The sequence below is a fragment of the Grampus griseus genome (genome assembly GCF_964374135.1).
Source record: "Grampus griseus genome assembly, chromosome: 8".
Lineage (NCBI taxonomy): Eukaryota > Metazoa > Chordata > Mammalia > Artiodactyla > Delphinidae > Grampus > Grampus griseus.
The window spans coordinates 28,273,327-28,417,505 of record NC_139002.1 but is presented as its reverse complement, the minus strand read 5'-3'; the positions used below and the strand labels follow the sequence as shown (position 1 = coordinate 28,417,505).

General features: G+C 36.4%; 2 protein-coding genes across 4 annotated transcripts; both read right to left on the bottom strand.

The window, feature by feature from the left end:
* Window positions 1–67,613: 67,613 nt before the first annotated feature.
* On the bottom strand, window positions 67,614–86,508 carry LOC309825669 (caspase-12-like; the record flags this gene model as incomplete). Its single annotated transcript, XM_082659305.1, has 10 exons — window positions 67,614–67,712; window positions 68,103–68,212; window positions 73,220–73,366; window positions 73,779–73,998; window positions 74,915–75,088; window positions 75,482–75,573; window positions 84,621–84,692; window positions 84,902–84,979; window positions 85,149–85,211; window positions 86,340–86,508. The coding sequence occupies 10 exons, from the start codon at window positions 86,506–86,508 to the stop codon at window positions 67,614–67,616; spliced, it is 1,224 nt and encodes a 407-aa protein (XP_082515431.1).
* A 7,396-nt stretch (window positions 86,509–93,904) lies between these two features.
* LOC309825985 (caspase-13) lies at window positions 93,905–130,376 on the bottom strand. 3 transcript variants are annotated; one of them, XM_082659909.1, is made up of 10 exons: window positions 130,358–130,376; window positions 129,470–129,736; window positions 127,394–127,456; window positions 124,286–124,401; window positions 123,471–123,644; window positions 122,768–123,002; window positions 122,156–122,299; window positions 119,458–119,567; window positions 118,913–119,015; window positions 118,403–118,502 (listed from the first exon to the last, which is right to left on the bottom strand). In XM_082659909.1, exons 1-9 carry the CDS (start codon window positions 130,362–130,364, stop codon window positions 118,917–118,919), a joined length of 1,215 nt encoding a protein of 404 aa, XP_082516035.1. In that variant the 5' UTR covers window positions 130,365–130,376; the 3' UTR covers window positions 118,403–118,502; window positions 118,913–118,916. The 3 variants fall into 3 exon arrangements, with proteins under 3 accessions (XP_082516036.1, XP_082516037.1, XP_082516035.1); XM_082659910.1 differs by lacking the exons at window positions 118,403–118,502; window positions 118,913–119,015; window positions 119,458–119,567; ... (5 more) ...; window positions 129,470–129,736; window positions 130,358–130,376 and adding exons at window positions 93,905–94,499; window positions 96,657–96,760; window positions 98,304–98,413; ... (4 more) ...; window positions 107,488–107,739; window positions 111,523–111,581; XM_082659911.1 differs by lacking the exons at window positions 118,403–118,502; window positions 118,913–119,015; window positions 119,458–119,567; ... (5 more) ...; window positions 129,470–129,736; window positions 130,358–130,376 and adding exons at window positions 93,905–94,499; window positions 96,657–96,760; window positions 98,304–98,413; ... (3 more) ...; window positions 103,151–103,260; window positions 111,523–111,566.
* Between the last annotated feature and the right edge of the window lie 13,803 nt (window positions 130,377–144,179).

Sequence of the window (144,179 nt, the reverse complement as noted above, 5' to 3'; positions counted from 1 at the left end):
ACTTACTTCACTTTGTATGACAGACTCTAAGTCCATCACATCACTAGAAAAAACTCAATTTCTTTCTTTTTTGGCTGAGTAATACTCCATTGTATATATGTGCCACATCTTGTTTATCCATCCATTTGTTGATGTACTCTTAGGTTGCTTCCATGTCCTGGCTATTGTAAATAGAGCTGCAATGAATATTGTGGTACATGACTCTTTTTGAATTATGGTTTTCTCAGGGTATATGCCCAGTAGTGGGATTCCTGGGTCGTATGGTAGTTCTATTTTTACTTTTTTAAGGAACCTCCATACTGTTCTCCATAGTGGCTGTAACAATTTACATTCCCAAAAACATGCTAGAGAGTTCCCTTTTCTCCACACCCTCTACAGAATTTGTTGTTTGTAGATATTTTGGTGATGTCCATTCTGACTGATGTGAGGTGATACCTTATTGTAGATCTGATTTGCATCTCTCTAATGATTAATGATGTTGAGCATTCTTTCCTGTATTTGTTAGCAATCTGTATATCTTCTTCAGAGAACTGTCTACTTAGGTCTTTTGCCAATTTTTGGATTTGTTTTGTTTTGTTTTGATATTTAGCTGCATGAGCTGCTTGTAAATTTTGGAGATGAATCCCTTGTCATTTGCTTCATTTGTAAATATTTTCTCCCATTCTTAGGGTTATCTTTTCGTCTTGTTTATGCTTCCCTTTGCTGTGCAAAAGCTTTTAAGTTTCATTAGGTCCCATTGTTTTCTTTTGGTTTTTATTTCCATTTCTCTAGGAGGTGGATCAAAAAGGATCTTGCTGTGATTTATATCATACAGTGTTCTGCCTATGTTTTCTTCTAAGAGTTTGATGGTGTCTGGCCTTACATTTAGGTCTTTAATACATTTTGAGTTTATTTTTTTGTATGGTGTTAAGGAGTGTTCTACTTTCATTGTTTTACATGCAACTGTCCAGTTTTCCCAGCACCACTTATTGAAGAGGCTGTGTTTTCTCCATTGTATATTCTTGCCTCCTTTAGCAAAGATAAGGTGACCATATGTGCGTGGGTTGATATCTGGGCTTTCTAACCTGTTCATTGATCTATATTTCTGTTTTTCTGTGAGTACCATACTGTCTTGATTACTGTAGCTTTGTAGTATAGTCTGAAGTCCGGGAGCCTGATTGCTCCAGTTCTGTTTATTTTCTCCCGATTGTTTTGGCTATTCAGGATCTTTTGTGTTTCCACACAACTGTGAAATATTTTGTTCTAGTTTTGTGGAAAATGCCAGTGGTAGTTTGATAAGGATTGCATCAAATCTGTAGATTGCTTTGGGTAGTATTGTCATTTTCACAATGTTGATTCTTCCCATCCAAGAACATGGTATATCTCTCCATCTGTTTGTATTATCTTTAATTTCTTTCATCTGTGTCTTATAGTTTTCTGCATACAGCTCTTCTGTCTCCTTAGGTATGTTTATTCCTAGGTATGTTATTCGTTTTGTTGCAATGGTAAATGGGAGTGTTTCCTTAATTTCTCTTTTAGATTTTTCATCATTAGTGTATAGGACTGCAAGAGGTTCTGTGCATTAATTTTGTTTCCTGCTATTTTACCAAATTCATTGGTTAGCTATAATAGTTTTCTGGTAGAGTCTTTAGGATTCTCTATGTATGTATAGTATCATGTCATCTGTAAACAGTGACAGCTTTACTTCTTCTTTTCCATTTTGGATTATTTTTATTTCTTTTTCTTCTGTGATTGCTGTGGCTAAAACTTCCAAAACTATGTTGAATAATAGTAGTGAGATTGGGCAACCTTGTCTTTCTCCTGATCTTAGTGGAAATGGTTTCAATTTTTCACCATTGAGAATGATATTGGCTGTGATTTTGTCATATATGGCCTTTATTATGTTGAGGAAAGTTCCCTCTATGCCTACTTTCTGGAGGGATTTTACCATAAATTGCTGTTGAATTCTGTTGAAAGTTTTTTCTGCATCTATTGAGATGATTATGTGGTTTTTATTCTTCAATTTGTTAATGTGGTGTATCATATTGATTGATTTGCATATATAGAAGAATCCTTGCATTCCTGGAATAAACCCCACTTGATCGTGGTGTATGATCCTTTTAATGTGTTGTTGGATTCTGTCTGCTAGTATCTTGTTGAGGATTTTTTCATCTATGTACATCAGTGATAATGGCCTGTAGTTTTCTTTCTTTTTGACATCTTTGTTTGGTTTTGGTATCAGGGTGATGGTGGTCTCGTAGAATGAGTTTGGGAGTGTTCCTCCCGCTGCTATATTTTGGAAGAGTTTGAGAAGGGTAGGTGTTAGCTCTTCTCTAAATGTTTGATAGAATTTGTCTGTGAAGCCATCCTGTCCTGGGCTTTTGTTTTTTGGAAGATTTTAAATCACAGTCTCAATTTCAGTGCTTCTGTTTGGTCTGTTCATATTTTCTATTTCTTCCTGGTTCAGTCTCAGAAGGTGGTGCTTTTCTAAAAATTTGTCCATTTCTTCCAGGTTGTCCATTTTATTGGCATAGAGTTGCTTTTAATAATCTCTCATGATCCTTGGTATTTCTGCAGTGTCACTTGTTACTTCTTCTTTTTCATTTCTAATTCTATTGATTTGAAGCTTCTCCCCTTTTTTGTTTTTTTGATGAGTCTGGCTAATGGTTTATCAATTTGTTTATCTTCTCAGATAACCAGCTTTTACTTTTATTGATCTTTGCTATTGTTTCCTTCATTTCTTTTTCATTTATTTTGGATCTGTTCTTTATGATTTCTTTCCTTTTGCTAACTGGGGGGGGTTTGTTTTGTTTTCCTGTCTCTAATTGCTTTATGTGAAGGTTGGGTTGTTTATTTGAGATGTTTCCTGTTTCTTGAGGTAGGATTGTATTGTTATAGACTTCCCTCTTAGGACTGCTTTTGGTGCATCCCATTGGTTTTGGGTCATCAGATTTTCATTGTCATTGGTTTCTAGGTATTTTTTGATTTTCTCTTTGATTTCTTCAGTGATCTTGTGGTTATTAAGTAGTGTATTGTTTAGCCTCCATGTGTTTGTATTCTTTACAGATTTTTTCCTGTAATTGATATGTAGTCTCATAGCATTATGGTCAGAAAAGATACCTGATACAATTTCAATTTTCTTAAATTTACCAAGGCTTCTTTTGTGATGCAAGATACGATCTATCCTGGAGAATATTTCAAGAGCACCTGAGAAGAAAGTGTATTCTGTTGTTTTTGGTTGGAGTGTCCTAAAAATATCAATTAAGTCTATCTGGTCTATTGTGTCTTTTAAAGTTTGTGTTCCTTATTTATTTTCATTTTGCATGATCTGACCATTGGTGAAAGTGGGGTGTTAGAATCTCCCACTATGATTGTGTTACTGTGATTTTCCCCTTTTATGGTGGTTAGCATTTGCCTTATGTATTGAGGTGTTCCTATGTTGGGTACATAAATATTTACAATTGTTATATCTTCTTGGATTGATCCCTTGATCATTATATAATGTCATTCTTGGTCTCTTGTAATAATCTTTCTTTAAAGTGTATTTTGTCTGATATGAGAATTGCTACTCCAGCTTTCTTTTGATTTCCATTTGCATGGAATATCTTTTTCCATCCCTCACTTTCAGTCTGTATGTGTCCGTAGGTCTGAAGTGGGTCTCTTGTAGACAAAATATATATGGGTCTTGTTTTTGTATCCATTCAGCCAGTCTCTGTCTTTTGGTTGGAGCATTTAATCCATTTATATTTAAGGTAGTTATTGATATACATGTTCCTATTACCATTTTCTTAATTGTCTTGGGTTTTTTATTTTAGGTCTTTTCCTTCTCTTGTGTTCCCTGCCTAGAGGAGTTCCTGTAGCATTTATTGTAAAGCTGGTTTGGTGGTGCTGAATTCTCTTAGCTTTAGCTTGTCTGTAAAGTTTTTAATTTCTTCATCAAATCTGAAAGAGATCCTTGATGGGTAGAGTAATCGTGGTTTTAGGATTTTCCCTTTCATCACTTTAAATATGTCCTGCCACTACCTTCTGGCTTGCAGAGTTTTTGCTGAAAGATCAGCTTTTAACCTTATGGGGATTCCCTTGTATGGTATTTGTTGTTTTTCCCTTGCTGCTTTTAATATTTTTTCTTTGTATTTAATGTTTGATAGTTTGATTAATGTGTGCCTTGGTGTGTTTCTCCTTGGATTAATCCTGTATGGGGCTCTCTGTGCTTCCTCTAATTGATTAACTGTTTCCTTTCCCATATTAGGGAAGTTTTCAACTATAATCCCTTCAACTATTTTCTCAGTCCCTTTCTTTTCCTCTTCTTCTTCTGGAGCCTTATAATTCTAATGTTGGTGCATGTAATGTTGTTCCAGTTGTCTCTGAGACTTTCTTCAAATTTTTTCATTCTTTTCTCTTTATTCTGCTCTGCAGTAGTTATTTCCACTCTTTTATCTTCCAGGTCACTTATCCATTCTTCTGCTTCAGTTATTCTGCTATTGATTCCTTGTAGAGAATTTTTAATTTCATTTATTGTGCTGTTTATCATTGTTTGTTTGCTCTTTAATTCTTCTAGGTCTTTGTTAAACGTTTCTTTTATTTTCTCCATTCTATTTCCAAGATTTTGGATCATCTTTACTATCATTACTCTGAATTCTTTTTCAGGTAGGCTGCTTATATCCTGTTCATTTGTTTAGTCTGGTGGGTTTTTAAGTTGCTCCTTCATTTTCTGTGTGGTTCTCTGTCTTCTCCTTTTGCTTAAATTACTGTGTTTGGGGTCTCCTTTTTGCAGGGTGCAGGTTTGTAGTTCCTCTTGTTTTTTGTGTGTGCTCCAGTGGCTAAGGTTTGTTCAATGGGTTGTTTTGGCTTCCTGATGGAGGGGAGTAGTGCCAATGTTCTGGTGGATGAGGCTGGATCTTGTCATTCTGGTGGGCAGGTCCATGTGTAGTGGTGTGTTTTGAGGTGTCTGTTTCCTTATTTTGATTTTAGGCACCCTCTCTGCTAATGAGTGGAGTTGTGTTCCTGTCTTCCTAGTTGTTTGGCATAACACGTCCAGCACTGTAGCTTGCTGGTCATTGAGTAGAGCCTTGTCTTAGCATTGATATGGAGATCTCTCAGAGAGCTTTTTCTATGTGATATTACATGGAGCTGGGAGGTCTCCAGGGTGCTCCAGCCTGGCTAGCTGATTGACCAGTGTCCTGAACTCGGCTCTCCCACCTCAGAGGCACAGCCCTGACACCTGGCTGGAGCACCAAGATCCTGTCCACCACACAGATCAGAAAGAAAGAAAGAAAGAAAGAAAGAAAGAAAGAAAGAAAGAAAGAAAGAAAGGAAAAAAATACAATAAAGTTATTAAAATAAAAAATAATAATTGAAAAGAATAAAATAATTAAAAAGTAATAAAGAAAGAAGTGAGCAACCAAACCAAAAATCACATCCACCAATGAAAACAAGTGCCAAAAACTACACACACAAAAAAGCCCAAATAAAAGGACAGAGAGAACCCTAGGACAAATGGTAAAAGCAAAGCTCTACAGACACTATCACACAAAGAAGCACAGACATACACATTCAGAAAAAGAGACAAAGGAAAAAAAAATATATATATATATATATTATTGTTCCCAAAGTCCACCACCTCCATTTTGGGATGATTTGTTGTCTAGTCAGGTATTCCACAGATGCAGGTACATCAAGTTGATTGTGGAGATTTAATCTGCTGTTCCTGAGGCTGCTGGGAGAGATTTCCCTTTTTCTACTTTGTTCACACAGCTACTTGGTTTCAGCTTCGGATTTGGTGCTGCCTCTGCATGTAGGTTGTGTGAGGGTGTCTGTTCTTTGCTCAGACAGGATGGGGTTAAAGTAGCAGCTGATTAGGGTTCTCTAGCTCACTCAGATCGGGAAGAGGGAGGGGTACGAAATGCGGGGCACCCTGCAGCAGCAGAGCTGGCCTGATGTTGCAACAGTCTAAGACGTGCCATGTATTCTCCCTGGGAAGTTGTCCATGGATCACAGGACCTTATCAGTGGAGGGCTGCACAGGCTCCCTGTAGGGGAAGTGTGGATAGTGACCTGTGCTTACACACAGGTTTCTTGGTGACTGTAGCAGCAGCCTTAGTATTTCATGCCCGTCTCTGGTGTCTGTGTTGATAGCCGTGGATCGTGCCTGTCTCTGGAGCTTGTTTAAGTGGTGCTGTGAATCCCCTCTCTTTGCACAACCCAAAACAATGGTCTCTTGCCTCTTAGGCAGGTCCAGAGTTTTTCCCAGACTCCCTCCTGGCTAGCTGTGATGCACTAGCCTCCTTCAGCCTGTGTTCACGCAGCCAACCCCAGTCCTCTCCCTAGGATCTGACTCTGAAGCCTGAGCCTCAGCTCCCAGTCCCCACCCTGGCCAGTGGGTGAGCCGACAAGTATCTCAGGCTGGTGAGTGCAGGTCGGCACCAATCCTCTGTGTGGGAATCTCTCTGCTTTGCCCTCTGCACCCCTGTTGCTGTGCTCTCCTCCATGGCTCCAAAGCTTCCCCCCTGTCACCCCCAGTCTCCACCAGTGAAGGGGTTTCCTAGTGTGTGGGAATATTTCCTCCTTCATAGCTTCCTCCTACTGGTGCAGGTCCCATCCCTAATTTTTGTGTCTGTTTTTTCTTTTTTCTTTTGCCTTACCTAAGTATGTGGGGAGTTTCTTGCCTTTTGGGAAGTCTGAGGTCTTCTGCCAGCATTCAGTAGGTGTTCTGTAGGAGTTGTTCCACATGTAGATTTATTTCTGATGTATTTGTGGAGAGGAAGATGATCTCCATGTCTTACTCTTCCACCTTCTTGAATGGACTGTCCCAATGGGTACATTTAACAGTGGGACTGAAGATAAGATCCTGTACAATAAATTTACCAAGAGCTTGTATTTAGTTATTCATTCATGTATCCCTAAAAGGTAATGTTTCACACATGCGGTACTTTCTCTATAATTGTTCTTTTTAACAGAACCAAACTTTACTGTTAAACCTAAAATATAATACAAATGGTAGGCATTTTAAATGACTTAGGAAGAGGAGAAAATTGATTGATTCAAGAGTGGAACAAATGAAGTTGTCCCCAAGATGTGTGTCTGGGTGTGAGACAATAATGATGGTTCTAGCAAGTCTCTGGCAAGTTGATGGTAAGTCCAGTCCAGGGTCTTCTATTTCATCTGCTGTTAAGGTTTTTTTTTTTTCCCCAGGATCATAGACAGTTGGAGTGTGAGGGAAGTAGAGTTGGAAGGGTGAAGACAATACATGAACAGCTTGAAGAGTTCTAAATTAAAGGCAGTAAAATGTCCATTATTGAGGATGTTCAAGCCTATTTTTTTCACATATTTGGCCATTGGGTTAAGTTTAACTGTCAGTGGCAGAAGCTAAGTTGCTAAGTTGCATATTTTCTCATCTCCATGGCCAGGAGTAAATAAGTGCCTATTCTTTGTGAATGGAAAATTCACAAAGACTGTTTCTGCAAGAAAGCCTCTAGGCAAGTTTGTCTTCTGCTCAATGCTACAGGCAATAATTAGGCAAAAAATTGTGCATTCACTGAAATAATCTGCACTTTCCACCAGATGCTGGGCCATAGAAAAGACATCATTATTTGTCAGAAACTGGCGATTAAAACTCAAGCAGTGAACCTGTAGCTAATACCTGACTCCCCCACTTCTATTTGTGTATCCTGGGGAAGTTTTCTTTGGGGATTAAAATTTTCTCATATGTAAAATGGAAATAATAAAATATGTATATCACTAGGTTCTTTTGAAGATGGGTTAATGCCTGTAAAACAATTAGAACAGTGACAGTTCTGTGTCAGCACTCATTAAGTAATAGCCAAGAACTTGCTTTTACTCTCCCAAGGAAAGATCACCTCCTAGTCATTTGGTTATTAAGTATCAACAAGTCAGACATAAGCTATGTCTCTTACTTTATTCAAACCTCAGGAATACTAGTTAGTCAATGTTGTACCAAGGGCTTAATTTAGCATGAAGCAAAATCTGGTCCTGTATGTCAGTTTGTAAGTTAAGTTTGAGAAATTATGCCTGAAGAAGGAGATAGATGAGTTTTCAATTTCTTCCAAATCTACATTTCCCCTAGAACAAATGCCTCCATGCAACTCACCCAACCCTATTGAATAAGAGGATTTAGTGTTTCAGATGGCAACTGTAAACAATAGATTAACTGTAAGTCAGCACAGTTTACTTTTAATAATCCTTGAGACAATTAAAAATATAGACTCACAAAGCTGAACAGGGATTTATGGTCATTGAGTTCAAAATTCACACTTCACAAATGAAGAAATGTGTCTTCATTTGGACTCCTTAATTAAACCCTTCCTTACTACTTTGAAAGGACAGTCAGGAATGGGAATTTTGTTCCTTAGCCATTACTGCCTGCTGTACAAGCTCCCATGTACTTGCTCTGAGAATGAGACTGCTGAAGGCAATTCAGGATAAGAGTCTTGATGTCTATGCTTTTCCAAATGCATAGTGCTTCATCCAACTCCCTCCAGCTATTGTATAATCATCAAGCCCATAGGTATAATTTTATCAACACAAATGTGAAGCTTCTTTGGTTCCAAAGAACAACACAATTAATGTAGATGTAAATCTCTTACTGACCTTTAATTCTCTTGAATTTATTCATTTGTGACCTGGAATTAAAGTTTCCTCAACTTTATAATGTTCACATTTATATATATATATATATGTATATATATAATCTATTTGCAGTGGGTTCTGAATAATTAGACCTCACACATGACAATACTGAGGTTTTTCACTTCAGATTTAGAATTACATGATGACAAATATAAAAGTAACTGGACATAATGCATTTAATTTCCTAATAGATGACACAAATCAAATTTAGCATAGAGTAACTGCACATTCCAGCATTCACAGGAGCCCCTAGTACACATAAGGCAGACAGCTAGCCAGAGGAAATGTGGTGGCCCAGATAGTGCAAATGGCAATTTTGGCCTGAGGTAAACAGGCAGCACACTGTCATATTTTAGATGACAGAAGAGGCCATCCAGGGCTGTGAGAGTTTTCAAAACAATACTCTTGCACTTTTAGGCTTCCATGACTGCTCAGAAGGAAGATATCACCTTCTGACTCCACTATCTTAGAAAAGAGATAAACATTGTGGCACTACATGCCTAGGAAATGGGAATGGGGAATGTTATTATTATTTTAAATATTGAATAGAGTGTATTTGTATGTTGCTGAAAAACAAAACAAAACATGTATGTGTGTGTGCACAAAACATACATATTGTAAATCAGCTGTATTTTAATTATAAATAAATGAATAAATAAATACACATTGGAAGAAAAAAGTAGAAAAAATACAGCTATTGCAAATTTTTAAAATCTCACCTTTTTTCCCACTTAACTTGAAAATAATGCTTTTTTTATGATCAGCTTACTTAGAATAACATATGTCAGGGAGGATGATATTTAGTATTTTGTTTTTATTTTTTCATTTCCACAAAGTTGAGTTTACAATGCATAGACATTTTCTTTAGAGCTGAATTAAAGAATTCTGAAAATTAAAGATCGTTCGTTCTTTTAAAATGATGTCAATTCTTCCATATTGCTTAGCGAAGCCTTGACCCTTAAATGACGTTTTCCAAAAAAAATTTTTTTTAATTTTATTCCTTAAAATAATAAAATGCTAATCCTCAACAAAAGACTATCAATGTATTGCATCATTTACATGATAATTCGTTTCTAGTATTGTCAATTAATTATAACATAGTCTAGTATATTTAGGTTAGGCTGAAGTCCCTAAGTAATTTCTATGGTCATTTGAAAGAATTGTCTTCATATTGTTTTTTGAAAGGAAAACAACTAACTCTTCATATCTAAGTAGGGCAGTAGGATTTCTTTGAAATCAATTTGAAATTCAATTCTAAAGTAGGGCACTAACTACTCTCAGTTCAAAGCAGACACTTTTTTTCTCTGGAATTCTCTTCCTTATCCATGACTTCCATAAGTGAAGTCTCTCTGTGATTTGCATGGTTCTGTTACCTGCCATTGACTATTCACTTTCTGAGCAGAGACAGCTGACTTTGGTGGTCTGCTTAAGTACTAATTTTTCCAAACTTTGAGCCAGGTCAGATATTGATGCATCCTGCTTTCTCTGCCATTTTAAGATATATCCAAAATTGCCTGAGCTTGCTGAATATTTCAGCTCCAAAGAGTTTTTCTATAACAATAGCTATTTTTTTTTTTCTGGATAAGGACAGAAAGCATGAATCTTTGAAATTGAAGAAGATAACATGAAGATAATAGTGTTTTGTTAAAACTCTCTAACTCATCTTCATTGTGTCTGCATGATAGGCTTATCTTGAAAAGAAGTTCACAGACTTATACTTTCATTTTGCTCAGCTTGATCCCTAAAATTCAGTAAAATCTTGGAATTAAGTTCTGTTTTTTTTTTTCTTTACATACAAGTCCATGTCTCAAGAAGAACTTCATAACAAAGCCATCACTCCATTTCTCACCAGATCTCCATTATGGTGAATTGTCCATTTTTGGGGTGTTTTTTTTTTTGGTCCACTTCACAACACACTGATTTATTGTGATATGCACCCCCCAATTCTGTTATCAAACAAGGAGAAGTGACTATTATTTCCTACTTTGTTCAGGTCTTTCTTACAGGACTTCTCAGAGTGGTTTTCTTCTACTTCCTTATACACCTTTCTCACTAAACATTTCCTATTTATTTTTATATTCCTGGTCTTTGATATATTGTTGTCAAATGAATGATTTGAATAACACATTTATTTGTATATACAAATGTAAAATTTGCCACTTAATTTTGTGCAAGGAATTTAATCACATTAAACCTCAATTTACTTGTTACACATAAAGACAATAATGCCTCCTCAGTATGGCTCAAAGAGTTTGAGGATTAAATAATATAAAACATGAGAGGGGGCAGAGCCAAGATGGCGGGCTAGGAGGACACAGAATTCACGTCTCTGAAAAACTAGGGCACCTACCAGGCACCAGTGGGGGAACATAGACACCTAAGGTGATGGGAGGAACTCCCAGCAACCGGGTAGGACATGAGTCATAGGAGGGAGTGAGGGGTGAGGAGAACTGGAGGCAGGACAGGACTGGTGCCCCTGAGGGGCTGCTGGGGGAGGGGAAGTGATCTCAAACATGAAGAGAGAAATTAAGGGACCATTAGGAGGGCAGAGGATCAAAAAGGAGCATGGCCAGATTTCCCCTGCCCACTTGGGCCCTGGGAATCTGCTGAGATCCCACACCTGATCCTCTGTCCACCTAGGCCCTCTCCAGCCACATGGGTCCTGAGGGAGGAGAAGGGAGGGAAGGGGGAGCAAAAGTAAAAGCTGGACCTCCGGGACCAGCATCCCTGAGGGGTTCCTGGAAGAGGGGAGGAGTTCCTACACTCAGCAGGACCCACCCATGGTTAGGGGTCCAGCAGGAATGGGGGAGACCCTGGGAGAGATGTGCGGGAAGGGCATGAAGGAATGGAAGGGAACATGACGAGTGCTTTCCCTGTCCACTTAGGCACCAGGAAGGCTCTTGGGCTCCCAGGCCTAATCCTCTGCTCTTGAAGCCTCTCTCCACTGTGCAGAGCCCAAGCCCCAGCCCTACCTCTACACGTGGAGAGCCCCTCTGAGAACCCCTCTAACCATGCTAGGCCTAAACGAAACCAACACAACCTCATCCAGGGCCTTACCTCAAAACTATGGAACTCAACACTCTGGAGGCCCTCCTTTGGATGTGCTGCCTTTCACCTTCCATGCTCAGGTCCTAAGCAGAGACCCTGCCCAAAACTTGAACGTCACCCAACCTAGGCCCCGCCCACAAGGCCTTTTCTGTCTGCATGGGTCCTGAGCATAGGCCCCGCTCCACACTCAAACATCACCCCCCAACTGCCTAGGTCATGCCCAACACTATATACAGCCCCTGTCTAAATTCCACCCCTGCCTAAACTCTGACCCCATAGCCAAGGTTTTTTTAAATTTTTATATTTTCCTCTTTTAGACTGGGGTTCTGTTTTACCTTGTTTATTCATTTATATTTTTATTTTTTTGTAATAAAACATTTATTTTTCTAATTTTATCTTATTCTTTATAATTTGTTACTTTTCTGCTCCTTTTGGCTTGTTCCCCCCATCCCATTTTTTTTTTTCTGTTGTGGTTTTATTTTACATTGTTGCAGTTGTTTCAATTATATTTTTATTTTTCCTGATATACTTTTTATCTTTAAAATTTTATTTTGTTTTTTATTTTTTGTTATATATTGCATTTTTTTTTTTTTTGCCACACCACATGGCTTACAGGATCTTGGTTCCCAGGTCAGATGTAGGGCCTGAGCTCCTGTGGTGGGAGCTCTGAGTCCAAACCACTGGACTAAGAGAGAACCTCATACTGCAGGGTATATTAATTGGACGGAGGACTCTGGAAGGTCCTTATCTCAGTAACAAGACCCAGCTCTATCCAACTGCCTGCAAACGCAAGTGCTGGACGCCTCAGACCAAAAAACCAGTAGGACAGGAATACAGCCCCACCCATCAAAAAGAAAATTGAAATGACAAAAAAAATATGTTACAGATGAAGGAGCAAGGTAAAAACCTGCAAGACCAAATAAATGAAGATGAAATAGGCAATCTACCTGAAAAAGAATTCAGAGTAACAATAGGAAACATGATCCAAAATCTTGGAGATAGAATGGGGAAAATACAAGAAACATTCAACAAGGATCTAGAAGAACTAAGGAGCAAACAAACAGTGATGAATAACACAATAACTGAAACTAAAAATACTCTAGAAGGAATCAATAGCAGAAAAACTGAGGCACAAGAACAGATAAGTGAGCTGGAAAACAAAATGGTGGAAATAACTGCCAGGGAGTAGAATAAAGAAAAAAGAACGAAAAGAATTGAAGACAGTCTCAGAGACATCTGGGACAACATTAAATGCACCAACATTTGAATTTTAGGGGTCCCAGAAGAAGAAGAGGTAAAAAAAAGGTACTGAGAAGATATTTGAAGAGATTATAGTCGAAAACTTCCTTAACATGGGAAAGGAAATAGTCAATGAAGTCCAGGAAGTGCAGAGAGTCCCACAGAAGATAAACATAAAGAGAAGTACACCAAGACACATATTAATCAAACTACCAAAAGTTAAATTCAAAGAAAAAATATTAAAAGCAGCAAGGGAAAAGCAACAAATAATATACAAGGGAATCCCCATAAGGTTAACAGCTGATCTTTCAGCAGAAATTCTGCAAGTCAGAAGGGAGTGGCAGTATATATTTAAAGTGATGAAAGGAAAATACCTAAAACCAAGATTACTCTACCCAGAAAGGATCTCATTCAGATTTGATGGCGAAATCAAAAGCTTTACAGACAAGCAAAAGCTAAGAGAATTCAGCACCACAAAACCAGGTTTGCAACAAATGCTAAAGGAACTTCTCTAAGCAGGAAACACAAGAGAAGAAAAAGACCCACAAAAACAAACCCAAATCAATTAAGAAAATGGTAATAGGAACATGAATATCAATAACTACCATAAATGTAAATGGATTAAATGTTCCAACCAAAAAAAAAAAAAAAAACAAAAAAACACAGGCTGGCTGAATGGATACAAAAACAAGAACCTTATATATGCTGTCTAAGAGACCCACTTCTGATCTAGGGACACATACAGACTGAAAGTGAGGGGATGGAAAAAGATATCCCATGCAAGTGGAAATCACAAGAAAGCTGGAGTAGTAATACTCATATCACATAAAATAGACTTTAAAATAAAAACTGTTAAAAGAAATAAGGAAGGACAGTACATAATGATCAAGGGATCGATCCAAGAAGAAAATATAATAATTATAAATATGTATGCACCCAACATAGGAGCTCCTCAGTGTATAAGGCAAATGTTAACAGACATAAAAGGAGAAACTGACAGTACCACAATAATAGTGGAGGACTTTAACACCCTACTTACACCAATAGACAGATCATCCAGAAGGAAAATAAATAAGGAAACACAAGCTTTAAATGACACAATAGACAAGATAGATTTAATTGATATTTTTATGACATTCCACCAGAAAGCAGAAGAATGCAATTTCTTCTCAAGTGCACATGGAACATTCTTCAGAATAGATCACATGTTGGGTCACAAATCAAACACTGGAAAATTTAAGAAAATTAAAACTGTAGCAAGCAACATTTCTGACCACAGCACTATGAGATTAGAAATCAAACACAGGAACAAAATAGTAAAAAAACACAAATACATGGAGGCTAAACAGTGTGCTGCTAAATAACCAAGAGATCACTGAAGGAATCAAAGAGGGAATCAGAAAATACCTAGAAACAAATGACAACAAAAACACGATGATCCAAAACCTATAGGACACAGCAAAAGCTGACAAGAGGGAAGTTCATAGAATTCAAGCTCACCTCAAGAAACAAGAAAAATCTCAAATAAACAATCTAACCTTACACCTAGAGCAACGAGAAAAAGAAGAACAAAGAAAACCCAAAGTTAGTAGAAGGAAAGAAATCATAAAGATCAGAGCCTAAATAAATGAAATAGAAACAAAGAAAACAATTGCAAAGATCAACAAAACTAAAAGCTAATTCTTTGAGAAGATAAACAAAATTGATAAACCTTTAGCCAGACTCACCCAGAAAGAAAGGGAGAGGATGCAAATCAATAAAATTTGAAATGAAAAAAGAGAGATTACAACTGACATCACAGAAATACAAAAGATCATAAAAGACTACTACAAGCAACAATATGCCAATAAAATGGACAACCTGAAAGAAATGGATAAATTCTTGGAAAAATAGAACCTCCAAGACTGAATCAGGAAGAATTAGAAAATATAAACAGACAAATCACAGGTAATGAAATTGAAACTGTAATTAAATATCTTCCAAGAAACAAAAGTCCAGGATCAGGTGGCTGCACAGGGGAATTCTATCAAACATTTAGAAAACGGATAATGCCTATCCTTCTCAAACTCTTCCAAAAAATTGCAGAGTTAGGAACACACCCAATCTTATTCTATGAGTCCACCAACACCAACACCCTGATACCAAAACCAAACAAAGCTATCACAAAAAAGAAAATATTAGACTGACATCACTGATGAACATAGATGCAAAATCCTCAACATATTACTAGAAAACAGAAACCAACAACATATTAAAAGGATCATACACCATGATCAAGTGGGATATATCCAAGAGCTGCAAGGATTCTTCAATATACACAAAGAGTTATGATAAAACTTTCCAGAAAATGGGCATAGATTGAACATGCCTCAACACAATAAAAGCCATATATGACAAATCCACAGCAAACCTCATTCTCAATGGTGAAAAACCGAGAGCATTTCCTCTAAGGTCAGGAACAAACAAGGATGTCCACTCTAACCACAATTATTCAACATAGTATTGGAAGTCCTAGCCACCTCAATCAGAGGAGAAATAGAAATAAAAGGAATACAGATTGGAAAAGAAAAAGTAAAACTGTCACTGTTTGCCAATGACATGATACTATACATAGAAAATCCTAAAGATGCCACTAGAAAACTACTAGAACTAATCATGAATTTGTTAAGGTGGCAGGATACAAAGTTTTTTTTAACATCATTATGGGAGTATAATTGTTTTACATTGCTGTGTTAGTTGCTGATGTATAACAAAGTAAGTCACCTATACCTATACATATATCCCTATATCCCCTCCCTCTTGCATCTCCCTCCAACCCTCCCTATCCCACCCCTCTAGGTGGACACAAAGCACCAATCTGATCTCCCTGTGCTATGTGGCTGCTTCCCACTAGTTATTTATTTTACACTTGATAGATTATATATGCCAATGCCACTCTCTCACTTCGTCCCAGCTTAGCTTCCTCTTCCCTGTGTCCTCAAGTCCATTCTTTAAGTCTGAGTCTTTAATCCTCTCCTGACCCTAGGTTCTTCAGAATCATTTTTAATTTTTTATTTTTTAGATTCCATATATATGTGTTAGCATATGATATTTGTTTTTGTCTTTCTGACTTACTTGACTCTGTATGATAGTCTCTAGGTCCATCCATCTCACTACAAATAACTCAGTTTCCTTTCTTTTTATGCCTGAGTAATATTCCATTGTATATATGTGCCACATCTTCTTTATCCATTCATCTGCCAATGGACACTTAGGTTGCTTCCATGTCCTGGCTGTTGTAAATAGTTCTCCAATGAACATTGTGGTACATGACTCCTTTTGAGTTATGGTTTTCTAAGAGTATATGCCCAGTAGTAGGATTGCTGGGTCGTGTAGTAGTTCTATTTTTAGCTTCTTAAGGAACCTCCATACAGTTCTCCATAGTGGCAGTATCAATTTATATTCCCTCCAACAGTGCAAGATGGTTCCCTTTTGTACACATCCTCTCCAGCAATTATTGTTTGTAGATTATTTAATGATGACCATTATGACTGCTGTGAGGTGATACCTCTTCGAGTTTGATTTGAATTTCTCTAATGATTAGTGACATTGAGCATCTTTTCATGCATTTGTTGGCCATCTGTATGTCTTCTTTGGAGAAATGTCTATTTAGAACTTCTGCCCATTTTTTGATTGGGTCGTTGTTTTTTTTTTTTGATATTGAGTTGCATATGTTGCTTGTATACTTTGGAGATTAATCCTTTGTCAGTTGAATCATTTGCAAATGTTTTCTACCATTCTGAGGGTTGTCTTTTGGTCTTGTTTATGGTATCCTTTGTTGTGCAAAAGCTTTTAAGTTTCATTAGGTTCCATTTGTTTACTTTTATTTCCATTTCTCTAGGAGGTGGGTCAAAATGGATCTTCCTGTGATTTATGTCATAGAGTGTTTTGCCTATGTTTTCCTCTAAGAGTTTTATAGTGTGTGGCCCTACATTTAGGTCCTTAATCCATTTTGAGTTTATTTCTGTGTTTTGTGTTAGAGAGTATTTAATTTCTTTCTTTTACATGTAGCTGTCCTTTTTTGCCCAGCACCAGCTATTGCAGAGGTTGTCTTTTCTCCATTGTATATTCTTGCCACCTTTATCCAAGATAAGGTGACCATATGTACGTGGGTTTATCTCTGAGCTTTCTATCCTCTTCCATTGATCTGTATTTCTGTTTTTGTTGCCAGTACCATAAGGTCTTCATTACTGTAGCTTTGTAGTATAGTCTGAAGTCCAGGAGCCTGATTCCTCCAGATCCGTTTTTTCCCCTCAAGACCACTTTGGCTATTCTGGGTCTCTTGTGTCTCCATACAAATTTTAAGTTATTTTGTACTAGTTATGTAAAAAATGCCATTGGTAATTTGATAGGGGTTGCATTGAATCTGTAGATTGTTATGGGTAGTGTAGTCATTTTCACAATGTTGATTCTTCCAATCCAAGAACATGATATATCTCTCCATCTGTTTGTTTCACCTTTAATTCCTTTCATCAGTGTCTTATAGTTTTCTGCATACAGGTCTTCTGTCTCCCTAGGTAAGTTTATCCCTAGGTATTTTATTATTTTTGTTTAAATGGTAAATGGGAGTGTTTCCTTACTTTCTCTTTCAGGTTTTTCATCATTAGTGTATAGGAATGCCAGATATTTCTGTGCATTAATTTTGCATCCTTCCACTTTACCAAATTCATTGATCAGCATTAGTAGTTTTCTGGTAGCATCTTTGGGATTCTCTATGTATAGTATCATGTCGTTTGCAAAGAGTAACAGTTTTACTTCTTCTTTCCTGATTTGGATTCCTTTTATTTCTCTTTCTTCTCTGATTGCTGTGGCTAGGACTTCCAATACTATGTTGAATAACAGTGGTGAGACTGGGCAACCTTGTCTCGTTCCTGATCTTAATGGAAATGATTTCAGTTTTTCACCATTGAGAATGATGTTTGCTTTGGGTTTTTCATATACTGCCTTTATTTTGTTCAGGTAAGTACCCTCCATGCCTACATTTTGGAGAGTTTTTATCACTAATGGGTGTTGAATGTTGTCAAAATCTTTTTCTGCATCTGTTAAAATTATCTTGTGGTTTTTATCCTTCAGGTTGTTAATATGGTGTATCTCATTGATTGATTTGCATATATTGAAGAATCCTTGCATTCCTGGGATAAACCCCATTTCATCATGGTGTATGATCCTTTTAATGTGCTCCTGGATTCTGTTTGCTAGTAATTTGTAGAGGATTTTTGCATCTATATTTATCAGTGATATTGGCCTATAGTTTTCTGCTGTAAAATTTTTGGTTTTGGTATGAGAGTGATGGTGGCCTCTTTGAATGAGTTTGTGAGTGTTCCTCCCTGTGCTTATTTGGAAGAGTTTGAGAAGAATAAGTTTAACTCTTCTCTATATGTTTGGCAGAATTCTCCTGTGAAGCCATTTGTCCCTAGGCTTTGTTTGTGGAAGATTTTTTTATCAACGTTTCAATTTCAGTGCTTGTGATTGGTCTGTTTATATTTTCTATTTCTTCCTAGTTCAGTCTCGGGTGGTTGTGAATTTGTCCTTTTCTTCCACGTTGTCCATTTTATTGGCAAATAGTTGCTTGTAGTAATCTCTCATGATCTTTTCTAGTTCTTCAGTGTCAGTTGTTACTTCTTCTTTTCCAATTCTGTTGATTTGAGTCTTCTCCCTTTTTTTTCTTGATGATTCTGGCTAATGGTTTATCTTTTTTTTTTTTATCTTCTCAAAGGACCAACTTTTAGTTTTATTGATCTTTGCTATTGTTTCCTTCATTTCTTTTTTATTTATTTCTGATCTGATCTTTATGATTTCTTTCCTTCTTCTATCTTTGGGTGCTTTTTGTTCTTCTTTCTTTACTTGCTTTAGGTGTAAGGTTAGGTTGTTTATTTGAGATGTTTCTTGTTTCTTGATGTAGGAGAGTATTTCTATAATCTTCCCTCTAAGAACTGCTTTGGCTGCATCCCATAGGTTTTGGGCTGTCATGTTTTCATTGCCATTTGTTTCTAGGTATTTTTTGATTTCCTCTTTGATTTCTTCAGTGATCTCTTGGTTATTAAGTAGTGTGTTGTTTAGCCTCCATGTGTCTGTATTTTTTACAGAATTTTTCCTGTAATTGATATCTAGTTTCATGGTATTGTGGTCGAAAAAGATACTTGATATGATTTCAACTTTCTTAAATTTACCAAGGCTTCACTTTTGACTCAAGATATGATCTCTCCTGGAGAATGTTCCATGAGCACTTGAGAAGAAAGTGTATTCTGTTGTTTTTGTATGGAATGTCCTATAAGTATCAATTAAGTCCATCTTGTTTAATGTATCATTTAAAGCTTGTGTTTCCATATTTATTTTCACTTTGCATGATCTGTCCATTGGTGAAAATGGGGTTTTAGAATCCTCTACTATGATTGTGTTACTGTTGATTTCCCCTTTATGGCTGTTAGCATTTGCCTTATGTATTGAGGTGTTCCTGTGTTGGGTGCATAAATATTTACAATTATTATATCTTCTTATTGCTTTGATCCCTGAGCACTATCTAGTGTCCTTCTTTGTCACTTGTAATAGTCTTTATTTTAAAGTCTATTTTGTCTGATATGAGAATTGCTACTCTAGCTTTCTTTTGATTTCCATTTGCATGGAATAAATTTTTCCATACCCTCACTTTCAGTATATATGTGTCCCTAGGTCTGAAGTGGGTCTCTTGTAGAGAGCATATATATGGGTCTTGTTTTTGTATCCATTCAGCCAGTCTATGTCTTTTGGTTGGAGCATTTAATCCATTTACCTTTGAGGTATTATCAATATGTATACTACTCTTACCATGTTCTTAATTGTTTTGGGTTTGTTATTGTAGGTCTTTTCCTTCACTTGTGTTTCTGACCTAGAGAAGTTCCTTTAACATTTGTTGTAAAGCTGGTTTGGTGGTGCTGAATTCCCTTAGCTTTTGCTTGTCTGTAAGTTTTTAATTTCTCCATCAAATCTGAATGAGATCTATGCTGGGTAGAGTAATCCTGGTTGTAGGTTTTTCCCTTTCATCACTTTAAATTTATCCTGCCACTCCCTCCTGGCTTTCAGGGTTTCTGCTGAATGATCAACTGTTAACCTTATGGGGATTCCCTTGTATGCTATTTGTTGTTTTTCCCTTGCTGCTTTTAATATTTTTTCTTTGTATTTAATTTCTAATAGTTTGATTAATATGTCTTGCTGTTTTTCTCCTTGGATTTATCCTGTATGTGACTCTGTGCTTTCTGGACTTGATTGACTCTTTCCTTTCTCATATTATGGACGTTTTCAACTGTAATATCTTCAAATATTTTCTCAGACACTTTCTTTTTCTCTTCTTCTTCTGGGACCCCTATAATTCGAATGTTGATGTGTTTAATGTTGTCCCAGATGTCCCTGAGACTGTCCTCAGTTCTTTCATTCTTTTCTCTTTATTCTTCTCTGTGATATTTATCTCCACTGTTTTATCTTCCAGGTCACTTTTCCATTCTTCTGTCTCTGTTTTTCTGCTATTGATTCCTCCTAGAGAATTTTTAATTTCATTTATTGTGTTGGTCATTATTGTTTGTTTGCTCTTATTTTTTTCTAAGTCTTTGTTAAACGTTTCTTGTATTTTCTTCATTCTAATTACAAGGTTTTGAATCATCTTTACTATAATTACTCTGAATTCTTTTTCAGGTATACTGCCTATTTCCTCTTCATTTGTTTGGTCTGGTGGGTTTTTACCTTGCTCCTTCATCTGCTGTGTGTTTCTCTGTTTTCTCATTTTGCTTAACTTACTGTGTTTGGGGTCTCCTTTTCACAGGCTGCAGGTTTGTAGTTCCCTTTTTTTTGGTTTTTTTTGGTGTCTGCCCCCAGTGGTTAAATTTGTTTCAGTGAGTTGAGTAGGCTTCCTGTTGGAGGGGACTGGAGCCTGTGTTCTGGTGAAAGAGGCTGGATCTTCTCCTTCTGGTGTGCAAAACTGTCCAGTGATGTGTTGTGGAGTGTCTGTGAACTTTCTATGAATTTAGGCCACCTCTCTGCTAATCGGTGGGGTAGTGTTTTATTTCTTGGTAGTTGTTTGGCATGGGGTGTCCAGCACTGGAGCTTGCTGGTCAATGAGTGGAGCTGGGTCTTAGCACTGAGAGGGAGATCTCTGCAAGAGCTCTTGCTGATTGATATTTCAATGGGCCAGGAGGTCTTTTGTTGTCCAATGTCCTGAACTTGGCTGTCCCACCTCAGAGGCTCAGGCCTGACACCCGGCTGGGACTGCAAGACCCTGTCAGCAACACAGCCAGGTCCATGGGAATTTTCTTGGCTTTTGGTAAGTCTGAGGTCTTCTGCTGCCAGTGTTCCGTAAGTGTTATGTAGGAGTCCTTCCAGTTGTAGAAGTATTTTTGATGTATTTGTGGAGAAGAAGGTGATCTCCATGTCCTTCTCCTATGCAATCTTGAAAGTCCTCCTCCCAGGATACAAAATTAATAGAGAGAAACTTCTTGAATTCCTATACACTAACAACAAAAGATCAGAAAAAGAAATTAAGGGAACAATCCCATTTACTATTGCAAAAAAAAAGAAAAAAAAGAAAAAACCTAGGAATAAACCTACCTAATGAGGCAAAACACCTGTAACTCAGAAAACTATGAAACACGGATGAAAAATCAAACATAACATAAACAGATGAAGAGATATACAATGCTCCTGGATTGGATGAATCAATATTGCAAAAATGACTAAACTACCCAAAGCAATCTACAGCATCAATGCAATCCCTATCAAATTACCAATGTCATTTTTCACAGAACTAGAACAAAAAATTTCACCCAATTTATATGGGAACAAAAAAGACCCTGAATAGCCAATGCAATCTTGAGAAAGAAAAACAGAGCTGGAGGAATCAGGCTACAGAATTTCAGGCTATACTACAAAGGTACACTAATCAAGACAGTATTGTACTGGCAGAAAAATAGAAATATATATCAATGGAACAAGATAGAAAGCCCAGAGATAAACCCACACACATATGGTCACCTTATCTTTGATAAAGGAGGCAACAATATACAATGGAGAAAGACACCCTCTTCATTAAATTGTGTTGGGAAAACTGGACAGCTACATGTAAAAGAATGAAATTAGAACACACCCTGACACCAAACACAAAAATAAACTCAAAATGGATTAAAGACCTAAATATAAGACCAGACACTGTAAAACTCTTAGAGGAAAACATAGGCAGAACCCTCTATGACATAAATTACAGCAAGATCCTTTTTGTCCCACCTCCTAGAGAAATAGAAACAAAGATAAACCAATGAGACCTAATGAAACTTAAAAGCTTTTGCACAGCAAAGGAAATCATAAACAAGAGGAAACGACAACTTCAGAATGGAAGGAAATATTTGCAAATGAAGCAACTGACAAAGAGTTATCTCCAAAATATACAAGCAGCTCAATATCACAAAAACAAACAACCCAGTTCAAAAATGAGTGGAAGATCTAAATAGACATTCCTCCAAAGAAGACATACAGATGGCCAACAAACACATGAAAAGATGCTCATCATTACTAATCATTAGAGAAATGCAAAACAAACCACATTGAAATATCACCTCACACTGTTCAGAATGGCCATCATCAAAACTCTACAAATGATAAAACCTGGAGAGAGTTCTAGAGAAATGGGAACCCTCTTGCACTATTGGTGGGAATGTAAATTGATACAGCCACTATGGAGAACAGTATGGAGGTTCCTGAAAAAACTAAAAATAGAACTACCATATGACCCAGCAATCCCACTACTGGGCATATACCCTGAGAAAGGCATAATTCAAAAAGAGACATGTACCACAGTGGACATTGCAGCACTATTTACAATAGCCAGGATATGGAATCAACCTAAATGTCCATCAACAGATCATTGGCTAAAGAAGATGTGGCACATATATACAATGGAATATTACTCAGCCATAAATAGAAACGAAATTGAGGTATTTGTAATGAAGTGGATGGATCTAGAATCTGTCATACAGCGTGAAGTAAGTCAGAAAGAGAAAAACATATACTGTCTTTAAACCCATTTGCATGGAATTTTTTTTTTGTTTGTTTGTTTTTTTTTTTTGCGGTACGTGGGCCTCTCACTGCTGTGGCCTCTCCCGTCGCTCTGGACACACAGGCCCAGCGGCCATGGCTCACAGGCCCAGCCGCTCCGTGGCATGTGGGATCTTCCCGGACCAGGGCACGAACCCGTGTCCCCTGCATCGGCAGGCAGACTCTCAACCACTGCGCCACCAGGGAAGCCCTGTATGGAATTTTAAAAAGTGATACTGTTGAACCTAGTGGAAGTGCAGGAATAAAGATGCATATATATAGAACAGACTTGAGGGCACGGGGTGGGAATGGGAACCTGGAATGAAGTGAGAGAGTAGCATTGACATATATACACTACCAAATGTAAAATGGATGGCTAGTGGGAATCTTCTGTATAGCAAAGGGAGATCAGCTCAGTGTTTTGTGATGACCTAGAGTGATGGGATAAGGAGGGTGGGAGGGAGGTTTAAGGGGAAGGGGATATGGAGTTATATGTATACATATAGCTGTTTCACTTTGTTGTACCACAGAAACTAACACAACATTGTAAAGCATTTGTACTCCAATAAAGATGTGAAAAAAAAAATAGGTAACTGGTAAGAACCTACTGTATAGTACAGGGAACTCTACTGTACACTCTGTAATGGCCTATATGGGAAAATAATCTAAAAAATTGTGGATATATGTATGTGTATAACCAATTCACTTTGCTATACACCTGAGACTAACACATTGTAAACCAACTATACTCCAATAAATTCTTTTTCTAAATGAGGAGATGGACTTCCCTGGTGGCACAGTGGTTGAGAGTCCGCCTGCCAATGCAGGGAACATGAGTTTGTGCTCCGGTCCAGGAGGATCCCACATGCCGCAGAGCAGCTGGGCCTGTGAGTTGTGGCCGCTGAGCCTGCACATCCGGAGCCTGTGCTCCACAATGGGAGAGGCCACGATAGTGAGAGGCCTGTGCACCGCAAAAATAAAAAAACAAACAAACAAACGAGGAGATAGTTTTTAAAATGCATAATATATAGTTGTGAGTGGCATAAGATTTCAATCATCATTCATATAGACTCAAATTACCTCTCTTTTTACTTTTCTTTGCCAGAAGAACATTTTTTTTCAAATAAGGTATTAAAATTAAAAGTTTATCTGAGGTCTACTAATATATGATTTTGAAAATAGCTTAGAGACCTAATAGCAGATAGATATATTATGATTCTATTTATTTTAAATTGTGGGCATTTAGAGAGACATATGGAAATATGGTCAAAAAGTGTCAGTGTGATTTCAGGTGGGGTTTCATTAATTTTAGAAAGTTTTTGGATTATTTATTTTTTGAGAGAGCAGTTATCATTTTCACAGTTACACAAGAACAAAATTCACAAGAAAACATGTAGGAAAAAGTTTGTTTCCCTTTACTGTTTTCCTCACACTTCATTCATTCTTAAAAATTCTACATTGTACTTGATAACCCCACCACTTTGTGGAAATACTCTTGCAGAGATATCAATGGTTACTTGGTTGCCAAGTGTAATAGACTTTTAAACTCTTTCAACTTACAAGACACCCTTGAGATATATGACACTCCTTTCTCTTGAAACTTTTCCTCCCTTGATTTGGGGAATATATATTACACCTTGTGTTCTTTTGCTTCTCTGAACAATCATTTAATTGCCCTCTTTTAGCTGACTTTTCTTCTTTGGTTTTCTTAAAGATAACTTTCAATAAAGGATAAAATAATGACTCTCATACAGATATAAAAATAAACATATTTTAAAGATCTAATCATTTGTGATGGAATCAGACATGTTATAACTGGTTCAGAAGAGAATTTAGAAACAGGCACATTCATAGACCAAGAATATGGAAATGAATATGTAAATGGTGGCAAGACTGGTTTTTCTACCCAGTAGAAGGGAAGATAATTGAACCTCTACTAAAAAAGTGTGTCTATCAGTGACCTATAATTTACGAAGTGCTGTAAAATAGCTCAATCAAAGTTTAGAATTAAGTAATTCCTGGAAGGCTGTGCTATATGCAGAGAATGTATAGTATGCTATTGAAACTTACTTTTCCCCCTACAGTCCCCTATTAATATTATTTCTCTAAATTCTGATCTTTTCTCTTCTCATTCTACACACTCCTAATTCCATACTGAATTTATATACAAACAGCCCTGATTTGTTTTTGAGAAACACTTAGGGACTGATTTCATGATCCTTCAACTTCTTATGTTAATTTTAATTACAATAAATACTTCTTGATTGTGGTTTATGATCCTTTAAATGTATAGTTGAATTTGGTTTGCTAACATTTTTTTAAGGATTTTTCATCTATGCAAAAATATTGGGATGTTGGCCTGCAGTTTTCTCTTCTTGTAGTGTTCTTGCCTGGCTTTGGTACTGGGGTAATGTCGTCTGTATAAAATGAGTTTGAGAGTGTTCTCTCCTCTATTCTTTGGTAGAATTTGAGGAGAATTTGTATTCTTTAAATGTTCGGTAGAACTCACCAGTGAAGTCATCTGTTCCTGGACTTTCTTTGTTAGGAGGCTTTTGATTACTGATTCAACCTCCTTACTAGTAATTGGTCTGTTCAGATTTTTTATTTCTTCCTGATTCATTCTTGTTAGGTTGTATGTGTTTAAGAATTTATTCATTTCTTCTAGGTTGTTTAATCAGTTGGCATAAAATTGTTCATAGTAGCCTCTTGTGATCCTTTTTATTTCTGTGATATCAGTTGTAACATCTCCTCTTTCATATATATTTTTATATATTAGACATCTCTGTCTTTTTCTTGATGAATCTAGCTGAAGATCGTTATATTTTATTTAACTTTTTCAAAACCCAGCTATTACTTTCACTGATAATTTCTATTGTGTTTTTTTCTCTCTATTTCATTTATTTTCATTCTGAACTTTGATATTTCCTTCCTTCTACTAACTTTAGCTTAGTTTCTTCTTCTCTGTCTAGTTCCTTGAGGTGTAAATTTAGGTTGTTTATTTGAGATCTGTCTTGGTTCTTAATGTAGGTATTTATAACTATGAAATTACCTTTTAGAGCTGCTTTGGATGCATCCCATAGGTTTTGATATGTTGTATTTCCATTTTCATCTGTATCAAGATATTTTTTATTGATCAATTTGATTTGTTCTTTGACCACTGGTAGCATGTTGTTTAATCTCCACATGTTTGTGAATAATATTCTTCTCTTAATTAATTACTAGTTTCACACCAGAGAGGTCAGAAAAAAACTTGATATGATTTTAAACTTTTTAAATTTATTAAGACATGTTTTATGGCCTAACGTCATATGATATATCTTGGAGAATGTTCCATGTGCCTTTAAGAAGACCGTGTATCCCATTGCTGCTGATTGGAATGTTCTGTACATATCTGTTAGGTCCATCTGGTCTAATGCAGAGTTTAAGTCCAGTGTTTCTTTATTGATTTTCTGTCTGGATAATATATCCATTATTGAAAGTGTGATATTAAAGTCCCTACTATTATTGTATTGCTGTGTATTTTCCCCTTTATATCAGGTATTATTTGTTTTATGTATTTAAGTGCTTCTACGTTGAGTGCATAAATATTTACAAATGTTATATTTTCTTTATTCAAGAGTATATGCCCTTGCACTTTAAAAAAATCACTATTTTGGGCTTCCCTGGTGGCACGGTGGTTGAGAGTCTGCCTACTGATACGGGGGACATGGGTTTGTGCCCCGGTCCAGGAGGATCCCACATGCCGTGGAGCAGCTGGGCCCGTGAGCCATGGCCACTGAGCCTGTGCGTCCAGAGCCTGTGCTCTGCAATGGGAGAGGCCACAACGGTGAGAGGCCCGCATACCGCAAAAAAAAAAAAAAAATCACTATTTTGCATTTGCAGTTTATAGCAGTGTAATTCAATTTTGTTTGTTGTCATTTTTTAAAATGTGTGTACACTTCTGCTTCTTTGTATTCTATAAGGCAGTGCAAAGCACACATATCAAAATGATACTACTTAATTCTTTTGGATTATCTGTATTCTTAGTAACTTCTGTTAATATAGTGGTGTGCAGATGGCAGCCATTAGCCCTACAAATTGATTTATATAAACATTATATATTTATTAGGTATTTAATTGAAGTATATTTGATTTACAGTATTATATTAGCTTCAGTAGTACAGCATAGTGATTCAGTAGTTTTACAGATTATACTCCATTTAAAATTATTACAAGATAATGGCTATAATTCCCTGTGCTGTACAATATATCCTTGTTGCTTACCTATTTTATACATAGTAATTTTTGTCTCTTAATCCCATATTACTATCTTGCCCCCCCCCCACTTGCCTCACACCTGTGGTATCCACTGATTTGTTTTCTGTATCTGTGAGTCTGTTTCTGTTTCCTAATATACATTTAAATGTTTTATTCTTTAGATTCCACATATACGTTATAACGTACAGAATTTGTCTTTCTCTGGCTGACATTTCACTAAGCAAAATACTCTCTAGGTCCATCCACGTTGTTGCAAATGGCAAAATTTCAAATTTTTATGTATGAATAACATTCCATTATATATATTTCACATTATTTATCCATTCATCTGTTGAAGGACACGGGTTGTTTCCATATCTTCGTTATTATAAATAATGGTACTATGAACAGTGGAGTGCATACATTTTTTTTTTTTTGTGGTACATGGGTCTCTCACTGTTGTGGCCCCTCCCATTGCAGAGCACAGGCTCCGGACGCACAGGCCCAGTGGCCATGGCTCATGGGCCCAGCTGCTCCACGGCATGTGGGATCTTCCCAGACCAGGGCACAAACCCATGTCTCCTGCATCAGCAGGCGGACTCTCAACCACTGCGCCACCAGGGAAGACCCTATGCATCTTTTTGAATTAGTGTTTTAGGTGTTTTCAGATATATACTCAGGAGTGAAATTCCTGGGCCATACAATGGTTCTATTTTTAGTTTTGAGGGGAACTTCAATATTGTTTTCCAAAGTGGCTGCACCACTTTACATTCCCACCAACAGTGTACAAGGGTTCCCTTTTCCCCACATCCTTGACAACATTTGTTATTTGTAGACCTTTTGATGATAGACATTCTAACAGGGGTGATGTGATATGTCATGGTTGTTTTGATTTGCATTTCTCTAATAATTAACAATGTTTATCATCTTTTTATGTGCTTGTTAGCCATCTGTATGACTTCTTTGGAAAAATGTCTATTTATGTTTTCTGCCTATTTTTAATCTGTTTTTGTTTTTTGTTTTATACTGAGTTGTATGAGCTTCTTTTTTTTTTTTTTTTATGTGGTACGCGGGTCTCTCACTGTTGTGGCCTCTCTCACTGCTGAGCACAGGCTCCGGATGCACGGGCTCAGCAGCCATGGCTCACAGGTCCAGCCGCTCCGCGGCATGTGGGATCTTCCCAGACCAGGGCACGAACCCGTGTCCCCTGCATCAGCAGGTGGACTCTCAACCACTGCACCACCAGGGAAGCCCTATGAGCTGTTTTTGTATTTTGAATATTAGCCCTTTATTTGACATAGCATTTGCAAATATTTTCTCCCATTCCATAAGTTGTCTTTTTATTTTGTCAATGGTGTCTTTTGCTGTACAAATGCTTTTAAGTTTAGTTACGTCCCATTTGTTTATTTTTGCTTTTATTTCTTTTGCATTAGGACACTGATCCAAAAAAAAAAAAAAAAAACTCTTGCTACTACTTATGTCAAAAAAATGTTCTGCCTATTTTCTTCTAGGAGTTTTATGGCTTCTAGTCTTACACTTATGTCTTTAATGCACTCACTCTACTTATAATTTAAGCAGAAACACGTAACTGTATTGTTAGTTCAAGACCATGAATGACATTTTCGCCCAGGAAAATAATTTATATGTAAGAGAATAGAATTTATGAATGGAAATTGGTGTTTCACATTTTATTAACATATAGTTTAATTACAAAAAATAAGTGTCATAATAGACTGGAAAAATGTGCACCAAAAATCATTTGTAACTGATGTAATTAGAGGAATTTCTTTAACTTTGAGAAGGATTCCTATTGTGTGAATCTTATAAAAATGCTATAAAATGCAGTTTGAAATATTAAACATGAAATTTATAAATGAGTTGTTTTTAATCTCTTTGATTCAGAAATGGAAATGCATCAGCCATTGTTCAGTTACTTTATGTACCTATTGCAAACAAAATTTTGATCTAGAAAGTTTCCAACTCTGATGCTCACTGGTCTCCACACCTATCTCTTTTCTCTCACTTCAGAGATTAATATTTTGATGTTATAAATCACTGTCTCTTCATATATTTTCTCCATCTTTGGGAAATCAAAGCCAAGAAACCCTGCCACAAACTTCTTAGCATGTATTAAACAAGGTGTCTCTGTCTACTTGCAAGAATGGAGGAATGGGAGAAAAAAGCGATAAAAAAATAAGCTCAAAAAATTCTTGCCATGCTCTCAAAGAAGAATTTTATTTGGGACTGTTTCCACATCCACAAAGTAAGTTACTAATTTTAATTAATCTGTATCAGTAACCAGTCCCTCTTCCTCACCAAAAAAATCAAGTTAGTCAACTCATTTGAGTTTTTCAGACCTGAATGTAGTTCAGCCAGACAAAAGTGATATGGATGTAAATATGGACTTTATGTTACATTATGTTAAGATAGTATATTTTATTTCTGTTTGAGCATGCATATTCATAGTACCTTTTCTGTATGATAAATTGTTCATGTACTGAATCAAAATATTTTAAAGTTTTCACACCTTCAACTGTCAATCTAGGGGAAATAAAAATATTACATCTCTCGTTTTCATACTCCCTTAACACTGCATCTGTACTTCTTTTTATGTCATCATATTTTCTTCTGCTCAAGTAATCCAGTGATTACTTGTCTTACTGACATTATTTACTTTATGTTAGGCTCTAGAGACAGGATTTAAATTGCAACTTAAATATTTTCCAGTTATGTGACATGGAAAATATTCCTTCTACTTTCCAAACCTCTATCTCTTTATTTGAAACTGAGATTATAAAAAAAAGTATCTTTCAGTATATAATAGGGCACTATGAAAATAGGAAATGCATACAAATCTGTTAACATATCTCATGTGCATTGTTTCTGCTCAGTAAATGTAAAATAGTAACTATCCAACCACTAGATGACCATTTGTTTAATGAATGAATGAATGTAACATTTTCTTCTCTTCTTTATTGCATATAACTATATATCTAGAAACATATATACAAACATCTATTTTAGCTCATCCCTGATCTAAAAAAGAATAAATAGAATGTTTTCCATGAAAAGTTGTGTATATTAATGACTTAAAATATTTTAAAATTCGGGATTAAAAAAAAATGATGCTAATCAAGTGCCCAGGTTCCATGTGATTTGAAACACTATCTTATATCTTCAATCTTCAGTGCATGAGAGTTACTACATCATTTAAGGACATTGAGGTTTCTTTAATTGTGAAATATTCATATGATTGCTAAATATGTTCCATAGAGCAATTTGTGACATAGTTGACATTTAAAAAAAAGATAATGCTGTCTACCTCAATATGTTAATTATACTTCTGTTTATCTATAATATTCCAATAGAATTTGCTTTTAAAGTGGTCTTTTTTGGTCCAGTGTATTATGGTCAATCTACATAGATTCAATCAGTGTTTTGTTTTATTCCTCTACCTTCCTCATCACCCTTACCATAGAAAGTATTGGATGATCTTCTCTAGAAGGACATTTATGTTTTATCTTTTTGTTGTTGTTAGTTTCTGCTTTATAACAAAGTGAATCAGTTGTACGTATACATATGTCCCCATATCTCTTCCCTCTTGTGTCTCCCTCCCTCCAACTCTCCCTATCCCACCCCTCTAGGTAGTCACAAAGCACCGAGCTGATCTCCCTGTGCTATGCTGCTGCTTCCCACTAGCTATCTATTTTACATTTGGTAGTGTATAAATGTCCATTCCACTCTCTCACTTTGTCACAGCTTACCCTTCCCCCTCCCCATATCCTCAAGTCCATTCTCTAGTAGGTCTGTGTCTTTATTCCCATCTTGTCCCTAGGTTCTTCATGACCTTTTTTTCCCCCTTAGATTCCATATATATGTGTTAACATACGGTATTTGTTTTTCTCTTTCTGACTTAGTTTACTCTGTGTGACAGACTCTAGGTCCATTCACCTCACTACAAATAACTCAATTTAATTTCTTTTTGTGGCTGAGTAATATTCCGTTGTATATATGTGCCACATCTTCTTTATTCATTCATCTTTTGATGGACATCTAGGTTGCTTCCATGTCCTGGTTATTGTAAATAGAGCTGCATTGAACATTTTGGTACATGTCTCTTTTTGAATTATGGTTTCCTCAGGGTCTATACCCAGTAGTGGGATTGTTGTGTCATAGGGTAGATCTATTTTTAGTTTTTTAAGGAACCTCCATATGAGATATCATCTCACACCAGTCAGAATGGCCATCATCAAAAAATCTACAAACAATGAATGCTGGAGAGGGTGTGGAGAAAAGAGAGCCCTCTTGCACTGTTGGTGGGAATGTAAATTGATACAGCCACTATGTCTTTCTTATATTAGCTACAGTACTTATATTCCAGGCATTCTCCATGCTATTATAAAAAATATTTCATGGATCATTTATTTTTCCAATAATAATATGGTGCTTTATAGTATATAAACACTTTTAGCCTAGCATAGGTTGAGTCACCTGGTAAACACACTCTGATATGAAGATTAGTGCAGGAAGTTTGCTGAGGAATATTCTTTAGAAACAATTTATATGAGGGACAATAAAAAACAGCATTGGGCTGAGAAAGAATATTAAATGCAATGCAATTTCAACTGAGGCTTTGGCTAATCTCATGGGGAGCACATTCATGCTAGGGTGAAATTTTACGGACATATAAAATAATGGGACTATATATTTGTATACCTCACCCCCCCTAGTAATTAAATGTGGGCTATACTATAGGAAGGGACATGTTCTTGGTTTTGCCTGTTCTCTTCTTCTTAGTCTAATTCATGTGTGGACTTAGTAGAGAACCCTCAGCAGCCAGCATTCCTTGGGGAAGAGAGTGTCTTAGTAATAAAGGGGGATCTGCGTAACACAAAGCAGTGTCTCACTGAGCCAATCAGATGCACTTGATTTGTATGTAAGGTTACTCCATCTAGGAACAGCTCCTTCAGAATTCTAAACTGTCTCTTTTCATAGAGAAACTAACATAAAGTGGGAGGAAGTATGGCTCCAGGTGCTGCACTGTTCCCAGGGTTACAATTGATATTCATAATTCCTTTGTTTTCTACTTTCTATATTCCCTTCACATTTAACTAGTATCTCTGCTAGTTTTGGAGAATTATCTGGTTACATGACCCAGACCCACATCACTAAGGTGTCCAAGATCCTGTTCACTAATATCTTTCTAATGTTCTGGCTGCTGTACTTTATAATCTGTCATCTAAGTTAAGGAGGAGAGTACCAAGACTTACCCCAATTCACCCCCTGGATGCCAAGTGTAGTTCCCTGTCCTCCTCCCTCAATGCATAACATCAACCCTGTTTTATGACAGTCAAGGTCATTTACTCATACCTGGAAAATAACTCCATTCTTTGTTTGCTGGACCCTTGGCACAAGGAGCCCAAAATGACTAGCATTAGTCATAGCTAAATTTTAATGAGATTCTTCCTTGGTGCTCTGGGAGAATCATATGTCCTCTGGAAACTTCTGGAACCAAAGATATACAAGTAGTACAAACAGGAAGCACAAACTCTCCTATTGAATCATTAGGAGTATTGGGAAGTGGAGCCACTCCTCTGCTACTCAGAATTCCAGGACTCATGTGTTTTACCTACTAGGGACATAGCATCATAAAATGATTATTGATTTAGAGTGTAACCTACATCAGAAGATTGGTGTGCCATTTTAACAGAGTATGTATAATATCCAAACTGGCACCTCTGCTGCACCTCTAAAAGGATCTTTCATCATTCTTTCAGATTGGCAGTCTTTGCAGTATGTATTAGAACTGGTAGATTTTTATGATCATATGCCCATTCCCACACTTCCTTTGCTGTAAAATGGTTTCCTTGGTTTACATAATATTATTTGAAAATCATATGTAGATGGGGATATATATGACCTTGGATAGTGTACTTGTTTAGGTCCTGTGGATAGGAAATAAATGAAAACTTAACCAAGAATATGTATTTATTCCAGTCACAATGACTTACTGACCTTTCCAGGAGAGAAGAAATTCAATGTAATCAACATTCCAACAAATGCTTTGCTGTTATCCTCTATGGATAGTGCTCTATCAAGGGCTCAACATTGGTCTCTATCTTGGACAGATTGGACATTTGACAGTGGCAGTGGTCTTAGATATGTCAACCTTTGAGATACTTGATAAATAGTTTTTGGTTGATACTTTACTAGGCATGCTTTAAAAATCAGGGAATCTAGCTCTAACTGAGCTCACACAGAGCTAAATTTTTCTGACAAGAAAATCCAAGAGGAATATTAAATACCTAAAGAAAGAAAAGATAAAATCTAGAAGACACAATAATCAAGAAATATTCAGTAGTAATGTTTGGAGTGAAATGCTTTGTGATGTGTAAAAGAAACCTTTCTTCTGTTTCTCTTAAAAAGATAAAAGAAATTTAATGTATTTTCCCCACACTAATATTCATGGTATACATTTTCTTGGGTAACGCCAAGAAAGGTTTTTTCCTGCCTCAAGGCTAGCGTTAAACAAAAATATTGTAGCCACAACAGAGAGTGAATTTTACTATACTTATATATAAAACAGTGAAAGACACTATCTCATAAGCACATTGTTGAACAGCATTTAATAACTGAACTTTATATGCTGAAAAAGGAGGTACAACTTCTTCCTCTTGGTTGTTTCATCTGCAGTACATACCAGAATACTTCAAATATGTAAGGTTTCCACTTCATTTTTAATGAAAAAGTCAATATATTTGTACTTTTTACACTGTCTAGTTGCACATATATATACATATGAATATTTTGTTTCATTGTGTATGAGTTAGCGAAAATAAAATATACTTCATTTAGTTGTTACTAATGCATTTATCTGTTCAACAAATATATATTTTATCTATATTATGTTTTAAGCATTATACTAGTAACCAGGGGCAGACAATGTCTTCCTTGTATTTTATCTAACAGAGAGATATACCATTTAGCAACAATTAAAATAAAGAATGATAAATGCTATGAAAGGAGATAAACAGATATTGGTACCCAACATTCCTAATAGGTAAATTAGGAAAATCAAAAAAAAAAAGTAATAGATTGATATTAAGACCAAAATGATGATTAAAAGTTATCTATCAAAAAAAAAGAGGAAGCAGAGATACACACCAAGTGGTCTCATGAAGAGGTGTGGTGCATGTCTAAGGGAAAGCAAGAACAATGAAGGTCAAAAAGGATCTTGCTGTGATTTATGTCATAGAGTGTTCTGCCTGTGTTTTCCTCTAAGAGTTTGATAATTTCTGGCCTTACATTTAGGTCTTTAATCCATTTTGAGCTTATTTTTGTGTATGGTGTTTGGGAGTGTTCTAATCTCATACTTGTACATGTATCTGTCCAGTTTTCCCAGCACCACCTCCTAAAGAAATGGAAATAAAAACAAAAATAAACAAATGGGACCTAATGAAACTTAAAAGATTTTACACAGCAAAGGAAACCATAAAGAAGACCAAAAGACAACCCTCAGAATGAGAGAAAATATTTGCAAGTTAAGCAACTGACAAAGGATTAATCTCCAAAATTTACAAACAGCTCATGCAGCTCAATAACAAAAAAACAAGCAACCCAATCCAAAAATGGGCAGAAGACCTAAATAGACATTTCTCCAAAGAAGATATACAGACTGACAATAAACACATGAAAGAATGCTCAACATCTTTAATCATTAGAGAAATGCAAATCAAAACTACAATGAGATATCCTCTTACACCAGTCAGAATGGCCATCATCAAAAAATCTAGAAACCATAAATGCTGGAGAGGGTGTGGGGAAAAGGGAACACTCTTGCACGGCTGGTGGGAATGTAAATTAACACAGCCACTATGGAGAACAGTATGGAGGTTCCTTAAAAAACTACAAATAGAACTACCATACGACCCAGCAATCCCACTACTGGGCATATACCCTGAGAAAACCATAATTCAAAAAGGGTCATGTACCAAAATGTTCATTGCAGCTCAATTTACAATAATCAGGAGATGGAAGCAACCTAAGTGTCCATCATCGGATGAATGGATAAAGACGATGTGGCATGTATATACAATGGAATATTGCTCAGCCATAAAAAATGAAATTGAGTTATTTGAGTAAGGTGGATGGACATGGAGTCTGTCATACGGAGTGAAGTAAGTTGGAAAGAGAAAAACAAATAAAGTATACTAGCATATATATATATGGAATCAAAGGGGGGAAAAATGTCATGAAGAACCTAGGGATAAGATGGGAATAAAGACACAGACCTGCTAGAGAATGGACTTGAGGATATGGGGAGGGGGAAGGGTAAGCTGGGACAAAGTGAGAGAGTGGCATGGACATATATACACTACCAAATGTAAAATAGATAGCTAGTGGGAAGCAGCCGCATGGCACAGGGAGGTCAGCTCGGTGCTTTGTGACCACCTAGAGGGGTGGGATAGGGAAGGTGGGAGGGAGAGAGACGCAAGAGGGAAGAGATATGGGAACATATGTATATGTATAACTGATTCACTTTGTTATAAAGGAGAAACTAACACACCATTCTAAAGCAATTATACTCCAATAAAGATGTTTTTAAAAAGAAAAAAGAACAATGAAGGGATAAGAGGATTGGTTGTTACTTTATTTTAGAGTACAAGACAGGGAGTACCTAGAGATTATGAAAGGCAAGGCTTGACTATGGTAGATCAGGTCTGGTAGATTTAATCCTAAGGACAATGGGAAAATATTGGAGAATTTAAAGCAGGAAAACTTTCATAGGGTAAGGACTCCAGTAAGGAGATATGAAAAATTATTCTTGTGAAAGGCAATATTGGACTTAATGAAAATTTTGGCAATAGAAATGGAGATAATGGGTAGCTTTGAGAGACATAGGATTTAGAGGTCGATTTGGTGTGGATGTAGAAAAAAAGGGAGAAGGCAAGGAGGGCTCTTTGTTTCTGGCTTTGCTGCTGGTACAATTAATTCAACAGAGAAATTTAGATGTATAGCATGTTGGGTGTTGAACTGCACCCTGCAAGCCTGCAAGCCCTGTACTTACTCAGCTTCAAGACTGAAGAAATATCCCGTATCCGCAGCAGAGATATCAATAGTTTAATGGATAAGAGGATCTTACATGTCTGAAGCAAGGTCCTGGAGTGACACACCAATGTGTGGGCAGGACATGGTGGCAGTCTTTGCACTGAGGGGGAGGGGGAGGTTACCAGTTATAGGGGGAACTGATGTCAGTTTGGCTCATCAGTTACTAGGGAAACTAGCAGAGGGACATGGCCCTCACTACCCCTTTTTTAAGCTATCATGGTAGAGATGTTTTGATCTAAAGATTAGAACAATCACTAGCTGAGGTGGGGGCAAATATGTAAGAAGGTCAGTCATGTGAATACTGTGTAGGTGAAGCAGGCACTGGTTGAGCAGGGGATGTACAGAAAGCAAGAGAACAGCTATTTTCGGTGGCCTGACCATATACTGGGCAATCAGAGATAAGATGACATCACATTTGAACTTGCAATACATCCACTGGACAGTTTGAATAAAGGGTTGGGTTTATGGGTCTAGACCTCAGGAAATACAGATTTTAAAGCCATGTCTGTATACATGGCCACTGAATCCATAGAAACAAATAAGATATTCTACATATAAAAGAGGACAAGTGAGTCTATAAATAAGGAACTGAGAATACCAAATATAAAGTAAGTTGTAAAAGTGGAGCCTGTCTTTGGAAAATTAATGAGAGAAGTGCCACTGAATGCAAAGAATATAGGAGGTTAAAAATAAACCATGACTTTTTTTGGAGAGAAGTCAAGTAACTAAATTTTTCCTTTGGATTTAAGAGTGATTAGTGACCCTGGAAAATGCATTTTCTGTGAGGTAGTTGTGACAGGAGTCAGATTTCAGTAGCTTTACAAATGAGGGGACATTAGAAAATTAAGAATATAAATTGAAACAAACCGTTGAATGATGCTATTATAAAGGACTTTGAGATTTTTAAGCTGGAAGAAATATGACCAAAGTCAGAAGATATCAGCAGAAAAGAAGCTGTGGTTACACATGATATCTACACAAGAGTTATACAGGAGCTATGTGGCTCTAAGTAGAAAATAAGGATAAGTGGAAGGCTAGCATTCTATGTTCAAAAACTCCTATTACTTTCCACCATCTCCAAAACAAGTCACATCATTCATCCTCTCTCATTCTTTATGTGTTTATTTATGACTGTAGGAGTATTATTCTTATTGTTCCTTTATTATTGACCAGCCATCACATTTTGGAGAGAAATAAAATCTTATCATATAAAACAATGAAGAAATTACACACTTACCTAACTGTCTTTTAAGAGTAAAAATACAATTAACTGTTTCCACAATGGCATTTCATTAATTAAACAAACATGAACTGAGTGTCTACTAAGTGTGAAACACTGGAGATATAGAAAGGAATGTAATATTAAAAAAAAAAGGGGGTTCCAGTCCAAGAGGGTGATATAGGAGGGTCAGGAACTCACTTCCTCCTATGCACTGAATTCACAGCCACACACAGACCAACTCTTTCTGAAAGAAGTCCAGAAATTAACAAAAACCCACAGTACCCACATCAAAATGGGTAGGACAGGCTGAGACACACTCTTGCCATAAGCACCACCCCTGGCACAGTAAAATACCATCTGGAGGGAACTCACAGATTCCAGCTTCTCCCTGAGGTTCAAAGGGTTTGGATCCAATATATAGCACCTCATCTTATAATACGTCCACCTGCGGCACAGCCCACAAAACACCTAATTCTGAAAGTCAGTGAGGCTCGCATCCATGAGATGCACAAGACTGTAGCAGACAAAGAAGCAATTCTTTTTCTTTTAAATAATTTTTACTGGAGAATTGTTGATTTACAATGTTGTGTTAGTTTCTGCTCTACAGTAAAGTGAATCAGTTATATATATATATATATATATATATATATAAATATATATATATATATATATATATATATATATATATATATATATATATATATATCTCCACTCTTTTTTAGTTCTTATTCCCATATAGGTCATTATAGAGTATTGAGTAGAGTTCCCTGTGCTAAACAGTAGGTTCTTACTAGTTATCTATTTTATATATATTAATAGTAGTGTGTACATGTCAATCCCAATCTCCCAATTTATAAAACCTCCTTCTTTCCCTCTTGGTAACCATAAGTTTGTTTTCTACAGCTGTGACTCTATTTCTGTTTTGTATATAAATTCATTTGTACCCTATTATAGATTCCACATATAAATATCATATGATATTTGTTTTTCTCTGTCTACATACTTCACTCAGTATGCCAATCTCTAGGTCTATCCATGTTGCTGCAAATGACACTATTTAGTTCTTTTTTATGGATGAATAATATTCCATTGCATATATGTACACAGTTTCTCTATCTATTCATCTGTTGATGAACATTTAGGTTGCACCCATGTCCTGGCTATTGTAAATAGTGTTGCAATGAACATTGGGGTATGTGTATCTTTTTGAATTATGGTTTTCTCTTGATATATGCACAGGAATGGGAATGTGGGATCATATGGTACCTCTATTTTTAGTTTTATAAGGTACCACCACACTGTTCTCCATAGTGGCTGCACCAATTTACATTCCCACCAACAGTGTAGGTGGATAACCTTTCCTCAGCATGCTCTCCAGCATTTACTCTTTGTTGATTTTTTTGATGATGATCAATCTGACTGATGTGGGGTGATACCTCATTGTATGTTGATTTGCATTTCTCTGATAATTAGTGATGTTGAGCACCTTTCATATGCTTTTTAGCCATCTGTATGTCTTCTTTGGAGAAATGTCTGTTTAGATCTTCTGCCCATTTATTAATGGGTTTCTTGTTTTTTTGTATTTTTTTTTGATATTTAGCCACATGAACTGTTTGTATATTTCAGAAATTAATCCCTTGATGGTTGTTTCATTTGCAAGTATTTTCTTCCATTCTGTGGGTTGTCTTTTTGTTTTGTTTATGTGCAAAACCTTTTAAGTTTAATTAGGTCCCACTTGTTAATTTTTGCTTTTATTTTCATTACTCTAGGAGGTGGTTCAAAAAGATCCTGCTGTGATTTATGTCAGAGTATTCTACCAATGTTTTCCTCTAAGAGATTTTGTCTGGCCTTACATCCAGCTCTTTAATCCATTTTGAGTTTATTTTTGTGTATGGTGTTAGGGAGTGTTCTAATTTCATTCTTTTACATGTAGCTGTCCAGTTTTCCCAGCACCATTTATTGAAGAGACTGTCTTTTCTCAATTGTATATTCTTGCCTCCTTTGTCATAGATAAAGTGACCATAGGTGTATGGGTTTATCTCTGGACTTTCTATCCTATTCCATTGATCTGTAGTTCTATTTTTGTTTCAGTACCTTACTGTTTTGATTATTGCAGGTTTGTAGTATAGTCTGAAGTCAGGGAACTGGATTCCTCCAGCTCCGTTTTTCTTTCTCAAGATTACTTTGGCTATTTGGGGTCTTTTGTGTTTCCATACACATTGTTAATTTTTTTGTTCTAATTCTGTAAAAAGTGCTATTGGTAATTTGATAGGGATTGAATTGAATGTGTAGATTACTTTGGGTTGTATAATCATTTTGAAAATATTGATTCTTCCAATCCAAGAGCATGGTATATCTCTCTATCTGTTTGTGTTATCTTTTATTTATTTCATCAGTATCTTATAATTTTCTGAGTACAGGTCTTTTGCCTTCTTAGGTATGTTTATTCTTAGGTATTTTATTCTTTTTGATGTTATGGTAAATGGGATTGTTTCCTTGATTTCTCTTTCTGATCTTTTGTGGTTAGTGTATAGGAATGTAAGATTTCTGTGTATTAATTTTGTATCCTACAACTTTACCAAAATTATTGATGAGCTCTAGTAGTTTTCTGGTAACATATTTAGAATTTTCTATATATAGCATCATATTATCTGCAAACAGTGACAGTTTTACTTCTTCTTTTCCAATTTTGATTCTTTTATTTCTTTTTCTTCTCTGATTGCCATGGCTAGGACTTCTAAAACTATGTTGAATGAAGGTCGCAAAGGTGGACACCTTCTTCTTGCTCCTGATCTCAGAGGAAGTGCTTTCCATTTCTTACTGTTGAGAACAAAGAAGCAATTCTTAACAAGCTATCTCCCTAGGGCTCAACACAGGGAGAGCTGACAGAAACACTAATCTCTCAGTCTTTCTCTGAAAGAGGCCTATTTGCATACTTTAAAAGCTGCAGCCTGAGAGTCAAGCTTTTAATTTAGTGTGCATCTAGAGTATGACTGTGATCCTTTCATTAGACCCAGGAGTCTTATGGGTGCAATCTCTGTGTTCTTCCTCTGACCCACTCCAAGTACCTAGAGTCTCCCTGGAAGAAGCTTGTTCACAGATCTTGTTCTCCAGCTTTTGTAGCAGCCACCCAGGGAATGTACCCCTTGATTGACTGGCTCCATTAGCCAGATGGGCTTCCATTCCCTAGCCCTGCAGAACTGTAGCAAGGAAAAAAATAGTTCTTTACCAGTTATTCTTCAGGGTTCAGTGCAGATAGTCTTTCCCTGAAATAGGCCTATTTGCATACTTTAAAATCCACTTCCTGAGCATCTGTCTTCCAATCTAGGTGTTAACTGAGATCATCACCCTTGGAACACTGACTAGTCTTGACACAATCTCAACTACTAGGAGCTGCTAAACAAAGATGGTAGCTTGGACAATCACAAAGGATTGAGAGAGAATCAAGAGCTTGGGCTGGGCTGAACAATAAGTTTTATCTCCTCCACGAGACCACACTTTCAAGACTGGGAGAGGTGATTTTATATCCAATGTATAGCACCAACATAGAGAGTTTAGGAAATTGAAGAAACAGAGAAATATGTTTCAAACAAAAGAACATGATAAAACTCCAGAAACAGATCTTAAAGAAATGGCCATAAATAATTAAAAAAATAACAGTATTAAAAATAATTATAACTATAATAATTTGTTAATGGATTCAGAAGGTAAAAATATGTAAATTGTGACATCAAAAGCATAAAATGGAGGGAGGAGAGTAAAAATGTAGAGCTTTAAGTTTTCTATTATTTATATGTGGAATCCTAAAAAAAAATAAAACTCATAGAAACAGAATTTTGAAAAGTAGTTGCTAGAGGCTGGGGTGTGGGAGAAACAAGGAGAAAATGGTAAAAGTGTACAAACTTTAGCTATAAGAAGGTCTGAGGGGGTTTCCCCGGTGGCACAGTGGTTGAGAGTCCGCCTGCCGATGCAGGGGACATGGGTTCGTGACCTGGTCCGGGAAGATCCCACATGCCTCGGAGCGGCTGGGCCCATGAGCCATGGCCGCTGGGCCTGCGTGTCCAGAGCCTGTGCTCTGCAATGGGAGAGGCCACAACAGTGAGAGGCCTGTGTACCACAAAAAAAAAAAAGGTCTGAGGAGATAATTTAAAATATGGTGACTATAGTTGTTAACACTGTATTGTATAATTGAAATTGGTTAAGAGAGTAGAACATAAATATTATAAAAATGAAGATAAGCATATGAGGTGAAGGATGTGTTAATTAACTGGATGGGGGAACCGTTTCACAATACATATATATATCAAATTATTATGATGTACATTTTAAATATCTTATAATTTTATTTGTCAATTGTACCTCAATAAACCTGAAATTAAAAATAAAATAAATAATATAACAAAAACAAAAATCTGCCTCATATTGCTAACATAGAGCCCTTACTTATAATTCATTTTTATATTAAAGTTAATGTAGTTTCAAATATATTTTATATATAGATAAATTCCATTAAATTCCAAGGTAAGGGATGAGGTATATCATTTCTTGTTCTTTCCCTCTTCCCTTCATGTCTAATACTTTATCTAATAGTTCTTTGAATAAATGAAATAATATTAAAATCACCCATTTAATTACTACAAAATTTTCTTCTGCAAAAATATTGGTGACTAAATGATTAAAGATATTTACCAGTATGAGATATTGAATTGCTCTTGAATTTAAGGTAGCCATATTGTCTGGCTGTGTGTTATGTACATGAGGTTGGCCCAACTTGATATAATAAAGGGAGAAACCCAGAAATTTTCTAAGGGAGAGCACAGTAATCTTTATCAATGCCCTAACCTTAACCATTTTGCTTCAACTATTTTGGACTTAAAAGTATTTAGACTAGTCTTGGAAATTTCAAGGTGAACTCTTCATCATGTAACATGACTTTATCATGTCAGCTTATAAATTGACCTTCATCTGTTTCATTTCTCATTTAATTCTCCATCAAATTAGAGAAAAAATATAGTAACTATGACTATTTCCTTTCAAAGTTACTTTAACAGAAAACAACAATGTACAGGTGATTGGATCTCTGAAAGTAAAAATGAAAGTACTACCTAAAGTAAATATCTTCTCACTAATAAAAATGTGTTGTTCTCAAGTAACTCAATAACAAAGACAATCTAATAAAAAAAATGGGCAGATGACTTGAATAGATGTTTTTCCAAAGAAGATACAAATGGCCAACAGATGTTTTAAAAGGTATTCAATATTACTCATCTTCAGGGAAATGCAAATCACAACCATAAGGAGATATCACCTCATACATACCAGGATAGCTATTATCAAAAAAGATTAAAGATAACATGTTTTTGAGGGTGTGGAGAAAAAAGAATGCTTGTACTGTGCTGGTGGGAATGAAAATTAGTACAGCCATTATGGAACATAATTGTTCTTCAAAAAATTAAATAGAGGTTCTTCAAAAAATTAAATAAAACTGTTATGTGATCTAACAATTCCTCTTCTGGGTATATACCCAAAGGAAATGAAATCAGTTCCTGGAAGAGGTATCTGCACTGTCATGTTCATTTCAGCCTTATTCACAATAGCCAGGACATGGAAACAACAATCTAAGTGTCCACAGATAGATAAATAAAGAAATTATTGAATAAATCCAACATTAAAATAGAAGATCTTTACATTTGCAACAACATGGATGAAACTGGAGGACATTATGCTGAGTGAGATAAGCAATACACAAAGAGAAATACTGCATGATTTCATTTATACATGGAATCTTAAAAATATTGAATGTGTAGAAGCAGAGAGTAGAACAGTGGTTATCAAGGGTGGGGAAATGGGGAGATGTTGGTCAAAGAGTACAAAATTGCAGTTATGTAGAAGTCTAGAGATCTAATGCACAGCATGATGACTGTGGTTAATAATACTGTATCGCATATTGAAAATTGCTAAGAGTAGATTTCAAGTGCTCTCACCACACACGCAAAAAATTGTAAATCTGTGACAAGATAGATATGTTAATTGGTTTGAAAGTAGTGATTATTTCACTATTATATGTATATTAAAATATCATGTTGTATACCTAAATACATACAATTTTTAAAAAATAAAAAATGAATAAAAATGTATTGTGATTTTATTTTCAAATCTATGTTGTAAATTCATACATAAAATGAAAAGTAATTTTAAAAATTATTTTAGTAAAGTGAAAGTCAGCACCACAAATAACTTTTACATGATTCTGACTAACTGGCATAAAGGAGTCATTGATATGCAAAACCTGTCACTGTCGAGCTTGCACCATCTGTAAAGCATAGAAAGTAGTTTAGTTATAGTATTATGTATTTGAAAGTGTAATTTTAGTTTAGTATATTTTTGTTACACAAATTTGAAGTACAAATGAAAAAGGAATAATAACAAAATAATGAGGCTCTCAACACAGAAAGCAAGTTGGAAATTCACCAATTAACAATGATTGCAGATTCTGTACAGCAAGTATAGCACTTACTATACACTTTAAATAAATGCCTCTTTAAGGAAACTGCAATTTAATATTTCTCATAAAAATATAGAAAACAACACTGTCTCAATACAAAATAAAATAAAAACATAATGATAGACAGCTGAAGTAATTGCTGTGTTCAAGTTATCTTGTCCATTTTTTCATTAAAAACATATGCCCTACTTTCTTATTCCCAGCTCCAGAGATGAAAATATGTGTGTGTGTGTGTGTGTGTGTGTGTGTGTGTATTGCATTTTAGATTGAAGCCATGCTCACATACCTTTACAAAAAAAAGAAATAAAAGGAAACTAAATTGGAAAAGAAGTAAAGCTGTCACTGTTTGCAGATGACATCATGCTATACATAGAAAATCCTTAAAGATGCCACCAGAAAACTACTAGAGCTAATCAAAGAATTTAGTAAAGTTGTAGGACACAAAATTAATGCACAGAAATCTCTTGCATTCCTATACACTAGCAATGAAAGATCAGGAAGATAAATTAAGAAAACAATGTCATTTACCATTGCAACAAAAACAAAAAAAATACCTAGGAATAAACCTACCTAAAGAGGCAAAAGACCTGTATGCAGAAAACTATAAGATATTGATGAAAGAAATCAGAGACAACACAGATGAGGTGATATACCATGTTCTTGGATTGGAAGAATCAATATTGTGAAAATTACTATACTACTCAAAGCAATCTACAGATTCAGTAAAATCCTTATGAAATTACCAGTGGCATTTTTTGCAGAATGAGAACAAAAATATTTACACTTTGTATGGAAACACAAATGACCCCGAATAGCCAAAGCAATCTTGAGAAAGAAAAACGGAGCTGGAAGAATCAGGCTCCCTGACTTCAGACTATAATACAAACCTGCAGTAATAAAGACAGTATGGTACTGGCACAAGAACAGAAATATAGACCCATGGAACAGGTAGAGTCCAAAGATAAACCTATGGTCACATATGGTCACATTATCTATGACAAAAGAGGCAAGAATATACAATGGAGAAAAGACAGCTTCCTCAATAAGTGATGCTGGGAAAACTGGGCAGCTACATGTAAAATAATGACATTAGAACACTCCCTAACACCATACACAAAAATAAACTCAAAACAGATTAAAGAGCTGAATGTAAGGCCAGACACAATAAATGTCTTAGAAGAAACCATAAGCAGACACACTTTAGCATAAAGTGCAGCAGGATCTTTTTTGACTCACCTCCTAGAGTAAAGAAGATAAAAACAAAAATAAACAAATGGGATCTAATGAAACTTAAAAGCTTTTGTACAGCAAAGGAAACCATAAACAAGATAATAAAACAGCCCTCAGCATAGGAGAAAATATTTGTAAACAAAGCAACTGACAAAAGATTAATCTCCAAAATACACACAGTTTTAATATATGTGATTTCTGTAACCACCACCACTGTTATGTTGATGAACTGATATACTTTTGTAGCCACAGCAAACTCCCATTTCCACATCTCTACCCTCTGACAAAACTGGTCTGCTCTTCATCTCTATATTTTCTTCTTATTTCACGAATTTTGTAACTATGGAATCAAACAGTACATAATCTTTGAGATTGACTATTTTACTCAGAACAATTTTCTTGAGATCCACCCAAGTTGCTGTGTTAATGGTCCATCCCTTTATACTGCTGTATAGTATTCCATCATGTAGAAGTACTACTTTTTATTTAATCATTTGTTCATAGAAGAATACTTGCCTTATTTCCCATTTGGGGCTATTATAAATAAAGTTGCTATAAACACTCATAAACAAGTTTTTGTGTAAACATAAATATTCATTTCTCTAGGAAAAATGTCCAAGAATGTCCAGTTTTTGATAGACTTTATTCTATACATTTGAAAGCTAATAGACTATTAAAGAAAAAGTTTAGTTGAATGAAAAAAAATGTATTTTAGTAGGAAGACAGACAATAAAGTAAATAAATAAATTTTAAAAGTAATGCAGATCATGATAAATGCTGTGAAAGAAAGAAGCTGTGATGCAATGGAGGGTGAGTAGGGCAGGAATCTACTTTAGATAGAGTAGTCAGTGCAAGATTCTGAGAAGAGGTAAAATTTTTACTGAAAACTGAAGTGAAATGAACCAACTTTGAATATTAGAAGTTATTTTTTATTTTTCTGTATATTTTCTTGGAGAATTTACTAGGTCAGTGATTACAAAACCCTGCCTTCTCTGCCATTACCACAAACAAATGAAGTTAAACTTAAAATGTGAAACGTTTGCATGGTGACCATTGATATATAGGTGGCTAATATTTCACAGAAAATGTAGTAACTATTAGATCCTACCACATCAAGTTTAAAGATATATGTAGGACAAGCATTGCCAAAGTTTCCTGAAATCAAAATCTAATTGAAAAGTGGGCAATTAGTGCAACTCTCTAGGGTAAAGGGTGGGTAATCTAACAACTACTGGGATATTGTACTTTTTTTGACTAGAAGAATTCCTTAAATGTTTCTTCAATTAGATCATGTTGTGACTTCAAAGATCATGACACAGAAACAATATATTGTCATCCATGGAAGTTATCAATAAACCGTCATCCATGGAAGTTATTAACAAGGCTCTTGTTTTGGATAGGCTGTGCTCCAAAGCCTAAAGTCTACATAGATCATCCGTAAAATAGGATATAGTGAAAAATAATTTCTGAGTTGGGGAAGATGGCAACATTTAAAAGAGCCTTCTTACCCTCCTGGATGAGTGTAATCACGATGTAAGGAGATGGAATTGGATCAGTAAACCTGTTTGAAGACAGATTACATGGTAAGACTTTAAAATTCAACAGTCGTTAATTAGTCTATTGGGGAGCTCTGTTTTAGAAGCTTGTCTTATTTTCCAAACTGTAGAGGCAATAGTGAATATGATTCTGATCCTACCATGAACTTTTTGATGTAGAAAAATGAAATAGGCTTATAATGCTTAGAACTGTGGGCTGGGGACTGCATTTAATGACCTTGCTTTCTGACGAAGACAACCTAACATTTTCCTTGGCATGACTAAATTTTAGACAGGCTGTTACCTCACTATAGGACTCTGACCTCCCTTTTCTTAGAGCATTTACCTTAGAAAACTTACAATTGTAGATTTTCTCTCTGTTCCTTGAGATGTAAATCTTCTTCTAGTCTCTTGCCAGTATTACTATCCAAGAATGTCTTTCTCAAGAAATATAGTGCCCCTATCTTCCAGTCTTGGTGAGAAGGCAGGATTCTAAATTCCATAAACACCAATCAGCAAACACATATGGCCTAATGCATTGACCAATCTCTCCACTAATGTCTCTCAATACTTTTCCACTAGCTCACCCCAGTGCTTAAAGATTCTTCCTGTATTTTTCTCAATGGAGTTGACTTCAAACTTTCTCCCCTATTGCAATAAATTGTTTTTTGCTTATTTTTCTGGTCTGTTGAAAATTTTCTTTTACATTTCCTGAAACAATATTCTGATTAGGTTATACATTTAAGTTGCAATCCAGCGTTTCCTAAAGTTGCTTAACACTTTCATTCTTAGTAGTGTGGATAGTCAAAAGTTGAGAGTGAAGGAAGGGTCTGGACCAGAAGATTGACATGTAAACATGTTAGAGTTTAAGTTAATGGAGATTAATAAAGGTAGAATTGTCAGATAGAAACAATATGACAACTCAGGAAGGGACTTGAGTACCTCGAGACTAGGTAAATCAAAGTAGAGGAGGAGTGGACACTTCCCCGCAGAAAAGAGATCGACAGAGTGAGGAATTTTAGCCACATAAGCACCATTTAATAGATTGAGAGTGGGTGTGATGGTGGTAGAGAGAGGCAAAGAGCAAGAGATCCAAGCATATCGTATGTTTAAATAAAAGAGCAAATCTCAGCAAGAGTCTGTATATGGCATATGGCATAGGACCCTAGCCATAAAAACTATCCTTCCTTTCCAGGGAATTTACTGAGTCAGTCCCAGACAAACAATGATTACAGTTTGCATTTTAAGAACCAGTACCTCAAAAGAGATATAATCCCATTAATGAAACTTGCCATCATTCATCTATGCTTATATTACACTTATGTTGGGATTTTTTGTCTGAAATTATCTTCTCTGCCCTTTCTTATCTATCATTTACCCAATGTTTAAGACTCAAATATTAGACTCTTTCTTTATAGTGCACCTCTAGGTTATTTGCTCCTCCTTTCTGTTCTCTGTGTATCCTTTGTCCCAGATGCTTACCTTGAACATTAAATAGCTATTTTTGAGAAGACTCCCCATCAAACTGTCTGTGCCTTAAAGTCAAGGACCATATTTTATCTCTCTTTGTATCTCTAACTTCCATTAAAATCACTACATCAACTTTTACTCCAATATAGTTTTATATTGGAGTATAGTTGATTAACAATGTTGTGTTCACGTCAGGTGTACAGCAAAGTGATTCACTTATACATATACATGTATCTATTCTTTTTCAGATTATTTTCCCATTTAGGTTATTACAGAATATTGAGCAGACTCCCCTGTGCTATACTGTAGGTCCTTGTTGGTTATCTATTTTAAATATGGCAGCGTGTACATGTCAATCCCAAACTCCCAGTCTATACCTCCCTCCCACCCTTCCCCCCTGGTAACCATTAGTTCATTCTTAAGACTGTGAGTTTATTTCTCTTTTGTAAATAAGTTCATGTGCATTGCATCACTGTTTATAATAGCCAAGACAGAGAAGAAATCTAAATTTCCATCAACAGATGAATAGATAAAGAAGATGTGGTACATTTATTCAATGGAATATTACTCAGCTATTAAAAAGAATCAAATAATGCCATTTGGGGCAACATGGATGGACTCAGAGATTATAATACTAAGTGAAGTAAGTCAGACAGAGAAAGACAAATATCATATGATATCACTTACATGTGGAATATAAAGAACATGAAAAAAGGTTGATCTAGTGATTTGAATGGAAGTGAAGGTTTCAAGTTTTATTTTTGGAAATCCATTCTGGAGAGTGCAAATATCATTGTGAAGAAGATTTTCTTGTGGTCAAATAGAATTGAAGTAAAGAGGAATAAATCTCTCAAATTGCAACTCTTTTTATTATTCTATGAGTCCTTATCAATATCTAACACTCTTGAAAGAATCATGGAGGCCATGGATCATGTTTTATCTTCATGCCAAGATGCTAGAATTCCATGGATCGATGGACTTCTAGTATCTTGGCATGAAGATAAAATACTTTGAATTTGAGTCATAAATGGTATTTAAATTCTTATCTATAAGTGATTTTATTTCCATTCCATCTAGCTTAACATCCAGTATATCCAGCATTGGTGAATTCATATACTTTTGGGGAACATATATCTTAGTTGGGAATTTTTCCCATATCATAAATATTTCTGAGGACCAATTCTGTTTCATATACTATGGTAGGTGCTATGTATACAGAAATAAAATAGGCATGTTCCTAATCCTAATGGAATGTTTAGTACTAAGGGAAGATAAACATTAAAAAAAATAAAACAAACACACACACTGGAAAATATATAATTACAAATTGTGATGAATGCACTGAAGGAGAAAAAACAATAATTTTTATGCCAGTAAACAGCAAGTAAACAGAGTTTGTGGAGTAACTAAGGTGAGAAATTTCTTGGTTAATTGTGGTTCAGAGAATGGAGAAAAGACAGTCTCTTCAATAAGTGGTGCTGGGAAAACTGGACAGTTACATGTAAAAGAATAAAATTAGAACACTCCTTAACACCATACACAAAAATAAACTCAAAATGGATTAAAGACCTAAATGTAAGGTGGGATACTATAAAAACTCTTAGAGGAAAACATAGGCAGAACACTCTTTGACATAAATTGCAGCAAGATATTTTTTGACCTACCTTCTAGAGTACTGAAAATAAAAACAAAAATAAACAAATGGGATCTAATTAAACTTAAAAGTGTTTGCACAGTGAAGGAAACCATAAACAAATCAAAAAGACAACCCACAGAATGGGAGAAGATATTTGCAAATAGTTTTTGCAACCGACAAAGGATTAATCTCCAAAATATACAAACAGCTCATACAGCTCAATATCGAAAAACAAACAACCCAATCAAAAAATGGGTGGAAGACCTAAATAGATGTTTCTCCAAAGAAGACATACAGATGGCCAAAAAGCACATGAAAAATGCTCAACATCACTAATTATTAGAGAAATGCAGATCAAAACTACAATAAGGTATCACCTCACCATCTTCTCTCTATATAGTTTTCTTTAGATAAGGAAGAAAGTCAACACTCTCCTTTCCCAGTTCTAAAGTTTTTAGAAAATGTGAGTGATTCTTCCTGAGAATTGTCATGTCAGACCAAAGATACACTCAAATCCAGTAGAGGATTGAACATTTCTGAGACTGAAGGGCTATGGAAGCATGTCAAAGCAAGGCCGAGTGGGAGGTGTGAGAGGTGTGTCTTCCTTCTCTCATATCTCAGAGTGTGTGTGTGTGTGTGTATGTATGTATGTGCACACTAGTTTAGGGAAACTATGTGTATTCTATGTAAGTTTCACTTATATAATTTCTTCTTATCTTCAAAATGCATATCTTCTTTTAAAGGCCAACTTTAATTAGAACATTTCTCCTATTTGCCTTCCTTAAACTCTCAAAGGATCCTAGACTCCCTTTTCCTTTTTGGATCTTTCAAAGTCTGGCGTCTCATATATTGGACTGATGTTAATGGAGGCTTCTTCAGCCTAAGGTTGGCTAACTCTGATAAAAGCCAAGGGCTCCATTCCCTTGAGATAGATAATCTTCTTCATTCTCTCCACCAGTAAATGTTAAAGATAATTTTTTCCCAAATTACTCAAGGGAAAACACATGAGTTTTAAGCATATTAAATATCCTCTAAAGAGTACATGGTTTAGTCTCACTAAAGAATGTAAATTTATCCTATAAACTTGATTTTGATCTGACTTGGAAAGTAACAGCCTTGGCATTATTGTTCTCGAAGCATTTGCCTCCTTTGCAAGTCTTCTTTCAACACAAAAGCCCACAGCATTAGCTGAGAAGTATTATGTAGGAAATTATGTTAATGAAGTGGTAGTCTTCAATATACTAACCGAGAAGCTATCCCAGAATTTGAAACAGAAAGTCTTTCAGACTAAATAAAAATGAAAACGTGGCTTATCAAGTCAATTAAAACACTGAGCAAGAAGGAAGGAGAATGAAATAGGTCAAATTAACACATTTAGATAGGTGCAAGCAGGTTAAAAGGACCACTCTCCTTGAGTCCCGATGTTCCCAATGTTCATAAATCCTGCTTCTCTCTTGCTATATCAACCTTCACAACTGAAGTTTTAGTGATGAGGACCAGAGTTGAGGTTGGATCAAGGAAGAGTAACAGAGGGATATATCTTGAGCCAATGACACACACCTGTTCTGTCAGAGTTGCAGGGGAATTGTACTTGATGCAAGAGTAGCTGCCAATTAGCTTGTTTAACAGCCTTTGGTCTTATTTGCATTCCTTGGGTAGAGCACTTGTATGACCAGAATGGGACTCTATTGGATTGTCAACAAATGGTGTTAAATTCATATATGATCAAGTCCTAGTCTAGAGGTTGCATGATCACAAAGTTGGTCTTTCATCCCTTTGTATCTTTAAGCAGCATATTTTTATTTCATTATATTTTATATTTATTCTGTCTTTGTCAGTCTTACTAACTTACTATCTATACTTACTAAATCATATGAATTCTGCCTACATTCCAAGAGTTACTTTTTATTCATTATATATAAACCTATCCTATGAGTTTTGCTTATATCTCATATGTTTACTTTGTAGCATATTACTATTTATACTTAACATTTCTTATGAATTCCATCCACTTTGTTGTTTTCTTGTTTTCCAGAGTAGAACTGAATATTCTCAGCAGTACAGAAAATGCCCATTACAGAATGCCATTGGCTGAGCCATTTATTTATTTATTTATTTATTTTTGCGTTACGCGAGCCTCTCACTGTTGTGGTCTCTCCTGTTGCAGAGCACAGGCTCCAGACGCGCAGGCCCAGCAGCCATGGATCACAGGCCCAGCCGCTCTGAGGCATGTGGGATCTTCCTGGATCGGGGCACAAACCCGTGTCCCCTGCATCGGCAGGCGGACCCTCAACCACTGCGCCATGAGGGAAGCCCTGAGCCATTTAATTTGATGAGTATCATAATCACAAAACCTATTCTTTCTATTCGCCAATATATCCCCAACAAAAAAGGAGAATTTGCGTGTTTTAATGGCATCAAGACACACTTGCAGTAGTTCAGGTGAGAGATGATGGTGTCTCAGCCTGGACTGAAAGTATAGGATGTTGAGAAATGGATGAAACAAAGAGGGAATCTATATATCTAGGTGACAAAATTTAAGTGGGGTTTTCAGAAGAGAATGATATCAAAGATACTCCCAAGTTTCTTTATCTATACGTGTATCACTAGATAAAAAAAAAAGTGAGAAGAGTGGAAAAGAAGTAAGTTGGGGACTGTACAGGTGAGTAATTTACACAAATTCAATTTTGGAATTATGCTCCAAGGGAGATATGTAGTTTGTAATTAGTTAAATACTAATGTGAAATTTAGAAGACAAAACTATCAATTATATACAGTGAGAATATTTTAAAATATATTGATAGATAGTATTAAATACCATAAAATTGAAAAATATCATCTAGGAAGAGAATGTAGAAGGGAAGAGAGACTCAGTGAATCAATATTATGAGCATATATACATACATGTTTATAGGGTACCAAATGCAGGTTACTTTTTAGTTTTGTATTGTGTCAACTTACTAAGCTGGAACTAGGTTTCTCAGAATTTCCTTCCCTGCAAGTTCAAAGTTAGATTCAGCCACAAGAGATATTTTCATGAGATTTAGAATGTCAGTGAGGCAGCAGCCATGTTTTCTTTAAATATGGAAGGTCAGTGAAGGACATGAGACAATTTACAGCATTACCACCTACATGCTTAGCTTGGAAAAACAGCCAGGCCCAAAACTCCTCCAGGTCCAGTCTGATTTCCTCCTTCAGCTTTCTCATCTCTTGGGTCTGATAAATGTTGAATTACAGATGTGAGTCCTGAAGGACACAGCCATCTCTGAAGTTGGAGGCTTGGAGACAGTGAAAGACTGATGACTTTTATCTTGGTTTCTATGTAATCCTCGTAGGTTTCAGCTGAGTTGCTTCCTTCACTTCAAGTCCATCTTCGCTCACCTCTTTTTTTCCCAGTGAACTTTAGGCCCCAGTCATTGACACAGGCATTATCTTTACGCAGACCATTTTATCAGCTTCCAGGTAGTTCTGCTTCTCTGACTGAATCCTGAATGATACAGTTATGAACAACCTGAATTTTGTGGTAATACTAATGTAGCACTGAGAAAAGAAGAGCAGAATGACCTTGACAACCTACAGAACACAAAGCCCGGCACTGTACCAATCATTAAACGATTCTTTATTAATTTCAAATTCACCCTTCCATATTCTCCTTCATGATGTTGGGGCTGGAATTCTGCAAACAATTTTTCTTTGGTCAGCTAGCATCCAGTTAGGTTCTACCAATAAGGGGTAAAGACAGAGATAAGAAAGCATAAGGATAAGAGAAGAAATTACTTGTTTATCTATTCCTGTCAGCATTGGCAAAGCAATGACCCTTTATTCCAGAAGCGGTAATTAGTTTCAGATCTGGGCTTATTGCAACACTCCTAGAAGCAGCTTCATCCCATCCCCTTGAGAGAACTCACGTCAAAAGTGGGTAGAGCCTTTTCCTCAGAGGTCTAGAGTCTACTTCATGGAATTTCCATGATCAGGCTTTAAAAAACCAAAGCTACACCATTATGCCCTTTCTCAGAGGTCTGAGTACTAATTTCGAAGGCCCTCCCCTCTGAATAACTTAGGTTTTGATAACCACAATTACTTCTTTTGAATTCCCTCTACCCTAGATTGATTGGTAAATGCTTCCTGCAGATATCACCTTAGTGTTTCCTCAATATTCCTTTTTTTCTTTTACAGTGTTTGAATACCAAATTAATAAATCCGTATATTAAGTTTCATCTCTTTATCTATATACAATAGTATCTTTTGTTGTCCTGTGTGGACAGTGCCTGATAAATACTGCCCCCCAAGAACATGTGAAAACATATTGGAGGGGCTTCCCTGGTGGCGCAGTGGTTGAGAGTCCGCCTTCTGATGCAGGGGACACTGGTTCGTGACCCGGTCCGGGAAGATCCCACATGCTGCGGAGCGGCTAGGCCCTTGAGCCTGCACGTCCAGAGCCTGTGCTCCGCAATGAGAGAGGCCACAACAGTGAGAGGACCACGTACCGAAAAAAAAAAAAAAGAAAGAAAATGTTGGAGGAGTACCCATAGCTAGGAGAAAAGTATCAAAGAAAATTACCCTGGAAAACTGAATCTTCAATAAGAAAATATTTATAAAGTGTTTTGTGAGTTGTTCCAGGGAAGCAAGGTTAGTACACAGAAAGGCATATAATGCATTCAGAGGCACATAAAACATGGAGACTTGAAAGTATTTCAACATAGCTGGGATTCAAAATAGAAGAGGAAATGTTGGAGGAAGTAAGGACACAACAGAGTTTGTGAGTTATGAGAGTATGTTTGTAGCTTACTCTGAAAAGAATAGGGAACTAATAAATTTGTGAATGATGAATGACATTCATTTCAGAGCAATCTCACCAATGATAGTCTAGTGTATTAGAGGAAGACAAATGTGAATTTATGTTGACCAGTGATGAGTCTATGTATTACTTCAAATGAGAAATAAAGGGGGTTTGACCTGAACAGGTGAGAGTGATTATGGGGAGAACAAAGAAGATTTGGAAATGCCAAAGTAAAGCTGGCAGATTTGGTGATTGATTTCATGTCAAAGGAGGAAAAAGAAGGAGCTAACTTACAAAGCTGGGATTCTGGCAAGGAAAAGTGTGGGGATGGAAATGCCAGCCATCAACATAACAATTTTGGAAAAAACAGAATTGGACTGAGATTCTTAGTTCAGTTTTCAGAACATGATATTCATTTTAACATTTGGGCTGCTGTAACAAAATACCACAGACTAGTGACCTATAAACAAAAGAAATGTACTGCATACAGTTCCAGAGGCTTCCAGTCTGAGATCAGGGTGCCAGCAAGGTCAGGTGAAGTCCCTCTTCTGGTCACAGATTTCCCCTCATATGTTCACAAGAGGAAAGGAGCTAGGAATCTCTCTGGAACCACTTTTATAATGGCAGTAATCTCATTCACGAGGGTTCTACCCTCATGACCTAAGCATCTCCCAAAGTCCTCACTTTCTAATACTATCAAATTGAGCATTAGGATTTCAACGTATGAATTTTGGGGGGAACACAAACATTCATTTGATAACAGTGTGTTTTAGATATTTATGTTAAATAAACTCTATATAAGTAGCAAACCTGTCTATCTTTTTCATTGTTGTATCTCCAATGGCCACTATTGAATTAGTCAGAGAACAATCACACAAACAGTATTTATAGAATGAAAAATGTTTGGTTGTGAAGAAAACAATGTATTATGAATTTCTAGCACATAAATAGTAGATGTTCTCAAGAAGAATCTAGAAAAAAATGGCTTAGGTTTAATAAAATAAGAAATAGCAATTCTCAACAAAAACTAAGTTTTGCACTGAAAAAAAGTTTGTATTGCAAAGCTATTTGCAAAGTGTATTACATATTTTATCTCTCTAGCTACATGGCAAAATGTTTTCTAGATGTATTGATTCACCTAGTCAAAAATTGGTGTCTTCTCTGTGCCAGACACTATTCTACACTCTGTGAATACAATAACAAACAAAGTCACTGCCCTCATGGAGCTTATAGTCTCATGAAATGAGATGGACATATAAATAGTCAAAACAAAATTATGTGGTGTGTCATACGGTAATCAGTACTGTAAAACAAATAATGAAGCAGGGTAAGGATGTAGGGAGTATCAGAGACAGGAAAGGGCATGCTGTGTTATTTAGAGTGGTTAGGGAAAGCTTCACTGATAAAGTTAGGTAATTTAGCAGACATCCAAAGAAGGGATGTAGCAAGTCTTATAGATATGGGGAAGGGAGGGGTTATTTTTCCAGCCAGGGGTTTTAGCAAATTCTGAAGTAAGAATGTGCTTTTAGTTAGAAGGAGAAGCCCTGGAAGGGTTTGAAGTCACTGAGGTAGCCTAGGTGCCAGTTCCTATGAGTTTAAGACAACCCTATATAGAACTTGTGGGCAAGAGGAGGCACCAGCTAACATTTAAATAGTATACAATGACCAGTAAGTGTGGGAAAGAAGCTTAATCAATTTATAAATCAAATACATAAAAATTAAAATGATTTTGTTTTAACCTGACAAATTAAGGAGATTGATCATGCATGATATTGATGAAAATATAGAAAAAGAGACTATATCACTTTTGGCTCATGGGGAGGGCACATGTGGACAATTTTTTGAATAATACTTTACATAGAATTTTAAAATTTTAATGCTTTTGACCCTGTCATTTTAGTTTTGAGAGTTTATCCTAATAATATTATCAGAGAGAAACTTAAAGATATATTTATAAGGATTTTTTAAATTTTAAAATTGCTTAAGATAAAAAATTTGGAAATTACCTAAATTAGTAATATACATTCTAATATATCCATTAAATGGGATATTAGGTATCCATTGACTATGGAAACAATGTATGGTAGAGACACTGTTGAGACCAAATATGTTTTCTTTTTCCTTTCCTAGTAGAAACTCCAATTTTTTTGGTTAGGCATGTGGCAACACTTAATTTCTCAGCTTCCATTGGAGGTATGATTTGCTTTTTGACTAAGTTATGGTTAATTGCTTATTGGAAGAAAAGATCCTCTGAAAGGGATTGGGCATGTGCTTTTTCATCTCTTCTTTTTTCTTGACAAAGATTTTGTCTCAGTAATATAATCATTGCTTGATATCAGAACACCTATTAATATACTCTATCAGTAGTTCAAATAGAAAGATCATATTTTCTTTCTCTTTGCTCCAGTCTACATAAGGGCCCAAATAACATTCATCTCTTAGAGGGAGAAAAAACATATGAAAATAACAATGTAAATATACACTTTATTATCAAAAAATCTTGCTTAAATCAATAGAAGGAAAACTATCCTTACTGATGAAACACTGGAGGCATTTCCACTAAAATAATAATTAAGAATGCCCACTATCACTATTTTAATGTTTATTTTATCTAGAGGTATGTGATAAATATAAAATTTCATGAATATGAAATAAAAGCTGTGAATAGTGGCAAGGGAAAGACAAGTTTATGATTTGTAGATAACAAAATTTTATATGTAGAATTTTCAACAGAAAAACTAAGTGAAAGATTCTCTACAACAATGAATGTTCAATATGGCTGCTGAATTAAATTTATATATAATTAAGAATCAACAGTGCCTGTCATTTTCTTTTCTTAACACTCACAGCAATAACCAGTTGGAAACTATGGAGGAAGTTATTTTCATTCAAAACAGTAAAAAATACAATCTATTCAGGAATACCTTTATTGAAAAATTTGAGGAAGTTATGTGAAGGAAAATCTAAACTTTTGCTTAAAGATAAAAATATAATATGTGGCTTAATGATTACATAAAACATAGTCCTAAGGATGTACTTATTTTAATTCCATTAAAACCCCCTTTTAGTTGTCAGAAAACTTATAACATCTTTCTAAAATTCATCTGAAAACATGTACAATACAAGAATAAGAAGATTGTGAACAGGGAGGACTAAAGAAGACTATAAAGCAATAGTAATTAACAGTGTGATGTGGCATAGCCCTGAAAGATAAATCAGTGCATGTAACAATAATGACTTCTACTATCAAAATTACCCACTATGTGACAGGCAGTGTAACAGGGAGGCACTTCATACACATAATATTGTACCTGCTCTATATGAGTCAAGTGTTAGTGTATCCACTTCATACTTGGAAAATTGTGTCAGAGAAGTTAGCTAATTTATTAAAAATTATAGATTTTTATAGATGCAAGATTTAAAAGAAAGACCCATGCTACATTGGAGGGACTAATCAGAGAGAATGATTTCCTGACTTTCAATTTTCTAGACCGGATTTCCAGAGACATGGCTATTTTTTTGTTTTCCACTTGTAGGAATATTAGATTACCTGTTGTATGCTTACTTTAAGACTGTTATTTTGGTGGTTTTTCTTTTTTTTTTTTTGAGACTAGTTTGAGTGGATTCCAATCCCTGGTAGTCAAAGATTCCCTAATGTAAAAACCAAAGTCTAGTATCTTTATTATATATTATCAAAAAATAAGTAGCCCAGAGCACATTCTAAATTAATATTAAACAATTAGTAAGAAAATGAAGCATGAATCAACAAGTATTTCTTTCACAATTTGTAATTCGTTGGAAAAAATATCAGTAATATTCTTAATAATAGTATCCCACAATTCATAGGAAAAAACATATAATTTAGAGAAAGATAAAAAAATCTTAAAAGCAATTTTAAAAAATTATGGATGAAGTAGTGCAATATTTAATTTAAAAAGTAGAAGTAAATGCAGAAAAAATATAAGTGGATGTCATTACTGAAAATGTCAATGTTCTACATGTCACATAATATCATACACAAAATACAATATCAAACTAAGAAATACTTGCTAACATATGACCATGATCTAATAACATAAGAACATGGTCTAATCCTTCCTTCTAATACAGGGAGTATTTGCATAAGTTGATAAGAAAAACACAAAAAACTTGAAACAAAATGGGAAAATAATATGAATTAATAATTCATATTAAGATCTAGCTAATAAAGACATTAAAGATATGTTCCAATGAAATTGACTATTTTTTTAAACATCTTTATTGGGGTATAATTGCTTTACAATTGTGTGTTAGTTTCTGCTCTATAACAAAGTGAATCAGTTATACATATACATATGTTCCCATATCTCTTCCCTCTTGCGTCTCCCTCCCTTCCACCCTTCCTACCCCACCCCTCCAGGAGGTCACAAAGCACCAAGCCGATATCCTTGTGCCAGGCGGCTGCTTCACACTAGCTATCTACCTTACGTTTGTTAGTGTGTATATGTCCATGCCACTCTCTCACTTTGTCCCAGCTCACCCTTCCCCCTCCCCATATCCTCAAGTCCGTTCTCCAGTAGGTATGTGTCTTTATTCCTGTCTTACCCCTAGGTTCTTCATGACATTTTTTTTCTTCTTAAATTCCATATATATGTGTTAGCATACGGTATTTGTCTTTTTCTTTCTGACTTACTTCACTCTGTATGACAAACTCTAGGTCTATCCACCTCATTACAAATAGCTCAATTTTGTTTCTTTTTATGGCTGAGTAATATTCCATTGTATATATGTGTCACATCTTCTTTATCCATTCATTCAATGATGGGCACTTAGGTTGTTTCCATCTCCGGGCTATTGTAAATAGAGCTGCAATGAACATTTTGGTACATGACTCTTTCTGAATTTTGGTTTTCTCAGGGTATATGCCCAGTAGTGGGATTGTTGGGTCATATGGTAGTTCTATTTGTAGTTTTTTAAGGAACCTCCATACTGTTCTCCATAGTGGCTGAACCAATTCACATTCCCACTAGCAGTGAAACAGTGTTCCCTTTTCTCCGCACCCTCTCCAGCATTTATTGTTTCTAGATTTTTTGATGATGGCCATTCTGACTGGTGTGAGATGGTATCTCATTGTAGTTTTGATTTGTATTTCCCTAATGATTAAAGATGTTGAGCATTCTTTCATATGTTTGTTGTCAGTCTGTATATCTTCTTTGGAGAAATGTCTATTTAGGTCTTCTGCCCATTTTTGGATTGGGTAGTTTGTTTTTTTTGTTATTGAGCTGCATGAGCTGCTTGTAAATTTTGGAGATTAATCCTTTGTCAGTTGCTTCATCTGCAAATATTTTCTCCCATTCTGAGGGTTGTCTTTTGGTCTTGTTTATGGTTTCCTTTTTTGTGCAAAAGCTTTGAAGTTTCATTAGGTCCCATTTGTTTATTTTTGTTTTTATTTCCATTACTCTAGGAGGTGAGTCAGAAAGGATCTTGCTGTGATTTATGTCATAGAATGTTCTGCCTATGCTTTCCTCTAAGAGTTTGATAGTTTCTGGCCTTACATTTAGGTCTTTAATCCATTTATAGCTTATTTTTGTGTATGGTGTTAGGGCGTGATCTAATCTCATACTTTTACATGTACCTGTCCAGTTTTCCCAGCACCACTTATTGAAGAGGCTGTCCTTTCTCCACTGTACATTCCTGCCACCTTTATCAAAGATAAGGTGTCCATATGTGCGTGGGTTTATCTCTGGGCTTTCTATCCTGTTCCATTGATCTATCTTTCTGTTTTTGTGCAGGTACCATACTGTCTTGATTACTGTAGCTTTGTAGTATAGTCTGAAGTCAGGGAGCCTGATGCCTCCAGCTCCTTTTTTTGTTCTCAAGATTACTTTGGCTATTCGGGGTCTTTTGTGTTTCCATACAAATTGCAAAATTTTTTGTTCTAGTTCTGTGAAAAATACCAGTGGTAGTTTGATAGGGATTGTATTGAATGTATAGATTGCTTTGGGTAGTAGAGTCATTTTCACAATGTTGATTCTTCCAGTCCAAGAGCATGGTATATCTCTCCATCTATTTGTATCATCTTTAATTTCTTTCATCAGTGTCTTATAATTTTCTGCATACAGGTCTTTTGTCTCCTTAGGTAGGTTTATTCCTAGATATTTTATTTTTTTTGTTGCAGTGGTGAATGGGAGTGTTTTCTTGATTTCACTTTCAGATTTTTCATCATTAGTATATAGGAATGCCAGATTTCTGTGCATTAATTTTGTATCCTGCTACTTTACCGAATTCACTGATTAGCTCTAACAGTTTTCTGGTAGCATCATTAGGATTCTCTATGTATATTATCATGTCCTCTGCAAAGAGTGACAGCTTTACTTCTCCTTTTCCAATTTGGATTCCTTGTATTTCCTTTTCTTCTCTGATTGCTGTGGCTAAAAATTCCAAAACTATGTTGAATAACAGTTGTGAGAGTGGGCAACCTTGTCTTGTTCCTGATCTTAGTGGAAATTCTTTCAGTTTTTCACCATTGAGGATGATGACAGCTGTGGATTTGTCATATATGGCCTTTATAATGTTGAGGAAAATTCCCTCTATACCTACTTTCTGCAGGTTTTTTTTATCATAAATGGGTGTTGAATTTTGTCAAAAGCTTTCTCTGCATCTATTGAGATGATCATATGGTTTTTCTCCTTCAATTTGTTAATATGGTGTGTCACGTTGATTGATTTGCATATATTGAAGAAACCTTGTATTCCTGAAATAAACCCCACTTGCTCATGGTGTATGATCCTTTTAATGTGCTGTTGGATTCTGTTTGCTAGTATTTTGTTGAGGGTTTTTGCATCTATGTTCATCAGTGATATTGGCCTGTAGTTTTCTTTCTTTGTGACATCCTTGTCTGGTTTTGGTATCAGGGTGATGGTGGCCTCATAGAACAAGTTTGGGAGTGTTCCTCCCTCTGCTATATTTTGCAAGAGTTTGAGAAGGATAGGTGTTAGCTCTTCTCTAAATGTTTGATAGAATTCGCCTGTGAAGCCATCTGGTCCTGGGCTTTTTTTGTTGCAAGATTTTTAATCACAGTTCCAATTTCAGTGCTTGTGATTGTTCTGTTCATATTTTCTACTTCTTCCTGATTCAGTCTTGGCAGGTTGTGCATTTCTAAGAATTTGTCCATTTCTTCCAGGTTGTCCATTTTATTGGCATAGAGTTGCTTGTAGTAATCTCTCATGATCTTTTGTATTTCTGCAGTGTCAGTTTTTACTTCTTCTTTTTCATTTCTAATTCTACTGATTTGAGTCTTCTCTGTTTTTTTCTTGATGAGTCTGGCTAATGGTTTATCAATTTTGTTTATCTTCTCAAAGAACAAGCTTTTAGTTTTATTGATCTTTGCTATTGTTTCATTCATTTCTTTTTCATTTATTTCTGATGTGATTTTTATTATTTCTTTCCTTCTGCTAGCTTTGGGGTTTTTTTGTTCTTCTTTCTCTAATTGCTTGAGGTACAAGGTTAGGTTGTTTATTCGAGATGTTTCCTGCTTCTTAAGGTGGACTTGTATTGCTATAAACTTCCCCCTTAGAACTGCTTTTGCTGCATCCCGTAGGTTTTGGGTCATTGTGTCTCCATTGTCATTTGTTTCTAGGTATTTTTTTATTTCCTCTTTGATTTCTTCAATGATCACTTCATTATTAAGTAGTGTATTGTTTAGTCTCCATGTGTTTGTATTTTTTACAGATCTTTTCCTGTAATTGATATCTAGTCTCATGGCATTGTGGTCAGAAAAGATACTTGATACAATTTCAATTTTTTTAAATTTACTAAGGCTTGATTTGTGACCCATGATATGATCTATCCTGGAGAATGTTCCATGAGCACTTGAGAAAAATGTGTATTCTGTTGTTTTTGGAGGGAGTGTCCTATAAATATCAATTAAGTCCATCTTGTTTAATGTATCATTTAAAGTTTGTGTTTCCTTATTTATTTTCATTTTCGATGATCTGTCCATGGGTGAAAGTGGGATGTTAAAGTCTCCTACTATGAATGTGTTACTGCCAATTTCCCCTTTTATGGCTGTTTGTATTTGCCTTATGTATTGAGGTGCTCCTATGTTGGGTGCATAAATATTTACAATTGTTATATCTTCTTCTTGGATCGATCCCTTGATCACTATGTAGTGTCCTTCTTTGTCTCTTCTAATAGTCCTTATTTTAAAGTCTATTTTGTCTGATATGAGAATTGCTATTCCAGCTTTCTTTTGGTTTCCATTTGCATGGAATATCTTTTTCCATCCCCTTATTTTCAGTCTGTATGTGTCTCTAGGTCTGAAGTGGGTCTCTTGTACACAGCATATATAAGGGTCTTGTTTTGTATCCATTCAGTCAATCTGTGTCTTTTGGTGGGAGCATTTAGTCCATTTACATTAAAGGTAACCATCGATATGTATGTTCCTATTCCCATTTTCTAAATTGTTTTGGGTTCGTTATTATAGGTCTTTTCCTTCACTTGTGTTTCTTGACTAGAGAAGTTTCTTTAGCATTTGTTGTAAAGCTGGTTTGGTGGTGCTGAACTCTCTCAGCTTTTGCTTGTCTGTAAAGGTTTTAATTTCTCCATCAAATCTGAATGAGATCCTTGCTGGGTAGAGTAGTCTTGGCTGCATGTTTTTCTCCTTCATCACTTTCAGTATGTCCTGCCACTCCCTTCTGGCTTGTAGGGTTTCTGCTGAGAGATCAGCTGTTAACCTTATGGGGATTCCCTTGTGTGTTATTTGTTGTTTTTCCCTTGCTGCTTTTAATATGCTTTCTTTGTATTTAATTTTTGACAGTTTGATTAATATGTGTCTTGGCGTATTTCTCCTTGGATTTATCCTGCATGGGACTCTCTGTGTTTCCTGGACTTGATTAACTATTTCCTTTCCCATATTAGGGAAGTTTTCAACTATAATCTCTTCAAATATTTTCTCAGTCCCTTTCTTTTTCTCTTCTTCTTCTGGAACCTCTATTTCGAATGTTGGTGTGTTTAATGTTGTCCCAGAGGTCTCTGAGACTGTCCTTAGTTCTTTTCATTCTTTTTTCTTTATTCTGCTCTGCAGTAGTTATTTCCACTATTTTATCTTCCAGGTCACTTATTCGTTCTTCTGCCTCAGTTATTCTGCTGTTGATCCCACCTAGAGTACTTTTAATTTCATTTATTGTGTTGTTTATCATTGTTTGTATCATCTTTAGTTCTTCTAAGTCCTTGTTAAATTTTTCTTGCATTTTGTCCATTCTATTTCCAAGATTTCGGATCATCCTTACTATCATTATTCTGAATTCTTTTTCAGGTAGACTGCCTATTTCCTCTTCATTTTTTAGTTCTGTTGCATTTTTATCTTGCTCCTTTATCTGCTGTGTGTTTTTCTGTCTTCTCATTTTGCTTATCTTACTGTGTTTGGGGTCTCCTTTTTGCAGGCTGCAGGTTCGTAGTTCCCTCTGTTTTTGATGTCTGTCTCCAGTGGCTAAGGTTTGTTCAGTGGGTTGTGTAGGCTTCCTGGTGGAGGGTATTAGTGCCTGTGTTGTGGTGGATGAGGCTGCATATTGTCTCTCTAGTGGGAAGGTTCATGTCTGGTGGTGTGTTTTGGGGTGTCTGTGGCCTTATTGTGATTTTAGGCAGCCTCTCTGCTAATGGGTGGGGTTGTGTTCCTGTTTTGCTAGTTGTTTGGCATAGGTTGTCCAGCACTGTAGCTTGCTGGTCGTTGAGTGAAGCTGGGTGCTGGTGTTAAGATTGAGGTCTCTGGGAGATTTTTGCCATTTGATATTATGTGGAGCTGGGAGGTCTCTTGTTGACCAGTGTCCTGAAGTTGGCTCTCCAACCTCAGAGGCAGAGCCCTGACTCCTGGCTGGAGCACCAAGAGCCTTTCATCCACATGTCTCAGAATAAAAGGGAGAAAAAGTAGAGAGAATTAGTAGAAGTATGAAGAAAGAAAGGAGGAAAGGAGGGAAGGAAGGAAGGAAGGAAGAAAGAAAGAAAGAAGCAAAGAAGGAAAGAAGGCAAGAAGGAAAGAAAGGAGCGAGGGAGGGAGAGAGGAAGGAAGGAAGGAGGGAAAGAAGGAAAAAAGACAGAAAGAAAGAAGATACAGTAAAATAAAATAAAGTATAATAAAGTTATTGAATTAAAAAATACTTATTTAGAAAAAAGAAAAAAAAAGGGACGGATAGAACCTTAGGACAAATGTTGGAAGAAAAGCTATACAGACAAAATCTTACACAGAAGCATACACATACACCCTCACAAAAAGAGGTAAAGGTGAAAAAATCATAAATCTTGCTCTCAGAGACCACCTCCTCAATTTGGGATGGTTCGTTGTCTAAAGGAGGGAAGGAAGGAAGGAAAGAAAGAAGGAAAGAAAGAAAGAAAGAAAGAAAGAAAGAAAGAAAGAAAGAAAGAAAGAAAGAAAGAAAGAAAGAAAGAAAGAAGGTAAAGTATAATAAAGTTATTAAAATTAAAATTAATTATTAAGAAAAAAATTTTAAAAAAAACATGGACGGATAGAACCCTAGGACAAATGGTGGAAGCAAGACTATACAGACAAGATCTCACACAGAAGCATACACATACACATTCACAAAAAGAGGAAAAGGGGAAAAAAATCATACATCTTGCTCCTAAAGTCCACCTCCTCAATTTGGGATCATTCCTTGTCTATTCAGGTATTCCACAGATGCAGGGTACATCAAGTTGATTGTGGAGCTTTAATCCGCTGCTTCTGAGGCTGCTGGGAGAGATTTCCCTTTCTCTTCTTTGTTCTCACAGCTCACAGGGGCTCAGCTTTGGATTTGGCCCTGCCTCTGCGTGTAGGTCGCTGGAGGGTGTCTGTTTTTTGCTCAGACAGGACGAGGTTAAAGGAGCCGCTGATTCGGGGGCTCTGGCGCACTCAGGCCGGGGGGCAGGGAGGGGCACTGCTTGCGGGGCGGGCCTGCGGCGGCAGAGGTCGGTGTGACGTTGCACCAGCCTGAGGCCCACCGTGCGTTCTCCCGGGGAAGTTGTCCCTGGATCCCGGGAACCTGGCAGTGGCGGGCTGCACAGGCTCCGCGGAAGAGGGGTGTGGAGAGTGACCTGTGCTCGCACACAGGCCCCTTGGTGGCGGCAGCAGCAGCCTTAGCATCTCCCGCCCGTCTCTGGGGTCCGCGCTTTTAGCCTCGGCTCGCGCCCGTCTCTGGAGTTCCTTTAAGCAGCGCTCTTAAACCCCTCTCCTCGCGCACCAGGAAACAAAGAGGGAAGAAAAAGTCTCTTGTCTCTTAGGCAGGTGCAGACCTTTCCCCGGACTCCCTCCTGGCTAGCCGTGGTGCACTAACCCCTTCAGGCTATGTTCAAGCCACCAACCCCAGTCCTCTCCCTGCGCTCCGACCGAAATCGAAACCCGAGCCTCAGCTCGCAGCCCCGCCCGCCGCGGCGGGCGAGCAGACAAGCTTCTCGGGCTGGTGAGTGCCGGTCTGCACTGATCCTCTGTGCGGGAATCTCTTCGATTTGCCCTCCGCACCCATTGCTGTGCACTCCTCCGCGGCTTCGAAGCTCCCCCCTCCGCCTCCCGCAGTCTCCGCCCGCGAAGGGGCTTCCTAGTGTATGGAAACTTTTCCTCCTTCACAGCTCCCTCCCACTGGTGCAGGTGCCGTCCCTATTCTTTTGTCTCTGTTTTTTTCTTTTTTTCTTTTGTCCCACCCAGGTACGTGGGGAGTTTCTTTCCTTTTGGGAGGTCTGAGGTCTTCTGCCAGCCTTCAGTAGGTGTTCTGTAGGAGTTGTTCCACGTGTAGATGTATTTCTGGTGTATCTGTGGGGAGGAAGGTGATCTCCGCGTCTTACTCTTCCGCCATCTTCAAAGTCCCCCGAAATTGACTATTTTTATCTATTAAATTAGTAACAGTATTAAAAAGAGACATGTATCTTCATTCCTCTGCCAGTCATTATCAGCATTATTTCTTGTATGCATATAACAAATCTTGGCAACAAAAAAATGTAGAAGTATTTAGACTTGCATCTAGAAATACCAAAAAGTTTAACAAGTATTATTTCTTCATTAAAATTTTTGTTTTTCTATACTTAAAATTTGTTTTGTAATGAGCATGACATATTTATGGTAAAATGAGAAAGCAAGCATAATTTTAAAAGAATTTATGAAGCATTAATACAGCAGTAGTATAGGAGTGATTTTACCCTGTTATTTTTGGAGGATGGGCAGTTGGGAAGTTTATATAAAAATATTCTTAATTAAGTTGACCTTTTAAAATAGTAGATTCATAGGAACCATAATGCCTTAATTTTCCTGGAAAAAATAAAGAGAAGAGAACATGAGTAATTGGGCTTCTAGAGATAAGATATAAATAGAACTCATCTCTCCTGTGAGATGTATCTTCACAAAAGGGCTATGGACCCGTCATCCCCAAATGGGAAGATCTACGCTAGAAGCTCATTGCCTCAGCATAGATCCAGCAATAACAGTTGACACTGTGGTCCAGGCAGCCCTCATCACAAACAGAGAAGGGATGTGACTCAGCAAAACTGACTTCTCAGAAGTCAGGAAGCTAAACACCTGCTCTACATAGCATGTCCTATTATTTGGTTTTGTGCATGCATAAAAACTAAATATTTTATATTCACTGAGTAGATCCTTGAGAGAAATGAGGACTGAAATGTTTTCTAGCAAGCTACCATTGGACTTATCATTTCATGTGCAGTCATTATACAATGGCTAAAGTCAAATAAAACTACAGTTTCACCAGCAGCCAGTAAGAAAAGGCAGATAAGGCAAGCCTCGGTGACTACGGTGCTGCAGCACTCTGTCATTGTTCTCCATTCTGTACAGATTTTTTGTATAGACTCTGAGCAGGGAGCACCCAAATCCACTTCTTGGATACATTTACCTGGATGCTTTGCATGATTTTAATTCCCAGGGAAGAGGTAGAAATATCGTGTCATGGATAGTCTTTCAATCGTGGGCATCTGGGTCAGTACATTTGGGGTCTCAAATGTATGTTGAACCTAAAATAGTAAAGAAATCTTTTTTAAAAAATTTAAAAGGGAATTCTGGACTTCTCAGAAGTGAGTATATAGTATACAGTTTGTATTAAGGCTGTGGTCAGATAGTACAATATAAACAGAAGAACTTTTTAGCTTTTCCTTGGATATAGTACCTACACAAATGAAATAGTACTCTCAAAAGCACTCATTAAATAAGCAAGCCTATCAGAATAAGAAAAACTCACTCTGGTTCTACGTAGTGTGCTTCCAAAAACTTCCTCTTTAAATAAACTTGGAGTACAGGAAGGAGCATCAAGATGACTTAAGAGCTTCAGGATTCACAGAAAAGCTTTGCAAACAGTTCTACAGAGTTTTCTGGGACATAAATTGAAAAGACATAGAGATTCCTACCTTTCGAAAAATCTCCTCCAACTGGTAACACCAAGAATATTCGTTGAAGTAGTAGATAAGTTGGGAAATGAAAAGAGAGCCATTTGTGTCAAGTATCCAAGAAACATTGCCTTAAAATAAACAGTTTTAAAATAATGGGGGGATTCAGCCACCATATAAGTGTACAAGACTCTTAGAGCCATAACTTTTGAACAAAGTTTGATTCTGGTGCTTCGTAGGAAGGAGGGAGGTCAAATCTGGACAATGCTGAGATGTTTACATAACAGTCCCAAAGAAGCCATCATAGACCCTCAATTATAAATTCCTTTGACTTTCTTAGTAGGCAGGACCAACATTACAACCTCTAGGACTGCAAGTAGTAGAAAAGAACATAAATCCTTTGAGCATTTACTACATAATAGAATAAAAGAAGCCAGGTCTTGGCAGTCCTTGACTCTGGGCCTGCTCTTCATCCATACTGTTTTAATACTATAATTTTTTGCACTCACTGTTTTATTGAGTGAACATCTATTTCTTTTTAACATCTTTATTGGAGTATAATTGCTTTACAATTGTGTGTTAGTTTCTGCTTTATAACAAAGTGAATCAATTATACATATACATATGTTCCCATACCTCTTCCCTGTTGCGTCTCCCTCCCTCCCACCCTCCCTCTACCACCCCTCTAGGTGGTCACAAACCACCAAGCTGATCTCCCTGTGCTATGAGGCTACTTCCCACTAGCTATCTATTTTATGTTTGGTAGTGTATATATGTCCATGCCACTCTCTCACTTTGTCCCAGCTTACCCTTCCCCCTCCACATATCCTCAAGTCCATGCTCTAGTAGGTCTGTGTCTTTATTCCCATCTTACTCCTAGGTTCTTCATGACCTTTTTTTTTTTTTTCTTAGATTCCATATATATGTGTTAGCATATGGTATTTGTTTTTCTCTTTCTGACTTAACTTCACTCTGTATGACAGACTCTAGGTGAACATCTTTTGAATTATTACCTCTCTTTACCATTGCAATGTGATCAAATTTCTCTTATCAGAAAAAGCTAATATTCTCTGGTCACTTTATCTGCAACTACCTTCCTATTTCTCCTTCCTTTTTATAGTTAAATTTCTCCAATTTATCTATACTCAACATCTTCATTTCCTCCTAGCCTGCTCACTCCTGTCTGTCTTCTCCTTCCCACAACAACTTTACCAAATGACTTTCCCCAAGGTCATACATGACCTTTAATTCATTAAGTCTAATGGTCATTTATCAGGCCCCACATTTACCTGGTCTCCCATTCACATCAGAAAATATTGGTAACTCCAACAGATTCTTTCTTCATAACTCTGACAACACATCCTCCTAGTTTTCTTATTCCCTGACCATACTTTCTTAGTATAATTTGTTGACTAATATTTCTGTCTCAGATCGTGAACTCTAGAGTTCTTCAAACCTTAGCTTTAGGATCTATTCTCCTTCTATTCTCTGTTGCTAGATAAATTGATCCATTTTTAGAATATTAGATATCATTCTTAGGCAAGCATCTCCCAAAATTCAAACGCTCTCTCCTCTGGAATATACAGCTATGTAACTCTCCACTCTTCATTTCATCTTGAAATATGCCAAAGGCATCTCAAATTTTCTGGCAGGATTTCCATTTTAATGAATAAACCATAGTTCTCCACTGCAAACTTGAGTCACCTCAATCATGTCTTCATGTTCATCAGACATACTTGCTAAACTACTAGGCCATATAAATTTTATATACTAATTATTTCCTGGATCCAAATATTTACCTCATCCCAAGAATATCATTATCACCTATGGCTTGTAATACTGCAATAGCATTTTAACCTATCTATCTTCCTACATCTAATTTTGTTGTACTGTAATTCATTCTCCACAGAATCCTCACAGTGATCATCTTAAAAGAGACACACAGATGGCCAAAAAGGACATGAAAAGATGCTCAACATCACAAATTATTAGAGAAATGCAAATCAAATCTATAGTGAGGTATCACTTCACACCAATCAGAATGACCAACATCAAAAAGTCTACAAATAATAAATGCTGGAGAGGGTGTGGAGAAAAAGGAACCCTCCTAAATTATTGGTGGGAATGTAAATTGGTGTAGCCACTATGGAAAACAGTATGGAGTTTCCTTAAGAAACTAAGCATAGAGCTACCATATGATCCTGCAATCCCACTCCTGAGCATATATCTGGAGAAAACCATAATTCAAAAAGATACATGCACCCCAATGTTCATAGAAGCACTATTTACAATAGCCAAGACATGGAAGAAACTTAAGTGTCTATTGACAGATGAATGGATAAAGAAAATGTGAGATTATATATATATATATATATCTCACAATGAAATACTATTCAGCCATCAAAAAGAATGAAATAATGCCATCTGCAGCAACATGGATGGACCTAGAGATTATCATACTATGTGATGTAAGGCAGACAAAGACAAATATATGATATCACTTATATGTGGACTCTAAAAAAATGATAAAAATGAACTTATTCATAAAATAGAAATAGAATCAGAGACATAGAAAACAAACTTATGGCTTCCAAAGGGGAAAGGGGGGGATGGATAAATTAGGAGTTTGGGGTTAAAATATACACACTATGATATATAAAATAGGTAACCAACAAGGACCTACTGTATAGCACAGGAAACTATACTCAATATCTTGTAAAAACCTATAATGAAAGACAATGTAAAAAAAGAATCACTTTTCTGTACACCTGAAACTAACATAACATTGTAAATCAACTATATTTCAATAAATTTTTTAAAAAGAAAAAAAAGCAAGAAAATCTTATCATTTCATTGCTTAAAGGTCACCTAAGCAATGAAATAGTATAAAGTAAAATTAGTAGTATAAAGTAAAATTAGTATTAAAATATATTAGTACAAAAGACCAAATCCTTCCTTAACATATGAGGGCTCAAATTATGTGGCTCTTGTGTACTTCTCCAAATTCCTTCTGGTTACTGTCCCCTGGCTCTGTGTTTTAGCCACACTGGTTCTCTGGTTCTCTTTTCTAAGCTCCTTTCTTTCTTTCTCACGCCTTCCTCGTACACCGCTTTTTTTTTTTCTGTCTGGAATATTCCTCTCTTACCCTTGTCAGCCTAAAAATGTTAAGAGGCAATAATCAAGCAAAAACATTTATTTGGGATCAAAGAATTGTTATTCAGGGCACACAGATTAGGGTAGCAATCCAAATAGTGTCCCACTAAGGGTCAAAATCAGAGGTTTTTAAAGACAAAAAAGGGAATCTTTACATAATTTGCTTACAAAGAATTTTGATTGGTGTTGCAAGGCAGAAAGCTAGACTTGACTGAACACGATTGGTTGCCAACGCTATCACTCAGCAAAAGTCCATTGCTGGAGCAAGTAGCAGGTATTCTTGCAGAGTTATTGGAATATTTGGCATATTTGTAGTTTGGTCCAGCTCAAAAGTTCATGTTTCAGGGCTTCCCTGGTGGCGCAGTGGTTGAGAGTCCGCCTGCCGATGCAGGGGACACGGGTTCGTGCCCCGGTCCGGGAAGATCCCACATGCCGTGGGGCAGCTGGGCCTGTGAGCCATGGCCGCTGAGCCTGCGCGTCCGGAGCCTGTGCTCCACAACGGGAGAGGCCACAACAGTGAGAGGCCCACATACCGCAAAAAAAAAAAAAAAGTTCATGTTTCAGCTGGTGAGGATGTGCATAAAGCTCACTTCGTTAATGGCCTCTCGGCTCCATTTTAAAACCATGTGACATAAGTGAGTCTGTTTGATTTTGTCTTTCATGCCCTTGATATGGGTAATTCCTTCATCTTTCAAATGTGAGCACAAAGTTTTTCTTTAAAACACATCACATTTGACAATCATTATTTATTTCTGTTAAACATAACAGATATTTTCCCCCAATTAATTTCTGTCTCTCTGGCCTGACCATACACTCTGTAATCTGTAATGTTTAGTGACCATGCCTGCTTTAACTGTGTATCACATGCCCTGCACCTAGTACATTATCTGCACATAGTTATGTATATAAAAATATTAATGCAAGAATTTCACATATTAGACTTTATTTCCTCAATTAAATTAAATAATCTCTTAGAGTATGTATCAGACTGCATATACTTTTTGAACTTCCTTCAATAGCTAAAAGCACAGAACTCTTCTTTCAAATAAAATATAATTAAAACTCCAATATGTAAAACAAAGAGAAGTAGAACTATTCCAGTTGTGTAATGGGTGTTTCCTGTATGGTCTCTTTCCTATTTCCCCAGGTAGACTCAGAGGGTCCTCTAATCCCTTCCTAGTCACAAGCAGCCATGAACCAACAACACTGCCTCACCATGGAGCTTTTAAAAAGTGAAGAATCTCAGGCCCTGCCCCAGACATACTGAATCAGAAATCTATGTTTTAATGAGGTTCTCAATGATTCCCATGCACATTAAAATTTGAAATTACTACACTAAAGCACTTAGAACTTGTATAAACTAGGTTTTAAAACTTCCCTTGTTATCTAAATCATTGATAAAACAATATCACGAATGACTGTTAAATAGATTTTCTACAGGCATGACCATGAGCAATCAAGAATATCTTTTATTTCTACCTTCTACTCTGACTTTCCTGCCAAAGAAGGATTTTCAGTCACTGATTGCACTCTCATGAAGTCAGGTATTTGAATGTTGACTAATAACCTAAGACTAGATTCAAATAACAGGCCGATAGGTGTTGAGCAAGCATGTGTTGAGCAAGCTTTACAGTTTCACTGGTTGGCTCATTTAGTTGTTAGTAGATCATCAGGTGGACCAAATCTGAGAAGATGATACATTTCTGTGCCATTGCTACATCTAAAAAACCTCTTGACTTATGTATAGACTATCTTAAATCTGGGTCTTCACCGAAGTCCTGTTTATTTTGAAAATTTCCTCCAGTATCAATACATACACGTTTCCAGTCATGAAAATCTCAATACTTAAATATCTTCCCCACCTAAATATCTCATTAGTTAGGGAAGAAATGTTCTTATATTAGTGATAAGATATGATCATAACCAAGCCTGTGATCAAGAAACTAATAGGAGATCTAGAAATTTTTCTCTCTGAAGTCACTTACATGGAGTCAAAGATTTGAAAGCAATGAAGTCTTTCTCCACATGGCCGTTTGTAATGGCATCATTCCAGATGGAACACTGCAAGAACTGGTCATACCTATATGCAGAGGCTTCTCTCATGTCAGTCACCCAAAAAATCCCAGCACCTTCTGAGACATCCATGTCTTATAAAAGATGTTATATTAACACACACACATACACACAGAAAGTCTTTTACAATTATTCCTTTCAATATGGCATTTATTAAAAATGCAAATGTCTTGCTACTAGAAAAACTGCCTCACTGACTGGGAACCACATAAAGCCCACTTAAGTTTAGAATGACCATGTTGAAAACCTAGTCCCAAATAATCAGGATATTCCTCATTATTCTAGGCTACTTATCATTTCTTAAAAAAAAGAAAAATAGTACAGGCTTATTACAATTTCTTTCTGGACTGGACCTAAGAGTTGTACTGAAATATTGTTTCTCTCCCCATTCCTGGGAAAATGAAGGTTAGACACTAGACTAATAGAAAGAAGTACATGGCCACTCCCTGGGTTTCCTGAACTCAGACTCACTGCCTCGGCAGGCCTGCATAATGATGACCTTGGGTTTATCTTTTAGACTCTGGCAGTTACAGCTGTTGAAAATTTGGAAGATGGTATCATCACGAAGAATATCTGGGTCTGTCCCACAGATTCCATCCAGGGTGCCATGTGACATAAATACAAGGAATATGCTGTCTGAGGATTGGGGATCTTGGCGGGCAGCAAACTGTCTTAGTGCTGTTTCCATTTCCTGAAAAACACTCCAGAATTACTATTGAGGAATTCTCCTTATATAGTTTATACTCAAATACTAGGTGGAATTCACAAAAAGGAGCAAGCACTAAAGAATCAGGTGATTTGGACTGAATGGAATTGTAAGAGAAATTACATTCTGACATAAAACCAGGAAATTAGATGTGTAAAATATTAAAGTTAGTAGAGATTTTACATAACATCTAGCCCAATGGTTTTCAATGGAAGCTTACACTTAAGAAGATACTGGGAGATGGAGTATAATGAGGGGCAAGTGAGATGATATGTCTCTAATACGAGAGCTTTGCTTTCATCTGTTTTACATGTTGGAGTTCCTGTAAGTTTTTATTAAAAAAGAGAGAGACAGACACAGAGGCAGAGACAGAGACAGAGAGAACTTTCTATTGACAAAAATTAGAAACACAACAAATTCCTTCATCTTGGAACAGCAGAAAGTTAGGTTTAAAACGGTTTGTCTAAAGCCCTCTGGGATTATTTTTGGCATGGCCAGAATAACAACATTTTCTTTATGTGTGTATGTGCAATTTTTTTCTACACACTTTTACATTTACACACATGATGTTGAGATTGTAAAAGTCTCATAAGCTTTTTCTGTAGATATCAGTAACTTTCAGGGTCCAGAGCTTATGTCTCACCCAGGCTATCAAGTAATAGATGCCTCCCAGATTGAGAACTTTAGAAAGATCCCACATTTGGGGGGAAATACTGCTACATAGAGCTGATCTAAATATTTTCTATGAGACTGTGCACGGGAGGAGGCTGAAATAAAGGGAATCATATTCTGGAGCAAATATAATTTCTATAACATGCATTTTATTCTTACAGCTGCTAAGAAAGAAGTTCAAAACTGTTTAGGAGGGAAGGAAGCTTGTCCCACTCTCCTGGTCCATTACCAGAACTGTGAGATCCTCTTTTACAACCACTGAGTATCCAAGGTTTTCAAGCAAATCTTGCATTCCCAAAAGGTCAACCTCAGAACCATATCGATTAGAAAGACAGTCAAATTCTTTGTTGCAGATGATGAGGGCCAGGCATGTCCAGACTTCATTCTCCATTACTGGATATAAATGCAATTAACAGACACAAAATGAGTTGCTCCAGACCTCCTAATTTTGCCTCCAAAGTTCATACAAAACAGGCCCTTTCAATTAAATAGTGGATGGCTGGAGAGCCTGGAAATGGAAATATATTCTCTTGAGGAAAGAGACAATACCTGAAATTGAAAACATATACTAGGTCTGAGTATACACTCTAGGAACTTGGCTTTGGTTGGGTGGTGGATAGGAGTTCAGAATGTGATGGAAGAGACAGGAAATCAAATGTAAGAACCAGTTAATTAGATAAGATGATTAATTAACATCTTGTGCCTTTGGTCTGATCTTAGGACGTTTGTAACAAGAACTAAAATTGAGTGAGTCCCAGTATCTTGTTTAAATGGAAAATCTTCCAAAGCATATCACCTCATCTGCCTTTGTTGTCTTCAGTGTATGGAAATGATCAGGAGGACAAAGATTTAACTTCCCATGTTGGGAAGCCTGTGTTTCCTGAGGAGCTAAAAGAGAAAAAATAGCTCATTAAACAGTAGCATCCACTGCCATGAAGTCATGCAGATCTTTTGACCGGGCTTTCATTCTCCAGAAATGCTTACTGCCAGCCCACCACAAAGTTTAGTATAATAAGAAAATCATTTCATATTTAAAATGACTAAAACACAAATCTTGAATACTCCCCCTTTTGCTTTCTGCTTCTTACTGAACCCACCATAAATTTCTGTTTTTGGTAGTGGTCATAACTTTGATTGCTTTCTCAGACCCAACACACTAGACTCACATAAACATGATATCTAAGATTGGGAAGGAAGCCTAATGTTCATCTTGCCTAATAAGGTCATTATTCAGATATTTGAACTCTGCTGACTATATGCCTACTTTATTATTACCACTCTCTGAAATATCTCCACTAACAGGGTACTTACAACATTCTAAGGCATTTTTGAACAGTTCTGAGCATCATAAAGTGTGAACTTTCCAAGCACTGATATATATTTTCCACATTGGGAACATACAGAAAGAAACATCTAATTCTTCTTCCTGTAAAGCCCATGAATTCTCCCATGACTTCAATATATCTTTCCCTATGTTTCTATTTTTTTATGTAAATGCCCCATATAAATAATTATTTTTATATTAATTGTGTTTAATCTCTGTATTCCTAGTATCTAGAATGATACCTGGCACAGATTAAAAGTTAATGACTGCTTGTTAATGAAGAGTTATCTTCTCATACTTCAAAATAGCTATCAAGTATCCCCTGGTTCACATTTTCCCTTAGGCAACAAACATTCTATTCCTTCTAATATTTTTGCATAAGAATATCATTGATGGAGGTCAAGATGGCAGAGAAGTAGGAGAATGTGGATGGAGCTCATATCTCCCCACAAATACATCAAGAATACATCTACAAATGGAAAAATTCTCACAGAACATGGCTAAACACTAGCAGAGGGGGGCTTCCCTGGTGGCACAGTGGTTTAGAGTCCGCCTGCCGATGCAGGGGACACGGATTCATGTGCCGGTCCGGGAAGATCCCACATGCCGCGGAGCGGCTGGGCCCGTGAGCCATGGCCACTGAACCTGCGCGTCCGGAGCCTGTGCTCCGCAACGGGAGAGGCCACAGCAGGGAGAGGCCCATGTACTGCAAAAACAAAAAATAAAATAAAATAAAACACTAGCAGAGGACCTCAGGCACCTAAAAGGACAAGAAAAATCCCTGCATAACTGGGTAAGATGAGGAAAGGAGAAGGGAAAAAGAAGAGGAGACGAAGCAGGATGGGAACGGCACCCCTGGGTTGGGGAGCTGAAGGAGGGGTGAGGTTGCTGCATCCAGGGAAGCACCTCACCTGTGGGAAGATCAGTTGGGACAAAAGGGGAGCTTCTGAGGCTGTTGGAAGAGAGTGCAGCAACTGGTTTGTGGCAGGCAGGACAGAGTGAGAACTACACAGACAGTCTGTGCCACAGCCCTGCATGCCCCAGCCTGAGATGCGTGTCCACTGGTGTGCACAGGGCCTGGGTGTTGGAACATGGTGTATGGAGAGCAAACCCAGGGAAAGGACTGCTGTTGGCTGCAAGGAGATAGCTTGAGGGGACAGGAGTGAGGAAATCCACAACCAGGAATTCTTGTGGAGGAAACCTGGACTGCCGTAGAAGAAAAGTGCTAAGGTTAAGTGACAAGGGGTGGAGATGTCATTGCAGCCTTTCTCCCCACATGTTGGCTGCTGCCTCCCCAGGCCAGCTCCCTCATGCCCAGGACCACTGCCTTACTGCATTCCCATAACCACCAGGGCTCTTGTGACCCTGGCCTCAGTGCTGCATCCAAGCTCCCTCCCCACTGGGGCAGACTCGTGTGCTCCAGGGAAGACTCAGGGGCAGACCTCTGTGGGTGGCCCACATGCAGAGGTGGGGCTGAAACCACAGCTGAGCCCACAGGGAACATGCAACTAAGGAAGAAAAACTCAAATCTCTCCTCGCAGCTGTGTGAAGATTCAATTGACACCCCCGTGACCAGCCTTGTAATCTCAGCACCTACAGAATGTCTGAATGGGCAACAAGTGCTCCCACAGCCAAGATGGACCTAGCTTTAGCATTTGTAGACTTTGTGGGCACATATACATAGGGTTTTGGCCAGGCTAGAGTCAGAGCTGCCCCCATAGCACCCACAGTAGGTCCAGATCCATGACTACTTGCAATCCTGGGACCTGAATTCAGTGGATCTATGCTGGAGGTCTGGTGAAAAAAACATCTGAGAGATACCAGGGCCAGTGGCTGGCATACCCACAGTTAAGATGGGACTGAAAGCAGTGCCAACAGCAGTGTAACCTGAGAGCTCTCACAATGGGTGAAAGGTGACACAACAGAGTACACCCATAGGTGAACAGCTCCAGAGGAGGAATACTCAGTGGCTTCCTTCCCAGTAGGAGTACTGCAATCCTGCCTACCTCAAACCACAGATCAGAAACACAGCTAAGAAACAGATCTGGGGGCCTCTCTTCCAACAACTAGGGATCATACCCCACCTCTGGCAAGGAAGTAGCAACCACAGGGCAAAGGGGAGGCCCTGCTCAATATCCAGTGCAAGCTCTGGACACTACAACATCAGTCACACCTCCTATAAAGGGAATAACAGTCATCATACAGTGAGGAAAGAGGTGGCAGACATCTATATTAAAAACAACCCTTGCACCAAAAAATATTAAACCCATGCAGGCTACACAGAGAGGTTCCACATAAAATAGCCCTCCAATATAGTCTGAGGGTCTGGCATTGGATGGAAGAAGCCACAGAGCATTTTAGTCTTGAAAGCCAGCAGGCTTGAGTGGAAGAGCTCCACAGTGCTGGGGGAAAAAGAGACTCCACTCTTGGAGGGACACAGCACAAAGCAGTACCTCCATAGGAACCCAGGTTACAACTACCTAGGGGTCTTAGAGGGTCTCCTGGGAAGGCAGATGTTAAATATCACTCACTGTGAAGGCAAGGAAACTGGTAGTAGAAGCCCCAGGGAATATTGAATGGAGATCTCCCAGAGGTCCAAATTTCAGCAGAAAGACCTGGTCCCATCCAACAAACTTTAGGCCCCAGAGCTGGAAAGTCTCATCCCAAACAACAACCAAGGTAGGAACACAGCTCCACCCATCAGAAAACATGCTGCCTAAAGTTGTACTGAGCTCACAACTGCCTCAAAACACACCCCTAGACATGGCCCTGCCCATCAGAGGGACAAGACACAGGCCCATCTGTGAGAGGGCAGGCACCAGTCCCTTCCACAAGAAGACCTACATAAGCCCCTTGACCAACATCACCCACTAGGGAGCAGACACCAGAAACAAGAGGAACTAAGATCCTGCAGTCTGTGGAAAGGAGACTGTAAACATATAAAGTTAGATAAAATGAGATGACAGAGAAGTATGTCCCAGATAAAGAAAGAAGATAAAACCCCACAAGAACAACTAAATGAAGAGAATATAGGCAATCTACCTGAAAAATAATTCAGAGTAATGATATTAAAGATGGTCCAAAATCTCAGAAAAAGAGTTGAGGCATGGATTGAGAAAATACAAGAAATATTTAACAAGGAACTAGTTGATTTAAAGAACAGAGATGCACAATACAATACATGAAATGAAAAATACACTAGAAGGAATAAAGAGCAGAACAACTTAGGCAGAAGAATGAATAGGTTAGCTGGAAGACAGAGTGGTGGAAATCACTGCCAAGAACAGAATAAAGAAAAAAGAATGAAAAGAAATGAGAACAGTCTCAGAGACCTCTGGGACAATATTAAATGCACCAAAATTTGCATTATAGGGGACTCAAAGGAGAATAAAAAGAGAAAGGGCCTGAGAAAACATTTGAAGAGATTGTAGATGAAAACTTCCCTAACATGAGAAAGGAAACACTCACTGAAGTCCAGGAAGTGCAGAGAATCCCATACAGGATAAACCCAAGGAGGAACACAGCAAGACACATATTAATCAAACCGATAAAAATTAAAGACAAACAAAAATATTAAAAGCAACAAGGGAAAAGCAACAAATAACATACAAGGGAATCCCCATAAGGTTATCAGCTGATTTTTCAGCAGAAACTCTGCAGGTCAGAAAGGAGTGGCACGATATATTTCAAGCAATGAAAGGGAAAAACCTACAACCAAGATTATTCTAACCAGTAGGTCTCTCATTCAGATTCGTTGGAGAAATCAGAGACTTTACAGACAAGCAAAAGCTAAAAGAATTCAGCACTGCGAAGCGAACTTTACAACAAATGCTAAAGGAACTTCTCTAGGCAAGAAAGAGACCAGCAACATAAAACAATCTTGTACATATATAGAGTACTAAATCAAAACCTCAAGGGAACAACAAACCCCAAAACTACAATAGATATATACATAAAAAAGAAAAATCAACACAAACACAACACTAAAGACAGTCATCAAACCATAAGAGAAGAGAACATAAGAGGAAGGGAAAAGAAAAAAGACCTACAAAAACAAACCCAAAACAATTAAGAAAATGGCAATAGGAACATACATATCAATAATTACCTTAAATGTAAATGGATTAAATCTTCCATCTCAAAGACATAGACTGGCTGAATGAATATAAAAACAAGACCTATATATATATATATATATATATATATATATATATATACTGTCTACAAGAGACCCCACTTCACACCTAGGGACACATACAGATTGAAAGTGAGGGTATGGAAAAAGGCATTCCACGTAAATGGAAATAAAAAAAAAGTTGGGGTAGCAATATTTATAGACTTTAAAATAAAGACAAAAGAGGACAAAAGACAAAGAGGACACTACATAATGATCAAGGGATCAATCCAGGAAGAAATTATAACAATTGTAAATATATATGCACCCAACAGAGGAGCACCTCAGTATGTAAGGTAAATGCTAACAGCCATGAAAAGGGAAAATGACAGTAATGCAATAATAGTGGGTGACTTTGGGCTTCCCTGGTGGCACAGTGGTTGAGAGTCCGCCTGCTGATGCAGGGGATACGGGTTTGTGACCCAGTCGAGGAAGATCCCACATGTCGTGGAGCGGCTGGACCCGTGAGCCATGGCTGCTGAGCCTGCGTGTCCGGAGTCTGTGCTCCGCAACAGGAGAGGCCACAACAGTGAGAGGCCACAACATTAAGAGGCCCGCGTGCCGCAAAAAATAAAAATAAATAAAAAATAAATAGTGGGTGACTTTAATACCCCAATTACACCAAAGGACAGATCTTCCAGACAGAAAATTAGTAAGGAAACACAGAGTTAAATGACATATTAGACCAGATAAACTTAACTGATATCGATAGGTAATTCCTCCTAAAAGCAGCAGAATACACTTTTGTCTCAAGTGCACATGGAACATTCCCCACAACAGATTACATCCTGGGCCACATACATCAGAGAAAGGAACATTCCCAAGCTCATTCTCCAAGGCCACCATCATCGTGATTCCAAAACGAGCCAAACATATCACAAAAAAAGAAAATTATAGGCCAATATCACTCATGAATATAGATGCAAAAATCCCCAATGAAACACTAGCAAACTGAATCCAACAACACATTAAAAGAATCATACACCATGTTTGAGTGGGATTTATCCCAGGGATGCAAGGATTCTTCAACATATATGTCAATCAATGTGATACACCACATTAACAAACTGAAGAATAAAAACCATAAGATCACTTCAATACATGCAGGAAAATCTTTTGACAATATTCAACACCCATTTATGATAAAAACTCTCCAGAAAGTGGGCATAGAGGGAACCTACCTCAACATAATAAAAGCCATATACCAGAAACCCACAGCAAACATCATTCCCAATGGTGAAAAACCAAAAGCATTTCCTCTAAGATCAAAAACAAGACAAGGATGTCCACTCTTGCCACTACTATTCAACATATATTTGGAAGTCCTAGCCACAGCAATCAGAAAAGAAAAAGGAAAAAAAGGAATCCAAATTGGAAAAGAGGAAGTAAACTGTCACTGTTTGCAAATGACATGATACTATACATAGAAAATCCTAAAGATGCTACCAGAAAACTACTAGAGCTCATCAATGAATTTGGTAAAGTTTCAGGATACAAAATTAATGCACAGAAATCACTTGCATTCCTATACACTAACAATGAAAGATCAGAAAAAGGAAATTAAGGTAACAATCCCATTTACCATTGAATCAAAAAGAATAAAATACCTAAGAATAAACATACCTAAGGAAGCAAGAGAACTGTACTCAGAAAACTATAAGATACTGATGAAACAAATACAAAAAACAAAGAACCTTCTGTTCTTTCCCTCCTACCAAAAAGAAAGATATGGGGCTTCCCTGGTGGCGCAGTAGTTGAGAGTCCGCCTGCTGATGCAGGGTACACGGGTTTGTGCCCTGGTCCGGGAAGATCCCATATGCCGCGGAGCGGCTAGGCCCGTGAGCCACGGCCGCTGAGCCTGCGCGTCTGGAGCCTGTGCTCCGCAGCGGGAGAGGCCACAACAGTGAGAGGCCTGCGTACCGCAAAAAAAAAAAAGAAGAAAGATATGTTCTTCCTCTGATCTAAGCGTGATACCACTCCTTATGAGTCCCTTTCCCTCTCACACACAGGAACTTTATTCAAGCATTTATTCAGCCCTATCTTCTAGAGCATCAATTTCTACCTCTCTCCCTTCTATGCTATCCCCGTTGGCATATTAGAATCTTAATTTATCTTTTAAAAACACATTTCCTTGACTCTGTTTCCCCTCCATCTATTGTACCATTTCTCTCCTCCACTTCTCAGCACAGTCGTTAAAGGCATTGTCTATTTTCACCATTTTCATGTTTTCAACTCTGATTTTTTTTCTTGTATGCATAAAATGGCTATTATCCTCACAACTTAAGCAAAATACCTGTTATCAAAGTTACCACTGACTATTTGTTGCTTTCTTAGCATTTAGCATGGTTGAACACATCTTTCTTGAAACATGCTCTCTAGGCTTCTATGATCCTACATTTTCCAGCTACTCTTTCAAAATCTGTCTGTTCATTGCTAACTTTTCCTCTTCTGCCAAACTTCCCAAAGTGGAATTATTCTGTATTAGAGTCTCTGTTATTCTCTATCAACATCTCTCCCTAGGTGGCCTCTTCTAGGTGGTACCAACATCTCTCTGTGAATTCCTCAGTTGTACGTCACCTGTTTATTCAACATTTTCTCTTGGATGTAACATGTTTTAAACTAAACTTACAAGGAAGGACTTCTGATACCGTCTTCTACAAATAGGTTTCTCACAAGTTTTCTCTAAACCACAAATTTTCTCTCTCTCAGGAATTGATATCTTTCACCCAGTTGCCGAGCCCAAAACTTAGAATTGTTTTTTTTCTATTTTTTTTATTGGGGTATAGTTGCTTTACAATGTTGTGCTGGTTTCTGCTGTACAATGAAGTGAATCAGCTGTATGTATACATATACCTCCTCTTTTTTGGATTTCCTTCCCATTTAGGTCACCACAGAGCATTGAGTAGAGTTCCCTATGCTATACAGCAGGTTTTCATTAGTTATCTATTTTATACATATTAGTATAAAATACATACAGGTTAGTGTATATATGTCAATCTCAATTTCCCAATTCATCTCACCTCCCTCTTTCCCCCCTTGATGTCCATACATTTTTTCTCTACATCTGTGTCTCTATTTCTGCTTTGCAAACAAGTTCATCTGTACCATTTTTCTAGATTCCACATATATGCGTTAATATACCATATTTGTTTTTCTCTTTCTGACCTACTTCACTCTGTATGACAGCCTCTAGGTCTATTCATGTCTCTACAAATCCTTCATTTCTTTCATTAGCCCATATCCAATCCATCTGTAGTTTCTATTGATTCTATCTCCAAAATAGATCCCAAATATAACCACTTGTTATCATCTCTATTACTGCAACCCCAGCTTAAAAGCTATTATCTCTTAACTGAAACACTTAAATAGCTTACAAGTAGATTTTCTATTCTATGTTTATCACTCCTCTGCTCAAAAAATTCTAAAGGCTTTGCATTGCAAATAAAATCCGAATTGTTTTTCCTTCTCTCAGAGACCCCACATACTGTGGCCATCCCAGTGTATCTGACAGCTCCTGCACCCATATTCCCCTCATTTCCTACTCCCCAGCCAGACCAGCCTTCTCTATTACCCTTTTGCATGACAAGACCTTTCCTGACTCACAGCTCTTGTTCTTGTTTCCTCTTTCCATGGAATGTTTTTGCCTTAAAGTTTGGCACAATTCCCTTCCTATTGTTCAGTTATATACTGAAATATAATCTCAAAAGAGTTCTCATAACTGTTCACCCTGACTCATGTGTACCACTACCCTCAACAACAATATCACTTTCTATGACCTAATCCTCTTTCTTGTGTACATCCCCTGAAATTATACTGTTTATTTTTTGAGAGTTTACTATATATCTGCCCTCACTACACTGTATGAAAGCAGTAACTTTATCTTGCTCACTGCTATAAACACAGTAATTAAAGTAGCATACTGTAGATTTTCAATTAGTGTATGAATATATAATGTATGAATGAATATAACAATGAATAAAGATGACAAAGTTTTTATTACTTTTGTAAGTTTTTCTGTAACTTTTGAAAATATAGTACTCAGAAGACAATACTATCATTACCCTTTTTATGGATGCTATGGTTCTTTAAAGTGGCCCAATAATTCATCAGATTCTTTGGTGACCACATAAGTATGTGTGACTCATGCTGTTTTTTTTAATGTGTTTCTTAATCACATCCTTATTCTGTTTTGTGCAGTTGGTAGTTGCCTATATCTTTGATGTTTTATGAATCCTTTCAAAGATGTGATCAACTCCATTTAAAAATGTGAGTCTCAGAAACGTTGGTTATACCAGCAAATATGGTTAATCAGTGACAGAGGTGGGCTCAGTGTTACAGATTTCTTGGGTTTTACTTCAGTTCTCTTTCCACTACACCATAAGGAGTTTCTTTATCTGTCTTTGCTCTAATAATGTCATTATGTGTCCATGATATTACCTATCATAGTTAGAACAGATACCTGGGACAATCTAGCATTCTTCTCAGTTTCATAATCTTCACTTTCAACTTCTACATTCTTAGGAGAATTGAATATCAGGGATGTAAATGCTAACCTTACTTTTAAGGGACTTTGTTAGGTGCAGAGGAGAGAAATAAGCCAGATTTTCTGAGCCTCAGTTTAGTGGTCTTTCCACTATAATGTAGGGACGTTGTACAGCTGCCTTATCCCAAGTAATGAATGAGGGTTCCCATGAGCCACTGGGTTTGGGGGCAGTTACCTGTTGGAGGGAGAGCCAATGCCTGGGCTGATTCAACTTTTTCCTCATCTCTACTTTTTTCACTTTCATCTTCAGATTCTGAGGTGGAATGAAAAAATTTAAGGATCAATGCTCTATTCTGAAGGGTATTTCCAAAGATGAAAACTGACTGAGAACATAGAATTTCTAGGCTTTTAAGGAAATACTTTCTAACTGCACTAGAGTTCTAAGAGTTTTCACTTGAGATGTGAAATTTGGAGTCAGTTACCTGTCAAAGAAGAAGATGACTCAGTGCTCTCAGATTCATCATTCTCAGTTTCCAGATGAGATCCTGAAATAATAGTAAAATAAAACTTGTTAGCAGAACTAAATTTATAGAACCTATACACTTCAAACTCTTTCTCTTTCACTGACTAGGAAATGACTATGCTCAGCATGGGGCTGACTACTCTGTGGAGCATGGAGATTTGCCCCATTCTCTAAGTTCCAGGTTTGTTTTAAAAAACTGTAACTTTGTGCCAAGTGAAAAAGGAGGCAAATTTTCTCTGAAACAAAAAAGAGCTCATTATCTTCTTCTTCTGTAATTCAAGGAATATTCAAATTCATTAATCAAGGTTTTCTGAAATAGCACTTTTCATTATGAGGAAGAAAAATACATTGTTGTACAAAAGTTAGTCTTTCAACAATAGCAAAATAGTCTCAGAGGGTGTTCCAAGAATTGGGGATATACTGATGTATAATTTTACTCTGAACTAGGGGTCAGCAAACTATGGCCCACTGTCCAAATTCAGCCTGACACCTGTTTTTGTAAATAAAGTTTTATTGGAACACATCCACACTTATTTTGTACTTACTTTCTATCACTGATTCTATACTACAACAGCAGACTTGAGTAATTATTACAGAAACCATATGGTCCAAAAATCTTGAAATATTTAACCTCTGGCTCATCAAAGAAAAAGTGTTCCAATACCTGCTCTAGAGAGAAGGACACATCTGTGTTCCTCAAACTTTCAATTTCCCTTTGTCTTCCTTTAACAAGGAGAAATACAGGTTCTCAGAGATTTTTTCCTTGGGTAATCCACAGCTAAGAATAAGATGGTGGATTTTGTTCTACTGATCATTCTGTATCTGGGAATGACTCTAAAGGCCACAGTGTATGGCCAGAGTAGCACAGATTAATTGAAGACTATCATTTAATTTAATACAACACCAGCACCATTTATTCCTTTAACAAATATTTACTCATCACCTTATCTGTGTCAGACTGGGGATGATAGAACAGGGACTGGGTAGATCAGGGCATTTTGTGGCAGTAAATAAGATAGACAGTCAGGCAAAGAAGGTGCTAGAAATGTGAATAGTATATTATCCACTTGCAAAAAGAAATATGAAGACAAAAACTGCATGAGGATAGTAGATAAAGAACAAGTTACTAGCCCTTTACTGAGATACTCACTTAAACTCAGTTGTTTCTTGGGGTTGAAGAAATGGTCCTTAAATATTTTGCCTGCCATTTGCATTTTCTCAATGAGATCATAAACCAGGTCTCCAGTCCTTTTCACGATGTGGTCCACTTCTTCCCCTAATCTTTGTAACTCACCCCTATTTAACACTTTATTTTCCATCAATCATCAAAAATACCATCAAGCACGTTCCTGGACCTTAACTTCACCATGTTGACTGGACCTTCTTTTGGTAGTCTCTTCTCTGTGAGAATGATGGGATTTTAGATACGGAGAGGAGCTTAGATATCTGATTCCAGGCCAGTGGTTCTCGATTTTAAAAAGAATCTCCTGAAAAAGCTTGATAAGCAGAACTTTTTGCACTCCATTCTCAGAAATTCTTTTTTGATAGATCAAGGTGGAGCCCATGAATTTACATTACTAACAATTTCTGAGGTGGTGCCAAAGCTGCTAGTCTGAGGACCACACTTAGACTAATACTTATGGATGATCAATTCTCTAATTTTTTTTTTGGATGGGGAAACTGAGGTCCAGAGAAGTGAAGCAACTTCACTGTAAGTCAGTGAGAGTTGACTGACTTCCTGTCATTTTTATCAATACCTAATTTAAAAACACATTATATTCAATATGTATAGCAGTAAAACATATTACACCTGTAAAAGAATGCATTTTTATTTCCATGGGCAGGGCTGACAGGGCAACTCTCTGTGCAGAGATTGAGAGCACAAACTGTATCTGGTTTGCTCACTGTTATAAACAAAAATTCACACAGAGAGCAGAAATATGGAGGAAACTCAAGTTACTCTGCATTTTTACTGCATGGCCTTTCACTATGACAAGGTAACATTTAGGTGAGAACTCTGGGTCAAGTCCAAAGTGCAAAGAAAAGCCTAAAATCAACAAGAAAGATTTAAGAACATAGGTCCGGATTTTCTAAATTTTCCATTTTTCCAAGAAGTTGTAATGTATTGTCTAAAACACTTTGTTACCATACTCATTACTGTGCCCCAAGCTTCCATCCCTTACAGTCTCAGAGTAAAATAGTTGTGTCTTGTGTGTGCCCCCTTCATTGCTCCTTCTCCTCTCACCCGTTCCTTCCTCCTGAGCTCTTTCTCCCCACAAAACATAGCCATAATGGAATATTACTCAGCCATAAAAAGAAACGAAATTGAGCTATTTGTAATGAGGTAGATAGACCTAGAGTCTGTCATACAGAGTGAAGTAAGTCAGAAAGAGAAAGACAAATACCATATGCTAACGCATATATATGGAATCTAAGAAAAATAATTGTCATGAAGAACCTAGGGGTAAGACAGGAATAAAGACACAGACCTACTAGAGAATGGACTTGAGGATATGGGGAGGGAGAGGGGTAAGCTGTGACAAAGCGAGAGAGAGGCATGGACATATATACACTACCAAATGTAAGGTAGATAGCTAGTGGGAAGTGGCCGCATAGCACAGGGAGATCGGCTTGGTGCTTTGTGACCACCTAGAGGGGTGGGGTATGGAGGGTGGGAGGGAGGGAGACACAAGAGGGAAGAGATATGGGAACATATGTATATGTATAACTGATTGACTTTGTTATAAAGCAGAAACTAACACACCATTGTAAAGCAATTGTACTCCAATAAAGATGTAAAAAAAAAAAAAAAAAACAGAAAACCTGGAGTGACTCACCAGCCATTGCTGCTCTAGCTCCCTGGGCAGGAAAAGCAATGAAAATGAAATCAGCTTTCTTTCTTTGTTCTCAGTGGACCAGCATTACCTAAAAAGGAAACTGTAGCTTCTCAAATTCTCTCATACTTTGACAGGATAGAATTTGACTCCTCCTCTGATATGTAGCTTCTCTTTTTTAGAACACAGGAAGTGAATACTGACTTTTCTCCTTACTGTAACAAAGTCACCAGAATGAAATACATACATACACACACACACACACACACACACACACACACACACAAGGGTACAAACATAAGTTTCTATGTTCTGTTTTCCAGACTATTTTTAACACAGTTAATAAGTCAAATTGACCCTTATTTGTCTCTGTGCCACCCCTTAGCCACTAAATAGTAGGGGTGCCTCACTTGACTGATGTCTCCTCAACCCCGGAAATGAAGTGTGAACTTAGAAGCCTTGGGTGAAGGAGAGCGAGAAATTGACTGAGATATGCCAAACAGTTTTAAAAACCCAGATAAATGATCTCTTTACTTCTCTCCTCATTTGCTATTTTGTCAGTTCTGGGTATTGTTTATCCATGAGATTCATGTGTATACTTTTATCTGTTAAATGCACAAGGAACTCTTAAAAATTTCTTAAAATAATACATAGATGTTTTCCATGAAAATGAAACAATAGAAAATTTTGTGAAACAGAGTAAGATCATCCAGCTTTTTAATTTCACATTACAAACATACAACACTATAAATATATAATGCAATTATATGTTTAGCTTCTATCTTTGTGAATCTTTTTCTATTCTTATAAAAAACACATAATACAATACTGATTTTATTAATGGCCACAATCATTGGCCTACTTGTATCCATGCCCTTTGCTCTGACTACAGACTGGCCTTGTAACTTGTTTTGGCCAACATGATACAGTAGAGGGACATTGTGTAGTTCTGAGCACAGATCTTCAGAAGCATTGTGCACTTTAACCTCTTGGACACCTGAACTTCCATGTGAATAAGCCTGGCCTAGTTTACTAGAGAATAAGAGACATCACATACAGGAAAGCCCAGTTGTCTCAGCCAAGGTCATGCTAGACCAGTTTTTTTTTTTTTAATTGGAGTATAGTTGTTTTACAATGTTGTGTTAGTTTTTACTGTACAGTGAAGTAGAGCTCCCTGTGCTATACAGCAGGTTCTTACACATTAGTGTATTTATGTCAATCCCAATCTCCCAATTCATCTCCCCCAACCTTCCTCCCTTGGTGTCCATACGTTTGTTCTCTACATCTGTGTCTCTGTTTCTGCCTTGCAAACTGGTTCGTCTGTAACATTTTACTAGATTCCACATATACGCATTAATATATGATATTTGCTTTTCTCTTTCTGACTTACTTCACTCTGTATTTACACTTTAGAAAGCCAGATGCTTTCCAAAAATATAGTAGGTCCCAACAATGTCAGTATAGATGCTTACCCTACATGCAGGTGATCTCAGACACATGAATAATTCCAAAGACAAGAGCCACTCAGTGAACTGGTCAACTTGTGAACAATAGTAAATGTTTATTGTTTTAAGCCACTGCAGTTTGGGGTAGTTTGTTGCTCAGCAATAGATAACTGATAAACACATATTTACCTATAACTTCTTTCCCATATTATCAATAATTTGCTTTTTAAAAAATTGACAATGTATGACAAACCTCTAAAAAAGTCAAGACATAAAGAACTATCTCATTTTTGATGACTATACAGTATTAAAGTGTTGATAGATTATAATTTTAAAATATTTTGTCAAATTATGCACACTTAAGGTAAATAATCCAGTAGTACAGCAAAGTGTTTAATAAAAAACATATTCTGCAGTATCGCTCCCAATCTTCGATCCTGTATCCTACATGTCACTTGCCTAAATGATTTCTATTTTTATTTTCTAGTGGTAATCTTCAGAATTCTCAATAACTTGCCTATTTTATCCCTCTATTTTCTTATATATCAAATACAAACAATGCCATCGATTACCTTGAAAAATGAGATGCAGTTCATTTACACTGCCTCATTTACATCTTATTCTACCTAATATTTGATATCACAATTTTTAAATATTAAATAATATATTTAACCCTCATTTCCTCTTCCATCAGTGTTGCTCAGTAGCTTACTTTTCTTCTACGTAAATTGAAGATTTTTGCCCTCATACAATCTCCTCTGTCTTTTCTCACTTCCAATTATACCAATATTTTTAACCTATATTTTTATTTTACATTGTCAACTTATTAAGATTTTCATTCACTTGTGTATCCACAACCAAGCCTTCTGTGCTTTGTCTGTTATAATAACCAAATGTTAAAGAACCAATGAAGAACATTTACATTATTTTTGGCTATGTACATATTGCAATCTGTCTGGAAAAGTGATATGTTGGGACTATACTTCCTTCTCTTTGGGTCCAATCTCCCAAATAATTTTATCCCAAAGAATATTTCTAGTCTCAAGATCTACTAACTCACAATTACCTGGTCTCCTATACTTGGCCTTCACTCCTGTAATTCTATCTAAGGCCAAACCATCACTCTCTTCATTCTATTCACTCACTCTCACCTACACAAGGACATTGTTTAACAATAGTCACATTGCTCTCTTACATCATTGATTTTCCCACTTACTCATATCAACATTATAACCATAAAAATACATTATAATACTCCATATTAAAAAATCCTCCCTGATCCCACTTCCCCATAACTCCTCAAAATCATTGTCTATCATTGCTGTCTCCAAATGTTTTTTATTCTGTCTTGAACCAGCTCCAATCACCATTTTGTCTCTAGCCCCCTACCAAAATGACTCTTGTTAATGTAACCAGTGACTTCCCCATTGTCCAATTAAATATTTAATCCCCAATAGCCTTTTTGACCTATAGAAGCACTTCACAGTAATATTTTCATCTCTTCCTGAAACCCTTCATTCATTTGCCTTTCAAATAACAACCCTGTGTTGATTCTCCTGCTACTTCAGCTGGCTGCTTCTTCTAGTAACGCTTGCCAGTTAATTCATATCTTTTGTCTCTGCTCTGTTTTTCCTCACTTATTTAGCAGCCTCATCCAGTATCTTGGTTTTCAATACTGTTTATGTATAGGAAGGCACCCAACATTTTAACATTCAGCCTATGCCTGTTCCCTGAATACCATATTCATATAGCCAATGTCAACGGGCATCTATTTGAATGTCTGGTAGATATCTCAATCTTGACACTTCAACCCCCACCTCCCATCTACCTCCTCTGAGAGTGTTTTCCATTTTATTCTTACAGTTATTCAAGCCAATTTCATTGTTCCGGTTATTCAGAGTGGAACATGTAATTCTTTTTTTTTTTTTTCAAAACTTTATCCAGTCTGTTGACTTTACTTTCAAAACATGAATTTTGCTCATGACCGTCACTTCTACTCTTATCTATTCTTACTGTCTCACCTTCCAAACAAACAGTATAAACAATCTGTCAAGTTCAAGAAAATACTCTGTTAGATTTTCTATGGGATTCTGTTGGGTTTATAGATTAATATGGGTAGAAAATTGATATTTTTACATTTATTTGTCTTATCAATGATGGTGATCTATCCCTCATTCTAGTCAATCTTCTCTTATATCACTCAATGTTTTTAAAAAAATATTTTTCCACATATACTTTGCAACTATTTGTTTAGAATTTTCTATAAGTATGTTATATTTGTTGCTTTTGCAAAGAGAGGCTTTAAAAAAGCAAAAAGTACTTCCTAATTGGTTGTCTTTTGAATATAAGAATGCTATTAGATGTTGTATATTGACTCAATTCTTGCAAATGTGGGGACTATATATTAATTCTAAGAAATTTTCAATAAATAATGTCATATTTTTCAGGAATAGTGATGGTTTTGTTTCTTGGCTTCCAAATATTTTTACTTTTGGTTTTATTGTCTTGGAAGTCTAGTGCAAAATTGAATTTCTATCTAAAGATAATACTTCAATATTTCTGTACAAGAAAGCTATAGATTTTCTCATATTAAGTGCTATTACTCTGTTCCTTTTTTCCTGATAGGCTTTTATTAGATACATGCTTTTAGATTAAGGGATTGCTTTTCTCTCTGTTTTTCTTTTTTATTATGAACAAATTCTGAATACTATTGAATGCCTTCTAAACTTCTTAAAATATCACAATTTTCCCTTTAATCTCTTATTTTGAGGAATGCTATCATAATTATTTTTATTATCAAACTATAAGTGCATTCCCAGAATAAATACTAGCTGGTTAAAAAATATTAGTAATGTTTCATATATGGCTAGAATTGCTTTGCTAACATGTTATTTAGAATGTTTACATCAATGTTCCTGAAAAATCATCCTGTATTTTTCTAACTTTGCTTCTACCTCTCTAGTTTCATATCAGTTTTGTACTAGATCTGTAAAAGAATTGGAGTTCACTTATCTTTTCATTTTATGGAAGCATTTATGTAAAATTGAGTTTATCAATTTCTTAAATGTTTTGTAAGACATTTGTCTACAGTCACTTGGATCTGTTAATTATTTTTGCAGTAGATATGACAAAAAATAATTAATTTAATGTTTATTGATCCATTTGTCTTTTAATTTCTTTATATATTAATCTTGTTAATTCACTTTTTCTAGAATTCCATCTATGTTATGTATTGTATTCTCTTATGGTTTTTTTAAAATTTATGTTTATCTCTATTTGTTGCACTTTTTTTATCTCTAATATTGTCTTTGTGCTAATTCTATTTTTTCATACTCAATCTTGCTGAACGTCTGCTATCTGACCATTCTTTTTTAAAGGACCAGGATTTTTCTTAAGTGATCTGTTCAATTTTTTGTTTTGTTACCATCTCATAATTTTTTTCTTTTTAATATTTATTATTTGCTTTCTTCTATTTTCTAAGTGGTTCAGTATTTTTCTGACTTCTCAAGTTGAATGCTTAGTTTATACTTTTTTCCTTTCTTCTTTTTATATGTGTTTATGTATATTTCATAATTTATGTTTGTATATGTATATACTATCTGTGTGTGTTCTTATTTCCAACTATGTGGAAATGTGTGGCAGTCTTTATGTTATTAGGTTTCTAATATTATCATGCAGTAGTCAGAGAATGAAGTCTCTCCCTGTATATTTTTGAACTTTGGGATGTACTCATGTCTCCACATGGACAAATGAAGTCCAGAAACCTAAACATCATGAATCTTTGTAGTGTTAGTTAACCTTACAATTCAAACTTCAGTTAAATTGAAGTTTGAATTACAATTCAAACCCATACAATTTCAGTTTCTCCTTGCTTTGGAGATGTAAGGTGGTACAGTGGTTAATAATTCAGATTCCAGAGCAAGCCAGATTGCCTTGAAATCCTGGTGCAGCCACCTACTAACTGTGTAACTTTGGGCACATCACTTAAGCTTTATTTTCTTTTGTTTCCTTACCTGTAAAATGGTAATATTGATAGTGATTACTTTATAGGGCTGTTATGAGGGTTAAAGTAGCTACTTATATACACACAATCCCTTATAACAATCAAAATCCTTAAAATAATCCTGACATACAATAATAAATATTACCTATTATGGTTGTACTTGACATCTAGAGAATCCTTTTATTTTTTTAATGCAGTTCATCATGTACTAAAATATTTATTCAGAATTCTGTGTGTATGTAACAGAAGTGGTACATCTCCTTACTTAGTAGCTCAGATGACCATGTGCCAGAATTCTTCTACCAAGATTCACCCTTCCAGAAATTTTAACATTCTCCTCTTCCATTGCTGACACTCCCCAATCTCTTTGCTGTTCTTTATCTAATAATATTTGTCTTTCCATACAAACATACTCAGTTACACAATCTTGAATCAAAAGCCCAATTTATTTTAGACAATAACCAAATATTTGCTAAATAATAAAATTTTCCTGAAGCTTGGAAATATGCAGAAATCTGGAAAGAAAATAATCAACAAGAAAGCAAATTAACTTATAGATGGGAAGAAAGACACATAGGCATAATTTGCTAAAATCATAACTTACTGAAGAAAAAAATGAACTCAAGCTATGATGTTGGTTAAATAATATATTAGGAAACTTCTTCTGCACAATTCTAGGCCTGGGGCTTAATGAGTGTATAAAGGAGGAGCTGACCAATTTACAGCTCTTGTCTCCAGATGGGCACCATCTCCTTTCACCCTATTGCTGAGGGCAAGTCATGACCAGTTCCCCTTACTCAATGAAGTGCAGATATTATATGCAATAAAACTAGAAAATCCAGTTTGCTTCTTCCACTTCATTTCCATACATCCACCATTTTAACTGAAATTCTATTCTCTATTAGAAGACCCCCCAAAACGACAGTTCATTTGTTTTCATTTTCACTGAAAGACAAAAGGTTAAACATGCGTTCTGTACTGGTAAAAGTGCTTCTTGAAGTTGAAACAGCTGAACTTCTTGTGATTTTCTGAAGAAGAGAAAAAGAACAGACGGTTAAGATAGTGATCCCTGGAAGCCTTCAATCCAACCCTTACTGTGATTCTTCCATATGCTTTTGCCATTTCCCTTGGCTTCTATCTGTGACCTTTGTAGTCTATTCATCAAAAAGTACTCAGAGTGATCTTTGCAAAATCTAAGTTAGATTATATCATTTCTCTGTTCAAAAGCTCTTGAAGGGTTTCCTATCTCACTTAGGATAAAAGATTTTAAAACATTTACATGTGATCATCAAGGCCCATGTGATCAAGCTTCTCACCATTTTTCTGAATTTTACCCTGCCATTTTTCCCACTCTTATTCTCTAGCCAGCTGCCTTCTTGCAGTACTTTAAAAGTCTTAAGCACACATCTGCCTCAGGGCATCCGTACTTCCTATTTCTGGTGTTGGGATTCATTTCCCACTAGAGCCATAAGGTTCACTCCCTTACTCTATCCATTCTTTGTTCTGATTTCAAATCACTTCATTACTTCAAAGCAGCCTTTATTGAGTAATCTATTTATAACAGTATGGTATTCATCTTTTTTTTTTTTTTACCTTGCAGTACGTTGGCCTCTCACTGTTGTGGCCTCTCCCGTTGCGGAGCACAGGCTCCGGATGTGCAGGCTCAGTGGCCATGGCTCACGGGCCTAGCCGCTCCGCGGCATGTGGGATCTTCCCAGACTGGCGCACGAACCCGTGTCCCCTGCATCGGCAGGCGGACTCTCAACCACTGCGCCACCAGGGAAGCCCCGGTATCCATCTTTTTGTGTCTCTTTAGCCCTTTTTATTTTTTCTTATTAGCTCTTACCACTCTCTAACATATATTAACTTGCTTGTGTATTTAGAGTCTGTCTCCACTCACTAAAGTATGAGCTTTCTGAGAGCAAGGACTCCATTTATTTTGTTCACTGGTACATTCCAAGCATCTAGAACAGAACTTGGAACATAGTAAGTGCGTGATAAATATTAGTCAAATAAATAATTCAATCCCCAAATATGGTTCTATTGGACTAATTAGGCAGTCAAAGCTATTCTGCTGAAGTATCTATGCATTATGTAGCCAGGGTGTCAGAAACCAGGGGTAGAAGATGGTGGGTAAATATTTCAAGAATTGAGATAAAATTTACTATAAAATATAAACTTAATTATGTTTCTGAGAGGGAGATTAATAATATGCTTATAATATAGTGTGATATAAAGCTGTTATGAGTGAGTAAATAATTATTGGGTCTAAACTCAATAAACACATTCTAAAATAATTTGACCAAAAATTTTTTCTTTAAGTGTTAATATGGGTGATTGAAGGGGTTTCTGAACAGTAATTAAGAATCTGAGGGGCTTCCCTGGTGGCGCAGTGGTTGAGAGTTTGCCTGCTGATGCAGGGGACACGGGTTCGTGCTCTGGTCCAGGAAGATCCCACATGCCGTGGAGCGGCTGGGCCCATGAGCCATGGCCGCAGAGCCTGTGCGTCCGGAGCCGGGAGAGGCCACAACAGTGAGAGGCCCTTGTACCGCAAAAAAAAAAAAGAATCTGAGAACTGACTCAGAATGTTCTGTGATCTACACTGTGAGAACAGTCAGAGAACCAGAGTCTTCATTGACACAAACTCTTCCAGGGTGCATTTTATACTGTATAGTAATGGTAGCTCAGTATCAGTAATATGACACCTGCACTCAGAGGACCACAGTCCTGCTTTCTCTACAGTCACCTCTTTTTTCTGTTTTTTTTTTTTTTAATCTGAGGCAATATTTGGTAACTAATAATGTGTGTGTGTGTGTCAGAGAGAGAGAGAGAGAAAGAAAGAGAGAGAGAGAGACATGAATATAAGTAATAATGGAAGCATGAGTACATGTCTATGCTAATAATTGTTACCCTGTGTCCTTCACTGTTTATTACTTTCTGTCTTGATTTGGCTTACCTTCTTGGTTGATTGATTTATTGATTGATGATTGTAGAGATGGAGGGGTGGATCCAGATGCATATAAATAAGGTAAAAATTAGCAACTAATCAACAAACTACATAAACAAGGAATACTAATTTACTAATTTGACTACTAAAGCAATAGGCTGTCATTGGTCATTGGACCTCACTACTAATATCACTGTCCCACTTATTCTGCCTGCCAACAAAAACTCTTGATACTTACTATTTTCAATTGCCAGGAAAGAGGTAGAAATATCTTGTCATGGAGAGTCGTTCAATGGTCGGCATCTGGGCTTTAACACTTGGTTTTTCAAATGCTTTTTGTACCTAAAAACAAAAAGAGGTTCTGGTTGATACGTACCTCTTATGCATTCTCAAAATATGTTTTGCACAATGAGCCAAAAAATTCTTCGAATGAAGGGTGCTCCTAGGATCGATGGAACTAAGCCCTTGGACATTCTTATTCCCTGTCACTGCTACCCTACCCCTTAGAAATGACACCTAATGTCAGAATATGCTCTTTATCTCAAAATACACACTTCATGCCTAATTCAAGTCTTTTCAAACTGCATTTTTTTCCTAGTTTCCACTTCTTATCTACAGATCTGATGATTAATTATCCCTTGGTGTTCGTTCATGAAAAGTGGACCTCAGAGATCCTCTATCTTCAAACTCTAACAAGGTTAACTCCTCAATTCAATAAGGTTAAAATCCCAGGATTTTGTCCTTAAAGCCTGAATGATGAGCAATATTCACATTCACCATCAAGATGAGCTCTGAAGTATTTTTCTGTAGACTGATCAATGAGATCCTACTTACCTAGATCCACTATTTCTAATCTCTTCTGAGGAATTCCCTTGAAAGTATGTCTAAATCCTATTCATCCAATAGGACTTAACTTCCTAAGCTCCTAGTGACAGAGACTGTGACTCAGGTTACAATGCAATCTTCTCCAATTTACTAAAGGTATATCCTTCTTTTCCCATGGGAGTGCTATTGTTCTTTATGGTTTTAGTTTAAAAATAACCACACTTTCCCATGTTCTTAATACCAATACTTTTCTCCCTAAAAAAGGAGGCACATTTATTCACTCATTCATACATTTATTTATTCAGTGAATATTAATTCCTCCCTTCCAGCTTGTTGAGTGTTGAACAAATCCCTGCCTTCATGAGCTTGCATGCAAGTGAGTAAATACAGACAATAAACAAACAAAATATATACTGGGTGGGTGGTAGTAAGAGCTATTGGAGGAAAATAAATTAGGAAGGAAGGGGTAAATAAGGAATGTCCTGAGTTGGGGAAGAAGTATCAAGTCTTCCCTTCTGGGCCACTCTATTCAAAGAATTTTTCTCCTACATTCTCTTTCATGTGTCCTAGGACTTTCTCTTTTGGATCCTATCACAACCTGTATCACACACTTTTTATTGTTGTTGTTGGACTGCTTATTCAGTACCCATCTCTCTCACAAGAATGTTACTTCTAGGTAGCCTTATGTCACATATGTCTCATTTACCCCTGTGTCATGAAGATATAACCCATTACCAAGTAGACCATCCAATGTATATTTATTGAATAAATGAAGCAGTGAAAATTAATCCAAAATACTTTCCATTCTTTGAATTTTAAGAACTTATAGCCCATAACACACAAGCTCACATGTTATAATATTTTGTTCTATTTTGATCTTTTGCTGTGGTACATTAACATAGTCTTTTTGTAAATCAGATTTTAAACACATGGATTACAGAAACCAGTACCACTCTACTTTCGTTTGTCTGACAAAAATCTGTCATTGTCACTTGAAAGGCAAATAATAGTAAACTCTTCCTGAACAAATACATGATTAGAAAAGGAGAGAGGAGCTTACCTTCCTAAATACTTCCTCTAGATGACAGCACCAAGAATATTTTTGGAAGCATGTGATGAGTTGAGTAATGAAGAGAGAACCTTTTGTGATGTCTCTCCAGGCCACATTATCTATGACGATAAGGAATGGTAAGCCTTGGGCTGTGGCCTTCACCATGTTTTTTTTTTACATTTTTTGTCTTTTAAAACATAGCTTGGGAATTATCTTGACATGTTTAGGGGAAGAACTTACAACCTTTCATTAACTCATTTTCCATAAAGAAGTTGAACTAAAGAAGCAGCTCATCAAAACTGTAGGTCATTGCATAGTGATTACCTTGTATTTTGGGAATTGACTTTCTACTATGTGACTTATGCTTATTCATTTGGCTTTTAAAGGAGGCTTGAGAGATAATTGTAATTATCCCATTTTACAGATGAAAAATAGAAGCTCAGAAGGATTAAAGAATTTCCTCATGTTCACATAGGTGATTGTTTACAGATTATATACCATGATGTCTTTCACAATACAGTGAGCTTTGGAGGGAAGGGAAATGTTTTTGGTATAGATAGTGGTAATAATTTCACAGGTATATACTTATCTCCAAACTCATTAAACTGTATACATTAGATATGTGCAGCTTTTTGTATGTTAATTATACCTGCATAAAGTGGTAAAAGTACTTAAAAATATGTAAATTAGAAACCCTCAGATATAAGGCTTCTCAAGATGATTACCTAAAGTTCAAGGACTAGATACTGTTCCCCTAATAGTAGGCCTAATAAGTCCCATTGTATCATTTTCTTCTTCCTTTAAAAGGGCATCCACCTTCTTGCTGGGATACCACTCTAAATAGTACCAGATGGGAAATATGGAGAAAATGGCTTGGAGTTGATAATTTTTGAGAAATGGCCATCAGTCCCTAGATCCATAAATACTCTACTCAAAATGTTGAATGGATTTAATAGAAAACTGAATCAATCATTTGTTTTTAACTAGTGTGATGGTAAAGGGATTTTCTTGTATTAGGTTGTTTTAATGGTTACTATACCTTTGTCTGTAAAGTGCAACATATAATAAAAGTCAATTTTTAAAAGTGAAGAATAAGTAAAATATATTGACAGCATTCAAAATTTGCATCAAATAATTGCTGCCCAGAGCTTATCTTGTTTTTTTAGAATCTTCAGAGGTAGCCTCAGACCCACAAATCCATGTCTGCAATTGAAAGACACATACGTGGGGTTGAGGAGCAGAAAGCAATGAAGTCCTTCTCCACATGGGTCTTGTAAATGGCATCCTCCTCCAGGTTCTCAGGTGACTGTGAAGAGCTGTCTGCCAAGGCTGCTGGAGAGTCACTGACCCACAATTCCCCATGATTTGCTGTAGAGACATCAATTTCCTACACACTGTGTGTCTCCCTCAGTATGACTGTTACAATTGCCCACCTCATTCTTTTACAATGTTTATTCTAACCAGTTTCACACACACATGTGCACACATACATACACACATACAGGTGTATCTCCACCCCACATACAACAGTTTGCCTTTTCATTGTGTTGTTGAGCAACATGCCAATTAATAGTGACAGCATTTTAGAATTGGAAGAACCCACTTGCTGAGAATAACAAAGAAGTTAAAGCCTTATCTGCATAATTTCAGAGCATAGTTATCATTTTATAGCTAAATTATTTTGGCTTTTCATCTTCAAACACTGTTCCAAAAAGCTAAAAGGGAACTGGGAGTCAGGAAAAAAAAGCAAAGAAAAATGTCACTGCAATCCCAGTTTCCCTCATCTACTTATTCATTTCCCTTTCAATAATATATGAGAAAAAAAAAAGATACTGCTATCACATAATAGCCTGACTTTCAAATGAAATTATTCTCAAGCCAGAGAATGTCAAAATGTCTGTAAAACATTTACAAGTAAAGTTGTCATTTAAATGATTTCATTCCAAGGTTGGAATATTTTTGTTTAACTTTGATTTGAGAATTCTGGTGATCTCCTTCACCACTTACCTTGAATCAAATTGAACAGAAATTTCTCAGCTAACAAAACAGAGTCTCATGATACCAGCCCCCTAATTGGAATTTCCTAATAATTCAATTTAGTTTATTTTCACTGGATGGGGTTTAAGATTGTTTCCCCTAGAAACAAAACATACTACAGTCCTCTGCAAACACCTTTATAACTTTTGGATTTTTCATCTCAGAACTTACCACCTCTGCAGGCCTGGACAATGATGACCTTAGGTTTGTCCTTTAGACTGAGGCAATTGCGGTTGTTGAATATCCGGAAGATGGTGTCATAAGGTAGCACATCTGGGTTTTCATCACTATGCATAGTCCCACAGATTCCATCCAGGATGCCATGAGACATGAACACCAAGAATGTGCTGTCTGAAGATTTGTGCTCTTCACAGGCAGCAAATCTGCACAGCACTGATTCCATATCCTGAAAAAGACTGCAAAGTGTTACTTTAACAGGACAAGCATTAAAATTAAACTGACCTCCTATTTATTATGATCAGTATAAGAAACATCTGTAACGTTCCAATAATGGTGGCTTTACATAGTGGTTACTTGATGATAGTTTTATTTTTATTTCTATAATGGATCAATGGGTTCAACTTTTTGTTCCTTCTGACATTATATAACCTGTCCCCAATACATTTTACATTTGCTTATTGTCGTTATATACTTTCATTTTCATCTCTGTATTTTCTCTCATTACTTAATAAAAACCTTGAATAATAAATGTATCATACCACTTCCCTTCTAAGGCACTCCCCACCATACTTAGAATAAAATAAAACTTGTGACGTAAGTATACTTCTCCCTTCTGACATTCTTCCTCCTCCTCTAGGCTCTAGTCACACTGGTCTTTCTGTACTTTTCAAGTGCCAGTTTCATATTAGGTTCAGACTTTTCACTTGTAGTCGAGCCTGCTTGGAATATATTTCATTCACATCTTTCCAGAGTTATCTTGTCTCTGATAGTCATGTGTCAGATCCCATATTACCTCCTCAAAATGTCTTTCTTGGCCATTCCATCAAACATTATTACTCTTCACTCACCAATTTGTTCTTATGTTTCCTTTTTCCTTTTCATTTCCTTTTCACTTCTTTTCAATCTTAGAGACACACAGATACATCAAATCTCTGAAATGTTCTGTTTTGCTTATAGTTTGATCACCCCCCACCAAGTGAACCTAGATCACTGTGAGCTGGGAACCTTCTGTCTCATTTACAGACCCATCCCCAATGCCAAAATAGCCCCTGGAACAGTCAGGATTCAGTATTTATATGATGATCACACTCCTGCTAACATTCATTACTCCAGAATTTTCTGGGAAATATTGGGGCTGAATCTCAATCATCCCACTTCAGAATTAAGAATTTTGTGGGTACATATGCCAATCAGTTTTTGTACAGTTTTATGGAACTGAGGATATTTGAAGATCTAAAGAGATATAGATTTCACCTGTCTTAATATTTTTATTTTATAACACACATTCACACACTTAGATACACACACACACACACACACACACACACACACACACAACACACACACAAATGAGACCTATGGCTGTTAAAGCTATTTGCTTAATATTATAAAGTTCACTTGTTAGGAAGATATGTGTTGAATATGTATGTGTTTGGGGTGGGTGAGGGGCCCTTACCCTGGCTGTGAGTTTCTCTTCCACATCCACACTGTAGCCAAGGCCCTCAAGCAGCCCCTTCATTCCCATGATGTCATGGGCTGCCCCATTCCTGAGAGGGAGATGATCAAACTCTGTATTGCATATGATGAGAGCCAGACGAGTGCGGGCCTTTATCTCCTTTATTGGATAGATCTGCAGGAAATTGATATGCAGTGAGTTTGATTTACCTAAATCTCTCTTAAACCCTCATACACCAATCACTGTTGCTTTTAAGGGCTTGCATAGATGTCCTCTCTCCTATCCTGTACCAGAAGACACTGTCTTCTCTCTTTTAGTAATGGATTGAATCGACAATAGAAGGAAGTACAAATTGGAAGGGAATTATTTTTCAAAAGCCCAGACAATGATCCAAATTATATTTGTGATGGTTACTCGAGAATCTTCAGGAGACTAGAACAATTCCTACCCTCTCCTTCTCCTCTTTCTTCTCCACCTAGTCAAATCTTTCTTAACAATCAAGTTTCAGATCAAATTTTGTAAAAACCAGGAGATATTTGCCATTGACTCCAGCTAAAAATAAAGATCCTTTGCCTTGGGTAACATTATTCTGGTACTATTTTTTGTTTTTTTTTTTTGCAGTACGCGGGCCTCTCACTGTTGTGGCTTCTCCCGTTGTGGAGCACAGGCTTCCGAATGCACAGGCTCAGCAGCCATGGCTCACGGACCCAGCCTTTCCGCGACGTGTGGGATCTTCCCGGACCGGGGCACGAACCCGTGTCCCCTGCATCGGCAGGCGGACTCTCAACCACTGTGCCACCAGGGAAGCCCATTCTGGTACTATTTTAATTTATAGTGTTTTGCAGGTGTTAATAATTTTTAACTGGAATGCAAACAATTACTACTCAGCCATGTTATCTTATAAATATTTTGATTCTATGACTACAGCTAAAATTCTAATAAATCCCAAATATATAGGACAACAAATAAATGAAAAAAGTGAGAGACTTGTATTTTATCATAGGGTTGAAAGAGAATTGGAATCTGTGTGAAGCCATGTGATTTCTTCCTGCTCAAAGCATCTATGAAAAAGGAATCCACTGTCCCACCCTGCCACTCTGTAACTAATGCTTTAAGAAATTGTGTAATTAGTGAAAGCAATTGTTTTTCTCTCTTCCTCTCTTTCCTGTACAGAGCACAGTACCTCTTCAGCCCTTTCTTTACACAGTTTAAGAAATTCTTCATGGGGGCAAAGCTTGAGGGTATCTGTAGTTTCTGCTGACTCATCTGGTCCAGTCACGATTTCCTCAGGAGCTGCAGAATACATCGCATAATATAAATTGTGATATCTGACGATGTGACCCAGTTATCACCTAAGAAAACTGACAGAAAAGGGTTATCCTGGGAAAAAGATTTTTAACATGTTGGGTTATAGTTGTATCTAACCTGTGTGTGAGGAGACAGATGTATTACGACTGGGAAAGAAGGGAGAAATCCTTGGTAGTAAAAACAGATCCACTCAAAAATGCAATAATAGATTTTGATATTATGAAGAAGACACCTTAATGATTTAGGGTCAAAGTTAGCCTTCCCTTTACTCATGAAAACAGTTTGATTTTTCCAGTGGTTTTACTCTAGGGTATTACTCATCTGTGTGGACTTTCTACTGTCTGTGAGCAAGAGTACATTTAGTAAATATTTATCAGAGTGTTATCTACTAGAAATAGAATTAAGTCACACTCACATTGAGTCACTTTTTTTTTTTTTGAGAGTATGCAGCACTTATTACAAAGCCAGGAGATACAAATATCCCAGGGCAGGAGGAGGATACAGCCACAGCACCTCAGACACAGGACAAGGTGCAAACACAGACAAACCTGTTGGGGGACACCTGACTCCAAACACATAGGTTGTGATAGAGTCTTGCCTCCTCCCTTCATCCTGATCTGATCTATGCACATTGGAGAAAAAACTGGTGGGTGGGGGTCTGTTGGGGTCTGTCCCTCAGGGGTTGGACCACTTGATTTCTTGGGGATGGAGCTGAGGTCAGATCTCACAGGTTCTGCCTTCCTGTGCTTTTAGATGCCTGTTGCTCTTTCCTGACTTGGCCTCAGCTGCAGGTGGGGAGGGCACTGCAATTTAAAATTTTCTAATGTCCACATTGAATATAAACAGACAGAATCAATTAATTTAACAATATATTTTGTTTAACAATATATCCAAAATAGTATCATTTTAACCTGTTACTAGCCACAATTTATGCACTTAAAAGCCACGTGTGCCCAGTAGCTATCATATTGGGTAATATGACATCTCAAGTCCACTCCTAATTCACACAACAAACACAGACACATACACACTCAAATACTTAATAGAATCCTAAATCCTGTACCAACCAGGTATTATTTTTTCAGCAACCTCAGCGTGAATTCTTAACCTTTCCGGAGGAGATAGGCTTCAATGATTCACCGAGTTGTGAAATCAGCTATTTAAAGTAGAAATGCTATGCATTAATCATAGTATTGCATCCAGTGTCGAAGGTACAATTTTTTTGTCAGAGATGCTACATTACTCTGAATGTCCTTGCCTCCAAAGTGCTGAATAACCAGCCCTAAATTTTCAACCCATGTTTTAAAATGTGAGGAAATAACTTCTCCTTGTTGGAAATGAGAAATGTAATATTTTCTGAAACTGTTTGGCCTCATTTGACTAAGATTGTGCAAGAGACTGGGAAAGTCCAGAGTCCTCCCTTGGAGAAGGAAGGAAGAGATTCCTCATAAATAAAAATCAGAAGAGGTTTATCAAGACCTAACATAACAAGGTTTTTGTCTATGAAAGGAATAAACCTTTATGTTCATTTACAAGAATGAACCAAGACAGTCTCTTATTTTATTTTATTTTAATTAGAAAGGCAATATTATCTTCTGTAAATTTTTCAGTTTTTAAACTTTATAATTTTTTTCAATTTCATTTATTTGTTTCCATTAGTTTTTAAATAATACTTTTTTATAAATGTCTTTCTAAAAAGTATGCTAAAAATGTAAGCTCTGGAGATACAGCAAATGGTATGTCTTTAAGTCTACCAAACTGTCTTAACATTTATTTCTGTAGATAAAGTACTGACACATACTCTCCTTTCCTACTGCAGAAGATTCTGCCAATGTGAAGAAGTCCAGGGTCTTGGGATAGTCCCTGGTCAGAGGGTATGTTTTGTCATTGAAAGTCTCCTGTTTCCAGGTCATTGACAAGTTTGGTGTACTCTTGAATTTAATAAATGTCATCTCCTAATGACCATTATATGTCTATATATAGATACACTATTTACAGAGAAAACTGAAAATTAGACTATCTTATGTCTAATAGTAAAATTATCATGAAACTGAATCATTTCATTACAATGTAATATAGTGTAGCCTGCTGTTAAAAAGGAGTACCCATGGGCCTGAGAGCACAGCAAAAAGAAATAAGAAAATAAGCAGATTAGATAAAAACTTTAATATCTGAGTTTTATCTGTTACCTAATGAAATGCTCAAGAAACCCCTTAAACTGAAACAAAACTAAAGATACTGATATTAGATAAGACAAGTCCTTCTCCCTTGGCAAGTAGGAATTTAAGTAATTATCTCTCTGACTGAATAACAGTGCTTGGCACATAGTATGTACATATACTGCTAAATAATTGAAACAAATAGCTTAGATTCTTCCTATCCCCCACTCCATTTCCTCAGTATCTCATTAAGAACCCTCTGAATTATATCCATGCCCAAAAGGCCTGGCTAGGACTTTTACATATTCTAATAGCCCCACTCACCAAGCTTCCTGTTCTCCTGGGCCAGTATACTCTAGGTGTCCTGAGATTCCTCTGGAGGTTCCATGTACAGTAGAACTCAGGGGGCTACTGGATACTTCATGAAACGGTCTATACCTGCCACCTGCCTGCCACAGACTCTGCTGATGGGATAGGTTATTTCAGTTTAAGGTTCATTCTAGTTCCTGGGGTTGCTAAAATCATTTTGAAGTTCCCCTTATTTCAATTCTGATTCCCATTTGTTGAATTATCTCTGATCTTGTTTTTATTTATTTTATTTTATTTTATTCTATTCTATTCTATTCCTTTATGGCTTATTTTAGGATATTGAATATAGTTCCCTGTGCTATACAGTAGGACCTTGTTATTTATCCATTATATATGTAATAGTTTGCATCTGCTAACCCTAAACTCCCAATCTATCCCTCCCCCACACCCCTCTCCCTTGGCAACCACAAGTCTATTCTCTTATTTTGTTTTTAAATCCAAATTGTTTTTATCCCATCCCAGGTTTAAGAGAAAGTAATAAACCTGCACAAGGACCAACTTAAATGTTAATGATAACATAGCCTAGGCCACAATCTTGGACATCTATTAGACTAGTGTATAATTCCTGCTGGTGGGAGTGTCCCTTCTCCATAGAGAAGGGATTATTGAAAAAGCTTATTTGCTATAGTGAGGTCTCTACAGTTATGTTGCATGTTGTTTATTATTGCTTATCGTTATTGATAAATGCTAGTATTCAGGCTGGAATTTTAGGTTAAACTCTATACCAAATTGAGTCCATCACTGGTGAACTTGGATCAGAGGATATTTAGACTCTAGTAATATTCATAATTCATTTAAAGTGAAGTTTTGAAAGATGTTAATATATTGGACAGTTTATATTGAATAAGTATTCTCCTGATCATATTTTGTAACTCACAGAAATGAATAAGCACAGTAAACATTTAAATATTATAAGCTAAAAATAATTCTGGTAACTAATATTTATTACATGCATGTTCTTCATTTGCCTATTCATCCTATATTCATTACATGCCTGCTATGTCTCTGGCACTCTGCTAAGAGCTATTATTCATTGGTGAAGAAAACATTTGTGATCTGGATTAAGAAACTCAGTGGATTATAGTCCTGTCTAATGAGATAAACAGGGGAAAGAAGTGTAATAGATTTGATGTGGAGAATAAAGTGTTTCATTTTATATATCTTAGCTTTGTGAAGCCAGTGGAACCTTCAAGTGGAAATGCTGAATATGAAGCTAGAGCTAAATATATCTGGAGTTCAGAGGAGAGTTCCAGAAAGGAGCTAAAATATTAGGAATTGTCAATCTGTGTCTGCCATTATGTTCCTAGCCTGTGATGAAGTGACTGAAATTGTCCCCATTTCACAGATGCTCATACTGATGCTTAGGGAGGTTAAGAAACTTGAATGAAGTCACATAGTGTCCAAAGTGACAGAAACCTGAGTTCAACTCCAGGTATCCCTTATTACAAAGTCTCTACAATTAGCGATCTCTATGATCAACCTAAACACAAGGACTCAACTTCTAAGCTAATTGGAAATTAGATACCTTCCCACAAATGACAAGGTGGCCTCTAAAAGGACAATGATAGGTTTAGTGAAAATTATACTTCAGTAATAGGAGGATGGGGAACTTAGAGGACAGTGGAGCAGCCTTGGAGCCAAGTAGATCTGAAAAATTTAAGATATCCCTTAATTCCAGTCTTACCTTTTATACTGGTGGAATTTTTGTCTATGTTTAGGAAGGTTTGAACAAAGATTTGACCTGCTTCATGGCGTTTCTGTCGCATACAGTCCACCAAGACCCGTGCCTTGTCTTCAAGCTTGGCATTATAAATTTTTTTCTTCTCCTCTTCCTCCAATTTCAGGACATTTTTTCCCACCAAGTCATCCAAAACGCCAGTAATGAGCTCTTTGCCCACAGATTCCAAAATCTTAAGTGGGTTTTTGTTGTGTGTGCCTTGTCAGAAATACAAAGCTTCCTTTTACTTGATCTTGTCTCAATAAAAAATTCAGAATTGAAAATAATCTGATGACTGATCTTTCAATATGGTAGATCAATATGACACCAGGTTAATATATTACTGTCTGGGATAATTAGAACTTTTGTGGGTGATTAAGGAAGTCAAATTAATAAGTATTTTATTGTAATCCCACAGGTATTATTTGAATGGATAGTGCATGGGAAGGCAGGGTATCTCATCAATACTTAATTAAATCTACAAAGACAGTTATAAAGTTCATCTAGATATAAAGATAGTCTTGACACAAAATGACATATTCTAAAAAAAATGCACCAAGACATTGAACAAGAACTTTGCCCCAGAAGCACCAGCCTCATTGTTCATGTTGTCTTGAAGTATCCTTTCAGTAAATGTTTATTGGGCAAATATTATGAGAAAGAAACATGGACATTACAAAGTATGAATAAAAAGTTACCCAATATCAGTTCATTTAATAACAGCTAACATCTATTATGCATTTAGGATTTAAAAAGAAATACATTTAAAGCAATATACAATATTTTTATTATTTACAAGTCTCTGTACTAAATACTTTATAAATATTAATATGATGGACCCTCACAATAATCCAATGAGATGGTTAATATTTTCCCTATTTTACAGATCATTTAAATAAAATGCCCAGATCACACAAATTAGGATTCAAATTCTGTTCTTACACCATATTCTATAAAGTTAAACATAGTACAGCTTCAGTAATAATAGTTGATATTCATTGAGGCCCCATTGGTCTCAAGTGCTTCATATGAATCTTATAAGTTAAAGTTAATAAAAATTCCATGTAACATGTATATTAATATTTCTATTATATAGTAAAGGAAACAGACACAGAGAAGTTAGTTAAATATTTGATCCAAATTGTGTGAATAGTACACCATGTTTAGTAAGAGGGTAGGAAGGGATTCAAACTCAGGGGTTCAGAATCGACTCCCCACTCAAATCATCAAACTACTTTACATGATACTTGGTAAAGAGTTACTTAAGAGAATAGAAAGTGATTCAGGGACTCAGAAAAGACTGGGTAAATTTCTGCAGATGAGGTCACAAAATGCTTCTTCTTAGAAAAGGTGGCAGAAACACTGGTCTTACACTAGAGTATACACATGTCAGAACAGAAAGATTGAAGAATTATGAACAACATGCAGGTTAATCTATGAAATGTTTACTCTGACTGAATTCTGGGTTTCTATTTTATTTATTTCTGCCTTCAACAGGTTGAGTGTTGACTGAATAAGTGGTACTGGGAGAAATATGGTAAACAATAAAACCAAAGAATGTTTACTTTACATCCTCTTATTATCTACACATTCTCATGTCTTCAGTTATTAGCTTTAAATAATAAATAAATTATCCCTGAATTTATAGATTCAGCCCAAAGGTGGATCCCCAAATTGAGGCTCATATATTCATCCCTTCTCTGTATCCCACAAATTCATTACACTCAACTTTTAAAAGCTGAACTTCTCATTTTTCATCACCTTCTTCATTCCCTATATGTACTAGTTAATGGTATCTTACAGTCAAGTACACCAAATCAGTAAAAGTTGGTGATACTGAACCTCTTCTGCTTTCTTTGTATCTTATTTTCCATCTCACTTCAAACTGTATTGATTTTATCTGCTATATATTTGCAGAATCTGACTACTTCTCCCTCTCTAACTGTTTGATACTCTAGTTCAGGCCAACATCCTTTCTTGTTTAATTACTCTAAGAGTCTGATAAATCTACTCTTGTCCCCTTCTAATCTGTTCTTCTCAATGAAGCAAAGTCAGTGTTCTAAAAATCTAGACGTAACCATGAAATGTCTCAGCTTAATCTAATCTAGGTCTTCTCATTCAGCCTCATCCTCTGCTACTATACCCACCTTGCTCATTACATTTTAAACACTTTACCTTTCTTTCAGGTTCTACAAAGCCTTTACTTAGGGATCCTTATGTGTACAGTTTCTCACACCCAACATTCCTTTCTATTTCTCAACTGCTTCCTGTTTATCTTCAGGTCTCAGATGACATGGCATTTTCTTTAGGAAATTCTCCCTGATGCTTAAGACTAGACTGTCAGAGCAATATGCTCCCAGAGAAACTTGTTTCTCCCTAAGCTAACATTTTTTTCCTTATAGTTGTTAATTAGTTAACAATGGCAACCAAACTCATTAGTTTATGTTTATTGAGTCACTTTACTTGTTTTGTCTACCGCTTTTCAGTTTATCATATCTATTATCTAATGATGTCCTGATTCCAATTCAATAACAAGTAAGGTCATCCTGCCTAGCTAAAGAGGCAGCCATGAGTGTGAATTTAATGTACTACTCCCCAGTCAAATGCTGTATGAGCACCATGAAGAAGATAAGAAAACAGTCAGTCCTTACATTTTAGGAGCTTAAATTAAATGTGTGAGATGAGACAGAAACCTTGGAAAGAATTACACTACAGGGAAAATAAGAAATAAAGAAACACAATAGCAAGAAAGTGTGAGCGGGGGCGGGGGGGGGGAATGCAAGTAAATGTTTGTTAATGAAGCTGAAATCATGCTTTAGAGAGATTAATGGTAAAGTGAATAAATATATTTTGAAAGGTAGGAAAACCTGTCTGACAAGTTCAGACATTTTTTAAAAGGCAATACAGAGCCATTGTATGTTCCTGAGTAAGAAAATTGCATTTGTAAATACCTAGAAGGTAAGAACTGAAAGATAAGGATCTGATCATCTTTCCTAAAAATGCTAATTTGCAGACAAACCTAGTCCAGCTACATAAGAATCATTTGTAGATCTTTAAAAGATTATAAATGCTTACAGTCTATCCATGGTTGAGTAATTCGGGGTTATGAAGGGGGAAATAATCTAAATTTGTTAATGTCTACAGATTATTTAGATTTGTTGTAAGGTTTAGAAACCACTGATCTAGTTGAACCTCTTCCTTTTCAAATGAAGAAAATGAAGCCAAAGAAGTGATATATACATTAATATGTATAAAATGGATAACTAATAAGAACCTGCTACATAAAAAAAAAATAAATTAAATAAAATTCTAAATTCAAAAAGAAGTGATATGATATACCTGAATACTAGCTACATAAATAGCCAATGATTCCATCTCTTATACTTTCCAGTTTCTGTGTGTAAGATATGTGACCTGAAAGCAGTATGCAGTATGGATAGGAGGGTTAAATCCTGGAGAGAGGGAGACCAATTAAAAACTGTGATAGCAATCCAAGAAATACTGTGCTAGAGTAGTTAGCACCACAGCTAGAATGGGAGGAAAATGTAGTTACTTTACAAAGACAAAGAGCATAATTCAATATAGGATATAGTAAGGGGGGGTGGGAATTCAAAGACTCACTTATCTGATTACGGGGACAATTTTATGGAATCAAGAGGAAGCTGAGAAGATTTCAGAGTGCATTTAGGAATTTTCAGAGTTTTCTCACACATAAATAACTTACTCTATTTGTCTTTATCCACCCTTCACTTTGATTACCAGGAGCTGCAAAAAAGGAAATAACTTCTTCCTGGCTCTGAGATAATCTGGACACCATACTCTCCTTCAGCATCTCCGAGACAGTGTCCCCCCGTTCAAGTTACACAGAGCTAATAAGGAATTTAGTTTGCACAGGATTGGCTCACTTCCCTTTTGTATATTTCTTCCTGTCACAAAGCAATTAATAAGTGTTTTCTAAGACCCAAGTTCCTGACCCTCAGCTAGGAAAGGACCCTTACTCACCAGCCATATGTAACAACCGTAGTCCCTTCCTGATGCCTTGAGAAGAGCACAGGCTTGAAAATGAAAGTTACTGGACACTTCCTCCATTCAGGGGGCGGGGACTCCTAATCATAGATTGGGAAACTGCTGCTCAGAACTTCTGCGTTCACTGTCAGGAAGTCCCCTGTAGTCAGCAAATGGATTTCCCAATCCTTTGGGAAGGATTATTTCTTCCTTTTGGAAGAAAAAAAATGAATTGACAAAATATTTTCCAACCTATGTTGGAACCTCTGACTGTTTTTTTCCCTCATTTTCTTTTTCTTTCCTCATTGCTCCACACCTCGTTCTCTCTGTCCTTCTGCTTCTGATCTCTCATTATTTCTCCTTTGCTCAGCTACTAGTGCAAATCATGAGAAGTTAAAACTAACAGGTTCCCTTTCATTTCTGGATAAGGATTACCCAAATAACTTTAGTTTCCTGTTTTAACTGTGCTGATCATGGTGGTATTATTCCCTCTCCATCTCCCTATCATCTTACACTTTTATTGGAAATAAGTTCTGAACCCTTGTCTCCATTCCTTTCATGATTTTCTTTAACTGCCTAAGCTTCCCTTAACATTTAATTTTTACTGAGAGTGACTATTCACCTCCCTTTTTGTTATATTCTGAACTAAGACTGACCATAGAAGTAGTCTCAGGCTGTAGTAGAATGATTGTGTGATAGTACAAAAGATATATATCCAGAAGAACTGTTAGTGAAAGGGGAAAAAAAAAGACTATGAAATGCTCAACTTGAAGGTCTTGAAAAGGTCAGAAATTCTAGGTCCATCCATGCTGCTGCAAATCATACTAAGTGAAGTAAGTCAGACAAGAAAGAAATATCATATGGTATCACTTATATGTGAAATTGAAAACAAATGGTACAAATGAACTTATTTACAAAACAGAAATAGTCACAGAAGTAGTAAACAAACTTATGGTTACCAAAGGTGAAGGGGGGTGGGAGGGATAAATTAGGAGATTGAGATTAACATATACACACTACTATAGATAAAATAGATAACTAATAAGGACCTACTGTATAGCACAGGGGACTCTAGTTAATATTCTGTAATAACCTATATGGGAAAAGAATCTAAAAAAGAGTGGATATATGTATATGTACACCTGATTCACTTTGCTGTACACCTGACACTAACACAACATCGTAAATCAACTATGCTCCAAAATATATATATGTACGCCAATTAAAAAAAAAAATAAGTGTATTTTTGACAAGTCCAAAAAAAAAAAAAGGACAGAAATTCACCTTCATTGTTAACGGGTTAGGATTAGAAAAGGCTCATATTTGCAAGTAAAAGAGTAGTTTTTCCAGTTCTTCCTAAGTCTAACCTTGCTAAGTAAAAACTTCACCCCAAACTCATTATCTGTGCACCACACAGGGACATTGTTTTGCATACAAATCACCCTAGCATTTATTCATAGGGTGTCATGTACTGTCTGCTGATTGTTTCATGTTTGTTGACTGTCCCATCTTATCAATAAGACTGTAAACTACTATGTACCTAGAGTTGAATCAAATTACTTTGTATATTGAAGAATCCTTGTATCCCTGGGATAAACCTCACTTGATCATGGTGTATGATCCTTTTAATGTGTTGTTAGATTCTGTTTGCTAGTATTTTGTTGAGTACTTTTGCATCTATGTTCATCAGTGATATTGGTCTGTAATTTTCTTTTTAGTGTGATATCTTTGTCTGGTTTTGGTATCAGGGTGATGGTGGCCTTTTAGAATGAGTTTGGGAGTGTTCCTTCCTCTGCAGTTTTTTGGAAGAGTTTGAGAAGGATGGGTGTTAGCTCTTCTCCAAATGTTTGATAGAATTCACCTGTGAATCCATCTGGTCCTGGACTTTTGTTTCTTGGAAGGTTTTTAATTGCAGTTTCAATTTCATTACTTGTAATCAGTCTCTTTATATTTTCTGTTTCTTCCTGGTTCAGTCTCAGAAGGTGTACCTTTCTAAGAATTTGTCCATTTCTTCCAGGTTGTCCATTTTTTTAGCTTACGGTCGTTTGTAGTGGTCTCTTATGAGCCTTTGTATTTCTGCAGTGTCAGTTGTAATTTCTCCTCTTTCATTTCTAATTTTAGTAATTTGAGCCCTCTCCTTTTTTTTTTTTCTTGATGAATCTGGCTAAAGGTTTACCAATTTTGTTTATCTTTTCAAAGAACCAGCTTTTAGTTTCATTGATATTTTCTATTGTGTTCTTTGTATCTATTTCATTTATTTCTGCTCTGATCTTTATGATTTCTTTCCTTCTACTAACTTTGGGTTTTGTTTGTTCTTCTTCTTCTAGTTGCTTCAGGTGTAAAGGTAGGTTGTTTATTTGTGATTTTTCTTGTTCTCTGAGGTAAGATTGTATTGCTATAAACTTCCCTGTTAGAAATGCTTTTGCCACATCCAATAGGTTTTGGGTGGGTGTGCTTTCATTTTCATTTGTCTCTAGGTATTTTTTGATTTGATTTCCTCTTTGATCTCTTCAATGATCCTTTGGTTGGTTACTAGCATATGGTTTACCCTCCTTGTGTTTTGTTTCTTAAAGTATTTTTCTTGTACTGGATTCCTAAGTTCCTTGTGTTTTGGTCATAAAAGATGGTTGATATGCTTTTAATTTTCTTAAATATACTGAGGCTCACTTTGCGGCCCAGCATGTGATCAGTCCTGGAGAATGTTCCATGGGCATTTCAGAAGAATGTGTATTCTGTTGCTTTTGGATGGAATGTCCTATAAATATCAGTTAAGCCTATCTGCTCTACTGTGTCATTTAAAGTTTTTGTTTCCTTATTTATTTTCTGTCTGCATGATCTATCCATTGGTGTAAGTCAGGTGTTAGAGACCCCCACTAGTATTGTGTTACTGTAGATTTCCCCTTTTATGGCACTTAGCATTTGCCTTATGTATTGAGGTGCTCCTATGTTGGGTTCATAAATATTTATAATTGTTATATCTTCTTCTTGGATTGATCCTTTGATCTTTATGTAGTGTCCTTCCTTGTCTCTTATAACAGTCTTTATTTTAAAGTCGAGTTTATCTGATATGAGTATTGCTACTCCAGGTTTATTTTGATTTCCATTTGCATGGAAAATCTTTTTCCATCCCCTCAGTTTCAGTCTGTATGTGTCTCTGGGTCCAAAATGGGATTCTTTTTTTTTTTTTTTTTTGCAGTACATGGGCCTCTCACTGTTGTGGCCTCTCCTCCTGTTGCGGAGCACAGGCTCTGGACGTGCAGGGTCAGAGGCCATGGCTCATGGGCCCAGCTGCTCCATGACATGTGGGATCTTCCCAGACTGGGGCACGAACCCATGTCCCCTGAATCAGCAGGCAGACTCTCAACCACTGTGCCACCAAGGAAGCCCCAAAGTGGGATTCTTGTTCACAGTATATATATGGGTCTTATTTTGGTATCCATTCATCCAGTCTGTGCCTTTTGGTTGGAGCATTTAATCCACTTATATTTAAGGTATTATCGATATGTATGTTCCTATTATCATTTGTTTTTTGCTTTGGGGTTTTTGTTTTTGTAGGTCTTTTTCTTCTTCTTCTCTTGTGTTTCCAGTCTAGAGAAGTTTCTTTGGCATTTGTTTTAAAGCTGGATTGATGGTGCTGAATTTTCTTAGCGTTTGCTTGTGTGTAAATCTTTTGATTTCTCTGTCAAATCTGAGTGACAGCCTTGCTGGGTAGAATATTCTTGGTTGTAGGTTTTTCTCTTTCATCACTTTAAGTATATCCTGCCACTTCCTTCTGGACTGCAGAGTTTCTGCTGAAAAATCAGCTGATAACCTTATGGGGATTCCTTTATATGTTATTTTTTGTTTTTCCCTTGTTACTTTAAATATTTTTTTCTTTGAATTTTATTTTTGTTATTTTGATTAATGTGTGTCTCAGCATGTTTCTCCTTGGGTTTATGCTGCATGGGACTCTGCACTTCCTGAACTTGGGTGGCTATTTCCTTTCCCATATTAGGGAAGTTTTCTACTATAATCTCTTTAAATATTTTCTCAGACTGTTTCTTTTTCTCTTTTTCTTCGGTGCATTTAGTGTTGTTGTAGATGTCTCTGAGACTGTCCTTATTTCTTTCCATTCTTTTTTTTCTTTATTCTGTGCCTTGGCAGTTATTTCCATTGTATGTTCCAGCTCACTTATTCATTCTTCTGTCTCAAATCAATCAATGTGATACACCATATTGACAAATTAAAGAAGAAAAATCATACAATCATCTTAATAGATGCAAAAAAAGCTTTTGACAGAATTCAAAACCCATAATAAAAACTCTCCAGAAAGTGGGCATAGAGGGAACCTACCTTAACATAATAAAGGCCGTATACAACAAACCCATAGCAAACATCATTCTCAATGGTGATACACTGGAAGCATTTCCTCTAAGATCAGGAAAAAGACAAAGATGTCCTCTCTCACCACTCTTATTCAAGATAATTTTGGAAGTCCTAGCCATGGCAATCACAGAAGAAAAAGAAATAAAAGGAATCCAAATTGGAAAAGAAGAAGTAAAATTGTCACTGTTTGCAGATGACATGACATTATTCATAGAAAATCCTAAAGATGCCACCAGAAAACTACTAGAGCTAATGAATGAATTTTGAAAAGTTTCAGGATACAAAATTAATGCACAAAAATATCTTGCATTCCTATACACTAACAATGAAAAATCAGAAAGAGAAGTTAAGGGAAAAAATCTCATGTACCATTGCAATAAAAACAATAAAATACCCAGGAATAAAACTGACTAAGGAAGTAAAAGACCAGTATGCAAAAAGCTATAAGACATTGGTGAAAGAAATCAAAGATGACACAAACAGATGGAGAGATATACCATGTTCTTGGATGGGAAGAATCAATACTGTGAGAATGACTATACTACCCCAAACAACCTACAGATTCAATGCAATCCCTATCAAACCACCAATGACATTTTTCACAGAACTAGAATAAAAAAATTCACAATTTGTATGGAATCACAAAGACCCTGAATAGCCAAAGCAATGTTGAGAAAGAAAAAGAGAGCTGGAGGAATGAGGTTCCCTGTCTTCAAACTGTACTACAAAGCTACAGTAAAAGCAAAGCTACAGCACTAGCAGAGAAACAGAAATACAGATCAGAGTAACAGGATAGAAAGCCCAGAGACAAACACACACACATATGACCACCTAATCCACAACAAAGTAGAATATATAATAGAGAAAAGACTGTCTCTTCAATAAGTGGTGTCTGGAAAACTGGACAGCTACATGTAAAAGAATGAACTTACAACACTCCCTAACACCATACACAAAAATAAACTTAAAATGGATTAAAGACCTAAATGTAAGATGGGAAACTATAAAACTCTTAGAGGAAAACATAGGAAAAACACTCTTTGACATAAATCACAGCAAGATCATTTTTGACTCACCTCCTAGAGTAATGAAAATAAAAACACACAATAAAAACCAACAAATGGGACCTAATAAAACTTAAAGCTTTTGCACAACAAAGAAAACCATAAATGAGACAAAAAAGACAGCCCTCAGAATAGGAGAAAATATTTGTAAACAAAGCAACTAACAAGGAATTAATCTTCAAAATACACAAACAGCTCATGCAGCTCAATATCAAAAAAAGCACATGAAAAGATGCTTAACATCACTAATTATTAGAGAAATGTAGATCAAAACTACAATGAGATCTCACCTCACACTGGTCAGAATGGCCATCATCAAAAAATCTACAAACAATAAATGATGCAGAAGGTGTGGAAAAAAGGGAACCCTCTTATACTGTTGATGGGAATGTAAATTGATGCAGCTGCTTTGGAGAATAGTATGGAGGTTCCTTAAAAAACCAAAAAATATAACTACCATATGACCCAATAGTCCCACTACTGAGCATATACCATGAGAAACCCATAATTTAAAAAGACACCTGCACCCCAATGTTCATTGAAGCACTATTTACAATAGCCAGGACATGGAAGCAACCTAAATGTCCATCGGCAGATGAATGGATAAAGACGATGTGGTACATATACACAATGGCATATCACCCAGTCGTAAAAAGGAACAGAATTGGGTCATTTTTAGAGATGTGGATGTACCTAGAGACTGTCATACAGAGTGAAGTAAGTCAGAAAGAGAAAAACAAATATACATTAACTCATATATGTGGAATCTAGAAAAGTGGTACAGATGAACGTATTTGCAGGTCAGGAATAAGGATGCAGATGTAGAGAACGGACATGTGGACATTGTGAGGGGAGGGGGCATGAGATGAATTTGGAGATTGGTATTGATGTACGTGCACTGCCCCGTGCAAAACAGATAGCTAGTGGAAACCTGCTGTACAGTGCAGGGAGCTTCTGCACTGCAGTGACGTAGATGGGTGGGAAACGGGGAGGTGGGAGGGAGATCCAAGAGGGAGAGAATATATGTATACTATAGCTGATTCACTTCTTTGTACGGCAGAATCTAACACAACATTGTAAACCGACTATACCCAAATTAGAAAAAGAAAAAACTTACTTTGTATTCCTGAAATTCATTAAGGAAGGGTTAGAATTACATTAAGTGTAGTCATGACTTTTTCATCCTAAATTCTGGGATTTTGGATGAGTTACTTATCACATTACCTTCTCTGAATCTCTTGTTGAGCTCTAAATTCTTTGAATTCAGGTACCTACTGTAATTTTTTCTGTATTCCTAAAGCAGAAAGTCTAGCAAATGGTTTCTAGAAGGAAAGAATGGTGTTAGCCAGTTCAGGTCTTATGAAGTCTAAAGACTCCAAATCCATTACTTGCTCCAAATTCCATCCCCTGCCTTCTAAGAGTGGTGGAAAAAAAAAAAAAAGACAGCCTTTCATTTTTATTTCAGATTTATTGGAATGTTTAAAGAAATGTCTCTTTTCTGCTAACAGGATCCCAAAACATGTATACAGTGGCAGAACTCCTGGCTTCCTAAAGAAAAGGAAGAGGAAATAAAAGAAAAAAATGAATTCTACTAAAAGAAATTCAAGTTATAAAATCACTCCACCAAGGGGTCACACAGACTCATAAGAGGGAAGAGCCCATGTTATGTCTAAATATTGCCCTGCTGAGGTAAAGGGGAGGAACATCTAAAACTGAGCTTTCATCATCTCTGGCCACCTCTCAATCTATATCAGCTAACCTTGAGAAAGGGCCATCTATATCTGAAGAACTTTGAGAGGAGTGCAGTGTGCTCTGCACTAAACAACAGAAAGGCATCCTTTCATTATCCACTGTTTATTATATTAGACCTTGAGATCTTGACCAGGATGTAGTTCAGCACTCTTCCCCCAACCTCGCCCCACCCATACTACACACACACATCTGTCCCTACAACTTACTTTTTTAATATCCTGGAAAGAGGTAGAAACATCTTGTCAAAGTCACTCTTTCAGCAGTGGGCATCTGTGCCCTACCATCTGGCAGCTCAAATGAAAATCGAACCTAAAAGTAAACGAAGGTCTGTAGATTTTGTTTTTCCTGAGTAAAAGAATTTTCACTTATGCTGGAAAAATTGCAAAAAGTATAGCAAAATAAGTGATAAAAACAAAAAGTTTGTGCCTCTGTACAGATCAGCAATACACATCTAAGATGGAATGACCATGCTTTTAAAAGCTACTGAATCTAATAGATATGAATACAAGCAAATTAAAGTCCACTCATTTGTCTATTCAGAAAAGAGAGGAGTTCAAATAATTGATTGTCTTCTAGGGGGTTTCTAGGTCACAAAACTTGGAACTGGCTTCCAGGTTGGCTGACTCATCAAAGACCCTCAAAACTCATTTGAAATGGAGAGCAGTTTTTAGTAGAAAAACATGTCCAGAGCTGCTCCGTAGAGAGTTAGAACAAACAGGTAAGTAGAGTGTGAGAAGTATCTAGCACCTACCTTTCGGAAAATTTCTTCCAGGTCACAAAACCAGGCATATTCTTGCAAATGTTCAATGAGTTTAATAATAAAAAGAGAACCCAATACAGGATGTCGCCAAGAAACATTATCTGTGAAGAAAGCACATTCCAAATTTCATGCAAAGTCTTGCCTGACCACAAAAATGGAGTCCTAGGATTTCTATTCCAGCTGAGGCAGGATGTTGAGTTTATGCTGTTTCCTACAGACTGTATGCCATTTTAAACTGAATATATTCATCATTTAGTGTGTATATTTTCACTGATACTTGACAATAGTTAAAGTCATGTGAAGTATGCTATATAAGGTATAGATGTTAGGACAGCACAGTCTCTGAGTTCAAGGAAACACAAGTCTAGTAAACAAGGAGAGAAAGGCAGAATGGGGTGGAAGGGAGTGACTGGGCTTTGAGAAAGAAATACCTGAGTGTGGATCCCAGGAGTACTACTTAGTGACTTGATAGTTAATTATATGTTCTGAAATGCAATGGCTTTGACTGCAATGGGTAGGGTAATAACTTCTGCCACAAAGATATATTTTCATATTAGATGTAATGTATCACAAGGATCTGGGGGAATATAGGATATATAATACCCAGTCTATACAAGGTAATCATATTAATAATATTTCAGTTTATCTACTTTATAATTTAATTAAAATCAAATAATACTGACCATAAGGTATTTAGACAAAGAAAATATTAACTAAATATGAAAATGGTACCAACAGCAAAGAAATACATACCTAGAAAACATTTCAGAGGGAAAGATCATATTCTATTGGAGGACAAAACAGTCTTATGGAAAAGACATTGAAAAAGAATAATTATACAAAATAGTAGGGACATAGAAGTTATAAGCCATTTTAAAGTTATGCAAAGGAATATATAAGAAAAGTATCAATACCTGTGCATTTAACATGGTTACATGCTTTAAAAACCTTTTTGCCAATAAACATGGTAATAAAAGGTAAAATAGTAATGGATTAATATCCTATCTAAAACTACAACTGTCTTACGAAGCTGGTTCCAGTTAAAGGAAGTAGGTGGGAGAGAGTTGCAGGCTGGTATCTCTGTAAGTTCTTTGTGAAATTAGGTAGGGGAAGGTCACTTTTCTTCAGAAGAGCACTACATACAATGTAATTGGGATTAATACCAGAGAATGTGAAACTAGGTTTACTTTTGGAAACTGAAGACAACTGAACTGGAGTTTCTATGAATCATCTGGAAAGGAGGGTAAGGAAAGTGAATGAAAAGGAGACAGAAATCACCAAGATGGATGACAAGAAGACAGGGGGCTACAAAGTCTATAATTGCCAGGGGTAAATCTCTTGTGGAAGACTGGGATCAAAGGATTAAAAAAAAATAGTTATGTCTAATATTAAGTCTGCTAAATATACACAAACTGTAAATGTGTGGAGGTTTTGCTTAGTGTCATTGTTTTCAATTGTTGAAAAAAATTGATTTCTACATCAAGATATAGTCAACACACGAAGTGAGAGAGTGTCATGGACATATATACACTGCCAAATGTAGAATAGATAGCTAGTGGGAAGCAGCCACATGGTACAGGGAGATAAGCTCGGTGTTTTGTGTCCACCTAGAGGTGTGGGATAGGGAAGGTGGGAGGGAGACGCAAGAGGGAGGAGATATGGGGATATATGTACATGTACAGCTGATTCACTTTGCTATAAAGCAGAAACTAACACACCATTGTAAAGCAATTATACTCCAATAAAGATTTAAAAAAAAGGTTATGATCAACAGAATGCAAAAAGCAGGCTATCTCCGGAGAGATGCCACCTTATTATAGAAAATAATCTGGAAATGAAACTATTTGATCAGAGGCAAGTCTTTAAGGTTGGAAGTAATCAAGAGAATGTCAATGTCCAAGAAATTCCAAAGCATAGTGTATGACTTTTATTTAAACCTTTATATGGAAAGTAACTCAAGGTAAAACCTTGAATTAAGTTACAACATAGAAACATCTTTAATAGTTGCCATCATTTAATGTGCACTTTACTCTGTCATGCTCAATATTTCATATTTATTATCTCATTTAATCCTTACAACAATGATATTTGTATTCACATATATTAGTGAGGAATTCAAAGAAAGCCCAGAGAAGCTACATACAGAGTACTAAATGACAGAGTCAAAATATAATTGGCAGTACTCTTAATCTAAAACCTAGACTTAGAATCATTCAGGTTGTTTCTGTTTCATAAACTCCATATTTCTGTTTGAAACAACTTTAACTTAGGGACCCAATATGCTTTGTCTGTTTTTCTCCTTCTCCCTACCCCTTTTATAAATACCACAGTTTTATAATACTTGTCTAGGCAAATTGAACTGTTGAGAGATCCCAAAATGTAGACCTTTTGGTATGTGGAGTCAGATTCTAATTTACTTCAGTGTGGATATGTTTCTATTTATTTCTCACAGTCCAGGAAAATATTTTGCACCATGGGAGTTTACTAGTTACTAATTTAGTAAAAATATATGTATATTTATTTGGTCTCCATGGATAAGGGGAATTGAAGGTGTAACTGAGAGGAAGGCTTGAGTTAGTCTTCAAGAGTCTCATGAAAAGTTCAACACAGATATCCACACTCTAGTGGATGGCTGTGAGTTTCTGCATTGGTAATGCCCACAAACGTGTCTTACACAGATACCCGTTACCTGGTGTTGAAGAGCAGAAAGCAATAAAATCCTTCTCTACGTGGGCTTTCTTAATGGCATCATCCTCAAAATCTTCTGGAGCCAATAAGGAACAGTTTCCAGAAGCTTCTACTGAATCTTTTAGCCATACCACTCCTTGATTCTCTGGAAAGACAAGATTTGGTCCCTTGTTCTATCAATAGTCAAGAGAACTTTCTCCCCTAAACGTCTGTTCAACCATATTTACTAATTTATTTGTCATTAGCTTTAATTCACATGCAGATACACACATAACTTTCAAAAACTATCTTTTCAACAACGCTTATCTTAAGAGGCTCATCTTATCTCTCCTAACCCTCAAATGAATATATCCCATCCAAGTATCCCAACCAAGTATCAAAGTCTTAAGATTAAAAGTGGTATCTCAGCTGAAAATGGAACAAATATCTTCCAACCAGTCATACAATTCATAGAAGTTACACTCTTGTTTGTAATGTCAAAGAACATCTACTGTCACCAAAAAAGATTGTAACCTTTTTTGAGTAGACTCAAAGGAATTGAAAAATACTGGATACATACAGATGATGAGATCAAAACTTCAGCGTCTGTGTTCTAACAGACATCAGCACTCACCACCACGGCAGGCCTGGATAATGATCACCTTGGGTTTGTCTTTCAAACTTGGACAATTCCATGTGTTCAAAATTTGAAAGATGGTGTTGACTTTTAATACATCTTGGACTTCTTCAGAGTATTTCTTCCCACAAACGCCAGTCCGGATTCCATGAGACATGAGCACCAGAAAAGTACTATCAGAGGTCCGGTGCTCTGGGCGAGCAGCAAATGCCTTCAGCTCTATAGTCATATCCTGAAAGAGACATACCACTGATTTTGAACTATGTGATTGGTTATCATGGCACCTTGGAATCCAATAAAGAGACATTAAGGAATTGCTGAATGATATGAAAATCAATGAAATACAAAAGGAAAATTTAAGTTTCAATTCACGGAAAGGTGAAGAAAGTGTTATGGGGTGCCATTCAGGGATTTCTGGTAGAATGTAAGGGACTATTTATTTATTTATTTAGCTGTGGACATTATTGAATTAATAGAACACTTCCCAGTTAAAAGTTTTACCAGACCCTTGCTAAAAGACTCTATGTTAAAAAAAAAAAAAAAAAAAGACTCTAGGTTAGAAGCATGAAGTACCCTACAAGAACAAATTTAGATTTTAGACTGTCAAGAGATTAAGTTTCTGGTTCTACAACCAATCTTTCTAACATATTTAGGAATATAAAGGGCATGACCATTGTCTCTACATTATGACAGACATTACCGAAGCGGTGAGATTTTCTTTCACATCCACACTGTACCCCAGACCTTCTAGTAGCATCTTCATGTTTCTGATATCAACATCAGCTCCATCTCTCCTGGGAAGATTTTCAAACTCTGTGTTGCAGATAATGAGGGCAATACGTGTGCGGATTGACCTTTCCATTATTGGGTAAATCTGTAAGAAATGCAGGTTGGATGCACAGTCTTGTTCTCTCTAATTAAATATTCATCTTGTAGGTATAAGACAGCTTCTCCTCCCTTAGTCCTACATAGAAACCTAATCTCTTGTAAATGGATAAAAGCAGAGAGGGAGAATGAGTCCTACCATAGGAGTGGAATGAAATTTGCAAATGCCCAGATGGCAGCTGAGCACTTGATTTAATTACTTTTGAGAGGTAGGGCTGTGTGAGATGAACTGGCTTGGAGTCATAATGACTCAATTTTAAAATGTATTCCTTGACTTACTGGTTTAGCCAAAATAGTTAACAATCCATGTCTCAGTTTCCTGATCTCTAAAATGGGTTATTTTGAGGGTTCAAGGTGTTATTAATAGCAACTTCCTTAGAACAGTGTCTGATTCATATTAAGCATTAAATAGATACTATTGTTGTTATCATTATAATTATTCACTCAGGGGATTGGACCAAACTTGGAAATCTTTACATAAACCTGGGAAATAGGAAACCTTTATGTAAGGGAAGAGCAGGATGGTTTTCCAGAACCTCTCAAGGAAATTAGCTCTAAGGCAGAACACTGCAGTTTTGAATGGTCTCCAGTGTATATTTCACCCGGATCCTTATGTTCTGAGCACAGCACCTCTGCTGACTTTTCTTTCCATATCCTTTGGGCTGTTTCTAGGGGGCAAAGCTTGAGGTTCCCTCCTGGCCCTGAAGATGCAAGCTTAACTGGGTTGTCCTGCATTGCCTGAGGATCTGCAAGAGACAAGAAACATTATGAATAATGGCATTCCTGAGTGTCCCATTTGGTGCTCCTCCTAGAATCATCTGTGTGTGAAGCCACGGAGGAGGAAATTAATCTTTAGGAAGACAATCTTGGGCTAGTCCTTAGCATCATTAAATGCATCTCTGCTAAAGGAATATATTCCAAGCCAGAGATTTCCAGTGGTGTGATACAGTCATCACAACGCTTCATCTCTTGGAATCAGCATTTCACAAATCTTTTTCATTAAAATAATTGAAAGGGAGTTTTTTAAGGCCATGCATGATAAAATTCTCAGAAAACAATATGTTAGATAAAATAGTTAAGATATAAATGTATTTCAAATAATTGAAAGTTAGGATAATGGAGGTAGACCTTAATGAATCTATTTCAATGATTTTTAAAACAAAATACGTTTATGTATCTATTTATTTAGTTATTTATTTGCTTAACAGGCATGATAGGCATTAGAGATGTGAAGGAAAGAAAGAAAGAGAGAAAAAAAGTAAGAAAGAAAGAAAGTGAGTCTTTGTCCTAACCTTTAAGATCTCTCTACTGTGTGTACATATAGTGAGAAGGAGAAGATATTGAATACATGAACTAGAATTAATATGAAATAGAATGATAAATACAAAAATCAAGGTGTACTCTTAGAGAGATTTAAAGCACTAAGCATTGATTGCACAAATATATGAGGAAGAGTTTCCACAGCAGTTCATGTGAAAAAAGCCTTGGGGGTTTCTTTGATCACAAGTTCAACACCATCCAATAATGTGATGTATTTTCTAAAGAAATTAACATAATCTTTGTCTCCAAATAGAAATAAGTTTTCTTGATATTTGGAAGATCCTTTAGAAACTAAACTATTCAAGCAAGAAACATATTCAATTTTGAAAGGGAATTTGAAGAAAATTATGTATATTCAGGTAAACCAAGGTAGCATGAAGTGTGTTGACTGTGGAGAAAGTAAGAGATAATTAGAATGGATATATCTGAGAAAACTATAGAAATCAGTATTATGTGGAAGAAATGTATTCCTTCATAAAGGAGTCTGAAGAACAATAGAAAACATTAAAGATAAATATTTGGATTTTGTTAGAACTAATTTTTCTTATGGCATTTGGTTTTATAGTGAGTGTCCCATCCCATGAAATAGCTAAGAAAATATGCACCCTTAATTGATTCACTAGAGTAATTTCTAAACTTGGTGAAATATTTGCTTCTGTGGCCTCTAAATTTCTTCCAAATTAAGGGTATTTTTATTTTAAGAGAAAAGGGTCACTTTGTGATGAAATCTATCCACAACTGTGGATGAAATACTGTTCCAAGACAAGTAAAGCACTGATTATTTGATAAGCAAGAAGCTAGATTCAGACAAATATAAAGTTTGCTAATAAGAAATCTAATGCATATTGACCTTGATTCAATAAAGCTGAGACCACCATTTTCAGGGTAGAGAATGAAATATTTTTAAGAACTTCTTTGTGATTTGGGACCTAGGTATTTCTTGTGCTACCTTCGATATTGTGTAGAATTAAAAGTTTTTCATTTAAGTTTTGTGGCAGAGACTGGCTAGCTGTTCAACAAGACACTTTATTCTTTTTTTCCTGGACACATAGCTGATCTATATTGCCAACAAATCCAGTGACTTGGTGTGACCATATAACTAAGTTCTAGACAATGGGATGCAAGCTGAAATACTGTGTGATTCATCCAGGTCAAGCCTAGCAAAGTCTATCACAAATGATCCCACATACTCTTTCCAATGTCATTAACTTGACTGTTATTACCACAGTTATTCTGACATCATATGTTGCAGATATCAGATGATGGAAGAGGCCTAGGTATCTGAATTAGCACTTGGAGGAAAGCTGCCTTCTGATGAAAAATGCCCATTTTAGAATTTTTGTGATTTGGGAAAAGCTTTTCTATCATATCTGAGCCATTATAAATATGTCTGTGTTATAACGTTCCATATCATCTTAACTGATACAGATATGTGTAGTGTCATTTCCATCCCTAAATTTATGGTTGGCTTTAATTTGATGGTGGAGCTTCTTAAATGCCTATTCATTCACTACTCATATATTCATGTAAGTTCAATAAAAGCAAGACCCTTTCTTGTTTCGTTCATTACTCTCTAAATAGTTTATAGAATAGGGTCTGTAACACAGTTGGCATGTGCTAAATATTTTCTAATGGCATAGCAAATAGTAGTGACTCTGGCCACATTAGTCAGTGAAATAGTCTTAACAAATATATGTTCATACACATTACAGGTCAACTTCTATTAGATGTTATCTATAAATAAATCAGATATGTTCAATTTCCTCATTAAGCTTAAAGTTCTGTGAGGGAAAAGGATGTATTTACTAAAAAAAAAATTACAAGAAAAATATATTGAGAGTTATGACTGGAGAATTATGGAACACTGTAGCAATGGGGGCTCTGAAATCTAATTGTAGAAGTAGAAATGCAGAGACAGATCTGAATTTGAGAGAGAAATCAATAAAATCTGGCTGCTGCTTGAATGTTGGAAGTGAGGAAGAAGAAAGAGTCTATGATAATTTCAGGTTTCTGGTTTGAATAACTGGGTGATGGTGGCACCATTAATCAAGATAGAGGAAAGTGGAAGGGAAGCAAGGTGGGGGAAGGATGGAAAGCTATCTCTGGGCTCATGTAGAGTAAAAGTGTCTGCAGGAGATATGAGTGTACACGTTCAGTAGACACTTAGTGAAGTGTGGCACTCAAGTGGTTAGTCAGGATTTGAGATACAGATTCAGAATTTGTTGGTATAAACATGATAGTGAAGCTATAGAAACAGCTCCTGCTAAAGCAGAATAGAGTAAGAAGAGAAAATGGTATAGAATAAATCTGTGGGAATTACTCATAGCACCCCTTACCCTGGATTCATCCCATTAATCTGTAGTTAATGTCAGGGAAGGTGGGGTTCAAAGAATGACATTGCTTTGAAAATATCATTACCTGGGAAAGGAGGAACCACCACTTGGGATTCTTGTGTATTAAGATAATTCCCAGATTGTGAACCTGAGGAAAGATGAAGGACATTAAAATAGTCACAGTCTCTGAAGATTCTTACCCCAATGTGTTAGACACACAGCCTCTGTAATCTGCATTTGACTTACTCACTCAAATCTATTAATATCTTCTCTGGGATCACTATGCATTGTGATTGTCAATTTCAAGGACAAGGATTGAGATTTAATTTATTTAAGGTTTTATAAGGATCTCACTGTAGCAACACCCACCTGAGAAACTTATTCCAGAAACTTAAGAATTGGCATGAGCCAACAAGTTAAAAATACTCCAAGTTTTTCTCTCATAGTACCTATTGAAGACAAGATTTCTATAGGCAAAATATGGTTCATGTCTCTGTTGTGAATGGAGGAGAGCCATAGGACATCCCACAAAACTTCAAGTCCAAGGAAGCAGGCTGCAGTTTGTCCCATCTTTCCCATGTAGACTGCTGGACTAAATTAACCATCAATAAATTCAAGAACATTTTCTGGAGGAGGCCTTGCTATTGTAGTATTGTGTCTGCTAAGAAGTTATTTTATATCTCTCCCTTTACAGTACATTTAAATATTACATCCAATTATCATATACTAGCACCCTGAAACAACTGGCAAATAGACGAGGAGGAAACAAGTCATGACAACCCTGACAGAGGAGGCATCATCTGACAACTAGGGAGGCAGACTCCAGGAATTAGAATTATCACGAGTTGTATAAGTGCCTCTACAGTTCAAGGACTATGAGTTGAAAGAAATATGACAAGGAAGAAGACACTTTGGTTATTATACAAATATTCTAGAACCTTACTGTTATTGATTGATTGTCTTTAATTCTTGAGGCAGGGGTTAAAGTAAAATATGTATCAAAAAAAACAAACACACACAAAGAAATTCGACACAGAAAACATTTGCTGTGTCACTCAGAGGGGCACAGGCTTCTCTCAATCCTTAGGAAAAAAATGGCTTCTTGCTTTCAAATAACATCTTCTTCCCCTGAATGACTTCCAGAAGCACAAAAGAAACCCGTAACTGTAAGTCCATCAGAGCTCCTGTTTTTTTTTTTTTGTTATTTTTTTTTTTTTTTTTTATGGAGGAACTAGGGAACTACAGAAGTGGCAGCTCAGATGGCTGAACCTGTACTGGGCCCTCAGGAGACTAGAGTAGGGGAGCTGGGCCTCCCAGAATGGTCCCCAGCAGAGTACCATGCTAGTGCACAATCTTATTCAAAAGAAAATGCAAGGGGGCAACTAAAAGAGTCTGCTTAAAATCCTTACTTTTCTGTAAAGTTGAATTTATTCTCTGAGAGTTCCACTATCCCTGAAATATATTTTATTCCACCTGGAGAGCAAAATTTGGAGAGAAGTTGGACAAAGTATTTGATTACAGACCTTAAACCTTTGTGTCTGATGACTACATAAGTTCCTAGGGACCTCTAGGCTTTAACTAACTATTTTAACTAACTAACTAGATGAATCAATAGTGCCTTGCTAGGAGGACTAGAGGATATAGCATGAAGCTTTTCAAGACTGTTCTCATGACCTTCAACAAATGAGCTACGACATTCTCAGGATAGGAAATAAGCTTTAATCAAAATAAGGCCACTAAGGGCTTCCCTGGTGGCGCAGTGGTTGAGAGTCCGCCTGCCAATGCAGGGGACACGGGTTCGTGCCCCGGTCTGGGAAGATCCCACATGCCACGGAGCAGCTAGGCCCGTAAGCCATGGCCACTGAGCCTGCGCGTCCGGAGCCTGTGCTCACAATGGGAGAGGCCACAACAGTGAGAGGCCCGTGTACCGCAAAAAAAAAAAAAAAAAAAAAAAAAAGAGAAGCCCTGTAAGACCAAAAGAACAGGAACAAAGAAGAAAAGAGACAGAGGGGATGCAGAATGACCACTGATATAGAAATGGGGCCCTGAAGCCAGAGGTAGGGAAGTTGTTTGCAAACTAACATGACCAATGAAGAAATCAGATGTTAGGCATAAAGAAACATGGCCTACATGAACTTCAGTCTGAGTCATTGACCCTTACCTGAGGAAAGCCCCAGTGTTCCTGCAAGGAGGGAGTCATCTTCACGAATATGACTGATGCAAATTTGGCATGCCTGGGGCCCTTTCCGAATAACAGAGTCTATTAAAGCTCGGGCTTTATCCATAACTGTAGCATTTTCATCTCTTACTTTCTCCATCTCCTGCTGGTTCAGCACTCTTTTCTCTAATAGCTCATCCAGCAAGCCATTTATTGTACCCATGCCCACTGAGTGGACAAACAGCTTTCTCTTCTCCTTCAGGACCTTGTCTGTTGGAAACACAAGGATGCCTCAAGTCACAGAAACAGCCTCATTTTCCTTTCATCTCAGCAACGGATTATAGAATCCTTTAGATTTAATCAATAAAATGTCCCTCCCCACACAGTGTGGTAATCCTGAGGACACCCACATCTCTTATTCTTCCCTCAGTATTACCCATATGCTCACTGTGTGGCCTGAAGACTCAGATTTACTACCTCCAACTTAGTACCTGAAAACCAGGGGTCGTCATAACATACCTCATGTTTATTCAACTGTGCGTAATAAAATAATGAAATAGTGATTGCCCATTTCCTTTGGGGACAACAACTGCTGGTACCATTCTATGCCAATTCTGCATCGTCTGTCAGACTGTGACATTTAAGAATTCAGTTAAGATTGCAAAATGACAGCAGGATACCAGCCAGTAAAGCCCGGTTCCTTTCTGGACCTTGTCTTCCCTTTTTAAAGACTGGGGGGCTTCTGGGCCCCTTCTCTCCTTCCCTTTGCCCCCACCCCTCCCTCTCTTTGCACTCCCTCTGTTCTGCTCACCTAAACATTCACAGAACTTAATTATGGTTTCTGCAAAAAACAGCCCCTTCCAAAACTATTCTTTCAAGAAAGAAACTCACCGGCCATAGCTTTTCTCTCTTAGCCTTGGTGTGTTGTATGAAACTGAAAGCATGTTCCACCTTCCTTTTCAGCAGGGCGTGTACACATTGCAAAATACCCATGACACATGCATATATATGCATTTTTTGTTGTTGTTCCAAAGAAATTATCAGATTACTGAAACTTAGGCCACATCAGGGAGTGTATCCTTCACGAGAACTTGACTCACGTCAGGGTAGGAAGGGAAAGGGGCTTACAGAATAAGAAAAGAGTGAGAAAGTATATATACAATTAAACTCACATAATAATGAAGTGTGATCTGCAAAAGCAACTCATTCTTTGGTATCTTCATTCATTCAGGCTGCTCTAACAAAATACCACAGACTGTATGACTTATAAACAAGAGAAATGTATTCCTCACAGTTCCAGAGGCTCAGAGTCTAAGATCAGGGTGCCAGCATTGTTGAGTTGTGGTGAAGTTCCTTTTATGAGTTGCAGACTGCCAATCTCTCACCATTGTCCTCACATGGCAGAAAGAACAAGGTATCTCTCTGGGAATCTCTGTTATAAGGGTTCTGCCCTCATGATCAATTCAACACCCAAAGGTCCCACCTCCTAATACCATCACCTTGGGCATTAGGTTTTGAACATGTGAATTTGGCACAGACATTCAACCTACAGTACTGGGAGAAGATGAACCACTGTGATCCATGGTCCCACCTCATGACTCTGGGCTGTGTCCTAGGAGCTGTTTGTCTCTGTGAAGCTTTTAGGAAGGGAACTTCCTAAAAAGTTCTACTGAAAGAACTTCCTACATTTTCTATTTTTAGGAAAGAAACATTTCTCACCAGAATCAAATCTAACACTCTTCTTTTCAAGTGGCTCTGTTTTGAGGGGCAATGCAGAGATAAAAGCACAGGCTCCAGACTCAGAATGTTGGACTTAGCACTTTAACTATATGTTCTTGGGCAAGGTATAGAACTTTTCTATGCTTTGCTTCCTCTATCTGTAAAATGCTTTCATTAATAGTACATACATACACAGTTTTGAGCATTAAGTAGGTGAAAATGTGGAAATTGCATAGAACATTTCCTGACACATGATAAACAAACAATAAGTGGTGTTATTATTTATAATATAAATATTTTACACTAGAAAAATAGCCAAGGTTAATTATCTGCAGATTTTCCTTCTATCTTTTGTGCAACACATTTATTCATTCATCTAGCAAATATATATGGATGACCTACTCCATACCAGACACTGTTATATGTGCCAGGGTTTAGCCAAAACAAACAATGGTCCCCTACCCACCATGGCCTCACATTCAAAATGAAAAGACAAACATGAAACCGAACATGCGTAACTAGGATATTCAGAATATTAGATGTGGTAAGTGCTACGGAGGAGAAATTAATTAGGGAAGCAGGTTATGAATGTTGGAAGACTCATTAATACTAAAAATAAAGGAGTCCGGAAAGGCACAAGAAGTCATTGCTTTTTGTAAACACATGTACAATTAATTATCCCAGAAATAAACTCAATGTGGCCAATTTATTTTAGATATATTTGATATATTTGATGAAAAATGGGCTAGTAAAAAAATGCATATATTAGGCCTTCATGCTTATCAGTTTACTTACTGAAAATACTTTTGGAGAATGTAAATTGGTACAACCACTATGGAGAACAGTATGGGGGTTCCTTAAAACACTAAAAATAGAACTACCATATGATCCAGCAATCCCACTCCTGGACATATATCCGGAAAAAAACATAATTTGAAAAGATACATGCACCTCAAAATTCACTGCAGCACTATTTACAACAGCCAAGGCATGGATGCAACCTAAATGTCCATCAGCAGAGGAATGGATAAAGAAGAGATGGTACATACATACAATGGAATATTACTCATCCATACAAAAGAATGAAATAATGCCATTTGCAGCAACATGGATGGACCTAGAGATTATCATACTAAGTTAAGGAAATCAGACAAAGACAAATATCATATGATATCACTTATATGTGGAATCTAAAAAATGATAAAATGAACTTATTTCCAAAACACAAACTGACTCACAGACTTTGAAAACAAACTTATGGTTACCAAAGGGAAAACGTGAGAGGGAGGGATAAATTAGGAGTTTGGGATTAACACATACATACTAGTATATATAAAATAGATAATCAGCAAGGACTTAATGTCCATGGGAAACTCTACTCAGTATTCTGTAATAACCTATATGGAAGAAGAAGCTGAAAAAGAATGGATATATGTATATGTATAACTGAATCACTTTGCTGTACACCTGAATCTAACAGAACATTGTAAATCAACTATACTCCAATATAAAATAAAAATTAAATTAAAAAAATTTAAAAATAAAACAAAAAATAAAACATTTTGGGCATTATTACCTTATTATCTTAAGACAATAAGGATCCAGAGTTACTAAAATGTTCTGTGTGTGTGTGTGTGTGTGTGTGTACATTCACACATGCTTGAAATATCTAAATTAAATATTGATAGCTCTATGACTATTGTTTTAAAACTCTGTACAATTACAAACAAACTGGCTTTTGCATGTGGGCACCAGTTTTGCTCCCTGCACTCTAGGCTAAGTGTTAAATTTATTTTAATTAGAAAATTCACTGTGTAGATTTTAGTAGTATGCCAGTGTATGCATATAATACAGTTTGTTTACTCCAGCACCTATAATGGGCATTTGGGATATCTTCCATGACTCTACTTAAATATTTGAAGATATAGAATACTGTCACAATACCTGTTTACTTCCTTTTCTGCTAATCCTAATATTTGTGCCAGTTATGGATCAGTTTTGAGTGACTTATTATTCAGCTAATGGTGAGTTTTACTTTCTTGATTCTTTGCATACTTGACATTTTAAAATTAGATGTCACGTATTTTGAATTATATATTTTCATTTGAATTATATATTTTCAAGTGCTGAATATATATATATATATATATATATACACATATATATATATATATATATTTGTAGTATGTAGGCCTCTCACTGTTGTGGCCTCTCCCGTTGCAGAGCACAGGCTCTGGATGTGCAAGCTCAGTGGCCATGGCTCACGGGTCTAGCTGCTCCACAGCATGTGTGATCTTCCTGGACCGGGGCACAAACCCATGTCCCATGCATCGGCAGGCGGGCTCTCAACCACTGCGCCACCAGGGAAGCTGCTGAATATTTTTGTATGTATTCTTGTGCTTTGTTCTCAGATTCATTAAGTTACTTTATAACAGTTTGATCTTTTTGGGTCTTGCTTTTAAGATCTGTTAGGAAGGACAGAATTATTTATTTCAGTGCTTTTTATACTCTACAACTTAGAAAAGACAATTATGAATAGTCTGCAGGCAAATTATGAGATTTTCTAGTCTGGCTGGTGGCAATAGGCACTATTCCTGGCTCTGTATATGCACCATAGTATTGTTCCCTCTAATTCCTTAGGATAGTTTTGTCTTGACTCAAGTAGTTTCCTCACACACATGCTGTACATTTCTAAAAACTCAATGAGGACCCTCTGAAGACCTCCAGAGTTCTCTATGATAGTTTCTTCTCTTTGATAGTTTATTCTGTGAAATCCATCTACATTTTTTTCTCCCTGAATTCTCAGTTCTGTCTCCTAAGGGATTCAAACAGCTTCTGCCTTGCTCCTGCCTCCCTGTGCTTTCACCTGGAAACTTCCTCGAGATAGTAAGTTGAGGTAATTGTAGGACTCGTCCTTGTTTATTTCACATTTCTCAGAGATCAGTATCCTTCATTACCTGATGTTCATTTCACTGAAAACTGTTGCTCATATTATATTTTGTTTATTTTTGTTTGTTTATTTTAGATAGGAGTATAAATCTAGTCTCTATTAGGCCATCTTAGCTGGAAGCAGAAGTCTCTTACTCCTAGATTTTAGCAATAATTTTTACCTCAGGGTTTATGCACTGGAGACCTTAACCCCGAAGAATTTTTTCTTCAATCCCCATTGAAACCTGATTGGCTCAGTCTTCTGAGATTCTCATCCCAAATTCTTGTCCCTTAAGGCTTTACCTCAGATTCTTTTTCACTCATTTCCCACTCCCTGCCATCTCTCTTCCATTGGCCAGTAAATAAATGTTATGCCAGTCAAAAACACACAAAAATTGCCCCATGCTACCAAACTTACAATTTGCAGATGACCGCATCTGACATAGAACTTTTCCCGTATTCTTTCTCAAAGAACCCCATTATTCTTTTCCCTAGAAGTTGGAAATTACATATTTTTTTAACAATGTGATATTTACTAGTTGTACCTCCTATTAGAATATTAGCAGGAACGCATCTGTCTTTTTTACTGCTTTATCTGCATCAGATAGCTCTAGTTCTTATCTATAAAGGAAATAAGTATATATCAAAAATAAATTTTTATACAAAAGGTGTCCCATAATCAAATATTTAAGTAAATACTGTTTCATACCACATTATCTTAATAAATTATATTTTTCTCTACAATATTCTTTATCTCTTTCTTATAAGATTTTTAATATTTTGAATAGAGAAGTTCAACATGTATCAACTTTCTTCATCTACCAGAGCTTAGTAATTTAGAATAATTAAAAAAGCAAGGTGTGTCACAGTGAGAATAATACTCTGTCATTGGTATAAAATATGAGGATGAGTTGTTATACACGTTTGTTTTGGATTGTATGAATAAATACACAGCATGTCAGATAATATGGTACTTACCATCACAAATATTTCTGTCAGATAACACCAAGAATATTTTTGAACATAATTTGAGTTGTGATATTAAGAGAGAACAACTTGCACTTCTCCAGGGGACATTATCTGTGTATAAAGGAAATTATAAATCCTGTGTTACAACATCTATCCCTTAAATAATGTCATAGATTGTGAATATCTCTAGACAGACTTAAGCAAGTAGGAAAAATAAAGACAGATTTCTGGGCTGGCTTTATATGTAAAGTAACATAGTGTACTTTGAACCACAGAAGACATCATGCAAGGATTATAACATAGATGAGGGAATAAATTTATATGGTTTAAAATGTAAAACTGATAAGTTTAAATTGATACTATAGATCATATTTTCTAATAAATATTCTCTCACCTAATCTTGCAAATTTTCTCAATTCAGAACAGCTACAAATTGATAGAGCAGTTATTGAACCTATGTCTATTTGGCTCAGAAGATGATTCAATACAACACCATTGATGCCCTCTTTAGATAACAGGCCAGCCAGCAGGTAACCCTGAGAGTGTTCTCTCTTAATTAACAGTGTTTTTTCCAATTCCTAGAATAGTCACAGAGACTGCTTTTCTAAGTCTGCTATATTCTGTTTTTTTAGTAGTTCATTCCTGGACATAAAAGTCTACATGTTTCTGACTTTGGAATTATCCAAGGTTCTAAATAATATAGTCTCTCTATTGTTTTTGTTGGTTTAGCTAAAATGGTCTTAACTTCAGAGTTAAACTGACTTGAATTCAAATCTAGCAAAATACTACCACTGTTTATTCAGGCAATTTATACGATTTTTGTGAACTTAAAACTTCCTTATATAAGAATGAAACAACAGAGTTTATCTGACAGAAATGTGCTAAAGATTACATAAGAATATACCTATATCTATCTATCTATCTAATACATGAATACATATAAATGTATAGGTATAAAATAATTAGATAAATAAAATAATATATATTAAGAATAAGCTTTTACTTGAGCATTTTAGAAATTCTGCCTGTTTTTTCCAGACCTGGAAATTCTCTTCTCTCTATTATACTATCTTCTTTTTCAAATTATATCACCTTAAATATGATGGGCTTTGGACCCTCTAAAACTCTAAACTCTTTTTTATCCCTAGTTTGCAATTTCACTTTACCAGGTGCTACTAATTATGATGATCTTTTAACAATATTTTATAACTGTATTTCTTACTTTACAAACTAGAAAATACACTTTCTGAAAAGGAGTTCACCTCATTTTTCTCTTTTAAAAATCTCCTCAGCAGTAAAAACAATATTATTGTGCAAATTAGATTCACTGAACCAATACTGTTGTATGTCTAGTGACTGATCACTTACTCAGAGCATAAAGAAGGCTGACATATGTGTAGATGTAGAGGCAGAAAGAGACTGGATGACCATTAAGAAGCTATAAAAAAGGCTTCAGAAACTTAGATGGGCTCTCTGTTCCTTTAAAAATGCCTTCCAAAGACTTTTAGCCTATGTTCTTTCCTGGGATAATGAGCCAAGTCATGTAGGCAAGCAGGCCTTATCTCCATAAATCCTTGACTACAAATAAAAGATACATACATGGGGTTAAGGAGCAGAAAGCAATAAAAACCTTCTCCACATGAGTCTTGTGGTCACCATCATCCTTCAGCTTTCTGGAGACTCTATGGAGCTGTCTGCTAAGGCTGCTGGGAATCACTAATCCACAGCTCTCCACTGTTTGCTGAGGGGACACCACCCTGTTATTCACTGACGAGCCCATTTTAGCAATTCTTTGACAAGCAAATATTGATAAATAGGACACCCTTTTATGAAGGTGTTCCAGTTAATTGCACGCATGTGCACAAACACACAGTATATAGGCTTAACACAACTGTATCTCTACTGACATCTAACAAGATGTAGATGAATAGCAACTACCTTCTGGACCTGGAGGTACCTATGGATCAGGGGCAGTAATGGTGTAAAAAATACTATTGACTATTCCTAAGTAAAGTGAGCAGTTTTTGGTTTAGTGATAGTACAATAACAACAGTGCAAAGTCAAGGAAGGTAATATCTGCTCTATTCAACAATAGACATAAGATACTAAAACAATCTTCTCATTCCCTTTTCTTTCCTATTGCTGCTCCTCTCTTCTAAGCTATTCCTCAAGTGAAATAATCATATTAAAGTCTGAAGTAAAATATTTATGAGAGAATGCAATATCATAATAATTTGTTTTAAGTGCTGGAGAGGGTGTGGAGAAAAGTGAACCCTCTTGCACTGTTGGTGGGAATGTAAATTGATACAGCCACTATGGAGGTTCCTTTAAAAACTAAAAATAGAATTACCATATGATCCAGCAATCCCACTACTGGGCATATACCCAGAGAAAACCATAATTCAAAAAGACACATGCACCTCAATGTTCATTGCAACACTATTTACAATAGCCAGGTCATGGAAGCAACCTAAATGCCCATCAACAGACGAATGGATAAAGAAGTTGTGGTACATATATACAATGGAATATTACTCAGCCATAAAAAGGAACAAAATTGAATCATTTGTTGAGACGTGGATGGATCTAGAGACTGTCATACAGAGTGAAGTAAGTCAGAAAGAGAAAAACAAGTATCATATATTAATGCATGTATGTGGAACCTAGAAAAATGGTACAGATGAACTGGTTTACAGGGCGGAAGTTGAGACAGAGATGTAGAGAAAAAACGTATGTGAGGAAAACCACGGTGTGGTGGGGATGCTGGTGTGCTGAATTGGGCGATTGGGATTGACATGTATACACTGATGTGTATAAAATTGATGACTTATAAGAACCTGCAGTATAAAAAAACAAACAAACAAACAAAAACAATTAATACTAGACTTTCTTTGGGTTATTTGTATGGAAATATGTTAACATAAATGTTTCAGACATTACATGAAATCTCTAAAAATCTTATATGTTCTGGTATAATGTTACAAGTCATAATTCTAGTTATTACTTTAAAATGTATATCTCAGAAATAACTAAATTTCCTTGTCAATTTCATTGTTATGAATCTTCATCAAATCTTTAACCGTGGTCATTTTTAAGTCTTCTGTCACTTACACACAGTTCTGGGTGTACTCTGATGCTTTTGCAAAAATGTTCCTATAAAAGTGTTTCATCTTCAAGGAATTCATGAAAAAGACTCTGACAAGTACAGGTTTCTGGTAACTGACTATACTGCTGAACTGAATGAATAAGCATTTTCAGAACTCTAATGGAAAACTGATGAATTCATAAAAGTGCCAACAAAAGATCAAGATTAAAAAAATTAATTACATGGGACTGTGTGAACTGATGAGGATGATTATAATTTTTGTGACTTTCTGTTTGAATTAAAAAAAAAATCCCACAGAGACTCAGAGGCAAAAAATATACAAATCAATTATCGCTGCAAAGTAAAGGAGCTGTCACAGTGGAGGATTACTAGACTGAATGTCAATATTATGGCATAGTATGAGTGTGTTTCGTGTTTGGTAATTGCAATCATTGTTGCTTTTTCTGTGGTCATACATTTACAATGCTTGATGTCAGTTTATCTCTTGTAAAAATAAAATACAGTGTGTATGTGTGAAAAAAAAATTTGGTTTTGATTTATTGAGGTATAATTTACATACAGTAAAATTCTCCCTTTTCAAGTGTACAGTTACTTAGTTTTTATAAATACATAAAGTCATGTAACTACCATTACAATCAAGATACAGCATAACCCTTCCATCTTCAGCCCCTGACAATCATTCACTTGATTTTGTCCCTATACTTTTGCCTTTTTCTTAATGCCATATAAATGTAATCATATAATATGTAGAACTTGAGGTGTGGCTTTTTCCATTTACTTAGCATTGTATTAAATTTTGTTCCCTCACTATCATGTGAAACACTTCTCAGTTAAGAAATCATCAAATTTGATTAGCAAATGTTGAAATTAAAGCCATTTTATGGCACAATTTTAATAATTCTATGTAAAGATAATTTAGAGTTAACGTTAATATCATCATTTGCTGTAGTTCACTGAGAGTGGATGGCATTTATATTTAAGGTGTATACCAGTTTCTATTTGTCACCCCTAAGTATTCTTTCCAAAGATATCTATTTAGTATAATGGCACTAAAGTGAGGCACAAGGTCATTTTCACTAGATATAAAACACACAGTAAAACCTTGCATGATGCACACATCCCTGACCTCTGGATCCCATCAGAATCATCACCTCTGCAGGTCTAGATGATTATGACCTTGGATTTATCCTTAAGATAAGAGCAGTCTTGGTTGTTGAAAATTTGGAATATGGTATCATAAGATAGCACATCTGGCTTTTCATCTCTATGCATAGTCCCACAGATTCTATCCTGGCTGCCATGAGACATGAACACCAAAAATGTGCTGTCTGAGGACCTAAGTTCTGAGTGGGTAGCAAATGTCTTTAGGACTAACTACGTGGTCTAAAAGAGATCCTTTAAACATCAGATAATAATGTCCACCCTTTCTAACAGTGATGCTTTGAGCAAGGGAAAGAATAAATGTAAAGTGCCTGGCACTTTGCAGTGTCTGATGTATAGAAGGAGCTCAGAAGTGGCCGTTGCTATTGCTATTTTGTTGTTGCTGCTGTTTGTATCATATTATTATATTAATGCTGGCAAATTTACATGATATAACATTTTCATTTTAACCATTCATAAGTGTAAAATTCTGTGGCATTAAATACATTCACAATGTTATATGACATCACCATTATCTATACTAACACTTTCTTATCATCTCCAAGAAAATCTCTCTACCCATTAAACAATAACTCCCACTTATCCCCTTCTCCCAAACTCTGGTAACCTCTGTTCTACTTTCTTTCCCTATGAATTTGCATATTCTAAGTACAGCATATAAGTGGAATGAAATAATAGTTGTCCTTCAGTGTCTAATTTATTTTAGTAAACATAATGTTTTTAAGGCCCATTCATCTTGTAGCATATATCAAAATTTCATTTCTTTTTACGGCTGAATAATATTCCATTTATATTTATACCATATGTTGTTTATCCATTCATTTGTTGATGAACGCTTGGATTATTTCTACCTTTATCTATTGTGAATAATGCTGCTGTGAATATTGGTGTACAAATTTATATTAAAAGTCCTGATTTCAATTCTTTTGAATATATATACCCAGAAGTGGAATAAAACTTCTTAATTTTGATGAAGTCTAATTTATCTATACATTTTTTTTTATTGCCTGTTCTGCTGACGTGAAGTTGTTTCCAAATCCAATGTGATGAAGATTTTCTCCAATGTTTTGAGAGTTTTACAGTTTTAGCTGTTAAATTTACTTTGATTCATTTTTGAGTTAGTTTTATATATGGTATAAGGTAAGGGTCCAGCTTTATTCTTTTGCATGTGGTTTATCCAGTTTTCCCAGTACCATTTGTTGAAAGACTGTCCTTTCCACTTTGAATAGTCTTGGCACTCTTCTAGAAAATTAATTAACCATATATATGAGATTTATTTATGGTTTTTCTATTCTGTTCCATTGATCTATATCTGTATCCTTATGTCAGTACCATATTGTTTCAATTACTATAACATTATAGTACATTTTAAAGTTGGGAAGTATGAGTCCTCCAACTTTATTCTTTTGTTTCAAGAATTGCTTTGGCTATTTGGGGCCCCTTGCAATTCCATATGAATTTGAGGATTGGCTTTTCTATTTCTAAGAAAGAAAAAATGCTATTGGAATTCTGAGAGGAATTGTATTGCATCTGTAGATCACTTTGGGTAGTATTCGTATCTTAACAATATTAAGTCATGAAGATGGGCTGTGTTTCCACCTACATAGACCTTCCTTAATTTCTTTTAGCATTGTTGTGTAGTTTTAAGTATACAAGTCTTCATCTCCTTGGTAGATTTATTCCTATGTATCTAATTATTTTTAGTTCTATTTTATAAGAAATTACTTTCTTGATTTTCTTTTCATATGTTCATTGCTGGTGGACAGAAACACAACTAAATTTTGTGTGTGTTGATCTTGTACACTGCAACTTTGCTGAATTTATTAGTTATAGTAGATTGTGAATTATTTAACATTTCCTATATTTAGGAGATGTCATCTGTGAATGAAGATAATTTTACCTCTTCATTTTCAATTTGGGAGTCTTTTATTTATTTTTCTGTTTGGTAGCTCAAGCTAGAACTTCCATTACAATGTTGAATAACAGCAGTGAAAGCTGTACCCTTCTATTGTTCCTGAGCTCAGTGGGAAAGCTTCCACTATTTCATCACTGAGTATGATGTTAGTTGTGGGTTTTCTATAAACATACTTTATCATGCTGAGAAATTTCCCCTTTATTTCTAGTTTTCTGAAGAGTTTTTTTCATGGAAGGATGTTGGATTTTGTCGTATGTCATTTTCTGTATCAACTGAGATTACCATGTTTTCCCCATTCATTCCTTTAATATGGTGTATTATACTGATTTATTATTTATATGTTGAAACACCCTTACTTCCCCAGGACAAATCACCACTGGTCAAGATGAATATCCTCTTAATATGCTGTTGGACTCTATTATAATGTTTTGTTAGGATTTTTACATCTATACTCACAAGGGATATTATTCTATAATTTCCTTATGATGACTTTATTTGACTTTAGTATTAGAATAATTCTGGTCTCATAAAATATGTTAGGAAGTATTCTTTCCTCTTTAATTTTTTTGAGAAGTATTGGTGTTAATTCTCCTTTAAATGTTTGGTGGAATTCACCAGTGAAGACATCTGGTCTGAGACTTATTTTTGCTGTGAGGTTTTTATTATTAATTCAATCTCCTTACTAGTATAGGTTTATTCTGAATTTCTTTATCTTCATGATTAGGTTTTATTAGGTTGTATGTTTCTAAGAATTTTTCCATTTCATCTAAATTATCCCATTTGTTGGTATACAATTGTTCATATACTCTTTTATAATACTTCTTTTATCTCTGTAAGGACAGAATTAATATCCCCACTTTCATTTCTGATTTTTTTGTGTGTGTGTGTGTGTGTGGTATGCGGGCCTCTCATTGTTGTGGCCTCTCCCACTGTGGAGCACAGGCTCTGGACGTGCAGGCTCAGCAGCCATGGCTCACGCTCCACGGCATGTGGGATCCTCCCGGACTGGGGCACGAACCTGCGTCCCCTGCATCGGCAGGCAGACTCTCAACCACTGCGCCACCAGGGAAGCCCCAATTTCTGATTTTTTTTATTTGAATATTCATTCTTTCTTTTTTCTGTCAGTTTAAAGTTTTGTCCATTTTGTTGATCTTTTCAAAGAACCAAGATTTTCCTTGATTTTCTCCTTGTCTTTTTATTCTATTCAGTTATCACACTTTTCAGTTCCAAAATTTCTTTTTGATTCCTTTTTGTAATTTCTATCTTTTTATTGATATCCTCATTTTGTACATATATGTTATTTTTGTCTTTGCCCATATCTTCCTTTAGCTTTTTTGTGCATTTTTAAAACAGTTGTTTAAAGACTTTATCTAGTAAGTCTGGGCTTCCTCAGGGATATTTTTTTTCCATTTTTATTTTTGTTCTTTTTGAATAATTTGTGCTTCATTGTTTCCTCATGTGCCTTGTGATATTTTGTTAAAAACTGGGTATTTGAATTTTATAAAGCAATGACACTGGAAATCATATTATTCTCTTACCCCAGGGTTTTCTGTTGTTGTTATTGATATTGTTGTTATTATTGTTACTATTATTTATTATTAATTATTCATTATTACTGTTTTTGTTTCAGTGTATCTCTGTACCAGAGATCAGCCTGATATCTTAAGGTCTTATCCAGTATTTTTGATCCTGGGTACAAGTGGTGGCTTTTATTTTTGAACACTGAAGATATTCTCCACCTATTTCAGTCTACACTAACTTTCCCTCGTATTTTCAGTTGTTTTTGAGTGTCCAAAAATAATAAGTGTCCAAAAAATAATAACTGACTCCTTTAAGTCTCCTAGAAGCCATTTCAATCCATGTGTATTGAATATATGGTATCCAGCTTCTGCACCCACTGCTCAGCAATCCAAAGCAGGAATGCACAGTCAGAACACAAAACCCTGATATGTGGAGGACAAGGCTATTACTGCCCATTCTGGATCCAAGAAGTGGCACCATAAATGCATACCATAGGACTTGGGAGAGGGGTTAACCAATACTGCGCTCAAAGTTGAAATGGACTGAAATTAGCTGAAATTTACCGGTGAGATGTTCCCTGGAAGCTGCAAGTTTTCAAATAAGCTCCAGAGTTCCAAAATAGTAACTTCAGAATGTTTCTGTCAGGAGGAGAGATGGATTCTGGCCACTTCCTACTTCACTACCTCCCTGATGTCACTCACTTGGGCTGGTTATTTTTTACTTGCTGTCCCAAGATCCATTCTCTGCTCTTATCTTCCCTGTTTTATGACTATGGATCATACCCATTGGACTACTATTGTCAACAAATTTGAATTGTGATTGGCCAGTAGGATTCACTACCTGAGGAATGAAGGAAACTGGAGAGTAGTAGAAGACAGAAGTTAAGATATTCTACACTTCCACATACCTACATGCCCCAGTGTTAGCACAATTCTGTCAGTGGCTGTGTCCTCTATGACTGCAGTGCTTTCTGGATGAACCCCTTCCTCAGCTGTTACCACATCACCACGGTCTGGAACAAAGTGTGTGTGTGTGTGTGTATAATTCCTAAGAAAAGTGAGCAGTTTTTGGTTTAATAATAATCAAATAACTACAATAATAATGACAATATTATGGCTGAAATACATACACACATGGGCACACAAATATGTATGTGTCATATATTTGTATATGTATGTAAATACACTGCTCAAAGGAGGTATAGACAATTATAGACACCAGGTTTAACTTTTTAAAGTTTAAGAAAGCAAACTCCAGGAAAGTAAATGAATGACCTCAAATTACAAAACTATTTAGTCATTAGAGCTATATGGGCATGTAGGTTTATATGTACTGCACAGGGAAGGGACTCTTACCCTTGCTGTGAGATTCTTTTCCACACGCACACTGTAGCC

Excerpts from the sequence above, each read along its gene's own strand:
- LOC309825985 (XM_082659909.1), bottom strand. Across the intron at positions 123,645-124,285 it reads GGAAAGAAAAGTCAGCAGAG|ATTTACCCAATAATGGAAAG; the intron begins GTGCTGTGCTCA and ends CATTTCTTACAG. Across the intron at positions 119,016-119,457 it reads TGGAAGAAATTTTCCGAAAG|GTTCGATTTTCATTTGAGCT; the intron begins GTAGGTGCTAGA and ends GTTTACTTTTAG.